Source organism: Cyrtonyx montezumae, unplaced genomic scaffold (genome assembly GCF_038088225.1).
Source record: "Cyrtonyx montezumae isolate F1298 unplaced genomic scaffold, pur_monq_1.0 scaffold_30, whole genome shotgun sequence".
NCBI lineage: Eukaryota > Metazoa > Chordata > Aves > Galliformes > Odontophoridae > Cyrtonyx > Cyrtonyx montezumae.
The window spans coordinates 9,522,892-9,667,070 of NW_027072035.1; the positions used below are offsets into that span (position 1 = coordinate 9,522,892).

Sequence of the window (144,179 nt, forward strand, 5' to 3'; positions counted from 1 at the left end):
TGGAGGATATGCTGGGAGGTAGACTCCAAGAAGTAAAAATAAGTCAAACAAACTACAAGGAAGCCTTCTAGGTTTTATGGTTGTTTATTTATCTCTTGGTTGCTTGCTTGCTTGCTATTTTGTTTCTTGTGTTGTTTTGTTTCTTTTTGCTTGTTTACTTTTTTTGTTCGTATTTCCCATGTAGTCTTCCAAGGGCAGATCAGCTGGATTTATGAACATATCTGTTGTGAGGCTCTGGTAGATCCTTGCCTAGCCTCTTCTTGGCCATCCAAGAGACTATACTCCTTCTCTGCATCTTCACAGTTGAAACTGGAAAAATATTCACTCAAGTATCTCAAAACTTACAGCTATTTTTGATGTGTTTCCCTCAACTGCACTTAGACAAATTCCATTCTCCCCCAGTCATCTTAGGTCATATCTAGACCTGTTTCTTTCTATGCTCTTCCTCACATTTATTTCTTCAAGTATGACACTTAATAGAATCAACAATGTGGAAAACCATGTCACTGCCTCACAGACTGTAAAATGAGGTTCACTTTTTGCATAACATGGTCTCTCCACCCACGAGATAAATAAAATATTGCTTATCAGAAATTATAGGCCTTACTGTCCTGTCCTTGGGTCCCATATTACCCTGCTGTTGACAACACCGCATCAGAGTTCCACTACAGTTCAGGACCATGGGCTCTTCTAAGTGGCAGGAAGAAACATCTGGAGCCTGTTTCCCATGTTTCATACAGCCAGACACTCGTCTGCTTCACAGATAGTTCCAGAGTTCATCAGGGCTACTGAGGCGAAGTCCAGCCTGAAATTCAAATAGGCAGGATCAACATTTCCATAGGGGTCACCTGTTTCAACCTCATCTTGCTCTTCGCCTCCCTTTTTCTTGTCTTCTTATTTAACTGAGGGATCTTTGTTGTCCAAAGAAGGAATGCATTTAATCAGTTGGAAGATTTCCAGATGATATTAGGAGTGATGTACTGCTTTGTCCTCCACTAATGGTGGTGCATTCCAGCTGGAGTGCTCTCTGAGCACATGCTGTACATAACTGTACTGAAACACAGAATACACTGCATGCCTGCGTGCACTCTGCTTGATCTCAAAAGAGAGATGTGAGCAAGATCGCTGATAGCTCCATTCAGTCAAACCAGTATCCTAAAGGGGAGAACTAGATATCTGAGTGTGCCTCTTGTCAATGTATCCTCATTAGACAATTCTTTAAAGAACTGATTCCTGAAATTTCAGGCAAGATCCATAGAAATGCTAGTCATCAGTGAATAAGAGGTGACTGATAACTACAGCTGACTAAGACAAATAATATAAAACTATAAGTACTTTTAGTGGAAAAAAAAACAAAACAAAACAGTTTACATGGTACACTTTTGTGTAGAGGAGTATTTTTTTTCTATTACAATATGCCTACAGTGGAAAAAAAAACAACAAATCTTAAAAATATACGCAGACAATATATTTGGACTGAAGACAAATGAACCTCCTTCTTTTCCTGGGTAATTTTAAAAATATGATCTGTCAGGATAGACAACAACAACAGGCATATTTTAGCCCAGATAAATTAAAAAAAAAGAAAAAAAAGAAAAAAAAAGGAATGGAAAATGGAAATCAGACTTGTAACTCATATGGCTCATTGAAGCTATGTATGGGACAACATAAACAAAGACAAATTTCAGCAGAGTGAATAGGTAGCCAGTGTGGAGCTACATCCACTTGTTTAGCATGGTTTCCAAGCCTGCTGGGTTTATGAACTGGTCTTGAAGCAGCCTGCTGGAAAAAGAAGTCAGGAACCCAAAGCCAAAAAAGACTTGTGCAAAGGGTGCTTTGGCTGTTGAAAGTGAATACTTAACATTCTGTCAGGTTTCATATAAAGTCATAGAATGGCTTGAGTTGGAAGGGACCTTAAAGATCATCCAGTTCCAACCTCCTGCAGTGGAAAGGGCTGCCATCCACCATATCAGGCTGCCCAGGGCCCCTGCAACCTGGCCATGAACACCTGCAGGGATGGGGCATCCACAACATTTCTCAGCATAGTTTTTTGCCACCCTCTGAGCAAAGAATTTTATTTTAATATTGCATTTAAATGTTACCTGTATTAGTTTAAAAACATTGCCACTTGTCCTGACACTATCTACCCATGGAGAAAGTCAATTTCTGTCTTCTTTCTTAGCTCCCTTGAAGTACTGAAAGGCTGTAATAACTTTTTCTCACAGTCTTTTCTTCCCCGAGCTGAACAAGCCCAGCTCCCTGAAACTTTCTTCATATGAGAGGAGTTCCAACCCTCTAATCATCTTCATGGCCTTCCTCTGGACCCACTTCAACAGCTTCAAATCATTCTTTGTGCTTGGGGCCCAAGGTGCTGGATGCAGTACTCCAGATGGGGCCTCAAAGGGCAGAGCAGAGGGGGACAAGCCCCTCCCTCTCCCTGCTAGTCATGCCTCTTTAGGGGCAGCCAACGATGCTCTTGGCCTTCCAGGCTGCAAGTATGCACTGCTGACTGAAGTAGAGTTTTTTGTCTGTCAGGACTCCCAAGTCCTTCGCAGGGCTGCTCTCAAGGAGTTCTTCTCCCAGTCTGTACAAACACCTGGGACTGCCCCAAGCTGAGTGTAACACCTTGCATTTGGCCTTGTTGAGTCTCATTAGGTTCATGTGGGCCAACCTTTCAAACTTGTTCAGGTCCCTTTGGATGACATCCCTTCCTTCTGTATCAACTGCACCACTCAGCTTGGTGTCATCAGCAAACTTGCTGAGGGTACACTTAATCCCATCATCTGTATCATTAATAAAGATATTAAAGAGTACTAGATTCAAGACAGAGACCTAGGGTACACTACTCACGACCAGCTTCCACCTGGACATAGAGCCATTTAGCACAAACCCCTGCATTCAAACTTCCAACCAACTCTTTATCCACCCGACAGTCCAAATCCACGTCCCTCAGATTTAGAGATAAGTGTATGTTACAGGACCAAGTCAAAGCCCTTGCACAAGTCCAGATAGATGACATGAGCTGTCCTGCCTTTGTCCACTGATGCTGTCACTCACATGCCATAGAAAGCCACCAGATTGGAGAGGCATCATCTACCTACAGTGAGGCCACACTGGCAACATCTTCCTAGAGTGACATTTCCTTTTTTTTCAGTAACTGGAGATTTCACCTGATAGCCACAACTTTTCAAATGTGATGGATAGTGGGTAGGTAACCACATCAGTCAGTTCTTTCAGAATCATGGGCTGCATATCATCTGTCCTTGTAGACTTATACACATTCAGTCTTACTGAGGGCAGTTTCGGCCTTGCTCTGCTTTTACACTGGGAGGGATTTTGCTTCCCTAGGTCTCACCTAGAGGTTCAGGGATTTTGCTTCCCTAGGTCTCACCTAGAGGTTCAGGGATGTGAGATTCAGGAGTGTAAGAGATGTGAGAAGCCTTGCTGGCAGTGAAGACTGAGGCAAAGAAGCTGTTGACTACCTCAGCCTTCTCCATGTGAGTTGTACCCAGTTCTCTCTTTGCATGTATCAGAGGCGGTACACTCTCTTTGGCTTGTCTGTTCTCATCCTTCATTGTCATTTTTTTACATCCCCTGTCAAGTGCAGCCTTGGCTTTCCTAATCTCATCTCTTCATGTCCAGACAGCATCCCTGTGTTCTTCCCAGGTGAAATGTCCTTGTTTTCACTGTCTGTACACGTTCTTTTTACCCCTCCGTTTGACCTGCAAGTCCTTGCCAGACCATGTCAGTTTCCTGATTCCTCTGTTTGTTTTCTTAAACTGATCCACTATATCTTTGATTTTTAATGAGAGCATTAGATTTCATTTCTGAAGCCAGAATTCACTCGTAATGGTGAACTTCAGAACACAGTTTCTAGTGGTGCTTGAGCAAGAATGATACTACAATGCTGACATGCAGTCATTAGGACCTTCACACAGAAATATGCACTGTCAGAATGACAATGTTTGATCTTGTTATACATAGAGGAAGGAATACAACTTGGTCTAATTGACTCTCTTTAAGCAGTGAGGCTGGTGAGCGTGATTTCCAGAGGTTCCTTCTTTCCTCAAGCAGTCTGTGCTTCTGTCATAAAATGCTGTGCACCTTCTCATTATTGATAACAGATGTCAGTGGGAAAATGTAGGATTACGGGGCTGAAAACACTACAAATTCAGTGAGAAATGCTGGTGGTCTTCTCAAGGTTTTTAAAAATCATGATTTCCAAAATATCATGACCAACTTAATGCTAGAACAGAACTTGTATAATTCTGGTGTTGTTAAAATACTTGAAGCACATTACAATTTTCTAAGCATTTCCCTAAAGCTATATGACCTCCTACAAGTGTGTAAAATAAATCTCAATTTTCTTGCATCTCACATCTTCAAGAACGGAAACTTTAAATTAAATGTATGCCAGCTTTGCAAAAGTTGCTGGTGGGGGAATACACATATTCAGCGAAGGCTGTGAAGAAGGAACCTGATAAGAGGAAAAGGTATAAAAGATATGTCAAAATATGAGATTATATATATATATATACAAAATGTATATCAGCTAAGGTGAAGGGTGAAGTATGGAAAAAGTAGTCAACAGTTTATTGACAAAGTTTATTCACCTAAGTAAATAAATTCATACATGATCTATGACACAGTTTTGCTCTTGGACAGATTGAGAAAGTTGGTGTCTTCCCAGGATGACTTGGCCAATTGAAGTACTTCTTATTTTCTCTCTTTTTTTTTTCTCTGTTAACCTGTATTTGCCTAGACATTTACTTATTTATATGCCTGACAATTAAAATGATAATTATAGAAACATTCAGGTGGAGAAGTACACCCAGAGGTAAAACTTCTTTCTTAAAGTAGGGCTTTGCCCAACTTTGTCTCAAAACTTTCTAAGAGGCACAAGTTTATCTGAGAAACCTCTTCAGAAGTGAAACGGTCCTCAGAGAGATCTTTTTCCCTTTACGTCCCTTCAGAATCTCCATTGATTCACTTTATGACCACTGCCTCTCATTCTTCCACTGTTTACTTCACTACAGATTATAGATCTGCTTTTTGTGCGTAACTCCCCTATCAATGTTAGACCTGCAATAGCTGTCCCTTCTCAAGGCAGAACTAGACTGGTTCCCTAAGCTTCTCCTGGTAGGACATGTTCTTCAGACCCTTTCCTATGCTGGTGGCCTCTGACAGGCTTGCTTAAATTTATCGATAACTTTCTCACATTGATGCACCCAAAAGTGGATGTTCTGTGCCAGACTCGTAACAAGTGACAAGTAAAAAGAGGCAATTGCAATCTGCAATGTACTGATCTGCTAATATATCCCATCAGATGCGCTGTTGCTTCTCATCACTGCCAGGATATACCTGTGGCTCACATTTAGTCTGTTGTCTCCCAGAACTCATAAGGCATTTTTAACAGACTTGCTTTCCTTCTAGGGAGTCAGACTTCAGTCTGTCCCATTCAGAGAGTCTGCTCCAGGTGCAGTACTTTGTTTTGTTGAATTTTATTTCTACTGCCTGTCTGGGTCCCTTGTAACGACAACCCTATTGTTCAGCATATTAACTACATAACCACTATGGTGCCATCCACAGACTTGAAAATGGATGTTATTTTTACTTCTCCAAGTCATTGACAAAAGTATAAAACTGTTCCCAGAAAACCCCTTAATAATTCCATCTGACCAGCCTTCAGACACTGTACTACTTATTAACTAATACTCTTTGAGACCCACAGTGCAGCCAACTTTTCACTCACATGGTATTTCACCCATCTGGGCACTAATGCTGTACTATGGGGTCAAAATATTGTGGGAGACTGTATCAAAAGCCTTGCTAAAGTCAAACTATCTGACATCTACAACTTTCCTCACATTTGCAAAACCATTATTTCATTACAGATGGTAGCTGGATTGGTCTGCTGTGGTTTACCATTGATAAGACATGTTCTTGTCCTTCATGTGTTCAGAAGTGGCATGGGTAGACTTGTTCCATTACTCCCTCAGGGACTGTCACTATGTTAAACATGCTTGTTACTGGCTGCTTTTTTACATGGATGGGCTAGCATACTCTTCAATAGCATTGCTAAAGACATTGCAACTGATATTACAGGAAAGAGGTTGAAAAGATAGCAAATCAGTGCCTCACCTCTCACAGGGTCACAACTCAGTTGTGACTAGGGGTATTTTAAAGAAAACTGACTTCTTGAGTAGACATGGTCGTGTCACCTTGCTTCAGGTTTTGTCTTCTGAAAGAGACCTCTAGCAAAAGAAAACCAAAATCTATCGACTCTGACATAGTGGTTTTCCAAATCTGTAGTGTTTGGCTCTGGAAACAGTAGGTATCAAAAATAAATTGATGCATAAATAAGCAGGAGCGTAGTTTATAATTTCACATACACTCTTATGATCCATTATTGTTGTTTCTGTCTTGTCATGGTTTTGGCTGGGATGGAGTTAATTTCAGAAATGTCAATATGGTGCTGTTTTGGATTTCTGATGAAAATAGAGGTGATAACAAATGGATGTTTCATTTTTCACGGTGACAAGGACTTCTCTGCTTACACTGCCCTGCTGGCTAGGAGTTGAGGCGGCAGGAGTTGGGAGGGGACAGAGCCAGGACAGCTGACCCACAAAGGCCAAAGGGGTGTCCCCCACCACACGATGTATGATATATGAGGTAAAGAAGGAAGAAAGGGCCACGTTTGGAGTAAAGGCATTTTTCTTCCCAAGAAACTTCTACATGTGATGAGCCCTGCTGTCCTGGAAGTGGCTGAACACTTGCCTGCCACTGGGAAGTAGTGAACAAATCCCTTTGCTTTGCTTGCTCTTGTGGTTTTGGCTTTGCACAGTAAACTGGCCTTATCTCAACACAGGGGTACTTACACTTTCATCTTGTCATTCTTCTCCCCCAGCCCACCTGGGGAGAGTGAGAGAGTGGCTGTGCAGGGCTTGGCTGCTTGCCATTAAACACAACAGTGCTTTTCGGGCTCATTGTGTGGTACAAAGCGTGTGACAAGATTAGGTTGGAGAATGGAGTGTGCTAGACCAAATTTATAGATTTTATGGCTGTTTAGCTGCAACTTGTGCTTGCTATATGTAAGAGTTCAGAGCTTATTACTGGCTGTTTTTATTTCTGCCTTTTGCTGTATTCCTTTGCCGTACTCCTTAGCATCTCGCTTTGCTGTGCTTGAGATCACTCTGGTAACAGCCTCAGCCATGTGCCTGGGCTGGTAAAGAGCCGCAGGATTGCTGCTGTTCCTGTGGTGCTGCACTGGGCAGGATGGAACTCCAGACTAAACTCAAGCTACTGAGTCTGTGACCTGTGGATGAGTTTTCATGGGAGCATTTGTGGCCATGGAAAGGTCTGTGCAGCAGCAGATGCACCTTGCAGCATCCATGTTTGCAGATAAGGCCATGCCAGAACACCTTGAAGCATCTGTGGCTGGGGATGAGACCGCAACACAGCACGTATCTAAAGAGACTGTGGCCAATTAAAGATGTTGTGCCAGAGCAGGTACAACTCTAAAGACCACGGGCAATTGGCCAACTGAAGCAGGGGCAAGAGGAGGAGTTCACTGGAAAGTTACACCTTCTCCCTGGTCCCATAGCAACAGATACACCTTCAAGTTGTTCTCACCCATGGTCTAAACTGGATGTCACAGGAAGGTCTCCAGCAGGAACACAGGATGAGCTGCACAAGCAGCAGTGTGAGTGTAGCATGGGCCCCACCTGAGCTGCACATTTGGAGCACCTGTTGTCCATGTCCCTGCTGGGCAAGCTGGGCCCTGCTGCCCCGGACACGGCTCAACACCTGCTTGTGCATGAGACGCTGTGATAACCCCTTCTTCACCCTGCTCGTGCACAGCCTTGGCTTCACCTGGTGAAACGTCCATCCCTCATCATCTCACCCGTTTCCCTTTCCCATTCTCTCGCCATTCCACGCCTTCCACGCACCCCACGACGAGCAACCCTCATCCTCACAACCCGGAGCAGTGACACCGAGGTGACGGGACAGCACGCCCCGCCCACCAACCATCTCCCGGTACGAGGCCCCTGCCACCCCCGGGCTCCCCGGCACGCACGCGCGTGGGCCGCCCCACTCCTCGGGGGAGGGAGCAGCGAGCGGCGAGCCCGGCGCATGCGCTCTGAGCGCGGCACTCTCACTCGGCTGCTCTCGGGCCGCGCTCGGCTATTTCCGCCTCTTTGTTTTAAACTCCGGGCCGAGCCTTTTAATTTTAAACACCCCCCCCCCCTCCCCCTTCCCTTTCCCCCTCTCCCCGCACACACAGACACACAGTTGATTTTTTAATTATTATTATTTATTTGTTTCATTTTTATTTATTTTCAATTTTCCACGATAGGAAGGGAAGAAGGGCCGGTCTCTCTCTCTCTTTTTCTCTCTCTCTCCCTCCCTTCCCCCTCCCCTCCTCTCCAACCTCCTCCTCCTCCTTCTCCCCTCCTCTCGCCCTCCCTCTCCCCACGAAGGACGGGCAGAGCAGTGCAGAGCGCCGGCGGCTCGCGGAGCGGCGGACCCCCCCCCCCAACAGCGGCCGGAGACCGCGCCCCTCCCCGCAGACGGACACGGCGCCGCCCCCCCCCCCGGGCAGGTCAGTGGGGCCGGGGCCTGCGGCGTCCCCGGGGCGGGTGGGCGGCCTGCGTGAGGGTTTCGTGCTGCCCACGGGGGATGGGGGAGGAGGGATGAAGGGGGAGGGGCGGGCGGCGCGGGGGAGCGGCCGTGCGCCCCCCGTGTGCGTGGGGGCTGCGCGTCAACTTTGTGTGTGCCGTCGTGGGGTGGGGGGTGTGGGTGGTTTATGTGTGGGGTTATATCCCCGCACAAGGGCACGCGGGTAAGGCGAGGGGGAAGCTTGTGGCGCCGATAAACGGGGGATAAAGTGGTGCTGGAGTGGATGGTCGCACGTATCCGAGGTGTGTGGGTGTGCGTGTTTGGCACGGTTGGCTTCTGGTGGTTTGCTCTGAGTTTTAGTGACTTGGGTTGGTTCCTTCAAGGCCCGAAGTGAGGGGTGTTCCTCTTCAGAGCGTCCGTGCCCTGGACTTAATGAGGGGCAGCGCGGGTCTGGTCTTACTGCTGCTTCGGGCTGCTGCTTCAAAGGTATTTTTGGGAGTATGGAAGTATCGCAGTATGCAGGCTTTGTGTCGAAGCAGCTTAGCCATTTCCTGCCTTTTGCAGGAAATAGATGTGTCTGAGGAGCCAGGACCAAGAGATTCCGTTTCATTGTCCCTACATGCTCTTTAACATCCAAGAAAAACAGTGAATGCTTCCAGTATTCCTCCAGATTGCCTTTCAGAATTGTGTGCTGGAGTCTCTTGGAACAGTTAAGTTCATGGGAGAAAAGATTTGCATTTTAAAGCAGAAAAGAAAGGGGAAGAAAAGTTGAGCTGCTCCTCAAACATAGGTTTATCTTAACTTCTTCATCCAGTACACAGATCGTCTAATGTAAGCCGATTCCCTCTCTGAAGCCTGCTGAATACATTGTGACAGGTCTTGCTACTATGTACTGGGGTTGTGTTTGTTGTTTCTTTTTTTTTTTTCCTCCTATTGTTATCATTTGGTAGGACACGCGTGAGCTTTTTGTTTTTTGGGGTTTTTTTTAGTGTCAGGTCAGATAGGAATCTGTACTGTGAAACTTACCATGTGTTTCTTAAAGGATGCTTTGCAGTTGGTGCAGCTCTTTTGTTGGTGACAAGATGAATGGAAATAAAATGCACCCTTCCACTAGCTTTATTCAGCCTGGAGAAAAGGAGGCTCAGGAGAGACCTGATAGTGGTATTCCAGTACTTAAAGGGATTTTATGGGGGGGAAGAATCAACTTCTTATACAAGCAGATAGTGATAAGAGGAGGAAGATCTAAAAGAGGGGAGATCTTGATTACATGTCAGGATAAAATTCTTTACCCAGAGGGCAGTGAGGCCTTGGCATAGCTGCCCTGAGAAGCTGTGGTGCCCCATCCCTGGAAGTGCTCAAGCCCAGGTTGAATGGGGTCCTGGGCAGCCTGAGCTGGTGGGGGGAGGCCTGCCCATGGCAGAGAAATGATACTCAAGATCCTTTCTAACCCAAATCATAGTGTGATTACTTCAGTTTAATTTGGTTTTGTAGCCATTTTACAGTGTGCTTATGAAAACACAGAACTAGCGCAGAACTGAAGGTATTCGGTGAGAGTTTGAAGAAAACCTGACTCTTTTCGAATGAGATGTGTAAGGGTACTGCAACTTAAAGGTCAGAAAGATGCAGCTTTCAAAGTACTTTGTAAAATCCTACATTATGGAAATCTGTTTCATTTCTGTACCTGGGTTTATGCGGCCAACTTGATCCAGTGGCTCTGATATCAGCGTAGAAAATCAACACTGAATGCTTTTAAAATGTTGTGTTAAAGTCGACTTGTAACAGTACAAGCATAATAACTTCTGCTGTTCCAAGTACTAGTAATTATTACACCATGGAAGACTTCTGCTCTTAGAAGACTGTGAAGTACCATCTTCAGTACTTGCTAGTACAGAATTGAATCATGAAATCATAGAATTGTTGGAGTTGAAAAGGACCCTTAAAAATCATCTAGTCCGACTCCCCCACAGTGAACATTTACAGCTAGATCAGATGCTCAGAGCTCCATCCAGCTTGACCTTGAGTGTCAGCAGGGACTGGGATCAATTTTGTGGCCCTCCTCTGAACACATTCCAACACGTCTATGTCTCTTCTATAATGAGAGCTACACACCTGGATGCAGTGCTCCTGGTAAGGTCTCACCAGTGCAGAGCATCAGGGAAGGATCACCTCCCTTGCCCTGCTGACCGTGCTGCTTTTGATGCAGCCCAGGATGCAGTTGGCTTTCTGGGCTGTGGGTTGCTGGCTCACATGCAGCTTACCTCCACCAGTACTCCCAAGTCTTCTGTAGCTGCTGCAGTTGCCCAACATGCTCATACTGAGTACGTAGAAGCATTACAGGAAGGTCATCTCTGAACTTCATGCTGGAGACTTAGTTAAAGCTTTTTTTCCCCAAGAAGTTCTACACTGATAGCTTCCATTTCTTTTTTTCCACTAAATGACTGTTTAATCTAGTTGACCTTTTTAGTTTTTGTCTTTCTTATTATATTTTTTTCTTTTAAAAAGACACATAGTGATCTCCCGAGAATGAAATAGTTCCAGAGTGTGACACTGACTTGTCTGTAAGAAGTAGTGCTTCCATTGCAGCTCTGAGCTTAGGTATGGGTTGCAAAGTGGATGTGAGCATAGTGTTTTGAAAAGCATGCATGTCAGTAGCTTTTTACTTCTTAGCTACAGTTTTGAGAAACGTTGGCTTACAAATGTAGGGAAAATGCAATAAGAGTCTGTGTATGAATTAAACATTTTCTTGTTCTCTTTGTTTTTTTTTGTTGTTGTTGTTTTGGAGATATTGTCCAGTTAACATCCAATTGGAAGTAGAGGTACTAAGTGAAAGCTTGTGCTGATAATGGTGTTTGAAGATGCAAAAGACCATCAGTAGTCCTGACTGATTCCATGGTTTGATCGTGGTTTTGTTTTTGTTATTGCTAGTAAGGGTGTATAATGTTTCAAACCACTCCAACCTGCTAGGTTAGGTACACTGTTGGGTTTAAAGGAAATTCAGAGAACTCAGGGCAGCTTGACTGAAATAAGTTAAAAGCCAGGAAGAAGCTGCCTGTGTCTAGGGTCTTTTACTTACGCTAGACTTCTTTTGAAGTTCTGTCTTAAGTTTATAGTTTCCTGTTCTTCACACCTGCCCCTTAGAAACACAAGCTTTGTGTATTAGACTGTAAGTTTAGTTGATAGATGGAAGTGTAATAAAAAGGAGACAAAAGGATTATTCTGCATTAAAATCAGTCCTTGCTGTTGTGATAAATAACGCTGTTTCAAGTCTGAATGAAGACTCGCTGTAAACACTGGTTTATTCTATAATCTGTTCTTAAGTGTCCCAGAAAAAGCTTTGTGCTTTCCTCTGAATTAGATTCTTGAATTAGTTTTACTGAATGTAAGTGCTTCTATATTTAAATCAACAAACTATGGAAGCAAAATTCAGCGTGGTGAGAACATGCAAGATTGAAAGCCTTAGTTGCTTCTGAAAGTTTGACTGAAGCTTGTTTCTGCACAGACCTGGAAGTCTTTCAGTCATACTGAAGCATTGTAGAAAGGAATATAACAGCAGTGACATGATCAATTGTATTGTTTCTCCACTTTTTTTTTTTAATCAGATCAAGTACTTTAAAACTAAGGGGTAGTGCAGGCCATTCAGAAGTAGAGGGAGTGACAAACTGATGTGCTCGAGTTACTTGTGTTTTGTGCTGAGAAGATGACTGCTTAACACGTTAATGACCGCCTCTCGTTCAAATAGCAGAATTTGAGGAGCTTTGGGGGAAAGTTCAGGAGTGGACTGAAAAGGAGGAAAAGTGTGTGTGTATTTGTGTGTTGGCATCACCGCAGTGCAAGTCAAACTGTGAGGAAGAAATAGGCAAGTGCAACTAGTTCTACCATTACTTTCCCTGTCTCTTTAAAGTGACAAGAAACAGATGTCTTATGCCTGTAGACATGCATTTAGGCTGTCTATAACAGATACCTACTTCATGTTCTGCCTTTGTGTTTGACAGTAACTTAAAATTTTGTCTGTGTTAAAAGGGCTTGTGTTTTGGTGGCTGTAACCATTTGTAATGTTTGCAAGTAAGGATAGCTTTGCTTTTGAAATACCATAGTTTCATTTTTGTTTAAGGTGGGAAGCATTCTCTGTGTTTCGTATGTCTGCAAGAATGTGCAGTGCTGTACTTGATTAACTAAAGGAGGAGGGTTATATTTTCAGGTCACCCTGATGAATGCCTTGTTATTTGCTGACTTGCAAATGGTCTTCAAATTCTTCTGTTTTACTTAAGAACTCTCCCTTTATTCCACATGTAATCAGACGGTCAGTGTATGGTATTATATCAGACAATGATTATGTGATCACTATGGTTTTACAGGATATAATGCAGATCTTGAGTGAACTAAGAGTGGCATTATGCCTTAACAGGTCATCTCTGTGTTTTCCTGCAATGTGCACACAGACATTCATATGATGTTTGTAAGCAGAAAGTGTTTACTAGTGGAAATATGTGAGTATGGCCAGTGCAATTTTTGCAGATTTTTTTTCCTATTTTACTTTTTCAGGTATTATATATATATATTTCCTATTTTCTACCCAGTTCTACAGTTAGTGATTCCAGTGGTCTTGTGTCACTGTACTGGTTGATTGTTTACTGATTTGCATATCCTTTCCCGTATACAGTTTCTTGAGCTTCACTGACTTTTTTTTCAGGGAAAATCAAGCATAACACCACCACTTGTTGAATGCTGGCTTAGAATTTCTTCCACAAGTGCACACTGTTTTGGTCCTATGCAAAAGTCTGCATATGAGAAGTTGTTCTTTTGTGTTAGCATGGAAGTGGTATAATCAGAAACTGTGCTCCATTAAATAAACCTACCAGGTTTAGAGATAAAAAATTTACTCTTTTTAGGAGCTGTTGCATGAATGTATTTCTTTCACCTGTTAGTGAATGACAACAAAACTGCCTTTTTCTGTAACAGTTTCCTGAGGCTGATTGCAAAGTTGTCTTGAAGCATAGAATGGTTTAAGATACAAGTTCATGCTTTTAGTAGAAAGAAAGGTCTTCCTACTGAGGCTATTTGCTACACCTATCCTGTTCTCAGACATTTTACTTTATCCTCTGGAAAGTCTTTGTATACATTTTTGCTCCAAACCTTCTTCTCCCAATGAGTGTGGACCTGATAAAATGACATTACTTTAACTTGAATCTGTACTTTTAAGGTTTAAAGTTTATTGCTACAATCCATATCTATCCCTGCACTAAAGTACAAAATCTAGCCTATTAAAAATGCTGTTTTAATAGCTTATTTTACCAAAAGTTTGGATGTAATTATTGATATTGGTTAACTGCAAGGTATTTTTTTTTAATTATCTTTGTTAATTATGCCACCAATATTCTTGGTGGCACCAAATTAAATTTTTTATATGTATTCCAACTTATTAATCTTTCCCTTCTAATCTTGTTCATCTTGTATTTCTTGACCAGTTAGAGTGAGGTAGATATAGTTCCTCAGATCAGATCATTCCATAATAATTTCACAGAAGACTTAAGCTTTATATTCCTGAAAGTCTTTACTCAAGCATCTTAGTGTGGCCACTGTCCACAAGAAAATGAGTGTAGGCCCCTATAAGCTTGTTTCTAAGGTAGCATAACTAGTGCCTAACCATATAAAATGCTTCTGGGTAGCTAGTGAAGCTAATTTTAGTTTACTTTCCTGCGCTTCAGATCTCTCAATCATTTGACAGGAGTCACCAGAAGTCATCTATGCCTATTGATCCACGTGGTGTTAAGTGATTCTTAGCACCTGGAAGTTTCACTCTTTGAGTGTCTTGAAACTGGTGGGTGTGGAAAGCTCTATATTAGTTGCAGTCTATTTTTTAATGTAATCTTTTAGGCACAAAAGCTGCCACCAGAAATTGTTTATTAGGAACATGTTTCCTCTGATCTGTAGCAGTCAAATTCTGAAAGTGTTATTGTGGCCATGGGTAGTGTGGTTATGGCCTGAAAATGGCTTAAATTTAGAAGTGTCACAGATTCAGAGAGGGTATTACCTCTCTGTTTTGCTCTGTTTTGGAAAAAAAAAAAAAAGGAAAAAAAAATGACAACAAAAGGCCCATAACATTTTATCCTAGTCTTTATTATTATTTTACTGGGATTATTGCAATGGGACCTAAATAAGTGTTTGACCAACCTTGTATTTTTATAAGTCATTCTGTAATTGAGTATATAAATATATTATGGTCTCTAAATGAAATCATTTTTGCAGTTTAGCTGTCAGGCAAAAATACAGTTTTTTCCAGTGTTAGTTTCTTCTTCTGTTTCTCCACAAAATGGATCAAATGACTTAGTGGAGATTGAGATAGACTCTAAGAGGGCAGTGCTTTTGGAAGCCTTTATTCTACACTCATGAGAAGTTAACACTGAATTGAGTTTTTGAAAGTGAATGGACTCAGTGAGATTTGTCTTTAAGGTGTAGAAATATGAAGCATAAACTAAGTGTAAATATTCCAGATTATTATTCAGTAGCCACCATCATTAGCTTATTTTTCCTGCAGATTCCTCAGCTACTTACTGCTTCCCATGATAACTGGCCTTTGAGTTAGTCATCCATTATCACCATCTGCAGAGATTGACAATTTTAACATGCAAATAGTGGCGAGGGGAGGAGGGGAGTGGAAGGAGTCAGCTTACTCCTCTCTTAGCTTTGGTGTAAAGTCAAAGGAATGTGCTTGTCTTTCCTCAGCAGTTACTTTTCCAGTGCTTGTAATCTACGAGATTGGCTCAGCACTTTCAGAGTTGGGATCTGTTGTGATCACGCCCTGAAGTGGTGTACCTTCTGTCCTCCTCAGCCCAGCTTTTAGTGTTATGTGCTTCCTGTGAGGTATTCATTGAACTGTGTTCTGAGGGATGGGAGGAGAGAATATCAGTGCAGGTGTCATGTTCTTAAACAACTGAGGTGTATTTACTAACTTCAGTAAATTATTTTGATTGTCCCTTCACTCTCCAAAATTAAATCTTGAAGTGCTGAGAGGAACCAAATCCAAAACTGTAAGTATTGCTAGGGTGCTGCAGTAGTTAACGTGTTGCATTTAGATACCATTTCTTCCATTTTTTTTTTTTTTTACTGAACGAGTCACATATCTGTCTTGTGTTTGAAACATATGGTAGGAAGCAATAATATAATATAAAAATGATTTTGTGTTTAGAAGTTCCTGGAGGTATAACTTAAGGTATACCTGGAATCTAATTATGATGTCACAATAAGAACAGTGGTGTTTATTTATTTACTCAACAGTATTCCTTGCATGGGATGTTCCTGGTTGGACAGAATGTTTTCAGAGGATATTTTCTTCCTGAAGTGTTTGAACAGTTTGTGTCAACATGTGGCTTTAGACTTGTGTTGATAAAGCCATCACTTTGAATGCTAACTGACCATCATTTCTGATAATTCTGGAAGTTTAATGATGGATAGCGGATAGTTTTTCATATAGAATGAATAAAAGACCGATGTAAAAATGTAAAAAGCTTTATCTGATCGATAATTTGCAATTGCTTTTTTCTTAACTTGATTCTTTTTGATCTGCTGTTGTGAGTAAGAAAGGTTCTGCAGTATATGCAGTGTGTTAATGTTCATATGAAGTGGTGTTGTGCACACCTGGCTCCTGACAGCATAACAGCCATTCAGTGATTATTTGCTAATAATTTGCAGTGATTATTATTATACTAGTTTTACACATTTGTCTCTTTTACTATATGTCTATAAGTTGGACTGCTGGTCCATTTTTCTACTGTTAATTTTTTTAAAGTCTGTTATTTCAGCTGGCTGTTGATGCTGTCTTTGTTGTTAGTGGTATCGTATATACTTAAAGTTATGAAGAGATAAACAATATCTCCACAGCTAGCTATGTGTCAGCTTCTTTTTTCACCAGGATTCATCCCTTATGTATGTGAGCTGGCATTTGTGCCTTGTTGTAGGGGATTCTGAGGGGTTTTCTGCAATGATCTCAATGCAGAGCATATCTTCAATTTGTTTATGGACTAAAACTGCCCTACTCTAGAGACTGCCATTTACCATTACCATGACAAGGTAAGGAAAAACTTCACCTGTTTTTTTCATACTTCTGACTCTAACAAACTGGATTTAAGATAGTGATGAAATAACTATCTGGAGCTCAGAAGGGAGACTTCAGGAGGTGGTTAATTCTTTTGCTAACTGGAGTATGTGAGACTTACTTTAACTGCAACTGGTGCTGAGTAGGTTGTGGAAAAGGAAAATTGTATTTTTTTTCTCAGAGATTGTGCTAAGCTGTTGGCATTCAACAGTTTAGAAAACGTTATCATGACTACTCTGTTGAACTGTAAATCTTAGTGAATGTAAATCAGGAAGGGAAATACTGGCTATCATCTTTGGAGATCTTATATATGCCACTGAAGCGTCTGGAGGGTAAGAACAGCCCTAGGGAACTGTTGCTGGTGGCAAACTGATGGATCTAGGTCTTATTCCACCTGGCTTTTTCTGAAGAGCTTCCCTTTACTCTTCTACTTTCAGCCTATATTGACAGACTTAATGCTGCCTTCATCATTGCTTTGTGCCAGTGCTCTGTACTGTTAAAACGAGCACCTGATGTGTTAGGGATTTTTTTGCCTCAAGGTGGCTTTCTCTAGTAAGGAGTGAACACTATCTGCCAATAATTTCTAAAACAGCAGAAAAGCAGCTGTCAAATGAAACCAGTCTTCTGTGGAGACGCTTTAATTTGTTGCTGTAATGACCTTCAGGCCTTTTGGCTTCTCTTAAGTATTAGCTCACTGCATAGTGAAACTTCGCTGCTCTTATTTATTCAGAACAACAAAAAACTCAGGGATTGGTTCACAGACAAAAACCAGTTGTGTAAGTGCTGAATCCTCTTATGCCACTGTTTTGCACTGGATTTTGCTGTGAGGACTGTGTTTCTTAAACCAGTGTTGTGTTGCAGTGTTAGCGCTGACAGATGAGATGGTTGTAATGGGATGGTGTTGCTCTTTTCTGTAGTCTGGCTTTCAACATTGTTTAGTACTTTTTTTTTAATCATCATTTGCAAGCCTACCTGTTGATAATCCCCTTAACACCAAGTTTGGAATGAGTGAATATTGAATGATTCATATGTCACATGAAGTTGTTCTCAACAATAACACATTTTTAGATTATACAATGAAAAAAATGCCTTGACTTAGGCAAATTTTGGCAATCCTTGCTTGCTGAAAGATGTCCAAGAAACATAAATACAAAACAGTTTGAATGCAGGCATCCTTCTTTGTGAAATGCTCTTTATTTGTGGAAAATAAGCCACTGTTTTTTCTCAGAAGCACTTCAGGGTTTTAGGGAAAATATTAAGACTTGGCATAGTTTTGGACTACGTCAGTTCTTCACTGTGGCTTAGTTTGTGCTCTAACCATTGTTTTTGTTTCTTTTTTTTTTTTTTCTTGTTGTTACTGTTTTTCTGTAAGGAAAAGGGGCAGAAAACAGGAATGCAGCAGGCCAGAACTGAATTAGTGTAGGCTGTTATCTGACTCCTTCGTCAGACTGGTGGAGCTCAGGAAGCAGTCTGCAAGAGACTTAAGCACAAGTGCTTTGGCACCCTTTGTTTCTGAGCTAGGTAGTGCTGGAAATAAAAAATAAAATATTAAAAAAAATACAAAACAAAAAAACTAAGAAGGACATGTGAGGAAAACTGGTTTTGCTCAGGCTCTGAAATGTTCTAGGTGGTGTCAGTGCCACAGTTTTTTCTCCCCTTTTCCTCACTACTGAATTTAGAGCATTGAGAAGTAGTTGCAACCATTTCAATTGAAATATTGAACATAGGCATAACAAAAGAAGATTGTCTTTTGTTTGTATCAACATCTGTTAAAGTAAATTTGTTGTATGCTTTGCATAATGCCTGAGTTCCCCACTATTTATATTCCTGCACTTTGTATCATCTAAACAAAGTATGTGCAGAATAGTGACTGCTGTGAAATTAACAGCAGTGTCAGATACAATGCCTAAAACGCAAGATTTTCATTTTTAAATTCAACTCGATTTACAGTAGTGAAGACTCAGAGCTGACTGTTATTCTTCAGTGCATGATATCTAGCAGTGCAAACTTATTTATACTGAACAAAATGAAATATTATCTAGGCTAATGAGTGGAGATTGCTTAAGTATTTCAAAAACATTCCACAACAGCGAAGTAAAGTATTAAGTTTTGGATTGTGAATGCAGCCCTTTGCAGCATATGTTGACAGAGAAATAAATTTGAGCTGTAGGAATGAACTTTGGAAGCTAAGAGTTCTTTTTACCACTGACAATGACTGACAAGTGTACTTAAACTGTTTATGGGATGATGTATTATTGAAATAGTTGTATGTTACAGTGTTACTAAAAGCTTTCTTTTTCTTAACATGTTCTTATGTATTTTTGACAAGGAGAAATTTTTCCGTCCTTGAAGGTGACATACACAATCCTCTGTTACTTTTGTTCTATTGCAGCACCTTCAGGTCCCAGCTTAGATGGTCTTGATTTTCTGTACTTACTGCCTTGATATTTTTCACTTTAGCAACTGTATTTCTTTTGGGTCTGAAGCTAATTAGCTTTGGTATTTTTTATTTTTAAAGAAGATGGAGCATCTTTTCAAAAGTGATGTTTCAAGGCTTAAAGATAAGAATTGAAGTTGAATACTGAAAAATAAAGAAGACTGAATAGTTTTTGGTGGAAGGGGAAAAGCTTTTCTGTTCTATTCCTTAAAATCCAGCTGCTTAATTTAATATCAAGTAGATAATGTTTTCTGTCCATGAAGTTAAGCATGAGATTCATTTTTACATAGGCAGTCACTTGGAAGGCCAGGACGATGTCTGCATTAAGTAATCTGCAGCAGCAGGCATTCAAGGGAGAGTTGGTAACTCTAAAATGGTTGCTACAATTTACTTCTAAAGGAGTTGAATGAGAGCAGTGCGCATGTTAGTCATCCTGTGGTTTCAAGAGCAAAAGAAGATTCTGCAAGGGTTTATTTATTTATTTATTTATTTTCGAGTGTCTACTTGTATGTTAGTTACTGTATGTACAGTTGAATCCAGGAAGAATACAGAAATACCTGCCATCCGTCTTCGTGGTCTAGGGGCAAGTCTAGTAACATTACTCATCTTCTTAGCAACTCAGAGATGATTGGCAAACAGATCAGCGAAGCTGAAAGTTTTGATAAATGAAATTGTTTAAGCAAAAGGCATGAATATGTAATTTTATCAAGTTCTTCCAAATCTTTGTTTTATTTTGATCAGTTAGCAGTTTAGAGCTGTAATCTGGGTTTTGTTAAATTACTTGGGAAGATTAAAAAGAACAGTGATCGCTGATATGTTTACTTAGTTAAATTGCAGTACTTTCCTACTTCATACCTGCTGATATCTGTGATGAGAAGACAGAAGTTTCCATCCGAAAAGGTTCAGTCAATGACTGAAAAACTTAATTCCTAAAGGCCTTTTACTGAATATCAAAAGGAATTCTTTTTCAAAAGATTCTTTGTCCTCTCTCTTAAAAATAGGCAGTATTTCCATCAGAATGGCATACTTATTTCTAATAGAGGTCTGTAACTGCTTTGGATAAAAGGCTTAAAAATATGTTTTGAGTTACTCAACAACTACTCAGTAGTGATAAACTTTATCCAGATTCTTGATAATAAGTGTTGGTTTCAGTATTGCAGAAACACATACGTTACATATAAACTGGATGTTTCAATGATATCTAGTATTACCGTTTTTCAACAAAGTAAGTTAAAACTTAAGGCTGTAAGGGGAAGGAGAAAGAGCAAGATTTTTAAACAATTACAAAAAAATAATGTGGTTTAGATTTATTTATTTATTGAGTTGATGACATGGTCCACTAAGCTTCTTCTGGTTTCACCATGGTAGACTTCCCAAGTCCCTTTAAAGCCTTTATTAGATCTCACATATGGAGGGAGTTACAGGGCAATCCGTGAAAATGCAGCATCAATTCAAGTGACAGGTAAAGATAATTTGGTGTTGTGAGTTACTCATCTGTTCTGCAGAGGGCACAATATGAAGATTAAGATCTGTTTCAGCTGTGGTTAAGTCATAAATTACTTTCTCCCAAATGTATAGATTTAAAACGTTATTAAAAAAGTAGTGTGTGTTCAAGTTCTCTCTTGTGCAGTCTGACTGAAGTTTTTGTTTTGAATCAATGAGATCTGAGTGGAAGTGCCTTTTTAGCTGTTTGCTTTTAGACCTAATTTTTTTTTCTTCCCTAAAACTAGTAAGGCTTGAAAAGACCTTTAAGATCGTCCAGTCCAACCATCCAATATTACTCACTAAATCACATTCTAGTACTACATCTACATGTTTTTTGAACACCTTCTGAACCCTGGAGAGCCTGTTCCAGTGTCCGACCACTCTTGTAGAGAAGAATATCTAATAACTGATATCTATCCTGAACTTCCATTGGTGCAAACTGAGGCTATTCCCTCTTGTCTTATCACCAGTTATGCAGAAGAGGCTGATTCCTACCACACCCCAGCTTTTTTTCAGGTAGTTGTAGGGCGTGATAAGGTCATCCATGAGCCTCCTTTTCTCTAGACTAAACAATCCCAGTTCCCTCAGCTGCTCTTAAAGACTTATGCTCCAGACCTTTTACAGCTTCCTCGGCTTTCTCTGGACACATTGCGGGGCCTCAATGTCTTTCTTGTATCAAGTGGCCCAAAACTGAACGCAGTGCTGGAAGTGTGGCCTCACCAGAGCTGAGTATAAACAAGTGTTCAACTTTGTGCTTCTGCTGGCCACAATGTTTCTGACGCAAGCCAGGATACTGTTGACATTCGTAACCATCTGTGCACATTGCTGGCTCATGTTGAGCAAGATGTCAAACAACACTTCCAGGTCCTTTTGTTCTTCACAATCTTCCAGTCACTCTGCCCCAAACTTGTGGTGTTGTCTGGAGTTACTGTGGCGAAAGTGTAGGACTTGACACTTGGTCTTGTTGAACTTCCTTCATTTCACTGGCTTCAGCCCAGCAATCCAGCCTATCCACATCTCTCTGAAGGGCCTTCCTACCCTCAGGAAGGTTGATGGTTCCTCCCAACTTAGTGTCATCTGCAAACTTACTGAGGGTGCCCTCAATTCCCTTGTCCAGGTCATTAGTAAAGATATTAAACAGGACTTGCTCCAGTACCATTCTTAAGGAACACCATTAGTGACCAGTCATCAGCTGGATTTAATGCCATTCACCACCACTCTCTGGACCCAGCCCTCCAGCTAGTTCTTTACCTAGCAGAGAGTGTACCTGTCCAAGCCATGGGTTGCCAGCTTTTCCAAGTGACTATTGTGGGAGACAGTGTCAAAGGTTATAGAATCATAGGGGTTGGAAGGGACCTCATGAGATCATCGAGTCCAACCCTCTGCCAAAGCAGGTTCCCTACACCAGGTTGCCCAGGTAGGCATCCAGGCAGGTCTTGAATATCTCCAGAGGAGAAGATTCCACAAAATCCCCCTGTGCAGCTGTGCCAGTGCTCCGTCACCCTCACTCTAAAGAAGTTCTTGCGCACATTCGTGCAGAACCTCCTGTGCTGCAGTTTCTGTCCGTTCCCCCTTGTCCTGTCTCCACACGCTGCTGAAAAGAGTCTGGCCTCGCCACTTTGTCCCCCACACCTCAGATATTTATAAACCTGGATCAGGTCCCCTCTCAGTCTTCTTTTCTCAAGGCTAAAGAGACCCAGTTCACTTAGCCTTTCTTCATAGTGGAGATCCTCCAGGCCCTTCACCATCTTTGTGTCCCTCTGCTGGACTCTTTCCAAGAGATCCCTGTCTTTTTTGTACTGGGGAGCCCAGAACTGGACGCAGTTCTCCAAGTGAGGCCTCACCAGGGCAAAGTAGAGGGGGAGGATCACCTCCCTTGACCTGCTGGCCACACTCTTTTTAATGCATCCCAGAATGCCATTGGCTCTCTTGGCCATGAGGACACACTGCTGATGGTCAACCTGTTGTCCACCAGGACACCCAGGTCCCTCTTTACAGAGCTACAGAGTTATGCTGTAGTCTGGACTGTCTGACAGAAAGGCAACTCTTCTTTTGTGGCATAAATGCTATTCTGCATCCCACAATTCGTTATCTTGCTCTTAAAATGTGTTAGGAGTTCATCAATAACAGTTCAAGTGTGATTTATTTGAGAGAGGCAGGTTGAATACAGCTCGCTTAGGAGTTTTGAAGGCTGTAGTTTCACCAGCAGTGGAGCCAAGCTAATGGCTTGCTGCTGCCAAAGAAAAATCACACGTTTCACTGTACAGTACAGACTCTTCCCTTGAGTATTCTCCCACACTTTTCTAACCTTCCTGTGAATAAATGTATTTATCCATCCAGCTGGAGACTCTATATAATGAGTCATTTCCAGTGTGCTTAGAAGCCCAGAAAGAGTACCACCTATCATGGAAGGTGCTGTTTTAATGAGATTCCATTAAGAGCTTCTTCGAACAACGTAATGATGAATTTCTGGAGTTCTGCTAATCAAGACAGCTAGATGGCAGTTAAGGCTAAATATGTTCTATTTCAAAAATGGCATTTTTCAGAAGTTTTTTTTTTTTTTGAAGAAACTGTATGGAAGATTTATAGATTACAACCTTACAAAGTCAAAAGATGTTCTAAATAGAAGTTTAATTAATGAAGTTCACTGTAATCATATGCTTCAATAATCTGCATGAAAGACTAGTACATGTGCAGACTTGCACAATAAACCATGTATTCCAACAAGTAGGTCTAGCACCATCAGATTAAAAAAAAAAAAAAAAGCCCTCAAAAGTTAAAAATGATTTTGATATTGTGGAGCTTTTGAGATCATTGAACCACCTCTTCTAATAGGGTTATATCACTTCTTCAGATTATCTAGTACCAAATGAAGTCTCTGCCTATGCTGCAGCCTTCTGAGCTTCATCAGAATGAAATAGAAATGGCTTACATCATTGAAACATGATTTCAGATATGCTTGCTGTTAGTATTTGCATACTTTTGCAACTCTCGAAAGGAGTGAAAGCAGCATTGTGGAAGTGGTTTTTGTGGACAGGAAGGTATTGGCTGAGATAAAACATGCCTGTAGTTCTGTGACAGCCAAGTATCACAGCATTATCTGGTAACAAACAAGTACAGAAGTTACAAATGATGCTTACATCTCCTACATTTCTCTCTATTTAATAGTGATTGGTTTTTCAGAGTGTACTGAATCAACTCGGGTATGTAAAAAAAGGGTAGAAGATTCCTAGGTAATAATTACAACCGAGCTCTCTGAATGGCTTAATATGACTGCAGTAGGTCACAACATAGCCAAGTACCACATCTCTAATCCCAGTGCACTTCAGTGTGAGCAGTGCAACTGAAATGAATGTAAGACGTCACCCTTTGAAAGAGTTTTGACATTTCCAAAGCTTTCTCATCTTGCTTTCTCCTTCCCCTTGCCTTTCTGCTGCTGAGTTTTACTTTGCCCATTATATCACTTGTTTCAGTGTCAAAAGTGGTTGGGAATGCTGGAATTGGAGGTGAGAAGATGCTGCTTTACCTTAGCAGCTGCTGCAGCAAGCGAAGTGAAGCCTATAGTTTTTATGTTGTTGCATAGTGCTGCTCTTAGTCTGGAAGTCTCCAGAGGCACTGCTCCTTACTGCACAGCTTTTCACAAAACCATTTTTCCCTCTGTGAATGAAGAACGCCAGTACAGGGGTCTAGGGAGCCTCCACTGTGAGCAGGGAAAGTTTACGAACTTTATCTTGCCTTGTATTACAGAAATTCACAATGTTAAATGTCCAAGTATTTTTGTGGTAGTGTTTTATGTGTTCACAGGCTGGCTTTACAATAATAGTACAAATGAGAATGATGCAATTTAGGTACCCTGTCTGTAGTGTGCTGCTTTTGAAATTACTTTAATATTTGAAAAAATTGTATGCTGATAAGCTTAAAGAAAAGACTAAAAACAGCTTTCATTTTTAGCTACTCTTGAAGTCCTCTTGGAATTGGATTCATCCTTTGTTTTGTATGTTTTCAGCTAATTATATGAATGTGTGATTTTTGTTCCTGTTGTGAGTGCTCTAAGGTAAGTGCTCTTCCAAACGGTCATCTCTTTTCTATGTTTAAGTTAGTGTGTTTTTATATTTCTTTTATCTTCTTGTTCTAAGAGTCATAACAATTATTTGTGAGTATTGACTTTTAAGATAACACATCCTTATACAAACAGATCTGTTAATCTGTAAGCTCTTTATAAATACACTTAAGGTGCCTTTAGAAAAGAAACTTAAAATATATATTAAAAAATAATAATTAATCACACATACTTTTTCATTCATGGTCACATTTTATTTCTGATAGGAGATGTCTGCCATCTCCTGACACTTGAAAAACCTCTTCTTGCTGAATTATGGGCATTATTATCCCTTCCATAATTACATATGCCTACATGTCTTTAGATGTAGTATGTATTTATCTGTTTTCTGATTGTAAAAAGAGTAAAGGCAGTGGGAAGACTGGGGGAGGAAAGATATGAGGAATGACACATGGAGGCCAGCAGTTGTGATGGTAGGTAGGAAGCAGAGAAGTAGACCAAGTTGTTTTTACTGTGTATATATATATTTTTCTGTAATAAAAAATCTGCCGTTCTCTTACTTTTTACCTCTATTGTTCCTCTTCCTAAACAGAATCCTTTAAAATGCTGGTTGGCTCTAATTTAATATTGATGCTTTATCCATATTCTTGTGAGTCTATTTTCAATCCTTATTGCAGTCAGGACAACTTCAGTCTTGTATTTCTTCACACTGTTTACTTTCACCTTCAGAACTAAAGTAATTCAATGCTAAAATCTTTTTCTGGCTTTATAGGAACAGAGTACTTAATTTCTATGCTCTTCTCAATTACCATTTGTACAGTTTAAGTGTGTTTTCATTCTCTTTCTACACCCCCCCACACACACATATGCATGCATATACATAGATGAGCGTGTATATATATGCGTGTACCCTTGCATGAATGTTCCATAGTGTGCTTCTAAAAGAAAGATTTAAAGATGTTGAACTGAATTTCAATGTGATTACCATTCTTTGGTGGTAGTAGCATTTTTATGCCACACCTACTACAACAGTACTTAATGTTTTTGTTTTTGTTTTTAATTTTCTAAAAATGTTAATTACTGCAGCAGTTGTGATGTAGTGGTGTTTACACATTCCTTTTTCCTCACTATAAAGTGAAACGAAAAAATGCATTACTGAAGTTTTTGTGATGGGGTACAGATTTCAGTTTTGAGTCATTAACTTGTCTTCAACAGTACTGCTATTTCTTCTACCTTATTTGAAGTCACTTGGACTGTCATCTCTGTTGTGTTGACTACTTACAGAAGGACGTAATTCATTTTTTGTAATCAAAACCAAATGTTTTATGTAAAAGTAAGAAACAGCTTTGTCTCTGATTGTCAGGTGAATAAAGATTAAATAGGTAGCTTCAATTCTGTGTCATTATTATTATTTTGCTGCATCTAAAACGTTTGTATTACTTTCTACATGTAATTTACTAGCAGTGGGGCCTTGGGGAGTGGTGGATAAACCAGAGGGCTGTGCTGCCATCATGAAGGACTTGGACAGGCTGAAGAAGAACCAAATAAGACGTAGAAAATTATACATTCTAAGGAAGGTTTCTGATTGATTATGGATCAGTGGAATGTCCCAAAAACAAAACCCCACCTAAACTTTTGAAATATTTAAATGTGTAAGTGGTATTGATGCTTGTTTTTGCTGAGAAAACTAGCATGATAGTTTTCTGGTCTTTCCTTGAAATTCTGAAAATATAACTTTATATCCTGTAAGTGAAACTAACCTGTTTTGAAGACGTGATTATAAAAGGACAGAGATTTGACTGTAATTCGTTTCAAATTGAAATTGTAGAGAACACTGTGTTACTTGAAGAAGTCAAGTTGTCAACATATTTGTGGGCAGGCAAGTCACATATACACCACAAAAAACACACAGGCTGAGGTTGGAAAGGACCTCTGAAGGTCATCTAGTCTGACCTGATCTAGTACCAGACCTGGATATGGATGGCCCTGACTGTGGTAGGGTGTTGGAACTTGGTGATCCTTGGGGTCCCTTCCAACCCAAGCCAATCTATGATTCTGTGATTCCATGATCTGCCTTTTTCCAGTAGAGTCAGCTAGAGCAGGTTGTGCAGGAACACATCCAGGTAGGTTTTGATTCTCTCTAGAGAAGAGGTCACCAAAATCTCTGGGCAGCTTGCTCCTATGCTATGTCACCCTCACAAGTAGAGAAGTTTTTCTTCACGTTTATTCCTTAGAACAATCATTGAGACCGTGGATTATCTAATAATTTTATGCCATCAGTGGTATATTGGAATATTTAGCTGGTTAAACTTTGTTTTTCTTACTTCTGAACTTCAACTCAGGTATATGCTTAATTGTTGGAACTTTGGCTGAGCATTCATATGCTTCATAAACATAGCTGTGAAAGACTAAGGAGGAAGAAGTATTTTATCCTGCTCAGTGGAATATTTGTAATGATAGGTTTTGTGCAAAGAAAATATTACTTGCTATGAAGAATCCTTGTCCACCTGGGAAATAACTTTTTGAAAGAAGATCAGTACTTGGTGTGGGTCCGTCCTTTGTTCTGCACCCTGAGTTTCGCTACTGCGCTTTGTAGAACAGCATTACTTTGCTCCTATGAATATATTTAATGAGATCTGTTAGGTTTCATGGTACTCCTCATCTGCACACTCACAAGACCAGGGAGGAAGATGGGTGAATTATACCCTTTCTAATTACTTCAAGGCCCATCATGGGACCACCAGCCTGTCAGAACCCATCTCCACAAGCCCAGATGATCAGTGGGACACAATATAGCGGGTGAGGAACAGCTATGTCTAGCCAGGGCTGTCCCTGGAAAGCCGTCAGCCTCTGCAACCAGGCATGACACCTATCACCATGAGGGAATGCTGGAGAGCACCTTTTGGGCAGGGAAGGGTGCCACACAGGGGTGTGGGACACATAAGACATAGGGAAAGAGAATTCTGAGGTTGCACTAGACTTGAAGAATGTTTTGGGGATGAGCCAAAGACAAGGAAAAGAAGGAATTTAAGTAATTTAAGGAGAAACAGTTGTGGGAAAACAGACAGATAAGAGGACAAAAGGTCATAGGATCCTAGAATGATTTGGTTTGGAAGGGACCTTTAAGATCATTTAGTTCCAAACCCTCTGCTATAGTCAGGACGAGTGTGGCCATAATAGAATCACAGAACCATTAAGGTCTGAAAAGACCTTTAAGATCATTCAGTCCCACCATTGACCTGCCCCAGTATTGCTCACTTAACCATGTCTCGAAGTACTACGTTTACCCTTTCCTTAAAATATCACCAGGGGAAGTGAGACCACCACTCCCTGGGTAACCTGTTGCAATGCCTAACCACTCTTTCTGAGAAAAAATGCTTCATAATATGTTTGCTTGTCTGTGTCCTATGCATGATCAACACAGTTGATCATTGAACAGTTGAACAGTTCATAAGTTCATAAGGTTGGAAAGGACCTATAAGATCATCTAGTCCAACCATCCTCCTATCACTATCTCTACCCAACTACTAAATTAAGTCCTTTAGCACCTCATCTAAACGCTTCTTGAACAGCGCTAGGGATGGTGCCTCAACCACCTCCCTAGTTGGTCTTTTAAAATTCCTTTATGACGTTTTCTGTGGCTGGGGGGTTCTCAGTTGTGTGTGTGTATATAAATATATGGGGGTTTTAGTGCCAGCAACTGCAGTCAGGCTTCACTTCACAGGGCATGTAAGGGGCTGCAACTGGAGAGGCAGTGTAAGTGGACCTAAGTGCTAGCAACTGGAGGCACTCCCTGGATCATAGGAACCTTTATGTGTCCATGGTGTGTCTGCAAGACAGTGATACTATGGTGGGGGTGGCTACCGAGGAAGTACCTGCATACCTTCATCCTGCTTTGGCAGAGTTTGTAGCAGAATTAGGTTGTTGATGCTATCTGTGGTTCTGAGCACTGTGTTTTGGTTGAACTGTCTATCACTGGTGATGTAGATACGTATATATGTGCTTTGTATGCATGTGCCTACTGGAAATACACACTGCACCTCACTATTGGTTGGACCTGGATACATTGTGTAGTGTTTCGTCTTCTGAGCTCTCAGATGCAGTGTGATTTTCCCCTAGCAGTCTCATTACGCTTTTCATCTTTACAGCATTTATCACTGGAGAAATCACAGAATATCTCAAGTTTGAAGGGTCACACAATGACAGTAAGTCCAACCCCTGTCTCCACACAGGACAACGCAAAAATCAGACTGGGTGTCTGTGAGCAGCATCCAGATGTTCCTTAAGCTGTGGCAGCTCAGGGCCGTGCCCACTGCCCTGGGCAGCCCATTCCATGCCCACTGCCCTCTGGTGCAGGCCCTTTCCCTGACCCCCAGCTGTGCCTCGCCTGACACAGCTCCATGCTATTCCTTCGGGCCCTGTTGCTGTCACAGAAAGCAGAGCTCAGCACTGACCTATGCTCTCTGCGAGGAGCTGCAGCTGCCATGAGGGCTCCCCTCAGCTCCTCTGCTCTGTGCTGAATGCACTGAGGGACTGCAGCATCTCATCATGCATCTTTCCCTCTAGACTCTTTACTGTCTTAATAGCATTTTTTTTAGACACTCTCTAATAGTTTTATATCCTTATCTGTCCTCACGCTTTAATCTTTTTAGAGAAGAAAAAAGCTATTGCAAAAAGTGAGTGAGAAGTCAAGTGGCTTTCCTTGAGAAAGTATTGTAATGGAGGAGTATTGAATCATGTAAATCTTTCTCTAGGGCCAATTACATATCAGTTTTTATAGTATGGTGGCAGCATACCAGTGAGCCAAATGCTCAGAAAAGTGAAGCGAGTAATGTCTTATTCTTGGAGGCCATTTTTATTTTTGAGATTTTAAGAAACATGCAGTTCAGTTTTTAATGGAACTCGGGACTGTTGGCCTGTTAGGTAGTTTATGTGTTACTCCAGCAAGTTGCTCAGCATAAACTGCATACTTCATTTGTGCTCAGTAGTTCTTGTTTTTGGAAAGCAACCTGTGCTCCCTGCCCTGTGTCATCATGGCAGTGACTCTTCCCCACTGCATGGCCTCGTCTAGCCCTGGGACATGGGGAGGGCACAGTGCAGTGCTCACTGCTTCTTGCACCCGTCACACTCACTCAGTCACACTGAAACCTATGTGTATTACATGTGACACGTGCTTGTGCCGTTTCTTGAGCTAATATTTCAGCCTGCTCAATGGCATCATGGAAGAAAACAGAACTCCAGAGAAGGAAAATCATGAATGAAGAAGGAGTCTTCAAAGAAAAATGGACAGATGAGTACTTCTTTGTCAAGACAAATAATACGGCATTATGCTTAATTTGCAAGGAAATTGTGTCAGTTTTCAAAGATTACAATTTAGGAAGACATCATATGCAGAAACACGCTTCCAAATGTAATGCTTATCAAGGAATACTTCATGAAAACAAAATAGCGGAACTGAGAAAAGTCTGTCATCTCAACAAAATCTTGTTAAAAAAAGATTAACATACTTGGTTACTAAGAACAAGATACGTGGTAACAAATCTAATTGCAAAAAAGAAAAAAAAAATGGAAGCCATTAACTGATGATTTTATTAAGCAATGTATGGAAAGCATGGCAGACATAATGTGTCCTGATAAAAACATAAAACAGACATATTTTTCTAGAATCAGTTTGTGTCACCAGACTGTAGCCAGGTGAACTGAAGAAATGGGAACATCTGTTGTAAGAAATTCAGGTAGTAAAGCTGCTAATTTCAAATATTTTGTTTTGGTGATACATGAAACTACTACAGATATGGCTCAGCTTGCTCTTTTCACAAGTGATATTGAAGAAATGGCTTCTTTGGTGCTGTTAAAGGACGCAATAAAGAGCTTGATTTGTATGAAGCAGTTAAAAAAACACGTTAAAGAATTTTCTTCAACCTTCATCAACATATCTGGTATAGCTACTGGTGGTGCCTCAGTGATGGTTGTGGGAAAAGAGGGACTTATAAAATAAATAGAAGAAGATGCAATTGCCGCTGGTAACTTATATTTGATGGAATACCACTCCATCATACATCATGAAAATTTATGTGCAAAAGCCTTAAAAATTGATTATGTCATGCAGATCATCATCAAAGCTGAGAATTTCATAAAATCCGATAAGTTGAATCATCACCAATTCCAGGAGTTCCTTATAAGTATGGATGTTTTTTATGCAGACACCCATTTATTTTTCTGCAGGAAGTTGTCTACATTAGGATAAAATATGGAGGAAAAAAAAAAAGATTTGCAAGTTGAAACTAAGTCATTTTTGGAATCAAAAAGGAAACTTGTGTCAGAATATTAACACTAAAAATGGCTCATAGGTTTAGCATTTTTGGTGGATTTGCCTGCTCGTTTAAATGTGCTAAACACACATCTACAAGGTGAAATTAACTTGTGCTATTTTTCAAACCATAACTGTATTTGAAATAAAATTTAATTTATGACAAGCTCAACTTAAGGCGGATAATTTCATACATGTGTTAGCTAAACACAGTCCTATGACCAGCAAAAAAATATGCAGCCCTGCTTTCTATTTTCATAAAGGAATTTGATTTCAAGGTTTCCAAAAAGACTTAAAACATTTTCGGTATATTTGTGACTCCATTTTCAGTTGATATAAATACACTGAATTTTCAAATTGAAGGTGTAGATTTGCAATCAGACATTCAACTGAAAGAAAAATTTGGTCTTGTCTCTTTACTAGACCTTCATAAGGCCTATCTTAGCAGAGAAAAATATCCGTCTCTTAGTAGTCATGCCTTATTAATGTCATCACTTTTTGGCATTCTTTGTGTTTGTGAACAACTGTTGTCAAAGATGAAGCATGGTAAGAGCAGCATTTCATTAAAAATCTCTGGTGAATGCCTTAAGAGCTCACTAAGAACCGTGGCTACTTCCACTGGTAGTAGTTTTATGTTTTTGTTGCTGTTTTTAACATTTTAATTATATATAACTTTCTTATATACATTAGCTATAAATTTATAAATTTTATATGTGACCCAAGACAATTCCTGTCAATTCCTGTTTGCTCAGTGCAGACCAGGCAAGCCAAAAGTTTGGGCACGCATGTTTTAGATCCGCAATGTTGGAAGTTAGCACCTAAACCTGCTCTATGAAGTTAGGCTACTAGTGCCATCTGCTGGTGCTGATACATGTCTAGAAATAGGAAAAACGATTGATCTCCTTGCCAGGAGATGTTAGGAATTTCTGGCATTATATTAAAAAGAACACTTGTACACATTGTCTACTTAAACATATACAGATGAAGTAATAAAAAGGCTTCTTATCAGCTGTTTATCATAAGCTGGCCTGCTAAAGTGAATATAAGCACTGGGCCATATTTCATCCTGCTCAACAAAAATATTTGTTTTGGCTCGGTTCTTTTATTCAGTAGTGCTTGGCAAAAACAACACAAAGATTTTTGTTTAAGTTCTCAATATTTTACAAGTCAATTTGGAATATTTTTTTCTGTTTCCACATTTTGCTAAACCCAGAACCTTCTCACTTCCAGTATGTTTGAAATTACTGTTCTTAAGTGGCTGATAAACTGTTTCACACTGAATACTCAAGAGTAATAGAACCTGAAAACAGCAGAAGCAAATGACTGACATCTGAAGCCAAAAGATCCACAAATATTCTTTTTATTTTGTCCTTCTGTTCCTTGAAGAAAGGTGTTGTGCACCTGAAGTTGTTTACCTGAGACAGTAACTCTCCTATTCTATCAGAGCACTGGATAGGCTTTTACAGCAGCTCTTTGATCACGCCTGTTCTCCTGCAATAAGCATCCAACTCATAAAATATCTTGACCTGAGATTAAAACATTTGCAAAAGTGAAATATAATTTATATTAAACTTGTGGGGATTTTTTTTGGTGTTTTTACTTATTTGTTTGTTTGTTTAATAAATTTATGTAATACTCTTAGCCATATTGTTTTTTGTGTACTGTTTCATCTACATGCAGTTACTAACAAATGTACTGCAGGCTTAAATCCTGGTTTGAAAAAAATATTTTTTTTTGGGTCTGCATGAAGTTCCTTCATTTTAATATTTTGTTCTTAGAACTGTGACTTTAACGCCACAGACCTTGTGAATTGAGGTATACCTGCTATTGTTTTCTTTCTGCTTCCAGTGCTGTATAACCTTAATGCCTTTCAGTAATTATTCTGCAAAATTAGTAGCATCTGGCTATATGGCACATATGGCTGTTTATGTGGCACATATGGCTGCTTTTCCTCAGGCTCTCTCCACTGTGAGCACTGTTTTTTCTGCTTTTAATGAAGTAACATTATGCTATATTTCTGCAGAAGAAAAAGATGCTCATCCTTTAACATTGAATGTTGTAATGATTTGTGAACCCTTCAGGCATTCTCTTCATTTCTGAATTTTTACCTGGTCAGGGCAACTACATGTTTTGCCTTACAGTGTTGAGTGGTACAAGTGAGAATTACAGTTAGATAATCTCTCAAGTTATCAACAACAATAGTAGCAGTTTGAAGAAACCTTTAAGTAAAATCATTCTGGAATCATAGTGCTCTGTTCTAATGTGTTAGTATTCAGGATCTGCAGATTAGTCTGTTTTCGCAGTTCTCAGTGAGTGTCTCTAAATGCATGGATTTTCTCTATATTGAGCATTTGTAGTGCATCACTCTCATTGTGCAGCCAGAGCAGGAAGCATATGGTGGAGTTTTAGGACAAACAACTGTTGGCACTTTTCTTACCACTTAAATGCCACTTTCTCCTTCCAGCTCAAGTATGTCCTCTGCCCGCAGCAGTGAAGGAAGATGCATGGCAGTTTCTTTGGAAGACCATGTTGCTTATAGGTTTATGTTGTGGTATGCTCTTAGACTGGTAGATAACTCCATTTTTCTTCCTGTCCGTATATGAGGCATCTTACTTCCTCTGTGACGATCTTTTCTTGGGTTCCAGTGAAAGTGCATCTGATGCAGCCTTGCATTGTTTTCTGTGAATGCAGTAAAAGCACCTCATGGTACAGTTGTGAAGAGTTATTTGTTTTGCATTGATGTTTGTGCCTAATATTATCGTAAATGTTTTGTGTCATGGTATTTGTAATTCCTTTAGCAATGTCACACTAAAATCAGCAACTGCAGGCTGTGCTTTGATTTGTGGAACAGGAGAATGGAAGCAGTAGTACTCATTACCTGTCTCTTAACATCTGAATTTTCCCTGTGTGAATCACTTCATAAGAAAAACTGCCTTCTTTTCTCATACTGTGATATATGTATGAGATTATCCTCTCTCTGGAAGATACATCTTTTTTGCTAGATATTTTCCAAAATAATATCATAGAGATTCTGGAAATACCATGCATTTCCTCTACGTTATTTTTAGATATTACAGATTACTTGTAAGTGTGACTTGAAAGCTGACAATAATTCTTACTTGGTTGTGGGTCAGCAATCCAAAATCTTTTATTTATTCATTTATTTTATTTTATTTTGTCTTCTTTTTTTTCAAACTGACCACTGTCTGAGTAAGCCATGGGTTGTGGATCAAGGATCTTGTTTGTTTTTTCTTCTGTCATTTATGAAGATAATGTTTTTCTCTAGATTGTGCATTCACTTGGCGATAGAACTAGCTGGATTTTTGAGTTTCCCATGGTAACTGTGTCCTTTCATAGGAGACTGACATCTTTTTCTTTTGAAGTTCCCTTTCCATCTTTCTGACAGACTTTTCCTGCTTTCTTAATCAGATATGAATCACATGCCCCCCACCCTGCTGTTATATTAATATAGGAACTTCTAGTTGAATTTGGTGAGCTAAGTATTTCTACATGGCAGCTGGATTTTGAGGAATTTTGGATGTTAACTTTCAGACTATTTTTCTGTCTTTTCAGGTCTCTGGATGGCAAACTCTGAAAAGAAATGCTGGTTTGAGAGGTATGCCTCATGTAGGCCCAAATATTCCTGACTAGATATGTATTAATGTTAAGGCCAAACTTCTGAGGAGTTTCTTTGCTTAACCTCTCTTTGAACTTGCATTAATATTAGTTTTCAGTGCTGAAATCTGTCTGAAAGCTAAAAGCGCGTACAGGGGCATTTGGCCACATCTTGTTGCTGACATGTTTTTACTGGAGAGATCTGTAATACTCTTCCTGATCATCTTAATATAAATCTGCCTTAGTTGGTGAAATGTGATGTGTCTAAAACCAGTTGACTGACACATGTATATTCACTGCCAGCATCTCTTGGTTGTGTTTATTTTTGTTTGTTTATATACATTAATTAGGAATATAGTGCAGATGTCTTTGTATTTGTCTTTGTTTCCCCTTGGCATGACGTAGTATTTACCAGACAGTCAGAGGCTGATGGTGATCTGACAGTTCGGTATCAAATAATGTTAATTGGGACTAAGAGGAAGAAATACAAATTTTGGTTCAAGTGATCTTTCTGGCATGTTGGCAGGATGTTTGGAACTTTTTGCTTGCATGGAGTCTATGTTCCAGAGCTTAGAGACTGCCTCTTCTTTTCTCCCTGCTGTAGACAGGCTGTTTCTGAACAATTCATTAATAATTCATTGTTGTACAGTTGTTAGGAAAGCAATCTCTTCAGAATTGATTTGGATAGCTCTTAGATCCATTTCAGGATTCATCAGTGGCATATTTTAGGAAAGCAGATTTTGTTAGTTTGTCACAGAAGAATTTCATCTAGCCCAGTCTTTTCAGGACCCTCACTCTTTTCTTCTCTTCAGTTTTTTCTTTTCTTTTCTTTTCTTTTTTCTTTCCTTTTCTTTTCTTTTTTCTTTTCTTTTCTTTTCTTTTCTTTTCTTTTCTTTTCTTTTCTTTTCTTTTCTTTTCTTTTCTTTTCTTTTCTTTTCTTTTCTTTTCTTTTCTTTTCTTTTCTTTTCTTTTCTTTTCTTTTCTTTTCTTTTCTTTTCTTTTCTTTTCTTTTCTTTTCTTTTCTTCTTTTCTATTTTTTTCTTTTTTTTCTTTTTTCTTTTCTTTTCTTCTTTTCTTTTTTTCTTTTCTTTTTTATTTCTTTTCTCCTGTTTCAGCTAGAACAGAGTTGAGTTTCATCATAGTGTATACCATGATGCTGTGTTCTGACTTTAGAAGAAAAGCAGTGTTGATAACACCATGATGGTTCAGGTGCTGCTGAACAATGCTGCACAGAGCCAAGAACATCTCACTATTTCAACTTCTTGTACCGTCCTGCCAGGGAGGCTGCTGGGGAGTGCACAGGGAGCTGCGAAGGGATATTATCAGGACAGCTGACCTGAACTGGACGAAGGGATGTTCCGTACCATATGATATAATGTGAAAAAAATAATAACCTGAGGGGAGTTGACCCAGGGAGCAGCCTCTGTTTAGGGACTGGATGGGGAACAGTTGGTTGGTGGTGAGCAATTGCTTGTACATCAGTTGGTTTTGTATATATGTATAATTATGCATACACATAATTATAATTACTGCTGTTTGTCTCTTCCTTTTCTGTCCTAATAAATAGTTTTTATCTCATCCCCTGTGTTCTGCTTCTTTTTCACTCTAGTGAGTGAAGGCTTTGTGGTGTTTAGCTGCCTGCTTGGTTAAACCACACTTTAAAACAAGGCTTCTTTCAATAATTGATTCAGGTCTCTAAAACTCCAAAATGTGTCCTAATTCTTTAAAACAGTACACTTCCAGTTAGTTCTGTCCTGACTCAAAAATAGTTCCTGGTGCAAAGTACTAAATATTTTGATTAACAGTGGCTCTTCATATATTGTCTGAGATACTGGTGTTGCTGCTTTTATATGCTATGCTTACAAAGGTCCTATTTTTTTATTTTCATTTATTTATATATTTATTTATTGCTTAGAGTGAGGGAAAATGGTGTTGCTATTTCCATATGCTTACAGACAGTAATCAAGAAAATGGGGCCACTCTGTTATCAGCGGTGCACGCTGTTGGAATGAGAGGCATTGCACATGGACTACAGCACAGCACCATTCAGCACCATGAAATAATTGGAGCACTTTTCTTTTCCAGTGAGGATGGTCAGAACCTGAAACAGATTGCCTTGAGAGACTGTGGAGTATCCGTTCTTAGATATGTTGAGTTCAGCAGGACTGTGCCCGAGAGTACTACAATTAAGCGTGTCACTTTTGAGTGCAAAGTGGGATTAGAGCTTTTGGGAAGTTACTTCCAACCTACACGATGCTGTAAATCTTTCTTGCTGGCTGAGTGATCATTTCTCTGTGTTTTACGTTTTCTCTAAAAGCAGATGAGATTCAGATGGATTATTAGAAAGCATCTGTTGTTCACAATGTTTTGTGGTTGTAGGACTGATAACTGTGACTTCCTTCTGTTCTACCAACAAGGGTTTGAGGGAGCAGGACTGTAATTTGATTCTAATGTTCACTTGCATGCTAGTTCAGGAGTGAGAAACTTTAATTTTGGATCAAATTTCACTGTTCAGTCTAGACAATAAGAGACTCAGAAAGTTATCTACACTCCTTTCAGTTTGAGATTACTTGCTCTAGTATGTTACAATTTAAGAAGATAACTGTGTAGGAGAACAAACAAAGCACTATGTTGTACAGATTTGCCTTTGTTCAGCTTTGACTTCCCTAAAAACAAATGTCAGTAAGAAATTTGTCTGCAGAAATTTTTACAGGAAACTAATATTTGCAATGTTAAACTGTGGAAAAAATGGTGTTAGGTTCTGAAAATTATGTTTAAAAATTCAGATTCTGGTCTACTCTCTTCCTTCCTGTCCCCTTTCCCCTTTCCTGTCCTGTAAAATTGACTTTATTACAATTTACTAGCATTTTAACCTTTTCTATGTATGGCTCATTCATTGTTCTCTTCATATTATGTCCCATCTCAACTGATTTCCATTCCCTGCAGGTCATGTCATGTGATTCCTGTAATAACATTGCTTGTCTCTACTGTAGTGGCAGAAAAGATTGTGTCAAGCTTTCCCTAGAAAATAATTTTTTTGCTTCAGTTTTTACTGTAACATCTTTGACTTTTCTGCCTCTAAAGGTTGGATTCAATCTGTGGTAGACCTTATCACTTCTTTCTGAATTCCTGTCTAGACAGTAGGGTCATATTATTAATGCCTCTCTAAGGGTCCTTGTAGCTTAACTTCTCTTTTATGCTTCATGAATTAAATTTTACAAAGTGCTCTTTACATGAATAGTAGTTTAAACGTATCTCCTGAACTCCTTGTAACAATGATAACCTGTCAGCTCATGGTGACAATAAAATTCTCTTGTTATTCTTCCCAGTGCATTTTCAAAAATAATATATATTTTTATATGGTTATATGCATACGTAAATAGATAAAGATATATGTGTATGTTTATATATTTAAAGGTAAAAATGTGCTTCTTCAGTCATAGCTTCTGTGAACCATTTTCTCAGAGTAACTGAGGTTGCTGCTAAAGAAGTTAATGAGCTGTTAATTTTTTATTTTTGCCTTTTTAATGGTGGTTATGCTATCTATTGTTCTGAAGAGCTAAAAGCTTTCTAGTTCATGTTTTTTAAGTACAACAAACTGCAGTTCTGCCAGTGAGGCAATTTTAGTTTGAAACATATTCTTGTACTAACCCCCATTTAAATAAAATGAAATTCTGGATTTACATTTCAGTTTTTACTGAGATGATTTCAAAAATATGTTTAGATATAATGAGTAGAGGCAGGTCTTAAGTTTATTTGAACATACTATGCCATATCAGATCAAGTTCTTTTGAATTCTCAGTTTTAAAAATCTAATTGTTCTGAAGATTTTCTCTACCTTTTTTTCTTCTTTTTTTTTTTTTTTTGGTGAAATTTTTCTGATGACTACTAATTGCTTAGATCAGCAGGATGATAGTATTTCACCTTAAATCCAAGTCCTGCAGGCAGTGAGGTCTTATTAACAGTGTGGTAGAAAAACTATTTTCTTCTATGTGAAACTTCAACTTGAAATAATGTGAAACCACGAGCATTAATACCTTTTATTTCTGTGAAGATTTTTCTAAAAGTTAGTGTTATCATTCTGTGTTTGTATGGATGTGCATGTGTGTACACATATGCAGTGTATGAGAGTTGTGTAAACATATCTTTAAGGTGAATTGTAGTTAGTAATTTATCACCAAATCACTTCATCACTACAGCTGTGTTTCTGTATGGTTTCTTTTCTGCAGACACCAAAGATGCTAACAAGAAAGATTAAGCTCTGGGACATTAATGCCCATATAACCTGTCGTCTGTGCAATGGATACCTGATTGATGCTACCACTGTAACAGAATGCTTACATACATGTAAGTAGGATTATAATTATATTCTAGAGATTTTATTTTATTTTTTAAGCTGAATTTCAAAAGTCTGTTGTGCAGCAGCCAGAACAGTACATGCTTTTCTAGACTGTTTTTTTTCTTAACAAAATGTTTTTTTTACAAAGTGAGTGAAGATGCTAAAACTGTAATGCACAAACTTGAAGTCATATAGAAGTAGTGATGTATGTATTAAAAAATGCAGCCTATTTTCATGCTGAAATAATGTGGTATGCATAGTTCTCTCATCATGACAATTGATGCAGCACATGTTCTCTACCTGTAGTCTCCTAGATATCTCTTGCTCTCCTGTCCCTGTGAAGAGAGCAGACATGTTTGATGAAGAATAAGTATATTACATTGTACTCTAGAAATAGGTTTTTGTTCTGGAACATTTTAAGGAGATTGTTATATTGCATTGTGAATTTGTAGTTTCACATTAGTGAATTAGGGCTAAGAATGTCACAAAACCTTAGATTTAAAACGAGCAAACAAAACCACAACAAAAACAAAACAAAACAAAACAAAAAACAACAAACAAAACAAAGAGTTTATCTTGAAGTTATAAATTCATTTCAGTATCTTTACTGTTGACATAATTGAATATAAGAGTGATGAGGTTTGAAAACTGGTGATGAATAAAGGTCCAGAAGGACTCAACAGAAATTATTCCTTCTGTGGAGGAATTGAGTCCAAAATGGCGATGCCAGAACTGTTGCTTGTCTTGAATTAGTTCAGATTCAGAGTTTCCTTTCTAAGGGTGGGTATCATCTGAGGAATTAACTTTCCTGTCAAAGGAATTATGGTAGTAGTATTAAATATCCTTTGTAGCTGCCACAGAGATGTCTTTATATTACAAGGTTTTAGAAAAAGTATCTTTTAAGCTGTGTCTTCAGAATCCCTTCAGTTTACCAACACATTTATGTAAGCTGAGCCCTTCTCTTTGTCTGATTTTATCTGCTATGAGCTTAGAACATCATTAGTTTTCTTCATGTAGACCTGTATTAATCTATTCAGTATTACATGCCATGCATCTTGAGAAACCTCATGCATTTTGAAGTTCATGTGTCATAGTATGTTATTCTGATAAAACTAGTATGTTGTTTGAATAGCTTCATGATCCTAAGCTTTCTTGGAAATGAATTAATTATTTAATTGCAGTGGCTTCATCCCCACGGAAAGTTTTTGTTTAACTCCTTTTTATTTACCACCTAAAATCTGCTAGTAAGGTTAATCTTAGAATATTTATAACTTGGCTAAGCTTACATTTTCCATTGTATTTCATTTCGAAGTTATGTTATGTTTTTCAGTTCCTAATAAGTTTATTGTTCTTGTCACTCTTCCATGCTGTTCTGTTTCTTCTCATGTCCCTTCTGCTAGTGCTTCACATCATAATTTCCATAGTGTACTTTCTGCAGTGTAGGGAGACTTATTTGATCCTTAAGCTTGACTGACTTATTCTTAATTTTTTTCTCAACTACTACTGTTAACAAGATTACAAATAAAAACAGTATTATGATAAGTCTTGTGGTTGACTTAGAGCTAGAGAATCCTTTTTTGTTCTATTACAACTTTCTCTCTGTTAACATAGGAAGTTCTACTCAAATGTGTGTGGGAACTCCTTCACAGTGCAGTGATGGAGCACTGGCACAGACTGCACAGAGAGGTGGTGCAGTCACCTTCTCTGGAGATGTTCAAGAACCACTTGGTGCAACTGGGCTAGGGAGCTCCTTTGGCAGGGGAGTTGGACTTGATGACCTCTGGAGGTCCCTTCCAACCCCTACAATTCTATGATTCTGTGACATAGTCTATGCCACTTCTCATGTTCATTTACGAAGTAAGTCTTTATTAAGTACTAAATACTTTCTTCGTAAGTCAGGGAATACCTCTTGCTATGTTCTACTGCTTTTATTTTTCTTCTTCTTTCACCTGTTCTATGGTTTGCACTGCCCTTGTTTTGTCTGTTTATATTTTTCAGAATACTAACTCCAAGTGTATCCAGTAGCATTTGAATTTTTTTTTTTGACAGATGGTACAAATTTGTATTAAAAACAAACAGAAAAAAACAATTTTCTAAAAGTTGGCATTATCTGTGTTGTGTATGCTAATACTAATGATGCATACTCCTGAGAAGGCATCCTTGTAGAATCTACCCTGAAAGTGTCTTGCCTGTTGAGATAATGAATTCTCTGCTGAGTTGTAATTTTCTTTCTGCTTCTACTCATAACTACACAGTTATCTCATTTTTCTTCATATTCTTACCATCATAGACTCTTCAGCAGTAAAGACAATACTTGAAACCTGTGGTGAGAGTCTTTGAGGGAAAACACATTTTTTCACTTCCTTTTATCCTTCATTTTTCTGTACTAATCTCTAGCTTGTTGGTGACAGTCAAACCTCTAACTCAGTAAATACTACATTTATTAGTAGAAACTCATTATTAAATCTTTGCTAGTGTATATCTGTCTCTTGGTTAGAGTTCTAGGTTGTCTGATATATGTAGGTCTTCATAAAGTTTACATTTTCAATTTGATGCTCATTGGTATTTATGCGTGAAGGGTATTCCAAAATGAGAAACAAAAGCTATTATTCTGTGAGTTCGTGAGGATGGTGAGCAGAACCTGTTTGTTGGACTAGATGTAGAATAGGAATTGTTATGGGGAGAGAAGCTGCACAAATAAATGGATAAACAATGTCCCTGTTCCTTTTCTAGTGTATGTTCTCGGATACGCTTAAGTGCACTATAAAGGCAAGCAGAAAATATACAGCTCAGTTTAGGGCTCCAACCAGTGTCCAACTGTCTGGATAAATCCCAACTTAACCTTGAGAAGAAAAGAAAATAAAACAAACAAACAAAAAACACTCTAGAAGACTGCAGAACTCTTAATAACCTATCTAATTGTGTTTGTTTATGAGCTGTGTGTGAACTAATAAGCCTGTCTGAATCTAGGCTGATTTATACTGAGTTTGGTTTAGAAGGAATTGTTGTACACTTACCTAAACTGGAAGATTGATTGAAATAGGACAACGGAACTAGTCATGTGGCATTCTTCTCCATAGTGCCATGCAAGATCTGTACTTTGTGCTGAAAGCTATGAGTCTTGGCATGGCCATAACCTCTACCAGCAGTGGTACTGTCACTATGAATGTGTAAATACAATATAAGGTACAGAGTCCTTGTGCCTGCTTTGCTGCTGTGCAATTTTCTTGACATTACCAGCTGTTTATTGAAATGTACCATCATCCTGTCTGAAAGCTAGATGGCACTGTAGTTACAGAAATTCTTCTACTTTGTATAATTTGTGTGGATTAATACCAGAATTAAATGAACTGCTGCTGCTTAAGAAAAAGATTATTTGCTTTTTTTTTTTTAACTTTACAGTTCAGATTGGAGTTTTATTTAGAACTTCAAGTGAGTCAGGAAGTCATTTAGTGCTGCATATTATCAATGCTGTTTCCTAATAGTTTATTTTGAGCCAGGTGCAGATGAGCGTGTATATGCAGCTGGAAAATGTTTCAGCAGCATGCAGCTCTATAATATAGCACTGCTTTAGCAGGTTTTGCCAATGCTTTTTATGAATACTGAAGATCTGTCCCCATTTAATTATTTTCTGGCAGAAGTTTAACTATCATGTGCTCTGTGAAAGTTAGAAGTGAAATAACAACTGGATATCCAGTTTTGGAAAGTAATCTACTATTAACAAAACAAAAAATTACTTAATTTATTTGTTCTAGTTTCATTTTCACAGCACACCTTACTGTTGTGTGTGGCCATGGCAAGTTGGCTTTGTATCTTAATGGTGTACAGTGCTTGCAATATCATTTGTGAAAACTGGATGCTGCAAGCTGACCTGATAGAAATAACTGTTCTAGTAAGGCCCAGAATTGTGTTGTGTGCTATATTAGTCAGAATCTGTCTAGGTAAAGGTGCTTTAATTCTAAGTGCAGAACATTCCTGCATCAAGAGCCTTTGTGAAAAATGTTGAAAACTTCAGGGTTTGACATGCTTGTATGGTGGAAAAATCGCCCTTACGTATATTCCAGAAACAAGCATTTGTGATAAGAACAAGCTTTTTTTTTTGTTTTTTCATTATGCTTTTTAAATTTGTTTGTAATTATGATTGTCTTTGTTGTCAGTCTGTCGAAGCTGCCTGGTGAAGTATTTGGAAGAAAACAACACCTGTCCAACATGTAGAATTGTTATACATCAGAGCCACCCATTGCAGTATATTGGGTAAGTATGAAAGCAAAAATGCAATTAGTTTCATTCAAGACTGTTTTTAAACCTTTAATACAGGAAGGCTTTTTCCTAAATTGTCTTACGTGCTGATCAGCTGGCTATAAATGTAAGGTTGAATGAAATTATATTAAACTGGCCTGTGAATTTTCAATTCCTTGACATCTGTTAGGATTTTTAAGGCTTAAGAACATGCAAAGTGTGCACTTCACTGTTTAATTTTTGAGCAAGTTTTAATGGATCACAGAAGTAACAAAAACAAAACATTTATAGAAATAATACTTTTACTAAATCAGCAAAGCTGGTTTTTGTGTCTGATACATGCATACATATATATATATATGATATGTACATGCTAAATATTGTCAGTGTACATTCTGAATGCACAAGTAGATGCCAATTAGGAAGGAAGGAATTAGTGTGGCTCAAGACAGCATCTTCATTTACTGTAAAGCTACAGGAATACAGTACCTTGGCATAGTTCGTTTTCAGTGCCAAAAGGGGTCAGGAAGTAAAGCACCAAATTGAGAAAAGATAGAACGGAATTCACAAGTTGTTTTCTGTCACTGAATACACTTCAAAGAAAGTATTCTGCCTGTAATGGTTGTAAAATACTGCCCCTTTGAGACTAAAATAGTCTGCCTAGCCTACTTTCATCTTATTTATTTATTCATGAAATAAAGAATTGTTAGTCAAAAGTTTCACTGTATGTCTTAAAACATGGATTCTTCACACTTGTATTCATCTTTTATGTCTGGAGAATATATAAAACAAATGTGTCTTATCTTTTGCAATTCTTATTGATGTTAAAAGGTCACTTCGGATCTCAGAGTGATGGTAGGTTCAGTCCACTCAGTTAAAATATTTTTGGAGATGTTCCAGAAATGTCCACGTGAAACTTGAAAATCCAAGCCAGTGCGAATGGGATTGCTATTGCTTGAAGTTACATGGATTTTAGGATTAATGATATTTTGGTTCTTTATGTAGTACTACTTCAAGAAATACATAATCATCCATTACACTCTTCGAATTATTACCATTTCTGTAATGTTTACTGATCTCCACTGCTGTGAAGTGAACATCAGGTGATGAGAAACCCAAGACTACTCTTGTAAGCTCGTTCTTTTATTTGAGTCAGATCCAGGATTTCATATTGCGAGGTAATGACCTTGCAGCAGCCGAGACAGATACTTAGATTTTTTCTGATTTTATTTATGAATTGGAATTTAGGATAATATGATGTTTCTTTCAGATAGTGACTTAATTTAGACTAATTAGAAATTGCAGGTAAATTATGGTTTAAAATAGAGCTTTATATTTGTAAGCTTGCTATTAAGGTTGAGAATTTTAAGCAGTCCTGCCATGTATGAGTTTGTTATGCTTCTTTCATCTGGGACATATTATCCATATCGGCTTCATAGCAAAAAGCGTGGCTTAAGAGCAAAATCAAATTTTCTTTATGTTGTTGTCTTTTTAATTTATTTTTTAGCTATTTTTTTTCCACGTTTGGTAAAGCTAGTAGGGATAACCCAGGAAGATGAGAGATGAATCTTCAGATATAAAAAACATACTGGCTTTGATTCTTTTCTACTAAAAATATGTTTACCTTATAGTTTCAAGGAATTTTGAGTTTACTGGTGACAGATGTGCTTGATTGCTGAAAGGAAAAGCCTAATTCTTCCTGTAATTTCCATGGGCTTCCTATATTAGCCTTTGCTTTATCTCAATTCCTTTCTAACTACTCTCGTCTCTTATTTTATTTAAATACTGACTAGAGAATTGAAATTCTTCTTCAAGAGATTTAGAGTTTTTAAATCATTTTAGCACTGGGACTTGTTTAACACAAATGTTTTGAAACAAGACAGTTGAGATAAACTTCTGATTCTATCTTTTCCCCCCTTGATAGTCATGACAGAACAATGCAAGATATTGTTTACAAACTTGTGCCAGGCCTCCAAGAAGGTAAGTTGTAGTATGATTTTTTTTAGACACATCTTTGCACGTACTTCTGTAACAGTTAAAAAACAAACAAGCAAAAAACCCACAACCAAATAAAAAAAACTCACATTTTCAAGTAATTAAATACAGAAGGGAGGGGAAATTGAGGAGAAATAAAATATACGACAGAAAACTTGTTCTTTCATTATTTCTTCTGATTTATTTTGCTTCATATCTGTACTATCAGTAATTTTATGGAGAAGAAAAAAAAACACACTAGATTAGATATTTCATCAAAAAGTAGTATTACCTAAATCACAGCATTAATTCAGCTTTTATATGTTGTCACAATGCAGCTATCTTTTTTTTTCTCTATAAACTGTGGACTTAAACCTATTACGCCAGATTTCCAGAATCCTCAGAGGTAGAATGTAATGCCAAACTGCTTTTAGTTTCAGTTAAGTTTTTTTTCTACTGGAAGAGTTCTTTCAGCAGGTAGCTTTTAGTTATTTTCATAATTCTCTTCGAGACTGGATCTGTTCAAATAAACAAGTACTTTACATTAACTATCCTGTAATCTTTCTGTCTTATTTACATCACAACCTTCATAGAACATCTTAATGCACTTATGACAAGAAATGTATTTCTCAGATATTGATAAGCAAGCTTAAATAGATTATATGAAAATTATTTCTAGTATACTGAAAATCAGAACAGTAAGTAAAAATTTGGAAACAGTAGTTGGACAGAAATGTTGTGGGAAGGGTATAGGCATAGTACTTAAAATTATCTCATTTTAATAAGATCGTTGTAATAGTAGCTATACAGATGACTTTGTTGTATTCTAATTTTGGCAAATGAGATCTGGCATGACTTGATGCAATAGCAAAGATAGAGAATTAAGTGCTGACAACACCACTACTTGTTGGCAGTCTTGTTCCACCTGCAGAGGAGGGGATTTGGAATAATTTCAGAAATACTGCATCTGAACTTCATTACAGGGTTTAATATTTACAATGTTTTCAACAGCGGAAATGAAAAAGCAAAGGGAATTTTATCACAAACTGGGCATGGAAGTTCCAGGAGACATCAAAGGGGAGACGTGTTCTGCAAAGCAGCATCTGGATTCCCATCGAAATGGTAAATGTTTTTATTTATTTATTCTTTCTTGGGTTGGGTGCTGCTCATAAGTAACAAACAGATCTGCCAGAGGTATGTGTCCAGTTGGTTTTTAAGAATTGTTTTATCATGCTGTACAACACAGTGCATATAGGCTGGTTTTGCCTCTCATTTGTTCATGGAACCTTTACTTTTAGCTTCTCCTTCACACTTGGTGAGGGTGATCTCCAGACTAATAACCTCACGGGGACTCGGTGAAACTATGCAATTCCTGCACTGCCAGCAGTTGAACGGAATGCTGCGCTGTGTGCATGTTCTGTATCACCTGTTGTTCTGTTGGCAGCTAGTGTTGCTTAAGCACACAATTACTATTTGTGAGGTTAGTCTGTGCTGCAGTCCTGAACTCTGCAGTTTGAATCATGTTAACATTAGAAGCTGCTGATTAGTGTAATCCCACATATCTGCTTTCTTATATAAGGTGAAACGAAAACAGACGAAAATTCGAACAAAGAAACTTCTGAGGAAAAACAGGAAGAAGATAATGACTACCACCGAAGTGATGAACAGGTGGGATCATAGGTCATGTTCTATTTTTATCTGGTGTTTTAGCTTTATGGCTTTATTAAATTAGCAAAGAAAAGCAACTTTTTTTTAAGCTATTTTTACTGACCTCTGCCAAAAAGAAGATGCAGTGCTGCACCAAGTTTTTGTGTAAGCATGAGTTAATCTTCTGGATGTAGCAAGAGTGGTGAACATTTTAAAGGCACTTTTGTTAAAATTTTGTATTTATGACGTTTACTGAGTTTCAAACTTCTTATTGGCTTTCAGATTAATACAGACTCAGTTTATTTGGGTCCCTTTATGAATGGGTGTATTTCAGTGTTATTCCAGTGTACCAAACTGAATGTGTATCAGTAATTGTGAATAAAACCTTGTGCTCTTTTCTTAATATTTATCTTGTTTTAGATCTCTGATACTTAGACAGTGATAGTTCTATACCATAAAAATATAAACAAAAATAGTATAAAAGCCAGGAAACCAATCGTCAAGCTGTAAATGCAGAGAATGTTTTAAAGTGAAATCTCCTGCTAGGATATACCAGCATCACGTTTTTTTGTTTTTCTCTTACGTGTCTCCAGTGTAAATTTAATGTGGATTAATTTTGAATGATAAAACAAGAGAACTTCCACAAGGTTTGTACCTCATGCTAGATCCTCTTAGCACATAAAGTGAATCGTCACAGAGCTTAAACTAAATAACAAGTTGATAGATGAAAAAAGTGAGAATTGAAGTGTAGAAATGGAATAAACTTTATTTTGAAGCTAATCCGTAGAATTTTGAAAGTGTGCTTTATCATTTTTATCCCTTCTTTTTAAACTTTCTATTTTCTTTGACACTAGCATTAAAATTCTCTGGATTTAGTGGTTGCATTAAAAGCAAAGAGTTATAGCAGAAGCAATTGTTAAGAGTTGAAAACAGTTTTCCTATTGTATTTCATACTCTTTTTTAGACGTAGGGCCCTCGTGAGCAGGCAGCCTGTGAATATGCACTGACGCATCCGTTTTCCATCATTAAGACAAAAAAGTTCAAAGAAGAATTTTTAGTCAGGCATGCTTATCACTAATTGACAAGTTGTTAGGAAATGTTTTCTTTAGTTGGACTACATGCATTTCAATTTAAGGAATATTAGTATTGTACTTTTTCGCTTTGTTGTATTAATGTAAACTGCTTATGGAATACATAATGAGGACTGCAATAACTTGTTGCAGCCAGCCCTGACTGCTTGCTTTTTCCTGAAGGTAAGCATCTGCTTGGAATGCAATAGCAGCAAATTGCGTGGATTAAAACGAAAATGGATTCGCTGTTCAGCACAAGCAACAGTCCTGCATCTAAAGAAGTTCATTGCCAAAAAACTAAACCTTTCTTCTTTTAACGAGGTAATATTTTAATCTTTAAAAATAATTCTGTGCATTAAAAGTCCCATGGACAAGTATGGGATCATTATTTTTCAAAGCAACATCTTATTTTACTTTCTGAAAACAGCAGCAAATGCAGTGTTTTAAATTGTATGCTATTTAGCCATTTTTGTAAGCTAAGGAGTTGAATTTATACAAATAAGGTTATTTTCTACTAATACAGTTTTTTTTTTCTGTTTCAATTTAGGATTTATGGTCTTATTTCCTGTAGATTTTCCTTCTTCCATCACCTCCTCATTCTAAATGTTACAATTAAAATATAGCTTTTTTTCTCTCTTACCTTTATAAAGGATTTGCCTGTTAGTTTGCACTGTATCTTTTCATGTCTGTACTTGCACCAAAAGGCTTTGTTATGAGCTTCTACATGCATTAAAACAGACTTTTCAATAAGTTTTGTATCATACATTATATTCAGGTGTATACATGTGACCCTTTAATATATATGGCCCTTGCAGAGGCTTCATATTCACTGCAGGGGACAGGAAGTAACAAATAATTAAGCAGTGCCAATGTTGACCTCAAGGGAAAGCAGCATGTACGTTTCGTTCTTCTCTGTGCTGCCAGTGTAGTTGCTGCCTGTCACAAGCAAAGCTATTTACATGTAAAGAACTTACAGTGAAGTGTACCAAAAGAAAGACAATTCTTCACACTTCTCACATTTCAGATTCCAAATTAACACTTAAGGCAAATGTGGTAATGCAGCCTCTATTTACCATGTCTCTGGGTCTTGATCACAGTCTCTTTTCATCTCAGTCACTTGCTTTCCAGTCTGGAAACATCCTTCTACTCAAAATGCTCAGCAGCAGATTTGTATCTGTATTGTTCTTGCTTTCTGGCTTCTATAACTTCACTCTTTTTTTTTGTTGGAGAATGTCCCCAGATTCAGTTAGGCTTCCTGGAACAAAACTGAAACAATCTTCTATCTTGTCCTCAGCTGGTTTATAAGCTGGAGCCCAACAGCAGCATCACTGTTTTGAAAGTGATTTTTTTTTCCCCCGTTTCAAATAGGCATTTTTTTTACCGGCAGAGCTTTGATTTTGTTTTCAAGCCTCCTGTTCCATGATAGTAGTCTCTATGTAGCAGCCTATTGTCCTTCCTAATGAAGGAACAAATTGTTAACAAGTACTGTTTATTCTTCTGCCACCTCTCCCACATTCTTATAGGATGTATAAATAGTGGTGCAATCAATGTATTAGTGCCAGGTAATTGATTTGTGGTAGCAGGTGTTAAGTTTGTAGGCACTTGCTCACTGTAAGTTATTCAAGGTCGGAATTATTGCTAGATTTTTAGAATGCCCCATAAAATGATGTAAAGCTTTTGTGGAGAGGGCATTAGTGCTGCTTGGGAAGGTAAGTCAAGCAGTTAAGTCCAGTTCATGCAATGTCTTCGATATAGGTATAGCAATTTTTTGTCAAGAAAAGACATCGTTTTCTTTCTTTAAACTATATTTGTCTGCAGAGCAGATCCAAGATGAATTGTTCCACGGTCTTTGGAGAAAAAAACATCATGCCTAACATTTGTAGTATTGTTTGAAACATGTTTCGCACATCGTGTCTCAACACATTAACTGTCTTTTTTTTTTTTTTTGTCAGCTGGACATATTATGCAATGAAGAGATTCTTGGCAAGGACCACACACTCAAGTTTGTAGTTGTTACAAGATGGAGATTTAAGGTATGACACAGTGATTTAAAATTAATCATAAAGTGTCTAGATTAAGAATGTTGTTAAAGTATATGCTGCTCACAGCTACACAGCAATAACTACAAACTCGTAGCTATCTAATGCAGCATTTTTAAACAACAGTTATTAAATTTGATTCCAAGAAAGTGAAGGAAAGTAGAATTAAATATAACTGACAAGGGAAAATGTTATGTTGCGTCCGTTGTCAGTTTAACTGTCATCAACTGTTGCAAATTAATTGCAAACCACAAGAAAGTATTAATTTTAGCTGTGATAGGTGACTGTACTCCATGTAGGTGGGAAAAGGGACTGTGCTGAAGGAAGGCAGAAATTTTCAAAACAGTTCTTTTCTGTATCTGAACAAGACTGCTTTACCTCTCAGGGAGGAAGAGTAATTTTAATGTTTGCCTATCTTAAGGAGAATTCCAACAATATTTAGCAGGCATTACAATGGCATGTTAAATGTGATTGACTACATCGTTGACTTGCTGATTGTTGTTTCTCTGAGCAACCCCTTTGCAGCTGATTAATAAAGTGGAGCATTCATTCTAAGTATTAGTTATCACATTAGCAACTCCAGTCAAATGGATGTAAGAATGAATTGCAGAGTTGAGTATTTACCTACAGAATCACTGCATGTATATTTGGCGTTCCTTGAAATAGGAGTGGAATTATGGACAAGAAACACAACCCAAGCTCACAGGGTATACTGAGATATAACCACCTAGAGGGTGCAGGTGGCAGGAGGAAAGTGTCTCCTTGTCTTTGCGTAGAAAATAGTTATTTTTGCATAGCAGATAGAGATAGAAGGCAATGGTCAGACTCCCATTTGCAGAGTCACAATTAGAAACCTACTAGAATTTGCTCCTGGATGATCAGGAAAATGGTTTGAAAATGCAGTAATAGCTCAATAACAATACTACAGTTATTAGGGATAGCAAAGGCAGATTAATCACAAAGGATTTAAACTCTGTGCGATCAGAAATTGATGGACGACACCTTAAGTTCAACGTAGGTAAATGCAAAAGAATATGTATTGGGGAAAACACTGTGCTTAACTTTAAAAAAATGATGAATTCTAAGCTAACTGAATCTGTGAGGATTTAAATCCAGATGTAAGAAAAAAAACAAATGCTAGGATTTTTTAATGAAAAATAATTGATCAGGATTGTCAAATTGATATACATCTGTGGAAGTCTACTGTTCACTTTTATCATGGAGACCTGTTTACTTTTGAATCGAACAGAAAAGGCAACTGTAACTGCTGTGGCAGGGGAGTTGGACTAGATGATCTCTAGAAGTCCCTTCCAACCCCTACAATTCTGTGAATCGGTGACATCTTAAGTGAAAGAGGTGCAGATCGTAGGATAAAACTCAGAGCCTCCAGAACAAACAAATGGAAATTATTCTTTACAGGATGGGCTACCCCTTAATGCAAGATGCTGCAGATGTTAGAAGTTTACCTATATAGAAAAAAAAACCACAAAAAACCTGTAGATATATTCGTAGGAGTAGAACTATTAAATATATAAAATACTGTGTGGTCTTATACTGAATTCTGGGTGTCTGCATTTCTCTCTTACTAGGTTTCCTGAGTTAAACTGTTTTGATAGAACTAATCTTACAGTGATCTATCCCTGACAAAAGGGAAAGGATTCTCCATTTGATTTGAGTTTCAAAAATGAATTCCTTCTTGTCTCATAGTTTGTTTAAGCCTTGCTTTATGAAACTAAAGTTTTATCTACTGAAAAGATGAATTCTGGCTTTGTTTCTTAACTTAGCTTATATTTCTATCTTGCAGAAAGCACCTCTACTGCTACATTACAGACCCAAAATGGACTTGCTGTGAGAGAACTTTATTGTCCTTCTGGACAGAGTTTTTTGCAGAGACTATCATCTGGCACCTTCTTAGTGCATCACTAATCACATGATATGAATCAGCTGAATAATTTTGGAAGACTGTAGTGCTTTCATAGCTGACTGTCCTGAATATTTCTCCTGGGGATGTGTTATCTGAATTTCTGGACAGAAAATATTTATACTTATTTTATATGAAAGAAAGAAATCAAAACTCAACAAGACACTACCAGCACTAAGTTTACAGATATTGAAAACACTTCACAGTTCCACGTAGCTCAGCCTGACTCATCTCTTACAGTTACACCGAAATAAGTTAGAATGTTGTGGGGTGATTTTAAAATGTTGCTTTTGACACCAAGTTGCATTTAGTTACTTTTCACATTCTGAATATTTAAAAATATATTTTTGCAAAGTGTTCTTGTCTTATATAGTATGCCTGATTGCATTGGCTTTAATCAAGTTCTGTAGGTCATTGATAATATTATCATTGATAATGATATAGTGACTGGTGATATTTATTATGCTGCATTGAAAAATTTTGAAAATCTGGGAAAACAATGAGTTTGTTTGTTAGTTTTATCCAGTTGTTGCTCTCGCTCAGTTTCTGTTTTAGTAAAGTTTTAATGCCCCTTTTGCATGGTGATTTGGTAAGATTAATAGTAATCTCTGCAGCTGATTTTAATGTGCCCTGATATTTTGCTGTGGCATATATTGCACCACATAATGACAGATACTCAAAAGTGCTAGATTTATGAACTTTAAATATATATATATATATATATATAAATAAACATTTCTTATGTAGCTGTGGCTTGCAGAAATCAGTTTTTACTGTAATGAGGATTTATTCTCACTGGCTAATGAAACACTGGCTCTTTGACAACTTTGGGTGATATTGCACAGTTTTCACTGATCAAAAATTCCTCAGAGAAGTAGGAGCAACTTTATATTTTAGTAATGGCTTTGTATTTTCTTCACCTGTTTTCTTATGGAACCATACTGTTTTCGTTAGCACAATTACTTGCTGTTTTGGGGGGTCAGACAAGATTATTTTCACACCTTCTGGCCTTAATTGATAGCAGTACTTGCATCAGCCCTAATGGATGCAAAGTAACATACATGCCATGTATGTGTGTACATACACATACACACACATATGACTGTTTATGTTATAGAATGCACCCTCAATAGCACTTAGCAGTGTTTGCTGCATTTTTGTAAGGCTTTTTGAAATTGTCACCTTTTTAAAAACAGAGTTGAAAGTGATTTCTGCAAGCTGTATGCTGTTCAGCGCATACAGTACAGATACAAGAGTGATAGGCTGCCAGCATGTCAAGTTACCTAGAATTCCAAGCATACTGCTAATATCTGGAAACAGTTAACCTTTTAACTTTTGGAAGGGTTTTCCAGTCAGCTGAAAATGCTAGCTGCTATACATTTTTTTTTCTTTTTTATAAACTGCCTTTGGATAAGAAAGTAAGCTCGCTTGTAACTGCCCTGCTTTGTCTGTCTGTGCTCATTCCTCTCTTCTGCAAGAAGACATTATTTATTACTGATAACAGGAAGCTGATAGTGCAAGAGCTTTATCTAAGCATTTTAAGTCATCTTCTTGAGCTTTTGAAGCACCACATTCCTTAGTGTTCTCCTGCACTTTCATTCTTTGGAGTCTTCATCCGTCCTTTCTTAGCTGTGCTGCTTCAGAAGGGGTACTCCAATTTCTTTTTATTTTTGCAAAGATATCTGTCATTTTTATTTATAGTCACAGATGTGAATGGGAAGTAAATCAGGCAGAGAAAGTAAATGGGAAGTATGCAGGCAGAGAAAGAAAGGGAGCCTACTGAAATATAGGGATGTAAAGAGGCTCAGATGCTAAAAATGGCTGCAGATGTGAGGGCAGATGGCAGGTGGGTTGGAATGCTTGCATTAGGCAGAGCTCCATATCCAGGCCTTTTAGTGTGGGTATGCATGCACCTATGAGCAATGGGATCAGAACTCGGCTCCAGTTTTGTCCTACTGTTTTCAGCTCATACGTATTTCAGCTTTTACCTTTAGTTAACATTAATTGGCAGATAAGACCATGAGTCTATCTTTTTATACTCTTTAATGAAAACACTGAAAACAGGTGTTACAGATGCATATGCAAATTGACATACTGGGCCCTTCTGGAGCTCTTCATGCCGTTAGCGTTCCAGTGTAAGTAAGGGATTGGCTGTAGCTAGAGAAGCACAGGGAGCACAAACAGGGCTGTGAGTGGGCCATTCTGCACCTGATGCAGACGTAGAGTTAAAACTCCTTGAGAGTATGCTGATTAATGTGGTTTGTGTGTGTGTGAATACATGCACACTACCCCCACTCTGTATGTGTATGCATGCTTCCTGTGTGAGATCTGCCTACCTCAGGAGGAGTGTACTGCAGAAACCTTTTTTACATCCAGACACTTGAGCAGTGCTTATAAAGCGTTTTAGGATTTTAGCACTTTCCACTGCAGTTGTGCAGCTGAGAACTCAGTTGCAAACAAGCAAATTCAGAAGCCTTTCAAATCTTTCTCTTGCTATAATAGTCTGCAGTACAAAACACATATTTGGAAGTTTGTAGCTCTCTTTAGGATCTCTTGAATATATAATGGTGCTACCAATACATTGAAAATTCTATTGATAACTATATAGATAGGTAAATTCAAGGCAGTATTAATACCTACCAGTGCTTTTTGTTTTGTTTTGTTTTGTTTCTTTGTTTGTGCAACTGCTTTTGCAATGTATTTAATTTGCTAAAGCCTCATCAGTAAAAAGAAAAGGATAAAAAAAAAAAGATAATCCCAGTTATTTTTCTAAATCGTATGTCATAGCATCATTGCTGTAGATATTCTTTCCCTCAGGAGGGGTTGGGATTGTGTCTGGACCATAAATTTATTTACTCTAGCCTTACTAGAAGTCTGCAATGTAATTGAATTGAACTGAGAGGGAGGCCTCCTTTGGATCAGAGCTCTGTTTCTCTTCTGTGAAGCTTAAGAGACAGTTAATTTATATCAAGACTATATAGTAACCCTGCTTCTCTTCAAACTTGAACTGAAAGTTGGACTCAGCGTAGATATCTCTCTGTCCTAGTGAGATCATACTCAGTTTATTTTGGATTTTGTCAAGATGGAGTTACTGTGAGGTAGTTTTCACAATTGCTTACGCTGGTAAATAATTGCAGTAAAGAAGTATCTTGTTATAGTGTCCTCAGCAGCAATGAGACTGATGAATCACCCAGGCTGAGTCTCATTAAATATAGTTTCATTAAAAACAGAGAATTCAGATAGAATATATGATATTAAATTTAAATAAGATTTGGGGTGTTAAAAGTTAACTCTATAAAAGTTATTTATTCTATTTTAAGCCTTCTGTCTTATTTTGCCATCCAAGTATTTTTGGTTTCAATGGTCCAACCTTATGTACGGGCATATAAAATGAAACTATAAGATGTTTTTACAAGCTTCTTCCTTTTACATTGAGTTTAATTAGCTTTTATTTCTATGTTTTTATTTTGTGTGGATAAAGAACATTACTTTTGTTTTTGTGCAATAGGTTTGAATCATGCATTTATTAGGCATACATTTAAATTGTAAATGTAGCATCTACTTACCATTAAAAAAGGAACGTAGATGGAATTTTTGATTTGTTCAAGTGGGGTTTTATTTGGGACTGTTATCTGGGAAGGTTGTTTTTTGATTTGTTCTATTTTATTTTAAGAGTGAAGTGCGGGATTTAAATTTGTGTAAGTACAAGAACTGTCTGTCAGCAATATTCTAAAATAAATGATCTTGCAAGAAATCTTAATGTGAACTGTGGAAGCAATCAGCAAGACTTGCAGCCTATCTGAAAACTTTTTGTGCCATTGTTATGTCTGGTATCTTTGTGTACCATCAAATCTGAAAATATTTATTTATTATTTTTGGTTGTGCAATAGTGTACACAACACTATTATCTCTGGGGATATTGGACCATAAAAAATATCAGACTACAACTATGATGGTGCTATTTTTTCCAATAGGCTCTGAGCCTTTGAAAGCTTATCTGGCTCTGTTGTCTTCATAACAGCATAAATAGTTGTAGGAGATTGATTTTTAATTTTTAATTATTTTTCTTTTCCTACTGGATGGTATATATAACCATACAACTAGCCTGTTATACAACATGATGCATCTTATCACTGAGCTAAATATAATAGGAAAAAGCCAACCAGTCTGTACATCAGCAGGTGAATCCTAGTAAGCTCGTGCTTTCAACAATATGTAAGATGCATTTTATTCAGAAGGCTGGACTGTACAGAAAAATCTATTTTTTCTGCTTCCTCAGGTGATCACTTCAGTTTGGATATTTCACTGGAGATGCTAATGCTTCAGTTTCTTTGCATGAAGTTGATAACAGGAGAAAAAACTGTCCTATACACCAGACTCTGTGCATAAGATATAATTAACTGTAACTGAGAGGTCTTGGCATCTGTTGCTGAAGTAAAAACCTATAGAGAGAACATTAAGGAAGATGGGAACAATACTTCAATCTCTGCTTTCATGAAAACTTGCAAACAGTACAAACACCTTCTAGAAACTTGCTTTCTGTGGCAAGCTAACAATAATATTTTACCATGGATTTATGATTTATTTATATACTAATTAAAGCTCCGTTGCTATTTGATCCATTTGGAGCTTCCTGAAAATCTTTCAAATCCACAGTGACCTACCCAGTTGAGCATTAAGGTGGGGACTAAATGTACAATCCCATGCATGCTTATATTGCTAACTTTGCAAATAGCCTGAATGATTGTGCAGAAACCAGAGGGTTTGTTCAGGTGATGGTAGCTGTGGCTGGAGGACGGAGTCTTGATTTTTAAAGGCTGGAATGATGTTCCAGTATTATTAATTTTTATTCGGACCTGAAAACATTGGTTTACTAGAATCTTGAATTCAAGTTACTTATTCAAAGAAAGGAGACTTTGATCTTTCCTTTTGGAACAAGATTATTTTACAGTTGAGGGACAATAAGCCAGTGCAACCACTAAGCCTTTATTTTCTCATGTGGCATAATAAAGATACAGAAACTGTCACAGTGTAAAACCATATTTTTGGCTTAGCTTCATTTGAAAGTTTACAATTTTTTATGCTTTGTGTTGCTGTGTAATTTTTGTACTATTGGTGGCTAGTTTTGTCTGAATAAGCCTTTTTGGATTATTGCTTAATGTTTTGATTTTATGATAGTGAAGCTTGTATTCAGTGTTTTGCCAATTAATATTATATGCTTGTTAATAAAAGCAGAGAAACTAACTGAAATCCTGTCAAGCTGGAAGTTATTGTCCCATTTTTTCCTTCAAGAACATAAGGAACAGGTCAGCCTTGATATCATGGCACTGACCAACCCAGCATGACTGATAACAAAAATGTTGTGGCATGACATGGTCACAGTCAATATGTCTGTAACCCATTTTACTCAAAACAAACAAAAGCATGGCCTGAAGTATTACCCACTGCTCAGAGCAGTGATGTGCCTGTGACAAACGTATGGCATATAACTGCCAGCTAGGAAATGAAATGGCTTCAGCTGCATGCAGGAAAAGCTTAGTTACCCTGATGTCTATATGTATTTGTAGATAGAAATGTACTTATGAGAACTGTGTGTTGCTTTCAGTCTGACTTTACCTGGTGATGCTGATGCACAAGGGCAGACTGCAGCATTCTAGATGAAAGATTTGATGTGACTAAGTGTCACACATCTAATTACAAAGAATATCCATGCATATTTGATTTTAATTTGGGGACTGTCACACTTGTGTCACCTTTTCTTTGCAAGCTGCTAGGAAGAAAGTTCTCTTACCTATAGGAAACTTACTGTGACCCATGTATGCTTTGCCTTTGAAAAAATTGATCTGTTGTGGTATTTGGCAAATATTGGTGCTTGCTGTCTCGGTAAATTCATGAGCTTTTTGTTTTGTTTTGTTTTTTCTTTTTTCCCAAGATCCTTGAGATTTGTTTGAATTCCTGAACGGAGCATAGATGCAGAGTTTTCTTTTTAGCTGAAATTAATTAAAATATGTAGTGCAGATACAATGTTAAATGGGAAAGCAGTAGTTGAATTCCTTGCAGTATCCCTTTGCAGTACTGCAAATACATACATAGCATGTGTACTGCTGTCTACATACTGAGAGAACTAGAAGGGCTCTCTTTTTTTGCTATTGCCTTGTATGCAATTGCCAGCAACTGTGGGCTGGTTTGAAGTCAGAGGATCTTACACATAGATCATACTTGCACTGATAGTACCAATATATAATTGCCCTGAGGAAATCAGCCATTTGCCACTGCTTTAGCTTCGTAACACCCTCATGAGACACTTACCTTAGAAGGGTCCCTTTGCCTATATATAGTCACTTAAAAGTAGGTAAATGTTAGCACTAATTCTTCCTGAGCAAGCATTATTTCTTGTAAATCCTCCATGGTCTCATTTTCTGTGATTCTATGCTTCCCTGTACTTCATACTCTTGGTTGCTCTCATCTATCACTGAACGAACCTGTGATGACCTGGTTTAGCCTATTTCTTCTTACATTTTCAGCAGCTATTCCAGGAGTGCAGAAATGATGTGCTAGAACAGAGGGCTTCTATTTCATGCCAGTGTGATTACAGATTTTCTGACTGCTGTGTACACTGGAGTAGCTAGGAAAAGGAAACCTCTGCTTCTCTTACACAAGCAGATGTTTATAGCAACGTAACACTGCACACAAGTTGTGGTCTCTTTCTTTGTCATCTATGTCATGGAGAAATTGCTCAGGTTTACATGGGGATTAACTTAACGTGTATACCTCACTTAAGGAATGATTAAAGCAATGCCATCAGCATCTGTTGTACATGTGACTTTTGAAATACTTGTTGCAAAAATTGTTTTAGAAGTCAATGTTTCATATTGTTCCATGTAAAATATACTTGTAGTAATTCAAAATGTTCTCTGGCTTTGGTTTGGACATAAAAAAAAAATAAATTATTTGACTTTTAACGTCTATTATCACTGCTTTATGTTAGTTTGAAATTAGTCATTTAAAACTAGCCTCCTTTGTGGACTGTGGAAAACCTGAACACCAGAAACACACAATGGGACAGAACTAACTCCCCTTGTTGTTACTTGAACATGGTGCTAATCTGCTAAATGAGAGTGGAAGCAATTCCTGTTTGTGACAGAACTGATAGCAGTTGTGCAGCTAGCTCTGAAAGCATAAGCCTGTCTTGTGGCTAATGAACAGCAAACTACATTTTTCTCATAAGGTAATTCAACATGAAAAACTTCTTCCCCTAACCAAATACTTTGCTCTAAGTCGGTGTTTAGAAGAAGAGTATCTCTGTTTGTAAAACAACAAAGAGTTTATTGAGATTGCAGTAGTCAGAGAAGGATAAAATATATTAATTGAATATATAATGATCTGGATGGGGTTATAACACAATACAACTCCCTGCGTCTTTGTGTGAAAAATCCTAGCATGTCTTTCATTCATTTGGCCTTTTTTTTTTCCTCTGTTTTTTTAAAGAAGTCCTGTCAATTAGTTTTCTACTAGAAAATGAAGCAGTGACCTGGACCTGGTAGAGAAAATAGTGTACAGGTGTACTCTCTACCAAGGGTAGGATGAGGGTCGTAGCTATCTAAAAATGTCTAGACTTTCACATGGCAATATTCTTGCACAATCATTATTTAAAGATGTTGTATTGATTGGGTTTGAACTAGGCATGTCTGTGCTTCGTATCTGTATGTTGATGTACCTGAATGCACAGCCTAACTGTCAAAATAAGAACAAAACAGAAACCCAAGCAACTACCATCTGTAGGAATGTTGACTGAGTTATTCTGATGACAGGATAGTGCCCTTACAGCCTTGCTCTTGTTCTCTGCCTCTGTCCATAGCATGCAGTCCTTCATTTCCATATTTGATGAACAGGAACTCTCATTTTTGTGGAAGCCTTTAATGTTATTTATTTAGCTATTTTCCCCTTGGATGCAAACTTAACTGCCCCTTGCCTTGAGTTTGGTCTGCTTTATTCACAAGAGCAAAGCCTCTGATTCTGGGTGCACTAAGACAGCACCACTGCTGTTGTGAAAAATGCTGACTGGTGATGCAGCAAATAACCTTGCTACTTCTGTGTGGGTCTGCTAGTTCTCAGCATTCTGCAGAGCAAAATTTCTGCTTTAGTTTATGTTTTATAGTATAACATATTCCCTGAAAGCTTTTGTGTTCCTATTTGAGCAATGTCTCTGTAAACAGCTGCAATGGATTGTGACAGCATTATTTGGATTGGTGATAAATGTGTTTTGTTGATTCCCAAAGTGTCTGGAAAGAGACAAACAGTATATTTGTGAACCTGGATGTCAAGCAGAATGTGTCTTCTGGTCCTGCTGTCACATCATCTAGAAAGAATACATTCTTCTGTCTCATTTGGGCCTTACAGTCTACAGCTGCAACATGTGATACTTACGTGCTCCCTCCTCAGCGTTGAGGCTATGACTGGATCTTTTTATGGCAGCTTTGGGCATTTCTTGAAAATGGTGGTAACATTAGTGTGATACAGATACTGAATAGTTGGTTCTGGGCCCTTCACTATTGGCACCTGTGCAGATTTTATATATATGGGCACAACTAACTGGCTTCTCACTCTGGAGAAGCAGTCTCTTCTTTCCTCTGCATTCAAAATAAGCAGTCCCAGTCCTGTGTGCATTTTGATAGTACAATGACTGATGCACCTTCACTCTCCCAAGAGCTTCCAGGATTATGAGATCCTCAGGCTCAGAAAAAGTTTGAATAGTTTTACTGTGGTTCATAAAACCTTAAGAAACCTTGTGTTCTGAGTGTTTTAAGCTGAACACCCTTTGGTAAGGCAGGAGATGGTCCAAGAGTGTTTAGGCAACATCCCTGTACGCAAATTCATGGGCCCCAATGAGATGCATCCATGTCTGCTGAGGGAGTTGGCAGAGGTGATTGCTGAACCAACCTGTATCATCTTTGAGAGGTTTTGGAGGATGGAGGAGATGCCTGAAGTCTGGAGGATAGCCAATGTCACTCCGGTCTTCAAACAGGTCAAGAAAGAGGATCCAGAGAACTACAGGCCAGTCAGCCTCACCTCCGTCCCTGGAAAGGTGATGGAACAGTTTGTTCTGAATGCCATTTCCAGGCAATTGGAAGATTAGTCATCACAGGTTCACCAGAGGGAGGTTGTGCTTGACCAGCCTGGTAGCCTTCTTTGATGTCATTGCAGGCTTGGTGGATGGAAGGAGAGCAGTGGATATAGTCTACCTTGATTTCAGCAAGGCATTTGGCACTGTCTTGCACAGCATCCTTATAACAAGGCTGAGGAAGTATGGAATAGAGGAGTGGATGGAGGCCTGTACTTAGCGGTGTTCCTCAGGGGTCTGTGCTGGGTCCAGTCCTGTTCAAATCTTCATCAATGACCTTGATGAGGGGATAGAGTCCACCCTCAGCAAGTTTGCTGACAATATGAAGCTGGGAGGAATGGCTGACATGCTGGAAGGCTGTGCTGCCATTCAGTGAGACCTGGACAGACTGGAGAGTTGGATAGAAAGGAACCAGATGAGGTTTAAAAAGAGCAAGTGTGGAGTCTTGCACCTAGGGAGGAATAACTGTGTGCACTGGTACAGGCTGGGGAATGACCTGCTGGAGAGGAGCTCTGAGGAGAGGGACCTGGCTGTATCCTGGTAGATGATAGATTGGGTATGAGCCAGCAGTGTGCCCTGGTGGCCAAGAAAGCCAATGGGATCTTTGGGTGCACTAGAGAGAGTGTGGCCAGCAGGTCAAGGGAGGTGATCTTCCCCCTCTACTCTGCCCTGGTGAGGCCTCACCTGGAGTACTGTGTCCTGTTCTGGATTCCATGGTGCAAAAATGACAGGGATATCTTGGAAGGAGTTCAGCAGAGGGCCACAAAGATGATAAAGAGCCTGGAGCATCTTGTTTCAAGGTGAGAGACCTGAGTCTGTTCAGCCTGGGAAAAAGAAGACTCAGGGGATCTGATTAATGTTTATAAATATCTAAAGGGAGGTGGGAGGCAAATCAAGGAGGCCAGGTTCTTCTCAGTAATTGTGTAGTAATGGAACAAGGTGGAATGGCCTAAGTCTTGTACATAAATGTAAATAGAAATGTGCAGAAGAATATCTTTACAGTAAGGGTGATGAGTATTGGCTCAGATTGCCCAGAGTGTTTGTGGAGCCTCCTTCTATGGAGATATTCAAGACCCATCTGGACACCTCCCTACGTGATGTGTTGTAAGGAATGTGCTTCGGCAGAAGGGTTGGGCTCTGTGATTTCTAGAGGTCCCTTCCACCCCCTGCAATTATGTGATTCTGTAATATTAGCAAATTGTGCCTCCAGCTTGCTTTGAATCTCTTCTTTTTACTTTATTGGCTGTGATTCCTTTGTTGCCTTGGATCGCCTTGTCACTGGGATGAGCTTTCCCTGCTGGATGTGAAGAAACCTCACCAATTTTGCTCATCTTTCCCTGGTCACTTCTTCTGGCCTGTTTTTTCTTCTTCTTCTTTGTTGTTGTTGTTTGTTTTGTTTGTTTGTTTCTGGTTCAATTAGGGGTAATTTATGCTAATGGGACAGGGTTGGACTGTTCTTCTGACCAAAACCACAGTGCCCTGCGAGCAACCTGTTGCTGTCTGCTGCTATGTATCTGCAGAGCAGTGGATGCAGTAAGCAGTGGCTGCAGATAATGGGATGCTTGCTAGTGACAGTTCATGTAGTCACACATTTCTGTATGGTTTTGCTCTTTGGATTTTTGTTTCTTTTCCCTTGGTAAGATTCTTATTGATCCACATCTACAAGACAGTGGGTGGGGTGAATCAACTACAAAGAAAACCCTTTGTTTTATTTCCATCTTCCCTGGCTGTAGCAGTGAAGAGTGAAATGTGCTTTATTCTGGAAAGGTGGAGGTTGAGGTGGCTCTTGTGTCCTTGGGTTGCATCTGCCAGGTGTCATCAGAACAGTGAGTCTGTGTTAGCAGTGTGATGCAGAGCAGCTCTGCTCCAGGCCTGCTCTCAGAAGGACAGCATTTTTTACACAGCCAGGTGTTACAACAGATTTATTCCATCTGTTTGCACATAATTTATAGCCAAAACTAAGCAAGGATGCTACTACTTAGTGTGTGCTGCTCAGGGTTTCTCCAAGCCCCATTGAAACCATGGAGCACAGGGACAGTATGTGAGAGGACCACCCCTGGCCAACCTCTGCAGGCTGGTCTGATGGATTCCAAGCAGTGCAGGACACTGCTCTGCAAATGGAGAGCTTCCTGCATGGGAGGCAGCTATAGCCCAGGGACTGCCAGTGCACAGGCAAACACAGAGCAACAGCTTATGGCATGTTTTCCAGGGACAGCCGCAGAAAAGTGTGCCACTGTAGTACTGGGTTGGTTGTTGAGATTTCTTTTTTCACCATAAGATCTGTGAATCTGGAAGACTCTTTTTCCTCCATCATGCTGAAGCTCAGCTTCTTGCTTAGTGAGCATGAAAGTATATACCTGCCTGTAGAGCTAGAAAAGCTTTTGGATTATCTTGAGGCTGATGCACTTGTTTTTGACCTTGCTGTACAAAGATTTTCTATTCCAAATCTGTGTTCCTTGCCAGCCGGTGATCCACTTTCAGCTTGTTTTAGAACGGTGGGAGATATCCATGCAGTGCAGCAGAAAAAATAAAAAAAAATCCACAAATGCTGAGCAGTGTTCTGCTTACAAGAGTGTACTTGCTTTCAGTGTGACTTCCAGGCAGCACAGCCAAATTTTGAGCTCAGTGAGGCCTGTTGAATTCTATCAACCTTCTCTGTGAGTCAGTACTGGAGCAAAACCTGTCTTGAGGTGCTTTTTAAATCCCCCCATGAAATCCTGCTGTTGTTTTAGTCACTGTTTGTCCTTAGCCCTCTTAATCTGCTTCCTAAATTGATTAGTGCAGTCCAGCACACAAAGCTGCACTCAGTTCTCAGTACTGGGTTCCAAGTGAAAGAGGTTTTCCTCTGAACACACCAAATGAGGATGTACATGCTTGACAGAGCAGAGAGTGGATGAAATCACAGGTTTTAGTTTATTTTGTTGATCAAAGAACAAATTGATGGTACAGGTCTTTAGGGATCTGTAGAGTGGTACTAGAGTAGATCTGTAGGGAGAGTAGAGTAGTTTTGAAATACATAGTCTCCTCTATCTGGAAGACAAAGATGAAATAAGCATGGAAATGGCAACCAGAAACAGCATGTGCAGAGTGCACTTACCTGTGTGTATCCATGAGTGCTGTGGCCTTTATACTTGGCAAGACTCTTTAAACCACTGACTGATCCCACCAATGATGTGACTCCTGCAGTTCTCAGCCTCAGGCTCACAGCGGGCTCTGCTGCAGCATAAACATGAAAAACTGCTCAAGTATATTGGGTGAAAAATGGAGATACTGATAATATCTACACATATGTACAGGACAGATTCCTCCACCAGGGAGCTCATATCTCAGCGTGACTAGTGGTACCAGTCTCTCCAGTTGCTGGCAGTGGGACACTGAAGCCTGAGGATACATCCCTGTGACATTCCTACTGCTTTGCTCCTGCTTCCACCTCTCAGCCTATTTATTCTAAGGATCAGGAATGCAAATTTATTGGCAGCTAGTGAGTTTCTCAGCATTCAGATATTCCTAGGACTGGAAGTGGAGATAAAACAAGTCTTTCAAGAGCGCACTGTTCAGAATTAAACAGAGATGAAAAAAACGTTGCTCAGTGCAAAAACAATTCGGTTTTGCCTGTTACTCATATTGGAAGTGTTGGTCAAAATGTTAACTGCTGCAAATTTTTGTGTTCTAAGCAAAATGCTCCTCCAGTTTGTACTTGGAAAGAAGCAACCAAATATCCACAGAGAGCAAGTGCCAAAGCCACGCGTGGCACATCCCTTGATCAGGTGGCTCAATGAGGTTAATGTGACTGTTCTTTAGACACACCACCACTTGTTTTTCTTGCTGACATACCAATGTGAAGAACTTATGATTTTGTTTTGTTTTTAGCAGCTGTGACCATGAACCTTAAAGAGCAGAAAATTGAGAGCTGATCTATCAGGTGCTGTATCAGAAACATCAAGAAGATTTTTTCTTTTAAAACTAGACAGTGAAATTGACAAGGTATTTTGAATAAGCTATTTAAAATTCTCACCTACATAGTGCTTAACCACAACAAAAACAAATTACTTTTAAAACTCTCCTTAGCATGCCTATTGAATTCTTCCAGTGAAATTCCTTTTACAGCGCACCTGTCTGCTTTTGGGGACCTGCAGAGCTTTAAAGAAATCTATGTGCTATCCCTTAAGTGCATCCTTTGTGCAAGGAAAGCTGTGGAGAGAAAGCTGTGAGTAACGCTTGGTAATCACAGGGCTGTCTGAGGACACTGGAAACTGGAACACAACTGCTCAGAGTAGCTCAGAGCTGATGTAAACCATCTGATTTGGGACAAGGGGCTGGTGTTTCACAGTTCACCTGGCACTTCCTCTGGTTGTGAACTTCTCTGCTGTTCAGGTTTAGGGCATTAATTACTTTTCTTGTTTCTGTATAAAATAAATTTAAGCCATTTGTGAGCTGAAAGATCATCGGCCTCATATGCTCAAACACAGTTTTGGAGATAATCCCTCTTCAGAATTCCTCCCATCATAACTGTGCTGTTTTCACACTCACCTGGGTTCTTTCCTCCCATGCTTGGCCATCTGCCTGTGCTGCACTGATGATGTGGAGAGGGCTGCTTTGGTAAACAACAGAACTCCATTTAGTAATGTCTCCAAGAAAATTTCAGTCACTAAATAGACTTCAAAAGCTGTAACTCTTTCAAATTCCTTTAAAAGCTCTGAGATGCATGCCACACAGTGGCTTACTGCCAGGTTCTGGCTGTTCCCTTCCTAGCTGGTGCAATTTTCAGAATACATGTAATTTCATTCTGCAAAGAAACTGTCTTTGGAGTGTTGTTTCATACATGCTCCAACCAGGCAGAGTCATCCCAAGCACATATCAGACACAAAAAACACAGGTCAGACTGTGCTCTTGTACATGGAAATTGCACACACTTGTGGAAAGCTCAGAGTACGTGCTGCAGTAGATCTGCAAGGAGGGTGGGGGCCCGACTGTCACTGATACTTCTACACGTAATAATGTCTCCATCACTGGGTGAAAAGTTGCGTTGTAAGGGACATCAGGCCTAGTGCTTTAGAACATGTGCCAAGTGCTGTGTGTATAGTTTTTGACAAAGGGACATCCAGGCAGTCCTGTCACACCAGAATTTAGTCAATCACCACTGTCAGCCACTTGAGTCTGAGGGCCAGATGGCCACTGACTTTATATTCTAAATGGGCATTTCAGATTCTTTGCCTGTTTTGAACTTTTGCGTTTGTGTTTCATTTGTTTTATAATTAGGGATTTAAAAACATGGGATACTTTTAAGGGTTGTTTGTTTGTTTGTTTGTTTGTTTCTATTCTATCACTTCAAGGCTTTTGGTTTGGTGGTTAAGAAATTCTGCCTGTTGCTTGTACTGGAGCAGTGTTTAAAAGACACAGAGCAACAGTTCTAGGAGAGGAGGGGAATGCAGGTGGGCTGCCCCACATTAAAAAACAGCACTGATTTGGTTTAGGTTCTTGGATTCAGCTGAATTTTAGCAGAAAGTTTAATCCAGAGTTACGTATATGTGGGATTGATTCCTTGGTGCTTTTTAAAAGCTTCAGCATTGGTTCTGCCATGTTATGTCACAGTTCATTGGAGCTGCATTCAGCCTTCATGAAGAAAAGCATATGCATATTTTGCCTCTTCGTTGTCCATTTGTTCCTGTGCTGTAGAGCTGTCACCATAATGAATAACACAGAGCTCTCCTCAGACACCAGAGTGACTGAAAGAGAGTGCTTTATAGGCTAGCTTCACAGTCAGATTTTCTTTTGGATGATAAAAGCTTTTTATTCACCTTCCATACTGAAATCTCCCATGTCTTCCAGTAAAATGTCTCCTGCATTATTTTATCCTGGACCACTAACCTTCCATTTTTTGCATATGCAGATACCAATCCCAGAAGATCCTGTAAGGATGCAGATGGCAGTGGCCCTGGAGGAGTTCACAACACTGGCAGTGAAAGTGATATTTAGTGCACAAACTCATTTTCCTAGAAGAGCTCAGCTGCTGCAGCATGTCCTATGGGTGGGACTAAGGGAAACACTGATGGAGTCATATTAAGAGCGTTCTGATTCATCCAATGACTCCAGGAGAAAAAAAAAAAAGAATGAGTTGAAAAAAGGAAAAAGTGAGGCCTCCCTGTGGGTAATGAGTTGAATACTGCCATGGAGAGATCCCACGATGGTGTCCCTCATTAAAGCACTACAACTGGCACAACTAGGGCTATGCAGCAGTGCTGGGGGTGTGAGTCAGCTGAGTGACGTTTGTGTTTGTGCCATATTGCTTTTCTATCAAATCACTTCAGATATCTGCTCATTTTGTTGAGCACCAGAGATGCTGTCTGAGATCCCTTTAGCTTATCATGACCTTACTCTTCACTGCAAAGTATCCAGGAGGAAGGACTCTTCTTACCTCTCTTGTTTTGCAGGTATCTAACTGGAGGAGTGTTCCTCAGAATAAAAGCAAATTACTGTTCTTCAACTGGGGAGAAAAACAAAAATATTGAATATTCCTCCTGTGCTGTGGTGGCAAGTCCCTTTGCCAAGAATACAACTACGAGGTAGGTGATACTGGTGTCTCAGCATTATATGCTGTGTTGGTTTAACTCCCTATACCTTGACAGTGTGGAATAATTTTATAGATGATCATCCTTCACTTTGCACAGATTCCTCTCCTCTTATATTCATCTTTGCTAGGGCTGGAATTAGTTTCTCTAGGGCAAGGGTAATGGATTACAGCTTACAAAGTAGGTACGTGCTTAGCTGCTGGTGGATGCTGCTGGCATTGACAGCAGCACAGCAGCTCCCTGATGGCTCCTCCAAGCGACAGGCTCTCCAGGCAGCCTGGAAGCGGGTCACAGCCAGGAGCAGACTGTTTGTGTTGTGTGGCAGTAGCGGGGTGCTGTCATTTATAGAGCACTCTAAAAGCAACTAATGGTTGTTTTCACTGTACCCCCTGCTGATTTGCATTCTAGGGCTATCCCTATTAATATTCTCTGTAGCCAATTTTCTTGAGCTAATTGTGAATTGCAGGGAGGGCAACAGAAGCTGAGCTCAGTTTGAGGCAATGTTTGATGCCTTCCCTCCAGCCTGGGCAGTTTTGCACTATCCCCATCATTTTGAAAAGCTCCTTTCATCCAGCTGTGCTCTTTTTGTGCAGCCTTTATGTACAGAGGTATTTCACTGGGCTTGGCTTACGTCTGGGACAGAATGAATGGGACTGAGAGGAGCAGAGATTGGCAGAAATCCTAAGGATAGATAGGTCAGTCTAGGCTTTTCCAGCCACCCAATACAAAACTGACTGTGGGTCCATGTCCAGTTAGTGCTGGAACTCTGGGCTGCTTTGGAGCTCTTTCCAGGCTTTCATGGCCTTTCTGGAAGTCAACCTAAAGCTGAAAAGCATGCTCTTTCTGCAGGAACACCTCAGAACTGCTTTGTGCCTAAGTAGGCAAGTCTAACCTGTGGCCTGGCCCAGCTGGCAATGCGGCCTGAACACTGCCCTAGTTTCAAGACAGCAGCTCCACCATGCAGAGCAGCCCATCACTCAGCAACAGCCAAACCATCAGTGCACCATTAATGCTGTGCTGACTGAAATCAGGTTGTGTGGAGGGCAGTGCTGGCCAGTACTGACTCAAGGGCTGGCACATATTGTATGCATCTTGATACACTGGCTAACCACAGTGATCTCAGCGGCAAAAAATATGCATTTGTGTTTTATGGTTTGACAAAGGAGTTTGAGAAGAGGTTTCTGCAAAAAGATCATCAGTTCATGTTTGTGACACCGTTTTCAGTTGATAGATACACATGACCTGTAAATTTTTTAATGGAACAGAGAGAGTTGTAATCAGATATTCAACTCAAATAACTGACAGTGTCTCTTTCGTAAGGTTTCTCTTATCAGAGAGAAGTATCCTTCACTTAACAACCTTACCTTATCCATGTCATCATCTCTTGGCAGAATGCACATTTGTGAACAGTTGTCAAGGTTCAAGTACAGAAAGAGTAGAATTTCACCAGAAATCTCTGACCTTGAGGGCTCACAAAGCATTTTAACCACTGCCATTGAACCAGACTGATGCATTAGTTTCACCAAAAGAAGGTCACATATTGCTCTAGTTCTATGGTTTAGTTCTTCTCTCCTCCCCCCACCCCCACCAGAAAATTATTAAATATTAAAATAAGTTTTGTTACATATTATTGATACTGTTGATTTTGTGAGGCCTGCTCCAAAAGTAATGCCCCCTACTCCATTATGTTCACCCATGCTGTCAGAGGTAGATATTGGTGGTACAGCAGTAGAGGTGGAACCTTCCCACCAATATCACATTACATGGTGTTGCCGTGTGACAGATGGCTGCAGAGGGGCACTCTGACAATCAAACGATGTTCATCAACATTTGCTGAATGTTTATGGGGACCAAACAGTGGATGTGAGCACAATGAGGAGTGTGTCAGCAGTAGCAACAGTGACAGTGGGTCACCTCCCCTGATGCAGATGTTTACAAGCACAACATGCACACTGTGGTTAATCACTAGCAAAAACGCACAGCTTATGGTGGTGACTGTGTTGAAAAGTAGCAATTGGTAGCTGAGAATTTGCTCTATCAAATACTGTTATTGTGCTCTTTGCATTATTTGTGGTTTCCGTGGAAATAAATATGAGACATTACTTTCAGAGCAGCATTTGTGTATACAGCTCAAGACAATTCCATTTCACTCAGTGCGGCCCAGGCAGACATAAGGTTGGACAGCCCTGGCCTAAGGGAGCCAGCACTGCCTGCAGAAAGCTACATGGTGACCTTGAAATATTTCAAGGGCACTTCGAGTGGCATAAGCAATGCTAGTGCAAGCTACTTCACATAAACCACTTCCACAAGTCTCTGCAGGGAGGTATTCTTAATACCCACCTGATGCAGTTACATTATGGTCATCTATCCTACATTTGGGGAAAGACAGAGATGATGGTCTCCAGATATTTGTAGTACCACAGGAAGCAATGCATGCAAGTGATTAAATAATCATGGTGTTCCTTTGTGCTCAAGCCTTTTTTTTTTATGTCTGCAGACAAATATCACCTGCCTTAGAGAGAAGCTGGAGGGCTGCATGTTTCTATGAGATTTCACAGCTAATAAGTGAAGTAAATTAACTGTTGGCCCTAGAATGCGAAGTTCAATTTAGATGTCTGCAGTGCACTCAGCCTTGAGAAGGCAACGGTGATTCCTGTTTATTTCGTGGTTGTAAATTTTATTTAACTGTCTGGGAGGAATGTTACAAGTGATGAGCAGAAGGTGTGAAAGACAGGAGGCTGATTTAGTAATACATGAGCTTGATAATGAGCTCTGTCTGTACCAGGGAGCTGCTGGAGATACCTGCAGTGTGCTTTTAGCTTGATGGTTATTGAGCAGATTTAGTCAGGAGGAGTAAATTGATTTGGAACTGGCTGAGGTGCTCTTGAAATGGAAAAGGCTTTGAAAAGGCTTTCTGCTGGCTCAAGTTCTCCTTCTTTCGGTCCCAGGACTTCAGCCCATGAGAGGACTGCAAGCCTGGTCACTGCACTGGCTCCTGCCTCGGGACAGTGTGTTCAATCCACACCACAGCTGATCTGATCTGTGCTAGAAGTGTAGTGGTTCAATTAAACCGGGAAGTGGCACTGTTTGAAAGCAACAAGATTCAAGCTTCACGAAGAGAGGTGCAGTCTGACAGGAGAGTGGGCTGAAGCATATATCCCGATGGCCAAGGCTGCCTGTTACCTTTATGACCCGCTAGATACAGAGTTCTAACTCTGAATATAAAATATGTAACTTTGATTATAACTCTGGAACAAGATGTTCTAGGGGTGGCATTTCTGTTCAGGCTTTACAAAGAGATGTCTCCCAGCAGGTAGAAGGAATTGCTGTTTCCTTCCACTCCTACACTGTGACTGTCCTAGCAGAGAGAACTCAAAAGTTCCCTTTCTGTGGTGCTCCTGAAAGGCTTTGTTTCAGAAGTTGCAGTGCATAGGGGGTATATGTATGAACTGTCCAGGTTTTTCTGTTAGGGGAATTTTCTGGGAGGCCTTTTTGTCTTGCAAAAAAGATCTTTTGTTTAGCAAAAATGTACAGATCTTCTGCCATTTATTCATTACCTTGCTATTTCAGAACCACTTTCTTTTCTTTCTTTCTTTCTTTCTTTTTTTTTTTTTTTTGGCTACACATCTATCACTTGCTACACATCTATCACTTTGCACTCTACCACTTCCTGAAGGGGGGTTGTGGTGAGGAGGGGGTGGGCCTCTTCTCCCTGATAAATAATGACAGGACGAGAGGGAATGGCCACAAGTTGCACTGGGGAAGATTTAGATTAGACCTGAGGAAACATTTTTTCTCTGAAAGAGTGGTCAGGCACTGGAATGGCCTGCCTAGGGAGGTGGTTGAGGCACCATCCCTAGTGCTGTTCAAGAAGCGTTTAGATGAGGTGCTAAGGGATTTGATTTAGTAGTTGGGTAGGGATAGTGATAGGAGGATGGTTGGACTAGATGATCTTATAGGTCCTTTCCAACCTTATGAACTTATGAACTTGCTATTCTCATGAGAATTTGGGAGGGTTTAGGTTGGATGTAAGGAAACACTTCTTTTCAGAAAGGGTTGGAAAGCACTGGAATAGGCTCCCTAGGGAGGTAGTTGAGTCACCGTCCCTGAATGTGTTTAAAATCCATCTGGACGTGGTGCTAAGGGACATGATTTAGTGGTGTGCTGTTAGAGTTGGGGTAGTATGGTCAAGCTGAGGTTGGACTCAATGATCTTGAAGGTCTTTTCCAACCTGAGCAATTCCTTGATTCTATGATTCTCATGGCTCCTCTTTGGAGAGCAGTGGATTTAATTCATCACAGGCAAAATGGCAGTGTGGTGACTGACTCACATTTTGTGCCCAGCACACCCGACTTGGGATGATGCTGTGGCTGCTGCACCCGTGTCTGTCCAGAAGTGCTTGGGCAGCTAGCACAGTGCTGAGCTGTGGGGTCTGCTCACGTGGCTTGCTTCTTCTTTGAGCAATGAGCTGCACTTGGCTGTCCTTGATTTGTATTAAGAGCCAGCCCAGCTGGCAAATTTACCCCAAAATACATTAGTGAAACTACATCAACATCGATCACTGGTTTTATTCCCCACTTAAATTCAATTACTTAATTTTGCAGACCATGGCCTTAAAGTCAAACTGCAGTAATGTGATTTGGGGTGGGTAATAAAAAAAAAAAAACAACAACACACTTTTAAGTGTTCAGAAAATGTTTATTCCACATAATGCAGCCAAATGTACTAAAATATCCGATAATTCAAGGCAAAATAAAAGGTATAGATATAGTCTTCAATTATTTTCCTTCAAACTTGTTGATTCTTTACCATTTTTGAGACTGCAAATCTTTGTTTTGTTGCTTTAACCAAACAGAGAATGTCACCAACCAGAACCTGATAGAATAGGGGAAATGGATTCAAACTAAAGGAGGGGACATAAGGAAGAAGTTTTTTACTGTAAAGGTGGTAAGGCACTGGAACAGGTTTCCCAGAGAGGTAATGGTGGGTGCCCTGCTCCTGGAGACACTGAAGGTCAGGCTGAACAGAGCTCTGAGCACCTGACTGAGCTGTAGGTGTCCCTGTTCACTGCAGGGTAGTTGGACTAGATAGCCGTTATGGGACCCTTCCAACTCAAAGGTCTCTACAGTTCTATGATCCTAGCTGTTTCTTTAGTGTAACTCTTCCTTTGCTTTGCTTAGTCTGTTTCCAGAAGTCAGGCCAGAAAAGTGAATTATCATTGCCTCAGGAGAGCCAGATTCCGCCTTGAAATTCATGCTAAAATGAGTTTTCTGCAAGTGGTCTGATAACTGTGTTCTTTTTTAATTAAACTTCTTAGCCTATGGAGACTAAGATAGTCAGGTAGATGATTTTGTACAGGGAAAAGTACCACTACATGTTTTACAATTACGTTTTTTCTTATTTCTCTATTATTTATTACTGTTATACACTTTGGGAAAATTCAGTATTGAACATAATTTTTAATGTACTTCCAAGCTCTAGAAGACAAATGGATATATGTACTTTTTTTTCTCAGAGTGACACTAGACTTTGAACTACAACATATGGTTCATAATCTTACAATTAAAAATAATTTTTTTTTTACAAGGAGCAGCTTTTGACACCTGTTCCATTCCCTTTAATGCAGTTTGAAGAAAAATGGATGTGATCCTTGTGTAGTCTGTGGAGTTTATCTGCATCTCAACCTGGTCAAGTTAGAAATAGAAGATGAAGCTCAGAGATGGGAAGGGCATACCTTTCTTCCTCCACGTCCATCAGGATGAACGTGGGCTGAAATAACCATTACTTACTAGGTTTCCAAACAGTGCCAATTTTACAGATGGGTAATGCAGGGTGACTCTCAGGGAAATATCAATCAAATCTCTTAGTCTGATCCTCATAGGATCTCTGGCTTGAAGCATCCAAAATCCTGACAGGAGTGGCTGGCACAAGCCCCAGTTGAGGAGATCAGCTCCAGTGAGGACTGAAAAGATGTGGACATCGCTGGTGAGGAGCATCCCTTGGGAGCAACTACGCTGGAAGCAACAAGGACAGGTTATCTGATCAAAACTCAGCACAGGGGTTGGTAGTTGAAATATTGTTTCTCTGCTCTGAAATCTTTAAGAGTTTTTAAGCTAAGAGAAGCTTTACCATGGGCAGTAAGGAAACTGTGTCCCTTGGGCTGGTACAGAATGAAGTCCTTCCTCAGAAGTGGTGGATAAACAAAGAGCTGGGTGCTAACATTCTAATCTGTCTGACTTTAAATATACTCCCAAGCTGGTGATATGGGAAGTCCACTGGCACATGCTACAGGAGCAGCCTCTTAGCCCTAAGGTGACACAACTGCCACTGGGATAAATGAAATCTGTTGGACCAGCCCTTGGGCGAGAGGCTAGAAAGGTGTTTCTGGGAGAAGCAAGATGGCCAAGGGCCTGCCTGCCAGCTTGACTGCTTGGGCATGTTACAGTCCAAAGGAATCTTTCTTAGCAATGGAACCCAGAATGACGCTTGGAATGCAGGCTGATAGCTGGAACCACGAGCCATATGAGTCAAGCATTCTGGTTAGCCAGCAGGAGCAATGTCCTACATGTGTATAGCTCGTAAGACCAAGAAGTTGGAAAGGGATAGTGGGGGAAATCACCTAGAAAGGGGGATAGACAGAAGCTGGGAAAACACTGCTGGGGAATCACAATAGGCTTATCATTAGGGAAGAACTTTCCTTCAGTAAGCAAAACCAAGCAAACATCTGCCCCTCCCTAGAAAGGATCTGGTACAAATCCCATTTAGTCTAGACTAAAAGCACAATGTATGTGTATAAGGAGATATGAGGGATGATGGAAAATGATGCCTTTCTCTGATGACTCTGCAGGAGGGCTTCAGAAGATATTTCATCATTTGACCTGTGCACCTTTGTGATTTTTCTGTCTGGTAAGTGAATTATATTTATCACCACCCTGATGCATTTTGTTTCAGTATGCTTTCATCCCAACACCAGAAGGCAGAAACTCAGCAAGGGTGAACAAGAAATTGTTTCTTGTTTCAGCCAGAAGCAGACTTCAGTCTCCCTCAGGATATGATACAACACTCTGTGATTGGTGTCTCACTACCTACATGTTGTAACAGGAAAGGCACCTGAAAATGTAAGCAAAAAACTGGGAAAGGCCACCAAACCCTCAGTTGCTCTCCGTATCTACTTCTGCTTTAAGCCAATGTTTGGCAAAAATCCCATGCCGTAACTGCCCAAGTGGAGGATTTTGAAACAGTGGAAATGGGACACAAAGCCAAGAGGAAGGCATTTTGATTTGTGAGTAGGCTGCAGGCAGAAGTTACTCATAGTACATGCAACCTGTGCACTTTGAGGTTAAGTAGAATTGAGCACTTATTTCTTCAGAGCAAAGGGAAAATAAGAGAGAAATAGTGTTACTTGAATGCGGCAGTTCCACATTCACAACCTAGAAAATTGTAGCTTCTTAGGATGTTGTTGAGCAGCTCCTAGTTGGCTAATACAGTGTGCCAGAACTGATTCTTGGCAGGATTACAATTATATTGTTTTAAATTATGTCCACTATTTGACATTACTGATTTTGTCAGGTGCTAGTATTCCAGCATGCTAGGATTTATAATTATAATCTATAATTAGATAGGTTTGCACACAGCCTAGATAACATGCTGCGAAGAATGACATCAGTGTTACTGTTGTCATTTAACCACATAAATGTCTCCTTCCTTCAGCTAAGCTCTATGTCCTTTGTGTTCTTTTCCTCCATTCTTGAGATACTGTGATAAGCTGATGCATAAGGGGATAAATGCTAGGTCAATATTTAATAGACAAGCTGTTGTCTAGAGTCAGACTGTAGTTGTGTTGTTACATACCTAACTATGTGTCTGCAGTTTCTGTGAGTTATCACTGCCGCTTCTTAACCAGTGTAAACAGTTCCAGCTTCAGCTTCAAATGGGACATAAGACCCATAGAGGCAGCACTTGGAGCTTGCTGCTGGACTCTGACAGGTCCACTTGCTGTGTAGGTCAGTCACAATTTGTTCCTCACATGTCTGTGTCAGTGCCTAGGATTGTCACTTCAGCCATCCTAAATGGGACCAGAGGTCTGGGCCTGGCTCAGTGCCCTGGCCAGCAACTGGTGCAGCAAACTATGCTCATAGCATCAGGCATGAAGCAATTCTTTCCTAGCTCTTTCTCCTTGACTCTTGCAGAAGGAGGATCTAGACTAACTGCCTGACTGGTTTTTATCTGTGAATGTTTCCAGGTTTCTTTCTGGACTCATGTAGGCCTCTTGCATTCTATAGTGGGGAGTTACACAGATGGTTTACATGCTGTCACCTCCTTTTGTTTGTTTTGAGATTCATGTGACATTCTCAAATCTCTACCAGAGGAGACATCAGAACATCTATTTCTTGACTGCTCTCTCTGAGCTCTTTGTTGTTTCAAGAAACACAACACGTGTTGTTTTGTTCTGTACCATAATCTGTACCTACTGCCATAATCCTCTCCCTCATTTTCCAGGTGTTTTTTGGGTTGTTCATTAGGCAGAAGCTGTATCAGACATCTTATTATTCCTCTTGCCTTTTGTCAGCTTTTGTAGATTCATTTTATTTTCCTGAGTGCCAGAAAAGCATAGAGTGTTAAAGATTTATTTACATGTGCAGGGAAATAATTGTGATGACTCTGGTGTGTTCTATCCCTTTTGTAATAATTCTGACTATGTGATATTTTTGTATACTGCTAGGATGGTGTTTTTGCTGTATCACCTGCCAGGACTTCGTTCCTGAGTAGTTATGATTAGCTCAGAGGTCATCATTTTATATGTGTGCATCACTTTATGCTCATCTACATGGAATATCATCAGCTGTTTTATTGCCTAGTTACTGAGTATTACCAGGGACGTATGCAAAGCCATCTCTTGTCTGGTGGCACGGATTAGGTTCATGTTATTAGTGAAGTTTCTGCCTTCCTTATTCCCTTCTGATGTTTTACAGCTTATTTGAGACTGTGTCGAACAGCAAAGGTCACTAATGCACATCCCTTTGGAGATCTTCCTCTCTTGGAAAAAATTACTGCTTCCTCCTACAGTTTATTTCTTGTCTTTCAACCATTCATTTAATCATGCATAACTTGATTATCTTCTGTGGAAGATATCTCTTGAGGGCTGCGTTGAAATCCATCAAAACTGTTTCAAGCTGGCAAGCTGTCCCAGTCATCAAAGGAACACTGGTATGTCAGTGATGCAGAGCTCTCTTTCACAAACACCTATGTGACACACCTTGATATTTATCCACACCTCTGCTGGCTCTGTTCACTGAAAGTTTCTGCTGATTTGCAGGTCTGTGTCCCCCAAGTCTCTTGGCTCTGGCTGTTAGTGACCTAGTCTTCATAACTGAGATTCCCTGCCAACAGCAGAGCCTGGGAACAATAATCAGGTCTGTCTGGATAATACAGATTTACCTATAGATTTGCTGGAAGGGTAAAATAGACGTGGGAGGGGGGAGAGAGAGACACATAGGCTCATCCCATGGCTACAGCAGAGCTTTGGGCAGAAAGGATTTGAGGAGCTTTCAGCACTGCTGGCTCCTTTAAGCAGCAGGAGAGTGTAGACAAAGGTTACTTGAGAGCACTTCAGTGAGGAACTAAAAGGTGCTTGGGGATAATGGGCAGATTACTGACGGAACACTTCTCTGTGGGAAGAGCACACCAATGACCACAGACTGACATTTGGCTAAATTAATACAGAAGGTGGAGAAATGAGGTGGATTTTCACTTCCTTTTTTGGAGACTCATAAAGAAGAGAAGCAGCAGCATAAAAGCACACAGGGACGTTATGTTAATTGAGTTGGAAATCAAAGTCACTTACTTTGACAGAAGTGAAATGATGATAGACTTATCATCTGGGAAGGATATTTTTCACAACTGTTGTAATATTTGACTACTCTAGTGGACAGAAAAAATGATCCATGACACTGAAGGTTGTGTTTATGTAGCTAAACTCTTCTAATGCATGATCAAATGCATCTGGGAAATGTGACTTGGCTGTTAATTGAAGAACTACGTTAAGAACAGCTTTTGCTTTTACCTTTGGCTATCATAACTGCTTATCCCACCTGCCCTAAGGCTGCACCAGTTATTCTTGCCCTCCTGAGTTGCTTCCAGCAGCTGCTGTCTGGGAAACATTATATACTGTGCAAAATCTTTTGTATGCTGTTCTTGCCCAAAAAATACAGCCTTAAAATTTTCTCTTAGTACAGAACTGAGCCACAAGCCTCGTGCAGTCATCATGTACTAGCAGAAAGTTACTATTTTAGGTGCATCTAATAGACTGAAGGGTTCATTACACTAGCAGATATACAGACAGGAAAAAGAAATGATTGCTACCTTGAAAATCGTATGGTTCAGAGATGCATTTAGTGTTCTACATTTTTTGATCCTTCCTGTTTCAGTATAATAGAAAAATGTTATCCTTGTCTCCAAACTACAAAAGCTTCTGAAGTTCTTAAATGCAATGCCGTGAATCCCCCCTTCTCCAAAGCTGTTATCACTGATTCCATGATTTTCTGTGCAGTGCTGGCCTCACAGTAACAGAAGCATTTTCCTTTAGGTGACTGACAAAGAGCCATGACACCACCATGCACTTCCCTTCTGTTAATTCAATGACTAGTGCACATGTACTGATATGTTTCCCTTCCTCCCCACAAGTCAGACTCAGGGCTCAACATATGACTTTGTAAGCACCAGATTGTTCTTTCCCAGTAAAGTAGAGTTGTCACTCTAAAAAAAGTTGGATGTGTAGTGGTGCAGCTATGATGAATCGCAGTTACAAGCCCATTCTGTGGCAACATCTGCTCTTTTGCAATTCCCAAACCTTTGAGAAAAGATAAGCTGAGCCATGGTTCTCTATAGGCAGCTCTGTGACGACAGTTTCCATTACCCCCCTTCATGAGGTTCAGTGATACCCTGGAAACAGATGTAGAAATGTGCTTGATTTGGCACGTCTCTTTATCTCCCTTGGTTTTAGGAACTGTGTTGTGCTGTGCTCTAGTTGGTTTGAATTAGCAGGCATGTCGCTCAGAATGGCTTTTCTGCTCTTCTTCCTGCAGAACCCACATGAGCAGCATAGAACATCCACTGTGTGTTGTTATGACAGAAATAAAAGAGCAAATGCTGGAGAAGTGGAAGGGGGTTACAAGGAAGAACTGTTATGATGCAAGCATCAGTAGGTGGAGCCTGTAAATGGTGAGAAGGGAAATATGAAGTGCACTATGCACTCAGGAATTTCTGAGTTTCTAACCTTTCTAGCCTTATCCATGCTTTAATCACATGAAAGCTGGGAACCCTCAATATCCTCAGGAAGAATGCTAACCAAAAAGCAAAATCTGTAACTGCATGTGTGCTACAAAATGTGTTCACTCTCAGAGAAAGCTTATGCTCCTTCGGGTCACTCCACATCTCAGCCCACTTGGAAAAAGTGTTACAGAGTTCTTTCAAAAAAAAAAAAAAAAGACAGGAACAACAATAAGATTTTCAGAATCGTTTTAGCCTTATATGTGCTTATATGAGGGGAACATTTCCCAAAGCTTTATGAAATTCATAAAAACCATCTTAAAGAACTGAGTACCATCTTTATTGGAACTAGATGCTAGGCCGGACTCTCTCCTGACATGCCTGAAAACTGTGAGCCAGGAGTGGTGAGGTTGCACCATGGGTGGAACAACCCACAGGCATGGGGCTTTCTAGTAGTAAAACAGCCTGGCTATTTGCCCAGAACAAAGGGACCCACCAAGAATTTTTCTGCTCAGTAAGGCACTGACAGTGATTGGGAATCAGGTTGGACATAACTATACTAGGTACTAGAAAATAGTGTGGAAACACTTTCCTTCAGCAGTTAACACAAGGTTAAAATGCTGCACAGCAGCAGGCAGAAGAGAGGGGTGAGACACAGGAGAGCAGTGGCCCTGGGCACATATTTTCTATAATTGTCCTTTCAAGGAGAGGGAGTGAGAGCAGCGTGGAGCTGAGATACCTACTGGTGTGAAACCACCACATCTATCAGCAGAAAAGGGATGCTGCTTCTCTGCAGGCTTTCTCTCTCTGGGGACTGCATTGCAGACTGCACTGCTGTGTTCTGTGGGAGCTGTCCCTGAGAGTGGCTTCCCATGTTGTTTGCTTTTGAGGGCAGGTTGGGACTTTTTGGAAAGACCTGAAAGCAATGGGTTGCTTTTATCGTGCAGCTGCTTTCCAGTTGGTGGGTAGGAAGAAACACATACAACATAACAAATGGTATTTGCTGCATGTCCAAACTGCTGAGTTGATAAGGCTTTGAATTCAGTGTGAGCAAAGCAGGTAATGGGTTGAATGAATTTATCATCTGGATGATACCATTGTGGAAGAGGTAAGACTGAAAGCTGCTGCCATTCCAGATGAAAGGATGTGAGGAATCGCAGTCCCCTTGTGGTCCATGCTTTTCTCCATCTGAGGCCTCTGCTGTTTCCTTCAAACCATGCTGGGTAAGCACTTCCAATCCAGCTGATTTTTTACTGCCGTGTGGCAATTAAAGGCTCTTGATACAGCTTCCAGGTCTGAAGGCAACTCAGACTGCCGGAGCAGGCTGTCATTTAGAACAGCTATGCATATTGTATTTTTGATACAGTCCAAAATTGTAATTTCTAATGAAGGCATCCATTGTCCAGCAACATTTTTTATGTGCGCATTTGCACTTAAGATTTTCACAAGATATGATAGCAGGTTTTTAAAATGAGAGGCTAAAGATTCAAAAACGAGAAACTTCTTGGATCCATGGTGTTGTCCTGGAATCAAGCTATCTCTACATGCAAGATGAAAAATGCTACCTTTTTTCTTTGTAACATAAACAGCTTAACTAGTCAACACTGGCTTAAATTGTGCATTGAAGCACTTGAATGGGTTTTGAGTAAAGCAGATTTCTTAATTTGATGTTCTTTCTGTGAAATATTCCCATTTCCCTCTGCCACTAAGGAGCATTTCCAGATTACAATGTTTTCTAAGCAATTAAAGTTTCCAATGTGCTGTGCCAATATCCACTGATCCATACAATAATAGTGATTTTAGATACCCAAAGTGTGAGCTACCCTGCCTCCTATAAGGCTTTTGCATGCTGCAGCATCTTCCAGTGATCTTGGAAATAGATGGAAATAATGTGTGATGTGGTCAGGGAGAAAGGCACCTGAAGGGCAGTGTTACAGAGATCTACTGAGGGGGAGAGGGGTCTAAAATATGGTTTTAGGCAAAATTAGGGGGGATCACCTCATGGGACTTGAGAATGGGCTGAGGTTACTCCAGGTCTTCTGCAAGAACTGTTGTGATCTGCAGTGCCTTTTTTTAGTGCCTTCTGGGAATTTTCACTGCTTAATTTTTTTCCTTCCTTGCTCAGAAAGAAAGGTTAGATCTAAAAATAAACTATGGACTTAAAATGGAAAAAAAAAGAAAAAAAACCCTCAGTCTCTGCATGCATACACACTTGAAAAGAAATGAATTGAAACAAAAATCAGGTTATACACTTTTTTATTTTTTTTAAGAAAATTATATGTCTCCTGTTATCTTAAACTCTTCATGTGAACCACTTGCAGAAATAAGTCTTTTTTCTACAGGTTAAAGACTGATGCCTTTACTTAGTGCATTTATGCTGCTCAGGAATCCATTCCAGGCCTTGTATTGGCGGATCAGCGCTGGGGGGGCAGTTCTGTAGCAGTTACCTTTCTGTTGGTAATGATTGATACGACTGCATGTTAGTCTGCCACTGGTCTTCCTTGAAAAGTTATGCAGCCTCTGGTCCCACATTGACGTTTTTGAGTCAGCTTGCACTGGCCAAGCAATTCCTGCTCTGCCTGCAAAATTTCTAGGGATAATGATGGATGTTATAGCACGTGTAAGGATGTCACATTCTCATTCAGTTGAATTTCTGGAGTTTGGTATTTTACAGAGAATAGATAAAATTGAGGACTTTTCTGTGGCTCTAGAAGGTCTGATAGTGTACAGGAGAGGTGTAAACATCATTATTTTTTTTGATCTCTGGTTATCTACTTGGTAAGGGATGTTTCTTTTGTCTTGCAGTTTCTCTGTTAAGGAACGTTTGCTTCCTCAAATTGATTTCTGGAAACAAAGGAGTGGAAGAATGGTGTTCTGCCTCCTTTTCTGCAGGTGGTCTCTGAAACCGAATTTTTTCAGTTGATTCCTTCTAGATGAGAATTGCTGTAACCGAAAGGAAAGACAACATTGTTTTATTGACAGACAGGGAAGATTTCAGCAACTTAGGCTGACTTGGTAAACAAAATTATATTGTCTGTTGCTTATTGCAGTGTTTACGAATGCAGCTAGTATACTTTAACGCTGATGGGAGCCTCTGTGCTATCTGATTCTTAAGCTTCTGTTTGTTTCTTGCACTATCTGTTGTATATTGCAGTAAAATTTGTGTCAATACTTGCACTCATAGCCTTACATTCTGTGAGATGCAGCCCTCCACAAAAATAAAATAAAATAAAATAAAATAAAATAAAAAATAAAATAAAATAAAATAAAATAAAATAAAATAAAATAAAATAAAATAAAATAAAATAAAATAAAGTGTTACAAAACATGTCAGAGTCAACAATTCTGTAATAGTTAAGGTGGTCACAAAGAAAGCATCTTTACAATGTAAGCCATTCACTCAAGGAGAGAACTCTGGAAAATGGAGGAAGAATTAAGTAATAGATATTAATGGCTCTGTATACTCCCTTCAAAGCTCTGCTCAGCTGCTTGTGTTTCACAGTTATTTTTATGAATGATTCCACTGTAAAACTGGAAAGATTTCTGCTGATGAAAGTTCAGGCAATCTGGAAGATGAGAAGATATTCCTCTAGTTCAGACTCCTGGTGCTGACTGCCAGGTAGATTAGACAGCATTTGATATCTGTGGATCGGTGCTGGAACTGAACTTGGATTCATAAAAACTTGGATCACAAAGCAGATTGAAGCAAGTTGGCATCTTTTCTACACCAGAATGATGAGAAAATTGCTGGAAATCGTCAGTGCTTGCACCAGTAAAGTGAGTGAAGATTAGAGTCTGGCTCTGTAATGTGGAATGTTCTAAGTTGTCAAAACTTTTAGAAATGGTGGTGCTGGTTTCTATTGTATGAACAGTGTCTTTGTCTCCAGCTTTACCTGGATCACTGGATGATTCATTCATTTCTCATGCCAGCACCTCACTGCATTAAACAGAATTGTTTTCCTGAGAAACCTAATGCTTATGTTTCCTTGCCAAATACTTAGTGCTTGAGGTCACAGAATCACAGAATTGCAGGGATTGGAAGGGACCTCTGGAGATCACCCAGTCAAAACCCCTGCTAAAGCATGTTCACTACAGCAGATTACGTGGAAAGATGTCCAGACAGGTCTGGAGAAGGAGACTCCACAACCTTTATGGGCAGATTTATTTCAGTGCTCTGTGTTCCAGTTTGTGCCCATTACTCCTCACCTTGTCACTGGACACAACCAAAAAGAGCTTGGTCCCATCCACTTGGCACCTTCCCACTAGATATTTATAAGCTCTGATGAGATTCCCTTTCAATCTCCTCCTGACCAACAATCCAGGTCTCTCAGTCTTTCCCCCATACAGCAGATGTTCCAGGCCCCTCATAATCTCTTTGGCCCTCCACTGGACTCTCTCCAGTACTTTTCTGTCTTCCTTGAACTGAGGAGCCCAGAACTGGGCTGAAGATGTGGCCTTACCAGAGTTGAGCAGAATGGGAGGATCATCTCCCTTGACTGATGGGATTGTTTAGTCTGAAGAAGAGGAGGCTCAGGGGAGATCTCATCACAGTCTACAACTTCCTCAAGGGAGGCTGTGGTGAGGGAGGCTTCGGCCTCTTCTCCCAGATAACTAATGACTGGATGAGAGGTAATGGCCACAAGTTGTGCCAGGGAAGATTTAGATTGGATTATGAGGAAAAGCTTTTTCTCTGAAAGAGTTGTCAGACACTGGAATGGCCTGCCTAGGGAAGTGGTGGAGCCATCGTCCCTAGAGCTGTTAAAGAAGCATCTGGATGAGGTACTAAGGGATATGATTTAGTAGCTTAGTGGGTAGGGATGGTGATACTCCTATGGTTGGGCTAGATGACTTTGTAGATCCTTTCCAACCTAGTGTTTCTATGTTTCTATGACCTGCTGGCCACACTCTTTTTTATCCATTGCAGGACAGCACTGGACTTCTTGGCCACAAGGGCACACTGTTGGCTCATAGCCAATCTGTTGTCCACCAGCACACCCAGGTTCTTCTCTGCAGAGTTCCTTTCTTACAGATTCCTTACAGGTGAATGAAGATTTTTCTTTCCAGGTACAGAAACCAAAACATGCGCTTCGTTGAATCTCATCAGATTCCTCTTTGCCCAACTCTCCAGTCTGTTCAGGTCTGGATGAATAGCAGCACAGTCTTCAGCTATGACAGCCTCTCCTCCCAGCTCTGAATCATCAGCAAACTTGCTGAGGGTGCATTCTTTCCCTTCATCCAGGTTACTGATGAGGATGTTGAATAGGACAGTACCCAGTGCTGGCCCCTGGAGAACATCACTAGCTACAGGCCTCCACCTAGACTCTGTGCCACTGGTCACAATCCTCTGAGTTTCAGAGAATTCCTCTGGGGAAGCCTCTCTTCTGTAGGAAGACTGAGCAGCCTAGTGCCTAGTTACTGTGCCTAGTGAAGCTGCTGAGACTAAGCACAGGAAGAGGTCCTATTAGCAGTAATTTATCTCACCTTTGAGAAAAGATTCACAGTGAGAAAAGAGAGGTGGAATCTTGAAGTTATGGCTAAGCTGCTGCCTAAATAAATTTCTGCTTGTTCAGTGTTTGCTTAAATAGCTTTTAAATTTACTGTTATATAAACATGCTCTCTGAACTCACAAGCTTTTATTGAGCAAGGAACAGTGTGCAGGGAAGGAGAATTTATATAGGAGGAGGAATTTGAAGTGAATGCATGATTGCCACAGCTCAACTCTCTCAGAGTAAAGCCTCAGAATTACTTTCTCATGTGCAGAGGTGTTCAGTCTCCGGCAGCATTTTAGAGCCTGACACACAGCTCCTCGAGAATTTGATTTGTTTGCATTGATACTCTGAGGTCTTGTGTGCAGTTGAGTAATGGCAAGTTTCAGCTCCCTACCTCTTCAATTCAGTGCAATCTTGTGAAAGAGAGAGTATCTTTCATGACTCATGGAAGCTGGAAGCTCATATCCACTTCCCGTTCCCAGGTGACTTTCTCTAAGAACAAGTTTGTGGATGCTATGGTAGCAGGCCAGAAGTGAGATCCCTGTACTAGCAGGTGACAATGCAGAATGATGGTGAAGATGCAAAGGTCTGACCTTGCTAAGGCCTTGGATTTTAGTGAGAGACAGAAAACCAAGTACATGCCATGCAGCAGGACATATACACCAAACTTCATCCTAAAAAGGACATCCCTTTTTGTCTGTGAACTTCTCAAGCAGCAAAGAGAATTCTGCAGAACAAAGAGAACTAGAAAAAAGGAAATGTTCTCTGAGTTTTTTCTGCGCAGAAAGGAATTCAAAAATAGATTCTTGGATTATAGTGGGTAACTACCTGTGTCCCCTTCCCCTTCTCCCATCAAGTCTCCAATTTATCAGAGATCTAAGGCTCATCTTACTGCTGTATACTCTGTCATGGGGTTTCCTCATTCTTGGGCCAGGCTGCTCTGCTTGCAGGGACAGCATGGACATCCTCAGGGCACCAGGGAGCTGTGCTTATAAGTAGATCTTTCAAAAGTGAGTCTCACAGCATCAATTGATTTCCCTTTATCCAAAAGTACACTGGAGTGGAAAAGAGAAACTTTGGCTGGTGACTTTGTTCTTCATTGCTCTTTTATTATGTGTGCTGGCACAGATTCTGTTTCCAAGACATTAGAGGAGAATTTTTGTTTAACCCCACAGTCTCTGGAGTGTGAAACCTTCTTTGTGTTTCTTTTCTGGAGACTTTTTGTAAAATTTTTGGTCTGTGAATAACTAGCTAGCTGTGCACATGTGGATTTAATCAAAATCTCTCATCTATTTATGCATTTCCTGATTTTCAACACTGGATTTAACAGCACTATTCAGAGAAGAGTTTTGGATAGAAATTCCTTAGAAAAGAAAATAAGAGCTTGTGAAAGTCTCTCCTTCCTCAAGTGGTGAAGTAGAAGAGAGACCTTCACCAAAGTCTCTCATACCCACAGATCCTTAGGTCCACAGCTGATCCCAATAAAGCCATTACAAACCTTGCAGTTTATCCTAAGGATGACAGAATCTCCACTTGAAGCTGGAGAATGGAGTTAAAGAGCAGTGCAAACCTTGGTGTTTGCATGTGGAACTCTCATACAGGAGCTAGGCAGTGTACAGGCAGGTGACACCAAGGGCAATTGCTCAAGCTTTCAGTTCAGTCAATTGCCAACAGTAGAAAGCAGAGATAGTATGTGAATTCTCCTGGAATAACCTCAGCTATATATCTTAACTAGAACCACAGCATATAGGAGAGCTAAAATGTAAATAGTATCTTATGTTTTAGGCATTTGAGTTATCAGGTTAAAGTTGAAACCAGTGAAGAAAGAATATGTCTTATTTGCCAGCAGAATTCAGAAACAGTCATCAGATTCATTTTCCCAGACTAGGGGATGAAATGAGTCACAGAAAATTTCAGCCCCAAATGAGATGGATGAATCTTAGAAGTTCAAAAAGACAAACAAACCAGCATGTGGTACTACTAGTACTTGTAATACAACATTGCACACACTGAAGGCGGGCAAATGCAAAGGAAAATTGTCAGATTACTCAAACTAACTACTAGAAGAGCAGAGATAGACTGTATGAGCTCCCACAGCTTGTTACTGGTGATTAACTGAAACCAAGCATTTGAAGACTGTAAAAGGCTAAGTATCCTCTTGCAGGGTGTGCATACATGAGAAGTTTCCTTATACAGGAACTTCTCTAGTAACTAGGTAAGAACCTGAAAGTAGTGCAGTGCCAATGAGGCCAGGTTTCAAATTGTAGACAGTCAGTCCTTTAAGGGCTATGAATCTGCTTAAGCTGAGGAAGCCTACGTAAATAATTCCTAATCCACAATGAGGGAAGGTCCATAGGCATCATGCTACTAACTTGTTTAGAGAGGAGCTGAAGCCATCTTTGAGACCATCATAATCCATTCATTAAATGTGTGAAACCTTGCGTCAGGGAGCTCTAGGCTCGAATACAGTTGCCTCAGCAGAACTGCTTAAAGATTGTAATGGGAATGAAAAGCTGCTCGATCAACGTCAGTGGCAGACCAAATCTTAGAGGACCATCCATCCACTGCTAATGTTGACAGAAATTCCACCTCTCATGAGCATCAGGACAGCTAACACTGAGAAGTTAATTCTGTTGCACTGACTGCACAGCAAATGAAATGCAGACCTGCCCAAGAGATTTGCTTTTCTGTTTTTAATGCTCATGAGCATGAAAGCCCAAAATATTTGTTTCTGTCTTCACTTGTTACTACGGCCTGTGAAACTGAGCTTCATATCTGTGCTGCCTGCCAGACACATCAGCAGAGCAGAAGAGCTTTGTAGCTAACCTAGTCTGTTATTTGCTTTAAAATTATTTTAACCTTCTTTTAAGCAATGCAGTGCATAGAGCATTGCTTTTATTTATTTATTTATCTATCTACCTATTTATTTATTTATTTATACTGTAGCTTCCTTCCAGTGTGCAGGGGGAAGAGAAGAAAGGAATTTGAAGGATTTACTCAATCTGTGCTGGCTCTCCCATTTAGGCAGAGGACAGTATCTCAATATGTGCTGGCATGGTTCATCTACTCAGCAGGTGGCACTGCCAGGAACAGGATGGAGATTTGTGCTTGTTAATGTCAGCTTGGAATCAGTCAGGACCTAAGTGCTTCCCAGGGGGGATTTATGCAGGTGTTGATGTGTGAAGAGTCGTGAGGGAGCCACCTGTGGCCAGATTCCAAATAGCTCACATCTTCCTGAGTGCCAGCAGTCCTCAAGGAAATGGTGATACCATCCAGTCAGATACCTCTGGGACCAGACAAGATTTGGCACTATGGTCCATGGGGTTCGTCTGCAACAAACTTGAGATGAGCGTGTGAGTGTGTTGCTTTGGCCAGTTCATAGGGAGCTGCTGTGGGGTGTGACCATGCAGGTCATGCACAACTAAGCCATGCCCTTGGCCTGGCTACTTGGATCACAGAGGCAACACCTACAGCCTGTTTTATGGTGGTGGAGGATTATGGTGTGAAACAGCAGCAGCAGTCAGAATGCTGATCAGGAGTGTCTTCTGTTATTTGGCATGCACAACAGGTAGTTTTGAAAATCATTGAGAGTTTAGACAGGACTTAGAAATAACAAAACCATTTTCCTGGAAAGTTGACCCTTCTGGAGAAATGCAGAATCTGCAGATATCACAGGAGATTGTTTGCATAATGTTACTTAAAATATAAGCTGCTTGTAGTTCCCCGAGGAGAAAAGCTGGAAAATATTTTGAAATTGCTGAGGTGACATTTGCACAATTTTAAAACTGAATTTATTTCAGTTTTCAGGTTGTGGAATTCTTCAGAAATTTCTTTCCTGTACATACCATTTGCTAATTTTAAATGCCAATAATTCATGCTTTCAGCAATAGAAGTCTTTTTTTGTGGTTGATGATATTCCTTTTGTTGTCTGCTTAAATATTAATGAGAAGAACCTAAAGATATAGGGGTTGGCAGTACTTCTTAATTTCTCTCTCACGCCTTGGCTGTTATGGCTTGCATGTACAGGCAGGAAAGATGAGCTGGGCTTGATTTGTCTGGAGTGGCAGTTATAGCAACAGAATGCTGAAAAATTTAAGAAATGAGCTGAGTAAAACTGTAGTTTCTGTCCTGTAGGGGCACTGTGTTATTTCAACAAACAAACAAATATTTACTCATATTCACAAGGGAGATTATATATTTCTCATGCAGATAATGATATACTTTTAAGTCAAACTTCTCTTAGCAGTCTGCCTGGGACTTTCACAGTACACTGGAAAATGATGTCATTACTGCCAGGCAACTGGCTGAAAAAACAGTCCAGAGGACTGGTGTGTTCTCTCTAGCTTCTGAAATGCTGTCTGTTCTCAATTGGACTACAGGCACTGGAGTCAGGAATAACCCCTACACATTCAAATTAGACAGCATGGCTCAAAGGCTGCAAGGGAGCTTTGGGATCAGTTGGTTTCATCTTCTTGAACATTTACAACACCAGCATGTAACTGATGGGATATTTGATGAGGGTGCATAGTAGCTTTTGCTAATGAAGGTGAAGGTTGTTATTCTTCAAAGACATCTTCAGGCAGTGCTTTGTGCATCTCTCTTCTTATAGGACCCAGACAACACACACCTTGATGGTGGAGGGAAGGGCTGGCTTCTATGGAACTTCTGTCAGCACCTTTTCATGATGGTGAAGAGTATAAATGCTCTAAGACCTGTAACGTTCGTGCTGAAATTTCAGGGTGTAAGTTATAGCCTACCTACCAGATAAAATGTTGGTCCGATTTTGCCTTAATTCTATGTTCTTTTTTTGCAGCCAGAGGTGTGGGAGAAATGTTTCTTTGATGCTCCATAGCTTTTAGCATCTTTCATGTGATGTACCTGGAGTGGGCACTCTACCATTGTTAGAAACAGTCTACCCTTTTTTCCCAAAATCCACCCCATGTGGAAGGAAGGTTAACTGCATACAAGCAGCAGCCAGAATTACCAGGCAGTGTTATGTTGGCTGCAGCTTTCTGTACAATCTTATATTAGAGCTTATATATATTGTTACATTTAGTTTGTTTATGAAACTAACATTTCTGCATTCACCCCTGTTTTTTTGTTTATGTAAATTATGGTACTTTGCAGCTTAATTGCTGTGGATTTTATGCAGCTCCATCAAGTACTGAACTTACTGTGGGCTTGTCCCCTTCCAATGTATGGACTGATTTTGAAATATTCTAACTGCATGTATTTATTTATTTTTTCTAAGTTTGTATAATGAAGTTATGAATTAAGATAAAACAAGCAGAGAAAATCTGGCTCTGTGTCAATAGAGAGCTGTTTATAGCCACAAGTTTCAGAAGTCTTCAGGCATTTTGGGCTGTTTTCAGAGCAGTGATCCTAGAGAAGTGTTCACTAGCAAAAGCAATTTGCCAAACTATGGCATCTTGTTTTTCTCAAGTGAACACCCACCTGTACTGATGCAGAGTTTTGTTTCTTGCCATGGATGAATGATGTACTCTGTCTTAGGAGCTGAAATGTGGAGAACAAAATACATATAACATTTGAGCTAGCCCACCTTAGCTGTGACCTGTGGACAACCAACCCACCTACACAACCCAGGCAAGAAGCAGCTGTACAGAGGAGCTAAGAATATGCTTTGACAATGTACAAGTTTATGAGGGCAGTTATGAACAACTGGAGTCATTTGGAAACTTGGTATTTAGGGCTGATGAGCATTTGGATGGTAGATCTGTCTCACTGCAGGACAGAATCCAAGGTACTGTTGGATAGGGGAAAGCTGAATCCTAGTTAGGAGATATACTGTTAGAAAGAACTGTCTCTGCATGTTATTGGAACAGAGCATGCCCGTCAGTAGTTATTTTTTGTGGCTCTTTATGAGTAAAGGTATTCATATAAAGAAGCATAGCAAGTTTGATAAGCACAACTGTTTTTCCTTCCAGTGACAGCTGACCACTTCTCTGCGCTGTGCTTTAGGTATTCTTATCTGTGAGACCCTACCAGCTTGCTGCATATGTTTTTCCCCCAGCTCCATAAATTACTGAAATCTGAATATTATTCACAATGAATCAGTTCTTTTTGCTGTTTTTCTATGCAATATCCAGCCTCATATTGAGTAATTAATTCTATAAACATGAAGAGCAGAATATGGCTAACCTGCAAAACATTCTTCTCATGTGTTAAAATATCTTTGTTATTTTTAATCTCCTCAGATACCCATTTCCTATTTTATCTTATTAATTGTGGATACAAAACACTGTACTAAATCACATTCTCATGTAAATAAGCAATCAAACTTATCTATAGTATACACAAGAAATCAAACCTACTCTCTTCCTTCCTCTCACCAAAAAATAGAGAAGAAGGCTGCTTGTTCACTCAGAAAACAAGATTTTCCTGCATATGATTCCAGCTATATAATCTGGAAAAAAAAACAAAACAAAACAGACAACAAAAAACAGTACAGGTATGTAGCCACTCTTTTACCTTAAAGCAAAACCCTTGCAGCTTCCTAGGGTTTTCAGGATTATCCACAGGATTCTCAGTATTACAACAAAAAGATCAGACCAGGTAGAGAGGTAGAGGTTGAATTAGTAAACACACTGATACAAAAGCCTTATTAAGGAGGCCAAACTCTTAGATCCATGAAGGACAGACCTCTGCAATAACCAAATATAACCTTGGGGACTTTCAATTGGAACACTGTAATTAGTGAAAAAGGAGGTAACTAGACTAACCTGGGTCTCCTGGGAATAAGGAAATGAAATACTAGAGGCTCTGTAGATCTAAGCAAAATTGGATGAATTAAGGGAATACAGGGGAATCTTTCTTGACTTATTGTCTGTACTTGTGGTCCTGTTACCCTTTCCTGAATGCATCACAGTTAATGTGACAAAATCTCAGCATTTTCTAGGTTTTTCTTTTGGCTACTTTCATACATTCAGATGTGTGAGGGGCATATCTATTGTCACTGTATTTGCTTCCCAAGTATCTTGATCAGTAACTAATATTATTCCTGCCTGGTCAAAGGGAGCAAGCTGTTTAGAATAGCCATCCAGTTGGTGTTTCTTGTATTTGGGTGGTGAGTTTCTTTTAATCACAGATAACAGAAACAGTCTGGAAAAATGGGACCTCAATGAACATTTCTATGAGAAGTAGTCGTCATTTTGAGGTTTCTCTCCAGCATTTATCCTGATCCTTTATATGAAGAGATTAAATTTGGGGAATGTTTGATATTTCACTCCAGAGGATTTCTCTCCATCTGATTTGGTTTCTTTTACTTGTAAGGAAAACTTTGTTCACCCATCGATGCAAGCAGAAGTGGCTTGAGGTTCATTACCTTGATCCCAGTCTCTCTGAATTAAGGCTTGGAATGGAGTCAAGCTTTTGATTAAGCAAGGTATTGCCTTTGTTTATTAAAAGATGGGAGAACAAGAGAGGGAAAAGAGAAGAAAAGGTGAGAAAGAAAAAAGGAAAGAAAAGCAAGCTACTACTGTGGATCCCATGGTGTCTGACATCAGACACATGATGTACCAGCCATGCTTCTTCCTTTGTGTGGTGGTTGTAGAGGATCATGGTTGGGGAGGCACCTGAGAGCACCTTAAGCAAGACCTCTAACTCCTAACTTCTCCTTTGTGCTTGCACACAGCATGTATTTGTTCTGCAGCTTTCACAGGAGTGGTACAGTACAGTGTTTGTTCTGAGGCGTTCACAAGTTTGTTTCCTTCACTAGTCACCAGTTAGCCACAAGTTGGTCTCTTAACCTACGAGAGGATTCACAATGCTCCAGTTCCATATGGTGTTGTCACAGAATCTGAGCTATAAAGAAATATCACTTCATTCCCACACCCATAGTGATCAAAAATTGAGAGCTTTTGCTCTTTTAGATTTATTTGCTGTTGGAATTAATTCTTTTTCCTGTTCAAAATGGAAAGTCACCCAGAAATGACGCTTCTGAGCCCATTGGATGCTACCATGTGGAAGAGGTATCAGCATGATGAGTCTTCTTCCCCTAAACTTACTTTTTAGGTGAAGCAATTGTAAAACAAGTGGCTTTACTTTTTGCCTTGGGAGGAGCTGCAGCACAGGTGTACCTGGGTAGGTCTTGTGGATTTAAGTCACACAGAGCCTAAACGGAAGTTTTGCTGAAATGCAGATGCCATTAGATGTTTGCTGTCAGTCCTTCTGTATATAATCTTCATGGGCCGTTAAAAATGATAGATCAGCTTCTCTGAATGATTACAAAATATTTGTTTCTCAGAGCAGAAAATCTCCAGCCTGCTTTTAACCCAAGCCCCAGTTTCCCTACTCAAAATCTATTTTTCTTTTGCTCAGCTGTATTTTTGTGAGTATTCTTCAAAGCCCCACAACTACCCCAGATATTTTTGAATACGTTTGTGTTTCTAGATGATCTTGCTTATAGCTTCTCTCTTTTGTGGTCACCATTTTCATTGAAAAGGTCATTGGCCAGGTATACTTGAAGTAAGAGATGCTCTCTCCTTCTACATATTCTTACAATTCAGTTTCCCACTTTCACGTGTACATAACTCCATTTAAGTGTAAAGGTGAATATGCCAGTTTTCCAAATTAATAGTTTCTCTTCATTTTTAGCATAGAATTTGTGGTGCCCTTCCAAACCTGCAGCAGTAATCTGTATGGTCCTGTCTTAGCCCACACAATTTTTTTTCCCTTATAATTACTATCAATTTACTTTCAGCGATTTCTGCAAGACATTAAGGGCTGTGCAGATACTGGAAGAAAGCACACTCCCACTCTTTTAAGGTCTGAAGATATACACTGGCTTAGGAGAGATATACACTGTCAGATGGGAGAAAGAGTAGGGTAGCAGGAGGAAAGGTGCTTGGACGTCAGGGGGAAGTCTAGATGTCAGGGGGATGTTTTTTTCAGTGACAGTGGTGAGGTGCTGGAATGGGCTGCCCAGAGAGGTTGTGGTTCCCCCATCACTAGGGGTGTTCAAGGCCAGATTGGATGGGGCCCTGGGCAGCCTGGTCAACTGTATGGTGAGGTTGGTGACCCTGCCTGTGGCAGGGGGGTTGGAGATTCGTGATCCTTGAGGTCCCTTCAAACCCGGGCCATTCTGTGATTCTGTGCTACCATATGCATAGATTAGAAATGACTCCAGGTATCTAACTCACTATCAGGTGTCTATGTTGCTGAATATCTGCTCTGTGCATTCAAAATGGCTTATACCCTCAGGTCACTATTCACTTTATAAAAAATAAATACATATACAGCTTAAGGACAAGGAATCCTAGCTGCTTCAGTATTTGCAGGACTTTCATGCTTCAGGATGGTAATTTCAAGGCCAAGTTGAGAGTCCATGAAGAGACTTAAGCATGGCATGAGATGTTTCTGCCTGTCCATGCCAGTGTTTGGTACTTCCAGATTTTTACCTAAATTTATCTTTGACGGATTCTTCTCTTCTCTAACCTCCCAATTGTTCTCCAGAGAGATACAGCGGAAGGCTATCTTGGATTTACCTCCTAGCTGTCTGCATGAGTTCTGTGAAGGAAGAATACAATTGAGTACAGCAGAATGGTGAGTAAGGAGCAGATTCTGCTAGTAATGAGAATGGACCATGAGGTTGGAATGCTCAAACAAAGAATTCTGAGGCAGGAGTAAGCACAGGACTCAAAAATGCAAGACTAAAGGACTCAATAATACAAGGCGCATCCCTCTATTTCCTAGATTTTATTGAATGTCTTCTCCTAAGCCAACTTTATACACTGCAGTATTCTGAAGTGCTTAGCAGAACAGAACTGTTGTGTCATAGGCAATCGGGAGATTATTATAATCCTGAATATATGGATTAAGCTGTCTTAGGGATTGTGTTTTGTATGATGTTCCATCTGTGAAGATCAGTGCATAGTTTATGTGCTTTTTTCTTGAGGATGGCTGATGTGACAGTATTTCACAGCAGCATTCTTCACAGGGAGCTGGCACCTTCAGTGTAATATGCACTGTGGATCCTGAGATCATGTGACATCCCAAGTGACAGGGAGGGAAGGTCCCTGTAAGGTTAAGGGCCTTTGCAAAGCACGTATAAAGCTTCCAGTTGCACATCAGGCTGAGTTAATGGAGAGAGAAAGCTACATCACAAACAGTGGAAGAAGCACTTCTCCAAGTCTGGGGAAGCTGGAGGGTGCCAGGAACAGCAAGACAGATCTTTGGAAAGATGAATTCATTAATTATCTACTTTATGTAGTTATTTTCCTCTCTCGTATATTCCTGAAACATACTGAGCTGCAGATCTGTTAAGAGGGAGAAGTATATTTGTGCTGAATCAGGACTAACTAGCTCATAAGAATGGATATGGTGACAATTTCCAGTGTGCCTCAGGCTGTGCCCACCTGACAGCCTCTGCTGAATAGCTCTGCAGCTGTAATGATTCTTGTTGGCAAAAGAGTTGGTCACTGAATGCTTCTTCTGAATGCTGTGTGTATTTCTCAAGGATGATATTTTGCATTTGACTGGGTAGTTTTTAGTAGGAGCTAAACAATGATGCTGAGTCTCCAGAGCATAATTATAGCATTGTCCTAATTAGTTTCAAACTATGCATTGTCTGCCTTGATCATTGTGTACTCATTACAGTAATTCTTCTTGAGCTTTTCTTGATACTCTTGAACTTCACAGTTGTTTGTGTCTGCATCAGTGCCGGTGGCAGAGCTGTGAAAAAGAAATCAGGAAAAGGGGAAAATGAGAGTAGACCCCTACAGTGACCAACATTATTTCTTAATTTAGAGCAAGTGTTGATACAGCTATATACTTGCTATACTGGTTTAATAATGTAAATACTTTGTATTTATAAAATCATCAGTAAGTTCAGAGAACAAAGTGTAAGACATTCCAGAAATACGTTATTCCTTGGAATAAGAAGAAAGTAGATATTTATTTTTACTTTACCACTGAGTTTACTGGCATTTCCTAATTGTCTTGTTATCATCAGGAGCTGCCTACATTGTTAAACTGCCAATCTGAAGAACTGAAGAGATATAGTGTGCAAGTAAATTAGCAGCACATCAGCAGAAATGCTTACTGGAGAAAATTGGGCAGAACCTGCTAGGATTTGAGGGTGCTTGCACATGTATCTATTATTGAAAAAGAGATCTGATCCAAATTACTGTGTGATCTATGGAAACCTCTGCACCAGACAATGCATCCACAGCTGCAGCTCTTAGTTACAACTATTTTGCATTCACAGCCTGGTAGCTGTTCTCACGTAATGTGCTATTCTTGGCATTTCACCATTTCTGTCACTGTATGTTGTACCAATTAGGCAACCTGAAGCAATTATGCAATGCAATCAAGCACTAAAATTTAACACTTGACTGATAATTTTAATATGGGAAAGCCATTCTGATTTCTGGTAGCTTCATTTGATTTGAACTCCTTGGAATAATAATGAGGTGAAACTGAGGTCTCTGAGATAGCATATTCACTTGAGAACCCGATCTGAGAAGTGGTACTGCAGATCTAGTTCTCCTAATAATTTATTTCAAATGGTTTTAAATTGTTATTTGTGTTTTTAGTGAGTGAGTGAAAACTGCTTGTGCTTTGCTTATTTAAAGTGATTGTTAGCAACAGAATAAAGATTTTAAATGCAAAAAGGTCCAAAAAACCTGAAAGCTTGCTTACATCTTGAAGAAATACTCTAAGCTAAGAGTGTCTTAACCTCCTTTTCTGCTCCCACTTTGACCCATATGGCTGCTTAAAGGGCTTGTCTTGCTTATTCTTGTGCTGAAACTCAGACAGTGAAAGTCTTGTGCTTTTGTTTTCAACACTAGCTTCTCTCTCCCAAATATTTAGCTGCTATTAGCTACTGTTATATTCAAAATCTGTGATTGACATGCCATGACTATGGGTTGCCTTGGGAGATGCTTGCCCAGATATGCTTGGGTGTATATGCTTCCTGGTTATGTGTAACTGCCTGTTGTGCACTCAGGTCATGGAAGGATAAGGTCTTCAATGTTGCCTTTGGCCTTTTTCTTTAATTAATTTCTTTATTTGGTTTTCTTGTTTCTCCTTTTTTTTTTTCCTCCATAAAAGTTTTTCTCATTTTGCACCCTGTATCAGCATTCCCATTGCCCACCAAGCCTCCTACTTGTGATGAAGATCCTATTTCTGTGCTGCTTCTTGACCTTCAGTCATGAAGACAGTGAAAGGGTGGAAGGGATGACCATAGCTTCAAAGAAACAGACTAGAACAGCAAATAGAAACAAGCATGGATGCAGCTACCATGTCAGGATGTACCTGGGGGAAACTAGTTTGTCTGCAATGAGAAAATATATCTTTTAAAGAAGAATCAGGCAGCCTTCAGAAGGGACAGACATCAGCAGAGTTAAAATATTACTCCCTGGGGGTGACCATTCATAGTCCATGCAAAATGTTATGCAGCAAAAATGTTTGCATGAATTTCACTTCTGAGAAGACAGAAGATATCTAACGCTAAGAGATAATGCTTGAGCTATTTTTGGAGAACCATACTGCTTTACTTTCTGGACACAAACACCCAGATCAGCCCAGTTTAGTTGTGTGCTCTTGCCTATAGAGACATTCTTAGTGCTCCCTTTGTGTATTCATATTTTTTGTTTTCAGCGATAACGTAGATGTGTTGGGAGAAACAACAAGACAGTACACCAATGGTAGTTTGGGTAACCTTGGTAAACTGTTTTAACATCCAAAACAGAAAGATCTGTGACCAGGTATTAGTGCTGTTCAAAGAAACATCACCTAGAGCCCAGAACCCTAAAACTTCCATTGAACTGAAAATGTGATGTGAAGTTGCCCTAATTGCAAGAAGGCATATAAATGTGAAGGATACAGAGGAACCAATAAAAAATAACAGACAAAAATGAGTGTGGCTGAAAATATCCAATGCTTTTAAGAGGAAAACAAAGCAAACAGAAACAAAACACCTTAAAGAGCATAAAACAACTCTGCACATTAAAGATCAAAAGCAATGTGATCTGCACTAACAAAATGTGCTCTACCTGAACACCATATTCACCATACTCTATAATACCAGCACTTTGAATGCAAGCAACTGACTGAGGGATTGAGAATCAGGATCCAGGAGTTTTCCTCTGACTTACTGCTGTCCTGAGTAAGCTCCCTCTCCTTTCATACTTATCCCTCATCCTACATTTAGAGCAAGTGGAAAATTGTGACTGCAGACACTTTGGGATGAATGCATGGCATTCAGTCTCCTCAGGATAATGACAGGCATGAAGCTGAGAAACCTGACAGAGTAACTTGACATGTCAGTGGGTTATGTCAAGGACATATTTTCTTTATTACACCTGGGGGCATGGGAGATCACTCCACCAAACAAGCACACCAAGGGAAACGACAACTGCATATTTAAAAGTGTAACATAGACATATTCATTATATTCCAAGAAATTTGTTATATATGCACTGTGTTTCCAAGAATTAGTTAACACATTGTCCCACCCATCCTAGCATGCGTCCTGAAATGTGGGAAGTGTTTCTGGGCTCCATCTGGTGGTCTCTGGACAAAGGCTAGTAGTTATCTTCATGACTCACTAAGGTTCATCATCTTTCTCATTGTAAACTCCTGACTTCTTGGGGAGGCTTGAACTCAAACTAGTCTCTGCTATTGTGTTGCTGAGGCATCTGTTTTGTTTCCTCATTTTACTTTCTATTCTTAAGCCTATATATACTAGCATTCTGAGCTTTTGTCTGTTAAGCCTATAATTATACTACTATTCCATCATTTTAGCTGATATCTGCACAATTTAGGTGATAACGTTGCTCATTGTTCCTGATTCAGGCATGAACAACTACTGTGCAAGTTGCTCAATAGATTATATTGATACAGATGTTAATTCCATACCTAGAGTGTAAGAGGTACCAAAGGTTTAACCATGATGGAAAGGACAATGGGACCTGTTTTGGGTTACAAAGAGGATAAACTGTTCTAAAAGGAGAAAGAGAGAAAAAAGAAAACTGGAGAAGAGATGAACTGTGAATTTTTTGAAATCTATTCTGAGCCTGAAGCTAGTTCAGGGCAGAAACAAATTATGAGAACCTGCATGTAGCTTTATGCCCTCAGAAAATGAGAGGTAGCTCACTACCTCTAAGCAGTTTTTTATTTCTCCAAAGGGATGGAGTAAGGTCTCTGCCTGGAGAGATTTCTTCAAGTGGATTCTCTACTGTTATGAGCAAGAGGGGAAAATTTAACATGTGTTTGTTTGTTTGCTTGTTTTTTTGTTAGTTTTTGCAGAGGGCATTGCCTCAAATGTCTGATGCCTACACAGTCTCTTTATGTCTCTTCGCTGGATCAGCAGTGTTCTTCCAGTCAGGACCTCTTTGCTGTGCTCTCCTTAGGGCAGTTATAATACATAATGACTTCCATGTGATCATTCCATAAAACACACACAACAAATAGGCCTTACAGGTCATGTCTCCTATGATTGTTCTTGGAGGCAAATCTGTCAGATTCTCTAGTGCTTCAGGTGAACTGACACTGAAACAACTAGAGATTTTGTTTTACTCCACAATGCAGTTATTTCCACAGATGACAAAATTCCCTTGCAGTGCTGAAATGCATTCTTGTTGTAATTCTGAGGTGCCTGAAGATTTTCTGCTGGGCTGCTTAGTTCTGTATTAATTCCCAAAGAATCTGTTTCTGGGTAAAGCAAGAGCAGATGGAGCAGGCAAATGATTTCTCTGTTGTGAGATTGTAGTAACAGATGACATGGTGGGAAAACATTCTCAAATCTGTGCTTGGAACATTAGAAAAAGGGTCACAAGCTAACTTCACTCAGCAAAACAGCAGAGGATAGGACTCTGAGATAAGGCATTCTCTTCCACTAATAAATCTGTTGATATGGATAAATGGTTTCTGAACTCTGGAGGTGGCTTGCATCTTGTCAACTTCAGTACAAGGGTGAAGGCAGGCTTTCCCAGTTTCCAGCTGACCATTTTGACATGCTGCACAGATGAACAGTTAAAAGTTGAACTTGTGAAGAAAGTCCCTGGAGCTGCGCAGGGACAGGGAAAGACAACATCTAGCTTCTCTGCTTCACTTCACTAAAGCTTACATATCTTTCTCAGGCCAAAACTACAAAGCACAGTGTTATTTATTCACTGTATCTACTTGTCCAAATGCACTCCCGTGAGTAGCATTTTTGATATTTGCTTTGCTAAATGATCAGGTGGATATATGTTCCTGTTTATTGACAAATCTGAATGCCCATGAACTGCAAGCCAAATGTTCATAGCACCAGATCTGTGAATGTAAACCTGGAGGAAAGATGTCTTCTGGTTCTCATTGTGATGAATGAGAACTTACTTTAAGTGGTGTTTTAATCTGGACTAATGAACAGAGAGCAGGTGTCCAGCATTGAGGCACTTGCTGTTCAAAGTTATTCCGATGCTGATTCAGCGCTACTAGGGTCTAAGTCTTGACACTGAATTTTACCCTGAAATGCTGGATAGATAGATCCTTGTCTACCAGATGAACCTAGCTAACTCTCTGGTGTGTAAATTAATTCACACAGTATTGGTGATAGCATCTGAGTCAGGTATTTTCCAGGGGGAATTCTGAGGATCTTGGTCATTGTTAATACATACAGACAAAGCACAGGCAAGACTCAACGTGCTTAAGAGTCTTGTTTCAAATGGTGCAGGTGGGTGTGCACACTGTTAAACACACACTAGTTCTGATTCAGGATGTATAGCTACAGGCTGAACCTTCTATCTAGGCAGGAATGCCATAAGGAATGGAATCAACATGAGTGAAGGAGCTGTTCAAAACATGAGAAGTACTAGAGACAGACAGACAATTGCACAAAAGACAACAGGGAGGAGGAGCAGGAGGGAAAAATCATGAAGGTGGTTGGAAAAGCCTGGAGTTTGGGTATGAGCAGAGAACCTGAGGCTAGAAAAGGAGGAGACTGATAGAGCCCTGAGGAGTACTGTGAAGCTATCATGTGCAAAAGAGGAGCAGAAAACCATTTTTGATATACTGAATAAAAGATGAAATGTAGGTAGGGTGAGGTAATGGAGTTGCTGTAGCAAAAAGAAGCTTGCCAGGGGCAAGGACTGTGTGAGGCATATGGACAGCACCTGTGTCCATACCGTGCTCTCAAGAAACTGCCACTGATGGTCCGAGAACTGTGGAGTCTGCAGCATGGCAGAAGTGATGAGGAATGTATCTGTAGAAAGAGTCTGGTGACAAATCTCTTGTGGAAGGAACTAGCACAGTCCTGGCTCTTATTCTGAGATCGTGGTAAGTTTGGAAAGCAAAGAAAAAGGCTGGGGTATTAAAGCATCCATCAAATGCTGTGTCTTCAGCCAAAAGTAACCATTACCAAGTATGATGGACTGATGTCCTGAGAGTTCATGAAAATGGGAGAATGATGACTTGGTCTACTGTGTCCATAATGGCTCTGCTCTATCTTGAAGTGATACCACACCTTTGGGGAAAGCTGTTTTGGATGATGATCTGTCAGATCTGGTTTACAGACCAGATCTACTGTCAAGTTACAGTGCTATTTCTGCAAGTGAGTCCAGGTTCATCTCCTGTGGAGCAGAAAGGCACAAACTCTATCTTGGCTCTCAGGTTTTTGTGAAAGAAGATACTATGATATGTCTAACTTCTTGTTTGTTAAGCAGGAACTGTCATCACAAAAGTTAACTAAGTGATGACTGTCATGTGGAAACTAAGTGTTTATACAAATACGAGAGTTAAAATTTGAAGTTTAAAATTGTATTTCTATCTTCCAGTGTCTTGATCTTCTGTGGCCCTGCAATATTTAAAATATGTTTTAAACATGAGATAAAGTAACTTTTTACAAGGGTAGATAGTCCCCCTGCCCCATTTAGTTACAGGATTGGGCTGAACTGACCCAAAAACAAGTGTGTCACCGGTTTGCGGGACAGTTCTACCCGGTACCGTGACAATTGAGGCAGGGGACCCACGGGCCCACACCCCGGGGAAGGGGAAGGGGGAAAGGGAAAAAGGAGAAGGGAGATGGACCCAGGAACAAAACAGCGGCAACGATCTGAGGAGGAAAGCTAATTTACTAAATAGATATCAGAAAGGAAAATAACACAATATAATATAATATAATTGGAATTGAGGCAAATGAATCAAATAAAATGAGCAAGAGAGAGTGTCCGATAAACTGAAGGCCTTACGCTAACGCTGAAGGCGGACGGCTGCAACAAACACCCACTGCTGAGCTCGGTCCCGAAGGGAAGAGAGCGTCCCGTGACCGCAGATAGTTTTTATCTTTCCCTCTGAGCGTAAACACGTAAGAACGCAAAGCATCGCAAAGTCCTCTGGGGAATGTAGTTCTTCTTCTCTTCTGAGACAGGCATACCTGGAACTATCGATGGTCCACGGAGCTGGAGCATTAACTCTTTAACTCTAAATGCACTACATGATGTTATGATGTGGAATACCAGTACCAAAAATCATAAAACCATGACACAAGTGGCAGGTGGAAGGCCCACTGAGTGCTAGTTTTCCATGGCCCAGATCCATGCCAGTGAGCTGAACATCTTACCCAGTGAAAGTATGAGAATAGGTTGAGATTGTTTCAGCCCCAAGACCTCTAATCATTCACCTTACCAGGTAAAACCAACCTGGGCTGGGAATGAGAGAGCAGCGGCAGTCCTCTCCCTCAGCCATGGGAGGGCCCGGCACTTCTGACACCCGCTGCTGCTCTCTTAGATGAAAGAATATGCAGTTTTCTGAGCAAAACATGCATTTCTCATTCCTGTCTCTGTTTCATACCACTTCTGACACATCAGGGATGCTAATGACACTTCCAAATGTAGTGACTCTGTAAACTTGAGTAGGTCATCTTACAGATCATCAGCAAAATATTAGAAAATATCTGACCAAGAGTTCATTACTGACCAGTTCTTCTGGCAAATATTGCCATCTGCCTTGATTCAGTACAATTCAACAGTGCCTTTTCTAGCTAATAGCATTTCATGCTGCTGAAATTTATGCAGGATTGTTCACAACTAAGAAAATCTAAGTTAGCATTTTGGGTAGGATAATTGCAGGTTTTGCTTCCAAAACCACGAAGAAACTTAGGTCCACCAATGCAGAGAATATATTAGGGCTTGTGGGTATGAGAGCTGATATAAATTCAAGCAGCAGTTATATAGCTATTACTGAGTTAGCTGTTGTATTTAATTGTATAGCTGTTACTTAGACATAGTTAACTCAGTCAGCAAAGTAGAGATAACACTGTTTGAGTTTTTGAGACTCTGTGGAAGTCATTAAAAAAATATATCTGACCTTCCACTGGGCTTATATAGCCAGGTTTTGGTAGCAGGGGCTGCAGGAGGGCTGAGCTCACAGAGTGCTGCAGTGTCCCATGTCAGAGCAGCACTGCTCCAGCCACTCCAGCACTTCGATAAATCTTCATGGGTAGCTCATAATCCTACCACCCAAACAACACCTGCTGTTTGTTTTTATTGATGGTGTGGCACAGATCCTCCATATGGTTGTCACAGCTGGAGGGGGCACTGTGAATTAGAGGATATGTTTTCTTTCATTCAACTGTAGTGACTGCAATTACAATGAAATAAAATGAAGGCATGAAGACAAAAAAAGAAGGGCATGTGTGCATCCAGTCAGAAGCTTAATTTTAGTTCTACATGCGTTAAGAGTCGTATGGAGGAGGGTTGCCCAGATGCCCCACCTCCTTCATGGAGAAAAGCACAACTGTCCCTCACAGTTTTATGGACAAGAAGTGACATCTTTGAAACTTGGTCACTTTATCTTGGCACTAGAAATAGTACCACTGTGTACTTCATGTTTTATGTAACAGTCCTGGTATTGCTTAGCTGATCATAATTCTGGAGACGGTTTGTGCAAGAGAAGTTCAGATGTTTTTTGCAAGGGTGCATTATGCAGCAGAGATCTAGCAAAAGCAGGTTTACAAAAATGCAAGATTTTTTTGCCTTTGGGGATGACTGTGTCTCAACACAGCAGGAGACTGTTGTGATCTGTAGTTTGTTCCACCCATCAGAACAGGTTGTATGCCATTCAAATCATACCTGGCCATCAGCTTGTCTAAGTCATATGCTTATTTTTGCAAAAAATATGACTGCCTTTCAAAGACCTGAGCAATTGACATGGAACTTTTACTGCTCAGACAGCATGTTCAGACTCTTTAGGGTGAGATGCAGATGCAGCTTTCTCAAAACAGGAGAGGAGCTGTCCTTACTCAACATCTTCCCAGTCATAGCCCTCAGTGAAGTGGGAGTAAGGGATCAGTGCCATAGTGCTGTGAACACACGATGTACCCATCTGGCTTGTGGGAACAGTCAGACCTGCAGTTCTGTTCCTCCCTTGCATTTCCCACAGAACTGCAGGGTAGGGAGTAGTTGGGAGACCACGCTCAGCCCACTTTCCTTCTCTGAGTGCCACTCTTAGCTAGCTTTTCCTGCCACAGCAGTAACAGCAGTCCTTACTCAAAGTTCTGGTGGCAGAATTGTCATGGTTTTTTGTTATTGTTTTGTTTTTAATAAATGGCAGTCAATTAATAACTCGACAACCCCAGAACAGTTTGGAGCAGGAGCAAATACTGGTCATGATTCTTGGCTTGAGGCAGGTGTGGATGTGCTATGCAAGTTGCCATCAGTCAACCAGCAGCCACACTGGCATCTTTACTCATGCAGAGAGGAGGAGGGATGCGCCCATGAGTCCAAATATAGATATCCAGGTGAGGGAAGTATAGGAAACTGTAACTATGTTTGTAATTTGAAGATTAATTTAGACAAGTGCAGGTGTAGGAAACTAATCACTAACTCAGGGATGAACACTGCTTAATATTCATTTCTTTGTCTTCAGGAACTACCCACACACTCTCTGCAAGTCTGGAGGGAGAGCTTTTGTGGGAGCAACTTCTGACAGAGGCTAGCATGCCAGAATGGAGCAGGGCTTGAAACTAAAGTGAGTCTTGATGGAACAAACTCCCCTGTGTCTGTCAAGAGCTTGTCTAGCTGAGGCTTGCTAATTGGAGCCATTAAATCAGAGATTTGGTCTCCAGCCCTCTGGAAGGAAAGCAGGCTGTCTGGTGCCAGCTGACCAGTAATACTGATGGCTGCGTGGCCCCAGAGTACAATTGAGCACTGAGTCCTGAGCCATAATGTCTCAGCTGGGCTTCTGCTTCAAGGGTTTTGTGCCTCTTGATGCTCCCTTCTTGTTTCCCTTCAAACTCTTCAGAGCAGCAATTTATGAAACTGCTTTGCCTGCTGGTTGAGTACTTGAGGACACGGGCTGCCTTTGGGCTTCTTTTCTTTTTTCTGAGGTTGCTCAGGTGTGACACAAAGACCAGGGTGGGAAGCAGAAGCCAGATTTATTCCTGATTGTGTCAGCAAGGTGTGAGGAGGTATGTAGACAGCTGGGCTTTTCCCTGTCAGACCTGTGAGCAGCTAGCTGGGGCAGTAGAAAGGGAAGGATGAAAGTGAAGGAGACATCACAATTCCTCTTGTTAAGCAGAAGAGGAGGGAGACCTGGCTGACGTCTTCAGAGTAGAATCCTCTCTCACATATTGCTTTCTGGGGCAAAGAGAAGTTGTTCATTGAATTTGCAGCAGACATACTGCTTGTTTGCTTGTTCTAGAATCTTTTGGTGCTGCTCTTATTTGTACCATCTGAAATAATGTACACCTTACAGCCTCTTTTGTTTTGCACTGTGTAGGGATCTAGAAACTCTGCTTTCACACTTAAGTGCTAGATGCCTTTCTTTGTTATGAATCAATGGGTGTCTCAAATGTAGACGATGTTAACCTTCAACTCCTGCTTGCATAACTGTTCCCCATGCCACTCCAGCATTCTTCTACTTTATTTAGTGATAAACCAAGAATTTAGCACCTAGGGGGGTTATATATATTTATATTGGAGTTAGAACTTGGCACTTTCTTGTTCTTACTGGTGGAAAGCACATATGAGCCTCAGAAAGGCAGTTATGGTTGTCTGCTGGGTCACCTGCATTATTACTATTAATAATAGATACGCGACATTTAAACAGGCTTTTTGTGTGAAGAGTGCTTCACAAACAATTGCAAACTCCCCCTGGAAACCTATGTTGAAAGGGTGTAAATTTGTATGGAAAAGCATTTGAAAGACAGAAAATGATAATGCAGACCTTCCTACCACAGTTTTGTGATGTGTGCATTATTACTATTTATTAAATACCGTCAATTTCCTAAAAATAGCTATTAAGATGAGAATCTCATTGAACTAGAGTAAAATCTCACTAGACCAAGACAACTTCTGAGGCTCCAAAGTTACAGAATATACTTCTAAGGTCTAATCATTCAGCAGGAGAAAGACAACCATAGTTTCCACCCAATGTTTTCCCCTCAATTTTTTTTCCACCCTTGCAATGAACATCATTTCTGATAACAGAGGTTGCATTAAAGTATATTTCCTGTACTAAACTTGCATCTGCTGGCAAAACACTGTGTGACATCTGTCTTGTGCTTGACAGAAGCTGTGCTGCCAATGCAGGCTGTACCCAGATAAGTTTGTAGTTAATTTAAGCATTTTTACAAGTGCATGTGAGAATAACAATCTAACACAGAGCTCCCACCTTATACTCAGACAATCTGCTGACTCATAGCAATGCTATCTGAGGCAAGAAGGGCAGTTCTGAGCCTGTAAAGGTTTAGCAGGAAGGTTTGCCTCTCTCTCTCCATCTATTACTTTTTTATGCTTCTTCTTTCTCTTTTCTTGATAATCTCAAAGAGTGCTATCTTTAGTCAGCCACTCTTGCTGTGAGTTTCTTTAACTTCTAATTGGACTCACTCACAGATTCTGGAGAATCCTTTTGTCAAAGGGATTCCTGAGAGTATAGCCCCGGTTTGATGGAACTAAGTGTTGCCAAATTAGCAAAGGACTGGCAATTTTTTCGTATGTTGTGGAAACCTTTTCTAATAGAAACTATTTTAAAGACCCCTATAATAAATTATTGGGGATTCACATCTCAATATTTTCTTTTCTATCAAGTAAAGCTGTGAATTAATGAATATCATGATTGATATATCTCACCGGGAATCTGGACTTCATCTTGTTGATGTTCACCTTAGTGATCCCAAATGTATAGACATTATGTGAACTTATTTCCTCCAATTTATTTATTTTTTGGAGGTCTTTCTGAGTGTACATGTGGCTCTTAGTCATATGCATACCACTATTTAATTGTGTGATTCAATCATGATAACAGAAAAGAAAAAGTGCCAAATTTTTAAGGTGTTTTACTGGAACTAGAGGGAAAGATGTTACCATATACAAGCTCAAAGAGAATCATGATGTTTGCTAAAAAGAAGTTTAAAGGTAAGCTTAAAGGTGAAGAAGCGTTCTGTATAAGAAAACCAGTAATCTTTATGTAGACTTTATGTAGATAGCATGTAGTTTAAGTCTGTAATGGAAAAAAATATACACCTAAGAGTCACGTAAAGTATGTTAAACAACTTTGCTCTTTTTTACTGCAGCTCCAGCATCAGAGTGACTGTATTAAAAGTTTTCAGTGAGATTATGTATCTTGCAAAAAAAAAAAAAGGGACAGTGCAGCTACATACAGCAGGCATAGTTTAACTTCAAGAATACTTCTGACTCAGATTTTCACCCAAGTGTTCAGACTTCCATGCTTGAAATGTATCAGAGCAGCACAAGTCAGGTTGAATGACTTATATGACACTGCTTATAGAAGGCAGGAAAAATAGTCATTTAACACAAGAAATGCCTGTTGGTGATGATTGAGGTGTGTCCTAAGAAAATGGACAGTGGGATTGGAAAAAATAAAAGGAAAATGAAAAAAGAGAGAAAAACTATGTCCTGAATAGCAGAAAACAAAAACTGTTTCCCTAAAAATTACGGCTATTTGGTTAATGAATTATAGAGAATGTGAAGTGTTACATCTGCATTTGGATGCCTCCCAAATGGATTTGATAATTGCATACAGTTACCCAAAGACTCCCAATCCCTGGGTTATATTTTGACACTTTGAATCTTAGAGTAATCTGATTAAACCGAAGAAAAAGGCAAAAATCCAGAAAGCATGCATATCCCCACTGTGTTTGCAATGTAATGCACTTGGAATAGAAGCATCTTCCTGCTGTCTCCTTGGCATTTAGTGTGACCATTTTCCTTTAAAGCCTTACTTTTCACACAGCGTTATGCACAATCTGACTAAGCTGGACTATACTGTTTGTTCTGCAGCACTGTTGTGAGTCACTACCAGAAGATGCATTTAGAACAAGCTCTGGAGCAGTCCAACACTGGCATGAGTTCTTCCAGGTTCAACAAAAAGTCTTTGCACAGGTTCTGATTGTGCCCTTCACCACCACAGGGACCTGAGAAAGTAAACACTTGGTGACAAGCTACAGGAGCTTTTTTTTTTTCTAATGTATGTTGGCTTTCCTCTTCCCTTTATGCATTTGCCTCATTCTGTCTTCAAGGGAGAAAGATTCAACATTGTAAGCAGCAAGAGCAGAGAACATCTCCATGCCAGCACACACAGTCCTTTTCCCCTCTGTCCTCCATAGGGAAGAGTTCCCAAATTTGTTTTCAAACAAAAGGTTTGCTGGCTGTGGGGGTTAATGTGTGAGAGCTGTGATCATCTGGTAGAGTACAGAATACCACTTTATGACAACCTTGTTTAATGCTTTATACTTTCGGTGCTTCAGATGATCTTTTTTAGTCTGTTTCTTTTTCTTTTGTATATAATTAATATTTAATTATAATTAAATGTGCTACATTATAAATAATTTAATACATTATTTATACATAGATGAATATTTTAAGACAAGCATTCTAGAGGGAATAGACTATGGAGAAATGTGCGTGGGTGTATGTGGGGTAAATAACTCCCAAGGATGGTACTTCACAAAGAAATAGCATAGATGATGGCATATTTTGAGTAGTTCTATATAGATAGTATACAAATAACACAAAAGAGAGGAAGGCTCACCTTCAGGATGACAAGGCTCACAGGGGACTCCACACATGACACAGGGATCTCCAAGAAGAGATCCTTCCCTGGTGGTGGTCAGCCCTTAAATGGGGTTTGGGAGAGGTGGAGCCAGGCTCCACCCCTTCCACTCACACAGGTATATCACCTTCACCTGTGGCCCCATGGCTGACTTGGTGCTCACCTCAGGTGGTTCAGGCCATGATTCAGCAGTTTCCATACAGTGTATTTGCCAGTTTATCTGTTCCCTCCCAGAATTTTGAACCTGTCAGCTACTTTTAAGCCAAAGTTGCACAGGGCAGAGGTCTCAAACAAAGACTGCTTTAAATTTTTGGTTAAATGGTTATCAAAGTTAGATGAATTCAAAAGACTGGTGTTTGAGTCACCACTCAAGATACCAGAAACCTACTTAAAAGACTTACTCTGCTCTGCTACCTTTTCTCAGTCATGGAAATATGTGTTTGTACTGGAAACCTTCTGTCACATACCAGCATCAGTGTGATGGATGTAATTTCCCTGAAATTGCTTCAGATCCCTAATTTTCCTCAACACTTTTGGTGTATCTGCTCCTGTCCTTCCTTTTATCAGTCATCTATTTAACTGCAGCATCATTTGCTATTGCCCCATCTCTATAACTTAAGTAAAAAATTCATGTCTGGCAGTTGATCAATGCTTGGTTGAAATCTAGATAAAGGAACACTAGCAAATTTCCTTTCTCTAGGAAGTAGGTCATTTGTGAAAGACACCAATTCAGTGAGATGTGAACTGCATATGATAAAATCACAAATTCTATGTTTCTCCTTCCCCCCGTTTAGAATTGCTCTTTGCTATGCTCTAAGATTTGTTTTCTACTGACTTGAATATGGACAAGACAATAGCCTAGGTGTTTTGTACTTCCTACATGCAACACTGAGTTCATGTTGTGGTTTTGCAGTGGTAGGCAGCAACATCTCCACTTAGCCCCTCTCTCACTCTCTCTTCTCATCAAGATGGGGGAAGATAATGACATGGAGGAAAAAAAAATAATAATTATCTACTTGTCACCAGCAAGTGATGCCCCACGACCTCCTGGGAGGCATGGCCTTGTTATAGATGGCAGTTGCTTGGGAAGACAAATACCTCCACAGTGAGTGCCCCCAGCTACTTCTTCACCCAGTTTTTTTGTTAGATTGATATCTCACAGAATGGAGTGTCCCTCTAATCATCTTGGCTCAGCTGTCCTGCCTGTGTCCCCACACCTTCTGCACACCCTGACCTGCTGGCCCTTGGGGGCATCTGGAGAGCCAGCCCCAACACTGTGTCATGCTGCCCATGTTTGGTCTGCCTACTCTAGAGTGAAAGTTGTCCATTGTGATTGCACAACACCTGTCATAGTGACACATTGGCGTCCACTGACACTAACAAAGGGTCATTCTCCTTTTCATGATGATTGATTTTAGCACACCAGTGTTCTTGCCTTTGTTGGTGTCATTCCTTCCCCTTTTGTAGTATGTGCACTGATCGGATAGATAAACTGCTGTCCTCAAGACTTCCCAGAGAAGCTCAGATATTTGTATCTTAGTAGCGCATGTCATGATTATTCATTTACAGTAGTTTAGCAAACCAGTGACTGAAGATGTCTTGAACTTCGGTTACTGGTGTTGTCTGTGAGATGAAGTCTGTTAAATATGCTCTCAGGTGTCTACAAAAATTCAGGTGTCCTCAGTTAACAGGAGTAAGATATGCGCCTGTATAGTCTATATATGTTTAAATAAGTGAGCATTTCTTGGATCTTCCGGAAGGACTTTCTTCTAAAAATCCATTAGAAAAAATCATTTCATTTTTAAAACATTATGTTGTAATAAATGAATAATTAATATGTAAACTTCATAAAACAGTAATATATAAATACTAACCCTCTGCAAGTACTTGCAGAGACATTATGTGTGAATATAAATTTATTATCTTCTTAGCTTAACAACAGCCAGGTAAGGACTAAAGGACTAAAATCACCATTCCTCAGCAAGAATGTGATTGAATTACAGAATGATCTCTGAAGAAGGCTTGAAATCTGAGCAAGGTTGGTCTGGTATGTGGGATGAGGCAGTTCTTGCTGATGAAGATGGATTTACAGCAGTGTTTCCAATTGTCAGTGGTTTACAGGCTGATTCAGCCTAATGCACTACCTGATGTTATAATATGGAATACCAATAACACAAAACATAAAACCATTACACCAATTTACTCTCTTTTCTCTTGGGGTTTATCTGCATAATCATGGCTCAAGATGGAGTCCATCCATTCACAGTTCAATCAGACATGTTTCTTCCTGTTTGTGCAACTGGTACAAGAACGAACCAAGTCTGGCTTTGTGCTCTCTGGAAGGATCTTCTGTTGTTCTTCTCTATTCATTGTTGATGGAGGGCAACAGAAGCAGTGCAGTTCTGCCTCTGTTTAAGCAAGGAATGCAATGTGTTGACCTGATAGTAATGGAAAAAGCTTTTGTTCATGCTGCAGCTGAAGTACAATCACCAGTAAAAGCTGTTTGGAGCTGTTTACTGAGTGCTTGATTGCAAAGTTTTCCTCACATAGTTCCGAGGGAACTCTGTAAAGTGTTCAGACAACTCCTGAGCATTACCTTTTGTGAAGGACACTTGAGGTCAGAGCAGGAAAATGATGGGTCTGGATTTGTTCATTGACAGTTGAAATTATTCACGTTTCTGTTCAGAGGAGTACAGGGTTCCTGTCCCCCCTCTCAGAAATGTCAAGGGCAATCGTGTCTGTCAAAAAACTGTATTGTAAAGAGAATAGTTCCTGCGAGATGATTGCTTTGTACGTGCCAGAGGCCTGAGCTTCCACTTCTTGGAGGCTTTTACTTTTTTTTTGTTGAATTATAAGTGTAAAACTAAGGAAGTGTGAAAGCTGAAGTTAATGGGAAATATGGATGTACTGAATTCAGTCTTCAACATGTGGTCATTCCATCTGGATGTGATCCTGTGATACACTCAGGGCCCTATTTTACTGCTTTAGTGTGGTGAGCAGCCAATAAGAAATGTTACAGCCACAGTACAGACTGGAACAGCTTGTGTTCTGAGAGGCAAGGCACAGAAAACATAAGTGGCTCTGCTCTGCATACTGGTATGGCTGTCTAAAAAGGTGGGTGGTCTGACTTCTGGACCTCCAGACCTCCTCTTCTGTGTGCATTTCTGGAGACTGACTGTACTTCTTCCCTGCTCTGTTATACCTTTGCCTTGCCTTTTTTCCCTAGCGAGTGTAGTTTTGTTAAACACTGTTCCTTCAGGACTATAGCCCAGCTTGACGACTATGGAACAAAATGGAACAAAGGCTGAAGTCATTTTTTGGGAAAGAAGACTACCAAGAAATGGGGATGTGTTTTAGAATCTTGGAGTAAGCTACACTGTGCAGCAATATTCTTTCGGAAACATGCATATTAAAAATATATGTTCTTGCTATGTTGTGTGCCAGGTGCAGCACAGCTTGGTTGGTAACAAGGGGTTAGGTGTTCACTAGGCACATAAATTTCTGTGTCTCTCTCACAGAAACAGAAGTATTGATGTAGAGGAGACAGTCTGGGAAACAGTTTTGTCAGGGTGGGTGATAACAATAGATTATGTAAAGTGATCTGCTGCAATCTCTTTACCAGAGGAGAGTAAGGACAGTCAGAATTCCATAACATTGTCTTCTACAGCACTCTTGATGTCAGTGTAGTCTAAACTCTTACTGTATGTGTCACAAGTTCAGTTCTCCAGTCAGTGTGTCAGGATCTGTCCCAGAATTGAACTCTCAAAAGTGCTCACTTTCTCTCAGCTCTTTTCTCCTTGTATCTGTAGAAAAATAGGTATATAGGCCCTACATGCTATGCTTTTCCTATGATGCTCCAAAAGATTGCTTTGTCTGTTCTTCTGCATCTGCTGTTATACTCCAGAGTACTGGGATAAGAAGGTGACACGTGGCGGAGTCCATTTGGAGAAATAAGCACAATGAAGACTGACACTGCAGTTGTGGACAGGCTGCATGTGTTGGAAGTGTTTCTTCAATGAGCAGATGGACAAGTCACTAAGAGTTGACTCTCTCTCAGGTAACCCTGATAATCATTTCTCAGGGTTAGTTTTCAATCAGACTGTTTGGAAACCAGCTTGATACCTGTGTGTGAAGTCTATGAAGAAAAGTCTTGGAAAAACATAACTGTGAACTTTGTCTGTAATACCACATTTCTAAAGAAATGAAGAACTGACTTTTGGACAAGACATCACCACAGTGAAAATTTTCTTTTTTCTTCATGTGCTGAAAATGCTTTTTTGATGATAATTGGGCAAAAGTTTGAGGGTGGTGACAATTCACCCTGTGAGTTTCTATCTCTCCACATTTTTTAAATTCCTCTCTCCTTATCCCCAGATACAGACTAAAATGGTACTCTGACACAGGTATTTCCTGAGACATACAGGTATTTTGCATCTTGCTGATGCAAAACAGTATTTCAATGCGTGTAATGAGAAGTGGCAGGAACATCTTGTGATACTAAGTGTTTTTGTGTTTCTTTCTCACTCTGCATTCTACAAAATAGTACAGTCAAGACGAGTAAACATCTTGCTTGTGCCCTACAACAGCACAAGAGCCTTGCTGCATATGTTGTTTTTATCTGTGCTATAGAATGTCTGTAATGTCCTTTTCTCTACTTTGCATTTGTTCACGAGGCATTTGCAATGAAACGATTAAGCAAGAACAGCCCAATAAAGCTTGAAAATATTAAAAATTAAGCTTGGCAGATAATTTGGAAAAGAATATGCAAGGGTAGATTGTTTCTGTTTATTGCAATTTTAATCCATTCTTTTTGGATACAAATACAGATATTTTATACACACACAGATGTACACACATGCACACATATTCATGCAAATAGTTTGATATAACTTGTTTGAAGTATCTCTAGTAATTAAATATCAATGCCAGCCTGATAATGCTCCTCATCACTAGGTGAAGAAAGAACAGTGTGTAATTAGTAGAGTGAGTACTTTCCTGATAATTTAGAGCTTGTTCCAGGGGTGTGGCACTATACTCAGACTACTGTAACCTACCACTGCTTCCCCAGCTGTAGCCCCCTCCAGGTTTCAATGCAGGGTAGAGTAAAGGAGCCTCGGCATGGCTGTGATAAATAGGCATTGCTGCAGGATGTCAGGTGTCCTGGGCTGAGCAGTCAAACATGCTGCTTCCCAGCAGGGGAAACATTGTTTTCTGTAATACCCCACAACCTCTGTGGATCACTGGCATTGCACACTCACATTGGTAATGTCTGGCAGTGAATACTAAGCATTACCTCAGATTGACATATTACTTTTGTTTGTAAAAAGCAGGTTTTGGGAGGTATGGTGTTTAGACATGGTTGCTGCAAGGGAAAATTCTAGTGAGTGGTGTCAGTTTTACGGAAATACAGGAAATACTGTCTGCTGGTAGCATTTGTTAGTTTTCTGGGGTTTGTTTGTTTGTTTTTTGTTTTTTTGTTTGTTTGTTTTTCATCTGTATACCACACACAGAATCATAGAATCATTAAGGTTGGAAAAGACCTCTAAGATCACCAAGTCCAACCACCAGCCCATCCCCACCGTGCCCACTAACCACATCCTTTAATGCCACACATAAGTGTTTCCTGAACACCTCCAGGGACAGTGTCTTCACCACTTCCTTGGGCAGGCTGTGCTAATGCCTGACCATTCTTTCTGAAAATGAATTTTTCCCAATTCCTACTTGAACCACCCTTGGAACAATTTGAGGCCATTACCTCTCATCCTACCTCTGTTACCTTGGAGAAGAGGCTGAACCCCACCTCACTAAAATCTCCTTTCAGGGAGTTGTAGAGTGCAATAAGGTCTCCCCTGAGCATCCTCTTCTCCAGACTGAACAATCGCAGTTCCCTCAGCTGCACCCCATAAGGCTTGCGCTCTGGACCCCTGACCAGCTTCACTGCCCTATCCAGACCATTCTGCAGGGTCTTCCTACCTCAGGATGAAAACTTCCTCCCAACTTGGTGTTATCTGCAAACTTACCGATGGTGCACTCAATTATCTCATCCAGATCATCAGTGAAGATACTTAAACAGGACTAGCGCCAGTACAGACTCCACTCACGACAGACCTGCTGGATTTATACTGCCATGCTCTGGCCCTGCCTACCCAGCCAGTCTTTTACCCTATAAAGAGTACATGACTCTTTGCACTAATTTGCCAGCTTTTCCAGAAGAATGCTGTGGGTGACAGTGTCCAAGGCTTTACTGAAGTCTAAGTAGACAGCCTATTCCTCATCCACCAGATAGGTCTCCTGGTCACAGAAGGAGACAAGGATAGGCAAACAGGACCGTGAACTCATGCTGGCTGGCCCTGATCCCCTTGTTGTCCTGTTCATGCCACATTATCTCAGTCAAGATTATCTGCTCTATGACCTTCCCCACTACCAAGATCAGGCTGATAGGCTTGTAGTTACCCAGATCCTCCTTTTGACCCTTCCTGTAGAAGGGTCCTGATGATTAAGATAACCAGAGATAGTCAAATTCATCCTGCAGGGGATCTTTGTTTTGAAGCATGCACCCTTGCATTTGTTTATTGCCTTGTTTCTATCACTGCTAGGATGCTGTTTGTGATGCTGCCCACCCATGTGAGTCTTTCTGGGGATAGGATGGGATGCTGTAATGGTTCCTGCTCTTTCTAATTTTTTTTTCCACCAAATGGAATGAGGTGTAGCATAATTTTACATCCATGCAACTCTTTTCTGTAGATTGTACTATGTGGAAAGTGTGAGACATTAAACAGGAAGAACAGTTCGTCTGTCTGATTGGACCACACTAGTGGACTGCCTGCTTTGTTGGTTGTCCAGACAACCAGTGCAATTTACTGGCTACATAATCATTACTGGTTGTGCAGCATTATCTCATGCTGCACCACAAGTGGCTGCGGTGCTGTGAGATGTGACATTGAAAGCTACATAGCAGCAGCACACAGCCCAAATGGCCTAGTGGGATATAAGATGATGTAAGCTTAACCTTCTGAAGTTTACATGGAAATTTAGGAATAACAACATGGCAACACTTTCGTGTAGCTTTAGTGAAAGAACTAAACTCTTGAATTAGTGCCAAAGTATGAGGTTGTTTTTCTTTTTTTTATCATGAGTTGAAATAGAAAACCATAGGGTAAAAAATTGATGATATCCTAACAAGATGTCACTATCACTGTGGAAATTTTTCATAACCCTTTGTTGTTCCCACCGTACTGCAACTGTACTATTTCAATACTTAGTGCGTGACTGTGTAAAGAGAGGCATATGGAGGGTGATCGTTCCTATTTGGAAACAAAATCTCATCCTAAGACCTATCCTTCTACAAGCAGTATGCTTTTCATATAAGTTTATTGTTGAGATACTTCTGACCTAGCTTAAAACACTGCTCTGTTCTCTGCTGACAGTCAGATATGTAACAGGGATGTAAAGGGGATAAAACAGGGCTCACTAGTAAAGAGCCTAAGGAGGCTGTGCTGCAGAAAGGGGTGAGGCAGATATCTCAGCTGAAGTGCATCTATACCAATGCACGCAGCATGGGCAATAAACAAGAAGAGCTTGAAGCCATTGTGAGGCAGGCTAACTATGACCTTGTGGCTATTACAGAAACATGGTGGGACCTCTCCCATGACTGGAATACTGGGATTGATGGCTACAAGCTCTTCAGAAGGGATAGACAGGGAAGAAAGGGTGGTGGCATAGCTCTATATATCAAAAAGTGTTTTGATGTTGAAGAGCTTGAGGTTGGAAATGATAAAGTAGAGTCCCTATGGATAAGGATCAGGGGGATGGTCTTTAGGAGTGACATCGTGGTGGGGGTCTGTTATAGACCGCCTAGTCAGGATGAAGAAATAGATGAGGTGTTCTATAAACAACTTGTAGATGTTGCATGATGGCCAACACTCGTTCTCATTGGGGGACTTCAACTTCCCTGACAAATGCTGGAAATATAATACTGCACAGAGGAAGCAGTCAATGAGATTTCTAGAGTGTGTGGAAGATAGCTTCCTGACACAGCTGGTGCAAGATCCTACCAGAGGAGGTGCCTTGCTAGACCTGCTCTTCACTAACAGAGAAGGACTAGTAGGAGATGTGAAGGCTGGGAATTGTCTTGGCCAGAGTGACCATGAAATGGCAGAGTTTGCTATTCTTGATGATGTCAAGAGGGTGACTAGCAAAACTGCTACCTTGGACTTCCGGAGGGCAGACTTTGACCTGTTCAGGACGCTTGTTGCAAGGGTCCCTTGGGACTCGCTCCTGAGGGGTAAAGGGGTCCAGGAAGCCTGGATGCTCCTTAAGATGGAAATCTTAAAGACACAGGAGCAGGCTGTCCCGGAGTCCCGTAAGTCGAACCGGAGGGGAAGAAGACCAGTGTGGATGAACCGGGAACTTTTGTTGAGACTCCGAGAGAAAAAGAGAGTCTACGTCCTCTGGAAGATGGGACAGGCTACTTGGGATGACTACAGAGAACTGGCCAAGATTTGCAGGCAGGGAGTTAGAAAGCAAAAGCCCAGCTCGAACTTAGACTGGCCACTGCAATAAAGGAGAACAGAAAATCCTTTTACAAATATATTAACAGCAAGAGAAGAACTAAGGAGAATTTCTCTCCTTTACTTGATGCAGCAGGGAATGTAACCACAGAGGATAAGGAAAAGGCTGAGGTTCTCAATGCCTTCTTCACATCTGTCTTTAATAGACAGAGCAGTTGTCCACAGGGTACTTTTCGCCCTGACCTGGAAATGACAGAGCACATAATACACCCCCTGTGACCCAAGCAGAGATGGTCAGAGGCCTGCTCCTCCATCTGAACTGCCACAAGTCCATGGGACCAGATGGGATCCACCCAAGGGTGCTGAGGGAGCTGGCAGAGGTGATTGCCAAGCCACTTTCTGCCATCTATCCGCATTCCTGGTTATCTGGAGAGGTCCCACAAGATTGGAGGCTTGCTGATGTGACTCCTGTTTACAAGAAAGGCTGTAAGGAAGATCTGGGGAACTACAGGCCTATCAGCCTGACCTTGGTATCAGGGAAAGTTATGGAGCAGATGATCTTGAGGGAGATCACACAGCACGTCCATGGCAACCAGGGGATCAGACCCAGCTAGCACAGGTTCACAAAGGGCAGGTCGTGCTTGTCCAACCTCATCTCCTTCTATGACTGGGTGACCAGACTGGTAGATGAGGGAAAGGCTGTTGATGTAGTCTACCTGGACTTCAGCAAGGCCTTTGACACGGTCTTCCACAGTATTCTCCTGGGGAAACGTTCAGCCCATGGTGTGGACAGGTTCACTCTTCTCTGGGTGGAGAACTGGCTAGAGGGCCGTGCCCAGAGGGTAGTGGTTAATGGAGTTAAGTCCAGCTGGCGTTCTGTTATGAGTGGTGTCCCCTAAGGGTCAGTTTTGGGGCCCATCTTGTTTAATATCTTTATTGATGACCTAGACGAGGGGATTGAGTGTACCCTCAGTAAGTTTGCAGATGACACCAAGTTGGGAGGATGTGTCAATCTTCCTGAGGGTAGGGAGGCCCTACAGAGGGATCTGGATAGGCTGAATAGCTGGGCTGAGCTCAATGGATGAGGTTCATTAAAGCCAAGTGCCGGGTCCTGCACTTTGGCCACAATAACCCCATGCAATGCTATAGGCTTGGGGCAGAATGGCTTGGAGAATGCAGAGAGGAAAACGACCTGGGGGTGTTGGTTGATGCTTGGCTTAACATGAGCCGTCAGTGTGCCCAGGTGGCCAAGAAGGCCAACGGCATCCTGGCCTGTATTAGAAATAGTGTAGCCAGCAGGAGCAGGGAGGTGATCATCCCCCTGTACTCAGCTCTGGTACGGCCGCACCTCAAGTACTGTGTTCAGTTTTGGGCCCCTCACTACAAGAAGAACATTGAGGCCCTGGAGCGTGTTCAGAGAAGGGCAACAAAACTGGGGAGGGGTCTGGAGCACAAGTCTTATGAGGAGCGGCTGAGGGAGCTGGGATTGTTCAGTCTGGAGAAGAGGAGGCTCAGAGGAGACTTTATTGCACTCTACCACTTCCTGAAGGGGGGTTGTGGTGAGGAGGGAGTGGGCCTCTTCTCCCTGATAACTAATGACAGGACGAGAGGGAATGGCCCCAAGTTGCGCCGGGGAAGATTTAGATTAGACCTGAGGAAACATTTTTTCTCTGCAAGAGTGGTCAGGCACTGGAATGGCCTGCCTAGGGAGGTGGTTGAGGCACCATCCCTAGCGCTGTTCAAGAAGCGTTTAGATGAGGTGCTAAGGGATTTGATTTAGTAGTTCAACGGGTAAGGATGGTGATATGAGGATGGTTGGATGAGATGATCTTGTAGGTCCTTTCCAACCTACTGTACCTATGAACCTATGAACCTATGAACCTATGAACAGTGCTGTGCAGAGTAGGCCTAAGAGTAAGTGATTAAACCATGGTTTTGGTTTTATTATTTTGTTTCAGCAATTGAGTTATTTCATACCTGGTCCATGATAGAGGTCTCATGCTTCATGAATTGTGAGTTTCTAAATTTTCTAATAGGGTAGGAAGATTGGACTTCTCTTCCTTTGCATACAGGACTGATAACTTGCCATTCACCCTGTGAGTGTTATAGCGTTACCTGGACTACTAGCTCACTGGCTTTGAGCAGTATCAACCTATTTTCCTGTTGGAAAGGTCTGTCAGAGTTACAGGAAGATGAGGAGAAGTGAAATCCTTGCTCCTCCTTCTATACTGACTTGACACTGACCATTCAGCACACTTTAATCTTGTCCTTTACTTGGGCATGGTGGAGGCCTTGTGTAAAGATCGAGTCCCTCTAAGTGCCTGTGGATAATGGGGGAAAATCTCAGTATTTGTAAACATCTGCAGTAGGGCAAGGGAGGCACACACAGTTTGTAGGGAGCCCCTTAGTATTCTGCATGTGCTGTTTTTGGTTTCTTCTTGGCAGCAACAAAAATGGCAAGTCAAAGAACATTTCACAGTGTGTTTTATATTCATGTAGGCAGGGCTTTGCTAAACTGAATGTGGGAGGGAAGAAAGATGGAGAAACTCAGCCATCTGTCAAAATTTTTAAAGTTAGATCAGGAAGGGAAAATTTTATTCTCAGAGCTCTTAGGAAACTCCCCCTAGCAGCACATGTCACAGGGAAGACTTTTTCTGACAAGGCAGCAGGGATTGCTAGCTCTTTGGTGACACCGGGGCAAGCACATTGCTCTGTGCAAAGTAGAAGTTCATTGCAGGGCTACAAGCAGTCCAGGGAAGTGGAATAAGAAGGGGAAGAATAACTCAAAGGCGTTTTTGTGGTTTGTGACTGTTACCCTGGAGTCCATCTGTAACTCTTGCTTCTTTTCTAAAAACATTCCTTGCCACTTAATGGAGAACTGAAAACCTATGAAGAGATTTGCCAATATAGACATGTAAAATCATTGATATGCTGAAAAAAAAAAAGGATATAATTTCTCTGTGGAGACAATGAAAATAACTAAGCAGTTATATCCTTGATACTGCAAATCTTCTCCTGTGTCTCTCTCCTTTTTTTTTCTTCCTGCAGAACAAGGAATGACTTTTTATTGTTATTAGAAAACCACATCTAAGGAAAACACAAAATGGATAACAGAACTATCTCTATGTATGTTACTCCTCTGGAGCAAAGATTAACGCAGGACAGCCTGAATTGTTGCTGCACTGAGAATCTTCCTGCACTTCCCCCCTTATCTCCTCTTCAACGTCCAACGCTGCAGACCTATTGCTTAGGGGGACCTGGGGACACGAGGTAGGCAGAGGGGGAGATTGCCCACGGTACCGAGCAAGGACTCTCTGCCAGCCCTCCCCATCCCTCAGATATCCCCTTCTGCCCTACGGGAACAGGTCAGGGAGTCCACCACCAACTGCGGGGGATCTCCCCGGTGCCTTTCTCTCTGGCGCTCTAGGGAGCTACTCCACCAGTCAATCTCCCGCTCACAGTCCCTGATGGCCCTCAGTCTCTCAGCCTCCTCTTTCAGTTCTGTCACCATGCTAAGCAGATCTTCCACCTGCTCACACCTTGCACAGGAGAACTGCTTGCCACCCTCCTCCAGCCGCAGCAGGCTCTGGCACTCCTTGCAACCAGAGACCTGTGTAGCCACGCTTCTAGGCAGACCTTCTGTCTGGGTCGCCACAGCCTTTTTAAGGCAAGCCCTCCGTCTAGTAGAGACCATGGCACAAAAAATAAAAGAATAAAAATAAATAAAATTAAAAATAAATAAATAAAAATAGTTTAAAATGATATATATATATATAAATGATAGTAGTAAAAAATAAAAATAAATATATATTAAAAAAACAACAAACAAACCTTTGACTTCCCTCAAGGTTGAGCCCTGATATAATTACTTCAGAGGGTTCAGTAGTGAAAGATATATCAGAATTTGTTTATCCGTTGCGACAGACAATTTCAGTATGCATTAGTGATGTTACTATGCTAATTTGAAGGGATTATTTGAACGTCTTTGGAGTTCAGTCAAGGGTAAGTGTAATTATTTTCTCTTCAAATTCTTACCTACTGAAAATATTTTTACTTACAGCAAGTGGTCTTGGTTCTATGGCCCAGAACAAACAACAATGTAAGACAGAAAACTCTATGTGTATTTGATTTATGCTTATGATTCAACAGGCTGCTAAGCATATCTTTGTCTTTAATTTTCAGATGAAAATGAGGCAGTTCTTTGTCAAATGAGAGTGTCATTATGATGGACAGGTGTCTGCTTTTGCCCTCTTACTGGTACAGTATTGCTTAAAGATCTTCCTGTGGTGAGAATGCTGTTGTTTGTCTATGCGACAGCAGAAACGTATCTTCATGAGTACTACCCCCAAGTCCCTGAGTGATGAATATTGAAAAATGAAAGATTTTCCATCAGGAGATGACAGTACTGAAACCCACATCTCTGAGCACTTTGTTTTCATAACTTGAAGCCTGCTCTCATATGGGTCTCATCCAGTTTATTCATAGGCTCTTCTTCCGTCTGTGTCCATCAGCTGTCCCTAATGATGCCTTCCAAATGGCAGAATTAGCCTCTGGTTAGAAACCATAGTAGATCATCATAGCCTGCCTGAAGTGCTGAGCATGTTCTGCTGAGGGGCACCATATGCAGTTTTTGACAGAAAAATTACTGCCCAGGGGGATTTGTGTGAAGAACTAGAAGGGAACGCCACCAACTGAACTCAGTAGTGAGGATAATAGGCTTAATTCCTACCACAGGATGAGGAGCCATTGACCAGTGTCACCTGTCTCACTGGAAGTTGATTGCTGAGTACTTGTCATTGAATTGCAGCCCCCCTCCAAGTTGGGAATTTAAGGCTTTTCTGGAGACTGTGTTGATGGAAAGAGCCCCTGAACTGGAATTCAGTATGTCTGACAAAGAGAATCAAAGAAAACAAAACCCATCAAACAAACTGTAGTTCTTCTTACTTCTTTTATACTGTAAAACCAAATCACAGAATTACAGAATATATACTGAGTTGGAAGAGACCCAGCAGGACCATCACATCCCATTCATGGCTCCAAAAATGCTTCCTCATAACACATACACTGCCCCAGATAAAAATATTTGAACATCTCCTCCATCCTGCCAGCTAGTCTTTGGTAACAGACCTCTGCTCTTCCTGATTATTTTAGGCTCTTTCCCATTTGCTCAGACCCAAGCCCATCAAGGGTCTATTAACTGTTACACACAGTCCCCTCTTTAGTCCTGCAGTGCTGGGGGGAACAATGTAAAAGCAGTGCAGAATTATATCCAGCACTGTAAAAAACCTAGATGCTTTAGGCATATACAGTTTTGTTCCTATTTGTGCTGGGTTGCAGCAGGGAATAAATACACTTCCTGCACTTCACCTGTGTTAATGAATTTCACCAAGTGGAGCTGCAGCAGTCAACAACAGCCAGCAAGATAATTCGGCAGGGTATGCTGTTTAGCTTTAGGCAGAAAAGGGGCTTAGAGTAGGCAGGACTCACTTGTCGTGTTCTGGTCCATTTGGTTTGTCCAGTTTTTGAGAACTATAAAAGACCAGCAGATATTCTGTTCATCTGATACTATTTTACCTGATATATTTGCATCTCCTTATGTTGGCCTATATAGACAAGACTTTAGTGGCATTCATAAAATGCCCCTTCCCTTCTTCTTCCCTTCCCTTCCCTTCCCTTCCCTTCCCTTCCCTTCCCTTCCCTTCCCTTCCCTTCCCTTCCCTTCCCTTCCCTTCCCTTCCCTTCCCTTCCCTTCCCTTCCCTTCCCTTCCCTTCCCTTCCCTTCCCTTCCCTTCCCTTCCCTTCCCTTCCCTTCCCTTCCCTTCCCTTCCCTTCCCTTCCCTTCCCTTCCCTTCCCTTCCCTTCCCTTCCCTTCCCTTCCCTTCCCTTCCCTTCCCTTCCCTTCCCTTCATCTAACTGTATAAGAGAAAGAGAACTTAATTTTTGCAGCAGACTGTTCCCTTCTGTGTAATTCCAGCAGTATTAAAGCAATCAGCTCTCTCCTGATTCTATTCATAGCTGACATGTAGCTGCTGGGGAAAAATTGTTTAAGGTAATATAGTGTTAAATTTTATTTTTTAAAACATAAAGTCTGTATGAAACACTTAACCCTCTCAAATCATTACCCCCTTTATTTTTCAGCTTGACAACATTATTCAGAATCAAGTATCCTGGGCATAGCTCCTGTTCAGTTAAACATGGCATGGGTGGTCAGCTAGAGAAGCGTGTAACTTAGCTTATGATCTTTATTTCAGTATAGCTACAATTAAATTTCATTCTTCCATCCTGGGCAGAGAAGATGAGGTGACTGATCAAGACACGCTTCTAATAATTCTAGTAATTGCTGAAACTTTTTGTCTAAATGTAGCATCTGTCATTCGTTGTTAGGCACATTTGACAAAATAACTGCACTGTAACTAAGAATGGTGCACCATTTGCTGCCAGTAGTGTGCTCTTAAGAGATAAGAGTAGGAGAATTCCAGGAAGTCTCTTAAAACACAAATGATGCATGTCAAACAAAATTTCACGCTCTCCACTGTGGTTCTGAGTCTGCCTACTGCTGATGATTGGATGGATTTGGGGTCTGGATCTAGCTCAACAAGTACTTTTAGTTGGTGTCTAGGAATATTTTCCGGTAGCCAAACTACTTCAGCATTTTATGTCATTGTGAGGCAGGCTGAAGAGCGTGGCAAGCTGTATTGAGACACCGGTATGTCTCAATGACTTATATGAATGAATAGAGTGGTACTGGTTTGCCCTGGAATGTCTGTGATTGAGCAGGCTGAAATTGGTTGTGAAGTCATCAGACTTTTTAGTAGGTCCTGATGGCACTGCTACATTTTTTATATGCTTCAGCCAAGACTCTGGAAATCAAAAAGCTGATTACAAGCATGTCTTCATGCCATGACTCTCTGTGTAAATGACACAGATGAGTAATAATAAGAAAGTTACTGTACTGAAGCAAGTAGTATGGAGAAACTGAGCAGCTTCACAATATTGTTTGTTTCATTTGCATGCATACTCAAAGGAGGAGTTTAAAGCAGAATCAGTCAATTTTTTCCTTTTGCACTAAGGAATTTGCTGTTGGCTCTGCAATCACTGGGCCCTCTGGGTAAACCATGATCTGCTGTTGAGCAAAGGTGGATCTTTGTTGGTTTTCTGTCACCGCAATTGATCTAACATTTTGCTTGAGTTTTCATTCTCTTCTGCCCTCCTGTCTGTTGTTTCAGTTCACTTAGGCTTAAGTCAGTGTAGAGGGCTCAGGAAGTTTTTTCCCAGTGTTGACTTTTATTTAATTTCCTGAGGTTCTGGTGCATGTTTTGGAAATATGAGAAACTTAATGATTGGAGCAGGTCATTTTCAGCCTTCAGTGACCCAGGGGGCCACACAGAAACATATGTTGTACTTAATATTTTGTTGAACTGCTGCAGTACTTAACTGTGTTGCATTCCCTCTGTAGCCACTAGTTCGCTGGCTATTGAACAACTTCTGCTAGATTTGCTGTGCTTCCACCACTAAGATAAGCCTACTTGTCTAGATTGCAAACTCTCTGCATCATTTCCCTTCTGGACTTAAAGATCTCCAACTGATTTATGCTTTTTTGGCTGTGAATGGACAGAATTTGCTTTTTGTCCATTTGTCTGGCTGAAAGCTCTATGTGTCTGTGTAATGGTATGTGGAAGGACAGTGTCTTTGAGTACATCTTGTGAAGTACCTTTTCAGTGCAAAAAAGATGGATAAGGAAAGGACTGTGACTCAAACAAGGAAAAACGGGGACATAAATCTGACCAGCAAATGAGAAGAGAAGCACAAACTAAAGAGAGAAAATTCTACATGGGAATGTAAGAATGTTTATTCCCACACACCCTGTCTTGAAAATATCCTACAGGTGTCTGAGGTGAAATAAGGAAGGGCTCCTACAGTGAGAAGTGAGTTACTTTGGAAAAATTTCTTCAAATTTCTGCCTCGGTGGAGCAAGGGAATACTCTGGCAGGTCTGTAACCTACTGTGAGGCTCTCTTCAAGACCAGTGTCTTCAGCAGTAGCAGGGACCTAAGGATGTCAAAATATCCCAATCTGTAAAGAAAGAGGAACAAATAAGACTGTAGCATAAAAAAAAGCTTTTTTTATTATTATTTTTATTTTTAGTGAGCATGCTCTATTAGTCAAAGCAAGTGTGTCCAGCACCTCTTCCTGAAGTGGCTGGATTGAATTTGGTGAGGACAGCCTGGCTTTATTGTCAGCTTTGTTCATGGATGATGGGTTTGACTGCATGCAGCCTAGAGCTGTATTGGACTGAAAGCAGAGTATTTGGAAAGGCAGAGGACCAGAATTTATCTTTGTCCTTAGCTACTGAGTGAGAGGAACTGCTTGTCCATCCCTGCTACCTAGGCAAAGAACAGTGACTCCATGAAGGGCAGAATGTCCACAGCAGGGCCTGTACCTGCAGAGTGGCAGCAGCCCTCTCTCTTCTTTCTTTCTAAAGACCAGTGATACCACATGACCAGTTTGAGGAAAGCCATCTATTTATTTGTTTTTCTATATAGTACACAGACAGGTGCTTGTACAAGGAGAAATATCAGAACTCTTAGGCAGTCTGGAGAACAGTTTTCAGACCAAAAAAGATCAGGCACTGCTGAGCAGAAGTTTTCTGAACCTGAGAATGGAGACATTTTCCTGAAACACTTGCTTGAAGATGCTTCTCCTCCAATTTTCTTCTTCATTATTCCCTTCCCTGTATCTGCTTTATTCCATTGTTATTAGATTTCAAAACACAGCTCAAATAATCTGTCAGTTTAATATATGCAGAAAATCTCCTTCTTTCAAAACAGATAGGAAAACAGAGAAGAGAAACATTAGCACTTCCAAACTGGACTATATCTCACTGGGGACTTTGTGCGGGCTTTTCTTTATCTGAAGTACATTTAAAACTGTGTCATCCTTCCAGCAGTCAGCACACCTCCCCATGTTGTAGAAGGGGAGATAAAAAATGATCTAATTCCTGCTTGTTCTTAAATATCAGTGTGAAAAGGCTTGAGTGTGTCCTCTTATCTTGGTAAGCACTTTATTTGCAGTCTATTTAAGAGGACAGGATCTCAGATTTCTCTACTGTCACAAGGTGGAGGGGAATAGCTGAGCATTATATCTGAAAAGTTGTAAGAAAGAGAAGCACTCATATTGGTTATTAACAGCACCAGCAGACACAAATAGTCCAGCTTATTTTACTTTGTGTTGGTTTCCTTGTTCACTTAAAACCAGTGATAACTTAGGAAAAGTAAAGACTTTAAGGTGATGCTGGCAATTCCCACAGGCTCCCCTCCTGTGCTATTGTTTTGGCAGAAACACCTCTTTCTTTGCAGCAGTGAAGCCTTGAGGCTAATCACATTTGGAAGTTACTCCCTGAAGCTTTTATCACTCAAGACTAAACGTAGTGTATTAAAAAATAAATAATCATCAAGAAAACCAAGAAGGTAGAAATACAAAAGCCACATTTCTAGTATCCCTGAAAAACAATCACAGAATCACAGAATTGTAGGGGTTGGAAGGGACCTCTAGAGATCATCGAGTCCAACCCCCTGCCGAAGCAGCTCCCTAGCCCAGGTTACACAGGTAGGCGTCCAGGTGGGTCTGGAACATCTCCAGAGGAGGAGACTCCACCACCTCTCTGTGCAGCTGTGCCAGTGCTCCGTCACTGCACTATGAAGAAGTTCCCACATTCGTGCAGAACTTCCTATGCATCAGTTTGTGATCATTTCCCCTTGTTCTATCACCACACACTGCTGAGAAGAGTCCAGCCTCATCCTTGCCTCCCGCTCCTATGATGCTTATAGACCCCAGATCCCATCTGAGTCTTCTTTTTTCAAGGCTGAACAGACCCAGGTCACTCAGCCTTTTCTCATAAGGGAACTGTTCCATGCCCTGTATCATCTTTGTAGTCCTCTGCTGGGCTCTTTCCAGGAGATCCCTGTCTTTTTTATACCAGAGAGCCTAGAACTGGATACAACTAACCTTCTCCCAGCATTCTCCCTAAATATAGGGATTTGCTGAGATTTGTATTTTTTTGCAAGCAGGGTAGATTTTGGAAGTTTATCAATGGAAGCTGACTTTTACAAAGCCAGTCTGACTTAGACTTAAGCAATCTCTGTGGTCTTGGATGAGATTCCCTCTTTTCAGTAGTCATTAACCATGCCTTCTCAGCAGGATAATGGCTCCTGTCTGCCTGATGCATTTCATTCATTGAGGGATAATGTAATCTGTAGCAGCTGTTTTCAAGCTTTTTCCCAGCACACTGATTCACTGAGTATTCCTCTCAGCATCAACTCTATAGCTGGTCATATGGAAGCCTGGTGGGGCTGCAGAGATCTGCCATGGTAAAGAAATTTGTTGAAGCTTTCCTAAATGCTGCAGTATCTCATGTGTGTGTGTGCACCAGAAGAAGACAATGCAATAACCCTGGCAGGAATTAGCACTGATGGAGTGGTATTGTAGAAGAGTTTCCCTCTGCATTCAAAATCGGTGCATTGTAGATGTTACTGCAGTATAATGTGGCCACACACAAGCATGGATCTGGTACGAAGGATCTGCAAGTTGCCATATTCCTTTCAGCTGGTCATCTGTCTGCTTCTGCTATTTTTTTTTTCTTTCGTCAAGTTGTGACATTCCCACAAATGCTCTGAAACTGCATGGCAGGATCTGGGGAAAACAAGCCTCCTGCATCTACACTAAACAGGAGAAAGCCAACAGCATCCTCTGCTGCAGCCTGCACCCTCTCCTCAGTAGAGCAGACACGTTTCTGTTGTGCTCTACCATAGTACAGCAGTGAGATATGCAGCCAACTGCTTCCATTGCTGATTACAGTCATGTCAAATAGGGTGCTGAGCATGACACTAGGTCCCCTGCAAATGGGTATGTCTTCCTAGGACAAGGGCTACCATCTGTGTATAGACACCTCAAATATTTTCCTGTGGTCCTTCTGCCAGCAGTGTCTGTTTGTGGCTGTATTCCTGTGTCTCCTGAAGCACTGGACTCACTTCTCTGCCCATCCATCAGCATGTTGCTATTCTGCACATTTTTCTGTGTTGCTGGCATATATATACTGCTAGCAAGAAGGATGGAGGAAGCAGAAAAAAATACCGTGCTGTGATTCATTAGTGAAAGGATCTGGATTTGCCATGCTGTAGTTGCAAGGTCAAAGATGCTGAGAGTGCTATGGACCAGCTCCCTTAATCCCAGCTCCTGTTTTCTGTGGCAAATGAGGCTGGTTTTGGAGCCTTTCTGGAAGTGTCCTCCAGACATCTATCAAAGCTGACTAGCTACGGTAAGAAACTTAGGAAAGAACTGTGGAACTCATTTGCCTTATCCCCTACCTTGAGCATCCTGTTTCTTTGTTCTTGCTCGGATTGTGGAGCTATGAATGAAAGTATGAATGTTCCCTATCTGGTAGCAAGAAAATGTTCAACATTTGATGTTTGTATTGCATCTTTGCTCAATTTTAGTCTTTTGTTTGACCTCTTCCATCTCTTTTGAATTCACTTACTGCTTATATAGATACTATGTCCATCTTACAGTTTCCTGCTGCAAAGCACTCAGTAATTTCTAGTTGTTTCCTTTTTCATATTTGAGTCTCAGAACATAAGGTTATGCAGTTCCACTGTTAGAAGTGATATATGCGTTATATTAAGTGGAAGAATGGCTATGGTTGCTGTGACTGTTTTATCAATTTATACAGTTGTATTCCTTCTGCTTTTTGCTATAATGCAATTTTTATTTTCATTGTCTTTTGTTTCCATGATTAAATCAAGCAAATTGAGTACAATTTTTATTTTGTTGTCATGTCTATACTATATAGTCCCTTATTTACCCATCCAAGGAAAATATTTCTCTAAAATGAATTCAGCTTATCACCTTGCTTTTGTAACAGTTTTAACCCTGGATGGAGTCTGTAAAACCTTTTTTCTTCTCCATATTTCCTTTGTAAATTATTTTCCTGGTGCTAGAAGGACAGGTCAGGTTGGACTTAGGTTTAAATTCATCTCTTGCACAGAAAGGAAGAATAATTATTGCTTCTGAAAATGAAATGAGAAATCTGAAACATACAGACACAAATTCTTTCATTTTCTATTTGCCTTGCCTTAGTGACCACTTCCCTCTGTTTGCTTGGTGTCATTCTATCCATGCCTCTACCTGTTTCCCTGCATTCATTGACTAACAGAATAGATTTTCAGCCTGGCATCTTATTTGCTGTTTGCACATTGAGGATTGTTTTTTACTTTGTGTCTGGAATCTCTTGTCTTTGGATAAACTGATTATGATTCAGGTTAATGTCATAAGGAGACCTATACTCTCTGACCAAGTTCTTTTAGATATTCCACGTGTGAGAGGTACAGTGTCTAAAAGCAGATGTTATTGTCTGAAAATGGTTGACGATACATGGGATTTTTTATATAGAATAATGAAAAAAATGCACAGAAAACACAATGCAAGTGTTAAGTTATGCCTAGCAAAATATATCAACTGCAATACACAGTTCAATTACAGCACCATTGTGAATTCCACTCCCGATCTCTCTAATATACTTAAACATGCTCCTGTAACAATGCTGGGTGTACCCAGTCATAAGGAAGGAATACATGAGTTGAAACTAGCTCAAGCTCATTTCTCTCTTCAAAATTCTAATGTTCATACCCAGTGTTAGGCTGAACCACCTGTTCACTCCCCTCTATGCTAGTCTAGGTAATTCAGAGAGGCATTCCAACTCATGAGGAACTCAGAATAACATTTTCTGCACTGGTTGATCCATTCAGATGTTGATATTATTTACAGAACCACTTAAATGACATAGCTGCTTCTCCAAAATATCCTTGGTCCCCTTTGAGTTGAGATAAAGTCTGCTTGCTTTGCAACAGCTGTGATCAGTCTCACCCTACATTATTCTCTGTTTCACATACATTACCTTATGCATCTCTTTGAAACTATTTCAGTTGCATGAGCCTCTTGTTCAGTCACAGTTCCTTGCAATGTATCTCCCCTTCTTATCAGTTCCACTCTGTGAGTGAAGAGAAACCTCATTTTACAGTTCTCTGTCTTGGTTGCATACATGGAAGAACTGGTTTTGTCTGGTAGTAAGGTTAGATGCTATGTACGTCAGTTTTGAGTCATCATCCATGAGGTGACAAAATACATTCACTCCTATCCCTCTCTTGTATGCTTTTCTGCTTAGCCTTGAGCTTGTTGAGTGGAAGTACTGATGCAGGCAGAAGTGCTGTTTTGCTGAGAGAAGAGCTTGCATGTAGAATCATAAGACCTCGACCCCCTTTATCATGAAAAGGTGTGGCTCCCTTTGCAAGGGCAGGAGGAGTTACATTTACCAAACTGGAAGATTACAGTTTGTCATTGTTTTATGATTTCTGTAATTGGTATTCCACATTGTAATATCATGTCATGCTCTAGGAGTTAAGGAGTTAATGGACTAGCTCTGTGGATTGTCAGTATTTCTGAGTGCATGGTTCTCAGAAAAGAAGAACTACAAATCCCTGAAGACTTCACTGTTCTGTTTTCATTTTCCTTTCAGATGGAAAGATAAAAGTGTTTGGGAGTCATGAGACTGTCCACTATCTTTTTACTGCTCATCTCTGTGGTGTGTGCTCCCTAGCCATCTCATCTTCAGCACTGGAGTAAGATCTTCATTTTTGGACACTCTCTCATTTATTTGATTTATTAGCTTCAATTCCAGTTATATTGGATCATATCATGTTGTCTTGCATTGCACTATCGTACTTAGCAAATCAGTTTTTCTCCCTTAGCTCGTCGTCACTGTTTTGTTTTTAGGTCCACCTCCCTACTTTTTACGTCTTCTCTTTTTTTTTTCACCTTCTCTTGGGGAGTAGGTCCCTGACTCCCCCCACCCCATTAGTCATAAAACCAGGCTGAACTGGGTTCAGTGCTATTGACACAGGTCATCATTTCTGATTCGAGATGCAGACTTTTCGGTTCTCAGGCCTTTTTGCTCTCAGTCTTCCTGTCTGGGTGGCAATCTCAGAAATACTAGGAGTATTGCTCCAACCTCCTTCAAAACAGAATTTTTTCAGTGTAGTTAATTTCTACAGGAATATTACATGTGAAACGTGCTCAACCAGAAAGGTGAAGAGACATAAACCAGTTACGACCTGGGGCTCAGTATCTTCTTTGAGGATATCAGTTCTGCTTTTTGCCATTTATTGCATTTATTCAGGCAGAGTGCTGAGCAAAGCTCCTCAATAAATGTACCTGACTCATGGTATCCACTATGTTAATTTATCACACTAGCATAACACAGAAAAGGGATTCCATAAATCTGCAGAAGAGATGTAAGTGATCCTGATAAGATTCTAATGGTATTGGACAGCTGTTATCATGAGTTCTCCATGCTTTCACAACCAGATATGCTCATCTTCCCTGGCTAGTTGTGTTGTATGACCATGAATATATTTCCAGAATGCTTTGTGCCAGCAGTAAATTGGGCAATACAAGTTGCTGGATGCTGCACAGTCATAATTATTTCTCTGATTTTCACCAGTGTCAAAGCCAAGTTATCGTGTTGCCAGTTTTCAATAACATGTTCTATAAAATGTCTGACTCCATGCCCTGCAAGTAAACTATAATTTTATTAATAGACTAAAAGAATGATGTTCTTTTCAGCCTTTCCTTAATCACTACTCTTTATTAGAAAGAAACTGTCTTTTAGCAATCCTTAACAAATTGTCTGCAATTTCTGATCATTTTGTATAGTCAATGACAGCAGAGTGAATTTCATTTTTAGATTTGAGCTGGTTTGGCTGCAAGCACATACGATGAACATTTGAATTAATCCAAGTTGTAGTAATTAAATTAGTTCCTTCCTTTGGCTACTCAACTTCCTGTTCTCAAATAAAATTGCTAAAAATAATTAGTATGGCACAACCATTGATGTGCCACATTTGACTAAAGGAATACAATATTTCTGGAACAAGAGATAGAAATGTAAGTGTGTTTTAATGAAAATTGCCATGCCATTTTCTAAGTCTGGAATGAAATATGATCCTTTTATTGTGCAAATGTCCTGGAGTGAGGGAACATTGTGAATTATAGAAAGCTCAGTGCTATCATAATAACACCTGGTGATCTATGACAAATGGGAATAAATAATCTCTAATAAATAATCTCATAATTAATAATCTCTAGATTTCATAGCACGAATTTTTTTCCCTAAACATAATTAGGAAAGGAAGAAAGACAGTTAAGTCTAAAAACGCCCCAGAGGACATGTAAGAAGAAAAGAAAGAGTAGTCAGAAAGAATACTGGCAATTAAAAAGAACCCCATAGTACAGATTTTTCAATTATTAGCCAGCATTTGCTCTTGAAGGGAAAATCTTAATTTCTGACAACTTGAAAGGCACAAGTGATTTGTAGAAGTACAGAGTTATATCATCATTTTTCCTTAAATTCAAAAAAAGTTGTGAAAAACAAAGGAATGCAAATTACATGTGCTACTCCGTCCAGTTTGCTTAAATGGAACAAAAGCTGCTGGGAAAATGCAAGGAGAATAAGTGGCATATTATTTTTGAGAGTGGGTTCAATTTATCCCAGAAAAGATTCTGATAAACTTCCTATGATATAGCTAGAGAGATATTGCACCCTACCACTTGACAGAATCAAGCTTGAAATCCCATTGTAAACTTTTGGCTCGTGGACTATTGAAAATTTGGAAGAAGTCTCTAATTATCTGGCATGTTAAATTTCTTATGTCCTGAAAATGAATGGAAAATTAGCAGAAGTCTGAATAACAGCATACATTTTCACTGGCTTCTGTGAGACATGTGAGAGTGTTCCACTGGGGTGAGTGAACACAGGTTTGCAACACGTAGTGTTGTGTGTGGTCATTAGTCTTTCCAACCCATGTTTTAAGAATGTGGAAGATGAGATGGAATAAATGGGTTATTACAAGTGTACATGCACCAGGTTTGACTAACACAAACTGCTTAAGTGTCTGCTGTGGCCTTAAAAGTGTGGCTAGACTCAGCAATAGGTATTATCAATTATGTGTCTTAGTGCGACTTGACCTTCTAGCATTAGCTGTATGACTACAATCCCATTTGCTGTAGCTGAGGATTTCATGAATTGGCCTCAGGCTTTACTTTCTTAAAGCTCTGGCAAACTGGATGAAGCCAGCTCTCTGGAGTTACTTTTAACACAGTCACTTCTCTTGATGAGCTCATAATTTTACCGATAGAACTCAATTATTTCAGAGTTCACAAGTTAAAGCAAAATGAAGCTGTTATGAAAACAAAAAACTCCAGTGTCAAATAGATAAAACTCAGGCAGTGGTGATCTCTGGCCCTGTTACTACATGATATCTGATGCACTCTGTATTAGGCCAGTATCCTCTAGTAACTAAACTGTGGGATTCACCTTCTGGTTTGAGCTCTTGAACATTTGTATAGGCTATGGCAGGGAAAATGCAAGGCATACAGCGATCAGCATATTACCATGGTATCTTGGAGAGTTTTTGGAGAAAATTTTCCACATGCTGTTTATCTCCCTTCTCTAAAATGCAAGTGCTGACTATATACATCCTCTTAAAGGACAAATAAGACATAATTCCTCTTTATTAAATATTGCCAAGTCTGTGTTGGCTTCCATTTTATCAGCAGTAACAGCCTGCATAACTAGAATTTTTTTCAGTCTTGATACTACCTTTTTCTTTACTGGTTTTACACTAAGGTGGAGAAAAGATACTTAGACAGTGTCTTGAAACCTATCTCGGTTTTCCTCTGCGCAGCCATCCTGAATGGAATGTTCACCTTCACCAAGATGCACACAAAAATTGATTATTGGATTAAGCTGCAGATATTAGGTGTCCAGGTGGGTCTTGAATATCTCCAGAGAAAGAGACTCCACAACCCCCCTGTGCAGCTGTGCCAGTGCTCTGTCACCCTCACCGTAAAGAATTTCTTGCGCACATTCGTGCAGAACCTCCTGTGCTGCAGTTTCTGTCTGTTCCCCCTTGTCCTGTTGAAGAGTCTGGCCTTGCCACTTTGTCCCCCACACCTCAGATATTTATAAACCTGGATCAGGTCCCCTCTCAGTCCTCTTTTCTCAAGGCTAAAGACACCCAGTTCACTTAGCCTTTCTTCGCAGGGGAGATCCTTCAGGCCCTTCACCATCTTTTTGGCCCTGTGCTGGACTCTTTTCAAGAGATCCCTGTCTTTTTTGTACTGGGGAGCCCAGAACTGGACACAGTACTCCAGATGAGGCCTCACCAGGGCAGAGTAGAGAGGGAGGATCACCTCCCTTGACCTGCTGGCCACGCTCTTTTTAATGCACCCCAGAATGCCATTGGCCCTCTTGGCCACGAGGGCACACTGCTGGCTCATGGTCAACCTGTCATCCACCAGGACACTCAGGTCTCTCTCTACAGAGCTCCTCTCCAGCAGGTCATCCCCCAGCCTGTACTGGTGCATGCAATTATTCCTCCCTAGCTGCAAGACTCTACACTTGCTTTTGTTACATTTCATCCGGTTTCTGACTGCCCAGCTCTCCAGCCTGTCCAGGTCTCGCTGAATGGCAGCACAGCCTTCAGGCGTGTCAGTCAATCCTCCCAACTTCATATCATCAGCAAACTTGCTGAGGGTGGCCACTATCTCCTCATCAAGGTCATTGATGACACAAAATACATTGTCTACTTTATGTTGTTACACTTGATGTTGTGCAATATAGCCATAATTTAATTCAGTCACTTTCTTTAATAAAAAGTGTCATAGCCTCTAAGTGAAAAGATTTGTTGCTGCTGTTTTTTGGTTTGTCGCTTAGGCTTTTCAGAACTTATTTTATTCATGTCTCTTAGAACTCCTGAAGCAGACAGCACTTAGACCAGAGTCCGTGTGAAAGTGTTTCTAATGTTTTCATCTTTAATCACTACTTTATTTCCATTGGAGGAGAAAAAAAAATGGTGCTAGGTGTTTGTATGACTAATTCTCTGTTCAAAAACTCTTGGTAAAGCAGACAAATGACCCTAGAAATATTGCATAATCTGTGGGTAAAGACAAACTTACATAATGACAGATAGCTGTTCAGCAGAAAGATGAAATTGGAGGGAGATTTTATTTTCTTTTTTTTTCCCATCATCTTAACATAATAACCAAATCAGTTTTGGAGAGGAGGTTGAACAATGTACAAATGCAATTTATCAAAACCAAAAGAAAATGATGAAAAACTGAAGCATAGGATTTCTTTTGTACTTAGAGAAGAGGAATTAAGTAAAAGCCTTTTTCCTTTTGCCCTTTGATCTTGCTGTAGACCTCTATTTAGAAATGGAGCTGGAACTAAATTTTCATTTTGTATGTTTTTTTAGGGAAAGTGTGCTATTTTAATCATTGTTTCTCTTCAAAGAAAAGCCAGTGAATGCTTTAATTCATTCTGACCTGTTTATCTATTAAATATTGCTAGCAGCATTAGTCTGGGAATCATTTCTGCAGAGAAATTAAGGTTCTAGAACTTTTGTCTTGGAGCCAGAAGAAATTCTGACAGTCACATGATATATATCTCTTTCTAGTACTTTTCAGAATTATCTGGCTGCCTCTGTTAGCTCTGATAGCTTTTGCTCAACATCAGCTAATTAACCAAAAAATCAGGTTAATCATCTTTCAATAATCCATAATCATCTCACTTGCTAAAATAAAAGCTCCATTTCTTTCCTTGTGGAGTGTGTCTTGGTGTTCTGCCACTAACAGTAACATTAAAGGTCACCTCAAATGAATCATTTCAGAGATATGTAAGCAAAACCTGGATGTGATCTTATGAGTCCTGGTCTAGCAGTCAGTAGGATTTCCTGGTCAGGAATATCTCAGTGTCCTTGCCTTGGGCCTGACTTTCAGCTATCCTTTTTGTTTCCATTTGAAATTAAGTCAAAATAGTTTATGCTACATTTACCACAGAAATGTGGCAAGAAATATTCTCCTGATGAGGGCATGCAAAGCAAATAGTAAAGAACATCACTTCACTTTTGAAAGCTGAATTTTAAAATCCTCAAATAGAACACATTCCAAGACAACAAGCATTTTTATTTTGATTATTGATGTTCTATCTTCACAAGAAAGTCATACTACAGAAATGAACGACCATCCCACTGTTTTTCAACCAGAATGTGTTAAGAAGCATGCTATTTAAGTGTTTAATTTTGCCTAGCATATATTTTGGCTGAAGGATAGTACCTCTATCAGCATTTCATAGAGATGATAGGCTCCAAAGAGGAGAGAGGGGCAGAACTGTCAAAGCTTTAGACTCACACAGCTGTCTGCCAAATGGCAATGTCTCGCCAGAGAAACCATTAGTTCGCAAGAAGATGAATGACACATAGGTCATTGTAAATGCATATTTATCACAAGGTGAAAACCCCAGATCAATGTACTTAAGCACTCTTTTTCAAATACCCTGACAGAGTGAGCACACAAAATTTCAGGTATTCAGAGGATGAGCCTTGAGAAATGTCCAGAGTCACAAAACCTTAGCAGTGCTAATCTGGTCATAATGAGTCACTGCTTGTTGGTAATGGAATTCTTAAAAGAGAAGAGTGAGTCATCTTGCGCAGCACCAGGCAGGAATCAAATTGCCTCTTAGCATAGATTTACAGGAAAGTAAAGTCAGGGAAATCCTTTTAGTGCTGCAGTAAGAGCACATAGATTACAGGTACTGAATACTAAATGGATCAATCTCTGTATAAGAGGGACATGTAGCTCTTAGTGCTAGCCAGCAGAATTCCAGCTAGAATGTCCTAGCTGACCTCTCATCAGGAAATTATGTCTGTTTGGCTGCTATTCAAGTTACTGAGATGAATGTCTTTTCCAGGATATCCAGAGATATCTGAGAGCAGGCTTCCTGAGAGCACAAAATTTTATCCCAAATCACTTTTACATTGGGTTTAAATTCAGTATTTAAGGAAAGCACTTGGGGTGGAGATTCTTGTGACAGGTCAGAAATCACCATACAGGGGCTGGGACACAGAGGGTTCCCTCTGACAAGTTTTAAACTACACTTGTGCTTTCTATGTCTTGAGTTGCTATGAAAACTACTCACTTCCATTGTGTAATTCAACATCTGCATGCCTCCATTTTTTCCAGTGTTTGCCTGGAATATATATAGTGCTTCAGATTGCAATTTGTGCCTAGTACCCTCTCTGCCTTGGCTTGTGACAATATTATGTGTTTTTTACACAGAATCACAAAGTGACTGATGCTAAAATGTACCTCTGAAAACTCTCAAGTACAACCACTCTGCTCAGAAAGGGCAAGCTAGAGCAGATTACTCAGGGTTGTAGCCAGTTCAGTTTTCTGCATCTTCAAAGGTGAAGACTCCATAAACTCTCTGGGCAACCTGTGACAGAGTTTGAACACGCTCTGAGTAAAGTTTTTCCTTTTGTTCTCTTTATCTTGTTCTAGAGAGTAACAGAACTCCTGCATGTACACTGTCTTTCAACAACTAAAATGAGGCCCTGCACAGCATGAGCTGATAGGGCAGTTCTGCCCATGTCTGGAGGTTGGAAATGGGTGGGCTTTGAGGTCTCTTCCAATCCAAATCAAATCATTCTGCGATTCTGTGATTCTATGAATTAAGACTTGTATTCTTTAGTGTCTTGTTCCACCATTTTATCTATGAGTTAGGGGATTCCGAGAGGCTTTGCCTGTAAAGCCAATTTTACTGGAGACTGTGCCACAGTCTAGCAGGAAACCTGACCTATGACATGTTGGATTTCTGTATGTCTGGAGCTGTACAATTGCTGTTCATCTCATTAAGCTGAATTTGTCATTTCGGTTATGAAGACCCCCATGTAAGTAAGGGGCTTGTCACTTCTTGCAGTTTTCTTGGTGTAGTGGCTCATCGATAACTCCTGAGCTCATCATCAGCTCTTGGATCAGAAGTACCTGTGATGGAAGGCTCACACTGCCTTTTTCAGGCCTAATCTAGCTTTAGAATAAACCAAGGCAGATGTGCTTTCTCCTGCTCTCTGCCACAGAGGTAAAAAGTAAAAGCTTTTTTTATTTTTAGGCCACTTTTTGTGGCATGTACAGTACAACATACACTGACCCCATCTGCTTCCAAGCTTCTGATTTGTGCATCCCTGTGGCTGATATTGATACCACCACTAAGGCTTAGCCAAAAAGGCCTCAAGTCCTCTTGAAAGCAGATGAAGCCTACTTATCCTGAATGTCAAATACTAGATTGACAGAATCACTTGTATGTAATCAAGGGTGGGTTATGTCTGTGACATGTTCTTCTACTTCTTTTATTTTTCTTTTTTCTTTTTTATCTTTTTTGTAACAGAGGTCAATAGTTGAAGTTTCATAAGGATAGGCAATTTCAAATAAGCAATTATTTGATTGCTTGGCTGTACTAACCAGCACATTCAGTGCCTGGTTTATGCCCCCAAACTGAGGTGACAGCTGTTGCCTGACAATTTCCATCCTGCTAGCACTGGCATGAACAGAGTATTTTGTCAGCACTGCCTCATTCTGTCTCCCTGGTCTCTCATTTCTGTGATGTCCTGAGGAGAAGTTAGTGATTCTGAGAAATAAAAACAAAACTGAATTTTCCTGTATCTACTCCAACTTTGCGGTAAACAGAATGGCTGCAAAGTGTGTAATAAACCTGGGGACCATTAAATAATCCTTGAACAGATAGCTTGGCTGCTGTCTGAACTGAGAGTAGGGCAGATTTCTTGGTGGGTGATAATGGTGATAATGCAGTCTAAGCCTCATCTGTGATGTAATGTGGAATATTTGCTGATATGTGTGATTTTGTAAGTTAGTTGTTTAAAGATGAATTTCATTGACTTCTGTGATTTCTATAGTCAGCCTCACATCATCAATATATCTTAATCCCTTTGGATCACAAGGACTCTTTTAGAGTCCTTGGGAACCCAATGGACTTGCGATGCAGCTTGTTTGACAGTGGTCTTCTGATTAAATTCTCCACAACCTGAACACACCACCTGCAACTTAATCAGCTGGTTTGTACATACACGTGTGCATGCATTCACCTGATTTGTTTGTTTTTGTTCAATATGAAGGTTTTTCAAATCCCTGTAGAGGTCTCATTAGTACTGCAGGAAGTAAACAGAATTTGAAGCCAGTGCTAGATTTCTGAAAAATGCTAGTATTCACTTTAAGAATACTTTTGCCTTGGTATAAGCACAGCAAAGAATATTGAAGTGGCTTCTGCATTTGATGGATAAAAAGAGAAGAAAACAAGCCCAGGCTCTACTTGATGACACTGTGGGTATTAGTAATGAAGAAAACACCTTAGCCCATTGGTGGTCTAGGTGTTTGATGTCTGCATTGTTATATGGCATGCTTGCAAGCTGTAAACCTCAGATAGATGTGTGCAAAGATGTGCTTTATTTCCAGCATTTAGTAACAGACTATTCATAGTGCTTTCTTCCTTCCTTGGATGAACTGGTGAGGAGTGCTGGTGCAGAGCCAACAAGCATATAACACTCTGGGATTCATAATATAGGACTCCATGGCCAGCTTTTTCCCTGCTAAATAGGAAACTGACCCTTTCTAATTATTACTTAAAGTACTGAATCACAGGGGTTCGAAGGGACCTCAAGAGATCATCGAGTCCAACCCCCCTGCCAAAGCAGGTTCCCTACACCAGGTCACACAGGTAGGCATCCAGGCGGGTCTTGAATATCTCCAGAGAAAGAGACTCCACAACCCCCCTGTGCAGCTGTGCCAGTGCTCCGTCACCCTCACCGTAAAGAAGTTCTTGTGCACATTCGTGCAGAACCTCCTGTGCTGCAGTTTCTGTCTGTTCCCCCTTGTCCTGTCTCCACACACTGCTGAAAAGAGTCTGGCCTTGCCACTTTGTCCCCCACACCTCAGATATTTATAAACCTGGATCAGGTCCCCTCTCAGTCCTCTTTTCTCAAGGCTAAAGAAGCCCAGTTCACTTAGCCTTTCTTCATAGTGGAGATCCTCCAGGCCCTCCACCATCCTTCTGGCCCTGCGCTGGTCTCTTTCCAAGAGATCCCTGTCTTTTTTGTTCTGGGGAGCCCAGAACTGGACACAGTACTCCAGATGAGGCCTCACCAGGGCAGAGTAGAGAGGGAGGATCACCTCCCTTGACCTGCTGGCCACACTCTTTTTAATGCACCCCAGAATGCCATTGGCCCTCTTGGCCACGAGGGCACACTGCTGGCTCATGGTCAACCTGTCATCCACCAGGACACTCAGGTCTCTCTCTACAGAGCTCCTCTCCAGCAGCTCATCCCCCAGCCTGTACTGGTGCATGCAATTATTCCTCCCTAGTATTCCTCCCACATTTAGTATGTGGCAAATTGAAAGAAAGAAGGTTTCATACCCCCAAGCCCTGCCAATTAGATGAGTGTGTTGCTCTAAACACACCATCTTCCTTTGATTTACTTTCCAAGCAGGGACTAGAATTGTTTATCAGCCTATTAGTTAATAAGCATTTGTTTTTTCATTTTAACAGTCTTTCAGCTCATTTTTTTGCTGCCTTTCAGCTCAGCCTTCCTGTACTTGCTTCAGTTCCCATTTGGGTTTCATAGGCATGCAGCTCTGCATGCAGCAATGTTCCACTGGCTAGCACTTTTCTAAGAGCTACACAAGTCCTCGTTGGTCTTGTTTTGCTTCACTTCACATGCGGAGGACTATACAATGATGTCATAAGTACATCTGAAGTTTGTGCCCTCCACTGTGCATTACAGAGAGCTGCATGCCCCAGCAGATGGAGTAAGATAAGCAGCAAATGCACAGCCATTGGTACTAATTGGTTACCAATATAATTTGAATGTTAACTAAATGCTATAGTGCTAATAGTATAAATTAATGTGACTAGAGGGGTCAGATACTTTAATTCTGTGAGACAGTGTAAGCTGTACCATAGACATCTCAGAAATAAACTACCAGTAACAGTCAACTGGAAATTATGTATTTCTCAAAAGCCAACAAGCAACCTTTTGCAAAGAGAGAAAAATCAAAAAGGATACCTGTAGTTCACAGTGATTTACTCAGGATTTTATTAATAAAAAGATTAATGGATTTTTTTTCCCTATCATTCAGGGAAATGAAGCAATATCACATGGAGAATTCTTGCATTATTCAAAAAGTACTAAATTCCCAGAGCAGTTTGCAAACATAAACAACAAACCTTAGGTGGCCTACACAATCAGAAATATATGATTTTTACATTTGCCAAAAGGAGGAGCATGGCAAAAAGTGGGTGGGCAATCCCCCCCCCCCCCCCCCCCCCCCCCCCCCAAGGAAGCTTGGTTTTGAAAAAGGGAAGGACGTGTTAGGCTTCTTGAGACTATTATATAGTGTGTCAGTTGCTGATGAACCTATATTAGAACAGCTCTTTGAAGATACCTGTATCCATGCAGAGTATCACACAATCCTGTGTCTGGAAAATGAATAAAAATAAATAAATAAAAATAGTAAAATAAACTGTTACTGACTTAACATGTGTAGTTATATAAAAATTTGCAAGTTTGTATATCTATAAATATATCTCAGTATGATAAGAGGATGTTTCTGTTGTTTCTGTCCCTTTCTATTCTTTAATTCCTTAGCATGACTGCTCCTGTCTATAGAAGCAACTGGAATTTTTTCTTCATTTAGCCCTAGTGAAGGGGACAGATCTGTTCTTTGATTTTTTACAGATGATAAAAAAAAGAAGGTGTTATGTGGCTTTTCAAGATCACATGATGACAACTGTAGGATGGCTGTGCTTTGAAGCTGGGTATCCTAAATTTACACTCTTAAAAAGTCATAACAGGTCAAACATAACTTCTATGAAGACCCTCAATGCAAATGCAGACTTCCTGCAGTCTCCCTACAGTAAATTTAACAGCACAATGTAGACTTCATTCAAACATTGGTTCAACAATATCAGTGAATGTACTTTGCAATGTGTGTTGGACCGTATATGCAGTTCTATGCCTTGTCCTGAGTGCTGCACAGCAGCAGCAATGTTCAGCAGATGCATCTTGAAGGAGGTATTTATCTCTTTCTTGTTAAAGCAACTGCATTACAAAGGATAAAACACCTAGCACCTAATTCTGATGAGGATTCCAGTCCTTCTTCATTGTCTGTCTGTAAAATACTCCTTTGTCACTGTACCTTCAGAAAAAGCTTGATTTTTTTTGTATCACAGCCTGACTTTCTGTGTATTGTTTCCTGTGTACCCTCCTTCTGCCCATTTTTGCGTTTCATTCCTCTAAGCAGGCAGCAGATTTGAGCAAGAACATGCTTTTTCACTCTCCCGTGCAGCACTGAACCCTGTGAAGAAGGCAAAGGGGACCAATTGGAATGCCAGCTAGAACCACACAATTACATCCTAAGCTCTGCTTGCCTTTTCTGCAACGACTTGTCATCTTAAATAAGCATGTAAACTGGAGAGACTGTTAGTATTCTACAGAGAATATGAGTGATTCTACATATCACTATTTTGGTACAATTCTTTTCTGATACCTTAAATATCCTGATTTTCTGACAGCTTGGTCTGTCTTCTTTAGCAAGCAGCTCTTGCATTTTAACCTTTTCAAGGTTATTCCATCTCTTAATTGATTAGCTGGGAAATGAGATCTAGGTTAGTGCTGGTACTAGTGCAGAACTGTAACAGTTCTCCCCCGCACCTGGCAGTTTCTGAGCTCATTGACAAATCTGCACTCCAAAAATGTTCTCCTTCCCCCCTCCCCCCTCCTCCCTCCCCTCTTTTCCTTTTCCTTTTTTTCCTTTTCCTTTTCCTTTTCCTTTTCCTTTTCCTTTTCCTTTTCCTTTTCCTTTTCCTTTTCCTTTCCCTTTTCCTTTTTCCCTTTCCCTTTCCCTTTCCCTTTCCCTTTCCCTTTCCCTTTCCCTTTTCCTTTTTCCCTTTCCTTTCCCTTTTCTTCATTTCCCTTTCCCTTTCTTCTCCCTGCTTGATCTGCTTCTGTACAGTTTTAACTCAGGGTCATATTCTGCTTCCTTATACTTCCCTGGCTCATTTTATCCCTCACAGACAGTCAGTGATGTTATCTCTTAGAAGACTGCATTAAAGTGGAAGACCTAGGCTTTAAAACAAATATATGAATGACTGAGATTTCTAGAGGATATAACACTCAATGGAGCTTTCTGGACTAAGTAGTTTCCTGGCTTCATTCAGAACAAGCAGTTGCATATAGGCGATTAACAGATCCTTTGTGCTGTTGGTTTTCATCTACCTGAAGAGGAAAGATAGGAAACAGAAATAGGATGTTTTGAGCTGAGTACTACTGATGAAATTTGTAGTGATACAGCCTACCTGTAAGGCACCAGCAGTGCTAGTGGTTTATTTGATCTGAACTGATCCAATTGTTTTATTCTGTGACAACCACTGTTTACTGTTTCCAACAACAGCTATATAAAACTGAAGGCCTGGTGGACCTTCAGAAGCAAATTTTCTCTGTGTTTTGAAGAGTGAGCAGGTACAGGAAATGATGCAGCTCTCTCAGATTTGGGTGTTCTCACAAACCTGCAGCTAGAGTCCTGTTTCTCCCAGTGTGAGCAAGGGGAGAGAGGAACTTCAGTGGTTACTGGGATAACAGGGCACTGAGTAACACACAAACAAAGAAACAAACAAAAAACTTATATCCCTGTTCTGATCTGTAGCTCTTTAATGTTCTGGGCGTTCCTCTGCATCTCCAGACTTTTCCAGCCTGGAGAAGGTACTCTCTAGAAGTCCTCTTGACTGTCGGACAGAGTTGGCAAGATGCTGGAATGGCAAACCTCTCTCATTACAGTGCTCCCATGCTCACTACACAACTGATCAACTGGAGGTTGAAAAAGTGAGTCTGTAGACATGCAGTTCTATGTAACCTTTCCTAGCTTCTTTTTTTTTTTTTTTTTGCAGTAGCATACACTTAGCCAGGCCTCCTTAACTGATATTTTTTATGCTGAGTTCTCCTTTTTCCTCCTGCTGTTTGTGATATTCCCACAGGAGTTCCTTCCACTTTCCCCTGCTCTGGGCTCCCCTCGATTCACGATGTGCAACTTTGACATCTCCCCCCGCATTCAAACACTGGAAAACTAACATATAGCTTTTGCTCAGTCTTTCCATGGACTACTTGCTCTGAAGATCTCCTTGCTCAGTAGCAAGGTAACGATGTTTCATTCTTGGGTATGTATTTGGATCGGATTGGATCAGTAGTGGACTCAGCATGTCCTTTACATATTTGTAACTCTAGTATTGTTGACGAATACCAAGGGTTTTTTTTTAGCTAAACAGGAAGCAGCAACAAAACAGAGTGGCTTTGAATAGAAGCAGGGAAAAGAGTGAGTGCAGACCAAATATATATGATGCTTTCCCTGAGCAAGA

At 40.3% G+C, this 144,179-nt stretch overlaps 1 protein-coding gene across 4 annotated transcripts; it reads left to right on the forward strand.

The window, feature by feature from the left end:
* Positions 1 to 8,521: 8,521 nt before the first annotated feature.
* Positions 8,522 to 53,569, forward strand: PCGF3 (polycomb group ring finger 3). Of its 4 annotated transcripts, XM_065744253.1 has the most exons (10): positions 8,566 to 8,602; positions 34,577 to 34,619; positions 38,848 to 38,965; positions 43,115 to 43,211; positions 45,121 to 45,176; positions 46,182 to 46,292; positions 46,750 to 46,838; positions 48,071 to 48,208; positions 49,840 to 49,920; positions 51,731 to 53,569. In XM_065744253.1, the coding sequence occupies exons 3-10, from the start codon at positions 38,857 to 38,859 to the stop codon at positions 51,776 to 51,778; spliced, it is 729 nt and encodes a 242-aa protein (XP_065600325.1). In that variant the 5' UTR covers positions 8,566 to 8,602; positions 34,577 to 34,619; positions 38,848 to 38,856; the 3' UTR covers positions 51,779 to 53,569. The 4 variants fall into 4 exon arrangements, with proteins under 4 accessions (XP_065600326.1, XP_065600325.1, XP_065600323.1 ...); XM_065744254.1 differs by lacking the exon at positions 34,577 to 34,619 and having other exon boundaries at positions 8,522 to 8,602; XM_065744251.1 differs by lacking the exon at positions 8,566 to 8,602 and having other exon boundaries at positions 34,514 to 34,619.
* The last annotated feature ends 90,610 nt before the right edge of the window (positions 53,570 to 144,179 follow it).

What these genes read in the sequence shown, in the direction of transcription:
- PCGF3 (XM_065744254.1), top strand. Translation starts at nt 38,857, where the DNA reads ATGCTAACAAGAAAGATTAAGCTCTGGGACATTAATGCCCATATAACC. An exon ending in ACCACCGAAGTGATGAACAG is followed by an intron (nt 46,839 to 48,070) that starts GTGGGATCATAG and finishes TTTTTCCTGAAG; the next exon opens with GTAAGCATCTGCTTGGAATG. An exon ending in TTACAAGATGGAGATTTAAG is followed by an intron (nt 49,921 to 51,730) that starts GTATGACACAGT and finishes TCTATCTTGCAG; the next exon opens with AAAGCACCTCTACTGCTACA.